Source organism: Pelobates fuscus, chromosome 4 (genome assembly GCF_036172605.1).
Source record: "Pelobates fuscus isolate aPelFus1 chromosome 4, aPelFus1.pri, whole genome shotgun sequence".
NCBI classification, from domain to species: Eukaryota; Metazoa; Chordata; class Amphibia; order Anura; family Pelobatidae; genus Pelobates; species Pelobates fuscus.
Genome location: NC_086320.1, coordinates 177352486 through 177496664, shown reverse-complemented (window position 1 = coordinate 177496664; position 144179 = coordinate 177352486). Strand labels below are relative to the sequence as shown.

General features: G+C 42.4%; 1 protein-coding gene across 4 annotated transcripts; it reads left to right on the top strand.

Moving 5' to 3' along the window:
* The first annotated feature begins 44221 nt into the window (after positions 1-44221).
* ZCCHC2 (zinc finger CCHC-type containing 2) lies at positions 44222-129856 on the top strand. 4 transcript variants are annotated; one of them, XM_063451812.1, is made up of 14 exons: positions 44222-45052; positions 79978-80083; positions 80893-80969; positions 92216-92287; positions 93502-93614; positions 96480-96571; positions 106216-106299; positions 106530-106584; positions 107680-107815; positions 108235-108290; positions 111025-111110; positions 123256-123384; positions 125895-127367; positions 128101-129856. In XM_063451812.1, the coding sequence occupies exons 1-14, from the start codon at positions 44432-44434 to the stop codon at positions 128124-128126; spliced, it is 3126 nt and encodes a 1041-aa protein (XP_063307882.1). In that variant the 5' UTR covers positions 44222-44431; the 3' UTR covers positions 128127-129856. The 4 variants fall into 4 exon arrangements, with proteins under 4 accessions (XP_063307882.1, XP_063307880.1, XP_063307883.1 ...); XM_063451810.1 differs by having other exon boundaries at positions 127939-129856; XM_063451813.1 differs by lacking the exon at positions 123256-123384 and having other exon boundaries at positions 127939-129856.
* Positions 129857-144179: the final 14323 nt, after the last annotated feature.

Genomic DNA, 144179 nt, shown 5'->3' with positions numbered 1-144179 from the left:
CAGTGCCGCTTTAATAGTCACCTGCACACACAGATATCCCCGAAAAATAGCTAAAACTAAAAACAAACTGAAAACTACTTCCAAAAATATTCAGCTTTGATATTAATGAGTTTTTTGGGTTCATTGAGAACATGGTTGTTGTTCAATAATAAAATTAATCCTCAAAAATACAACTTGCCTAATAATTCTGCACTCCCTGTATAGTCACCCAGACCACTTCAGCTCAATGAAGTGGTCTGGAAGCCAGGTGCCTAAGGTTTTAACCCTTCAGATGCAAACATAGCAGTTTCAGAGAAACTGCTATGTTTACATTTGGGGTTAATCCAGCCTCTAGTGGCTGTCTTCTGGACAGCCACTAGAGGCGCATCTGCGACGCTGGAGGCATATTTCGCATCCATCGCGCAGAGCATCCATAGGTAAGCATTGAGAAATGCTTTCCTATGGACACTTTGAATGCGCGCGCGCAGCACTTGCCGCGCATGCGCATTCTGCTCCAATGACATCGAACAGGGGAGCTGACGTCGGACGGGGAGGAGAGGTCACCAGCGGCAAGGGAGCCCGGCGCTGGAATAAAGTAAGTAACTGAAGGAGTTTTAACCCCTTCAGCACCACTGGAGGGGGACCCTGAGGCTGGGGGCACCCTCAGGGCACTATAGTGTCAGGAAAACCGCTTTGTTTTCCTAACCCTATAGTGATCCTTTAAATGAACAGTCCAATGTAAAAATAAATATATTTTTCTTAACATTTACTTTTTATTTTAGATTTAGGCAGGGGTGGTACAAGGATGTTTTGCTACATGGGCAAAGCTGCATTTTGGGATACTCTTTCCCCTCCCTCCGCCTGCCTTGGAAGGATACCTACAGTCAATGATTACAGTTATTGCACAATGCTGGTGAGGGAGGTCTTTGATTTCTCCACCAGTTCATAAAGGCACTCCACTGCAAGAGTCAAATTAGCATATTTTGAGCACCCCCCTGGCTTTGGCATTTTAAGACAGCTATCTGTGCGCCTTAACGTAGTGTCTGTCCTGGATAAAGGGCCCTTTCATTTTTAATTCAAAAATAAAATAAACTCACCTCAAATCCAGCACTAAGACCCTCCTTATGTCACAACTCTAATCACCCCCAAGAGATGATAAGTTCAATATTGATGTTTTCCAGACCAATCCAATGCTTCTCATACAGATGTCATTGGGAGGTACTGCACATGCACAGCAATTACTATGATCCACCAATAGAATGCTTATCAATAAGAAGCACTCATTACCTCTTTGAATGGTCATTCAAAGCAAATGAGCAGGAAACCTTCCCAACTGCCTAGTTCTAGCAGCATTTATACAAGTGCAGATTTTCTGTTTTTTTTTTTTTACATCATTACTTTTAAGAATTAGGACAAAGGGGATCTTAAGTTAACCCCTAAAATCCTTCAGCTTGCTTTAATGGAATGACTGGAATGTTCCTATAAACTGAAAATAAATCTAATGGCAATTTCATTTTTCAAACATACATTAATGAATTTTTGCAGAAAACAATGCTTGTCGAACACGTATTTGTTTTGCCTTTTATATATTTTAACATTTTGTTCATTTTTGCCAAAAAACAAAAACTGTAAAAGAGAAGTGATTAAATAGAAGCCATTTAACATATAAGCCTTACAAAATAGCACCCAGGAAATGTTGCATGTATTCATACAGATATTACCTTTGAATTCAACCACTTAGTGGCAGACAATGGGAAAAAAATAAGCTGTAAAGTTTCTGTTCCTGAGAAATGAAAGTGAAACTGACCCTATTAGTAAAATGAATCTCTGGGCATCATAACAATATCATTAAAATGAAACCTTGATAATTTCCTTGTCCTCGGTTGTTTTACCCTTTTCAGATGCTACCTATTGTTTTAAATAGGCAAGATATCAAACTGAAAAATGGAAGTGTCCTTATACAAATTACAACAACTAGACATTCGTGCATTTGTTTTCGTATGAATACGATTTAGTCCGAAAATTCAGTTTTTTTCGTATTCGTTTACTAAAATGTAAACAAAAGCCCTACAAACTAAACATAAATGAAACGAAAGAGCAAATGCATTACCTTTTCGTTTTGTTTCGTTAGTTTAATAGACTCTGTGCTGCAGGTAAATTGACCCCCACAACATGGAGAAATAACAGTGCGCATGCGTGAAAAAAACAACAAGGAGAGAGCCGGCAGCGCTACCAGCTCCCTGCTTGTAATAAATAACCAGGGCCGGCGCGTCCATAAGGCTCCGGGGGTGCAAGATTTCAGTGACCGGCAGGAGGGAAGCTCTCCCTCCTGCCAGGCCACCTTCTGGACCCCCGGCGCGGCGTGCGGCAGTGCTGTGATCAGACGCGGCGAGGGAGCTCTAATCTCACCGCTCTGCTCCTTCGCATGCCGTCTGCTGATGCCGCGGGAGCCGGAATATGACATCATATTCCAGCTCCTGCGGCATCAGCAGAAAGCGCGCAAGGGAGCAGAGCGGTGAGATTAGAGCTCCCTCGCCGCGTCTGATCACAGCAGTGCTGCACAGCAGCCCCACTGGACCCCAGGGTATGATTCTCATCCACACCAGCTTTCCAGCTGAGTGTCTGTGTGTGAGTGTCTGTGTGTGGGTGTCTGTGTGTGGGTGTCTGGGTGTGGGTGTCTGGGTGTGGGTGTCTGGGTGTGGGTGTCTGGGTGTCTGTGTGTGGGTGTCTGTGTGTGGGTGAGTGTCTGTGTGTGAGTGTATGTGATGTGTGTGAGTGTCTGAGTGTGAGTGTCTGTGTATGTGATGTGTGTGAGTGTCTGTGATGTGTGTGAGTTTCTGTGATGTGTGTGAGTGTATGTGTGTGAGTGTCTGTGAGTGTCTGTGATGTGTGTGAGTGTATGTGTATGTGTGTGAGTGTGAGTGTGAGTGTGTGTATGTCTGTATGTGTGTCTGTGAGTGATTGTATGAGTGTGTGTGTGTCTGTGAGTGTATGAGTGTATGAGTGTGTCAAATCAGTGAGAGTATCTTTGTCATTGACTCTGTGTGTGACTATCAGTGTGTCTGTCAATGAGTGTCAGTGTGTGTTTGTCATTGAGTTTGTGTGACTGTCAGTGTGTATACACCACTGAGTGTAGCGTGGCGGAGCGCAGTACAGGAGCTTCTGTTTCCTGTACCCGGCCAGACTGACCGGAGGTGCTCACTGAGAGAGCACTCCCTGTCAGTCCGGCCAGGTACAGAAAATTGAAGCTCCTGTAGGGGATATCCTCCACTCAGCAATGCTACAAGAGAGGTAGGAGGCACACCAGGAAGGGGAGTGCGACCACTAAGGGGGTGGGGTGTGCACCAAGGGGACAGGGAGGGGAGACGTTAGAAGACCACTACGGGACAGGGAAGGGAGGGGACCAATAATGGACAGGGAGAGGGGCTGGTTAAGAGGCACATAGGTGAAGATGTTATTTCGGGGGGGGGGGGGGGGGAATAAATCTTCGGCTATGTACCCAAAAATCCTTGCACCGGCCCTGTAAATAACCATTCCTACCCCTCCCTCCATTTTTAGGATTTAACCTCCTTTTTATCAATATGGGGGTCATAGTGACCCCATACTGAGTTATATTTAGTTTTATGACAGCAAGCAGCCAGTGCTGTTATTTAAAACTGGATATAAATGTATCCTATATAGAAGTGTTAGAGTTACTGCGTGTGTAAAGTAGCTATTTAGATCTAAATAGCTACTTTTCATATTGCAACATTGTTATAGTTTTTGCTATAACATTTGGTTACAGGTACTTTTACCGTAGTTCTCTATCACTTCTATATAAAATACTGATTTCTATATCCAGTTTTAAATGACAGCGAGCAGCCACTGACTGCTCGCTGTTTAGGCGACATGCCCCTATTACACGGAGGGACCTGGCACAGGTAGTGGCATGCGGCAGGATTTAACCTGTGCCAGGTCCCCCCTTATTGCACCAGTGACTGTAGCTGCCCAGTCACTAGTACTGTTAAATTTGTTTAGGTGACATGCCCCTACTCACGGCATGCCGAAGAGTTGTAGGCACGCAGGCCCCACCACATACATACATGCAGATGTTACACAAATATACAGCTTGTATGGATCCATTTGCGTTATCAGGTGTTGTATAATTGTGGGCGGCGGTACTCATGTTGCATTCCAAGTAAAATTATAAAGCCTTCCCCATTAATAGCTTATGTCTATATCTGCCTGGTGTTCCATAAGGCTTCCTGTATCAGTTATGAAAGTCAGTCCTCCCACCTCCATGTCAATGTAGTAAGGTTTGCGAGAGAGAGTATAATTGGGAGTCCATTAAATGCTTGGAGATAGATTGGGTCCAGTGTTAGTCTACCTACTTAAGACTGGAGTTAGATCAGGTTTTTACTACATTTTATATTTACCTTTGTTGTGGAATCCTCCTTTTTTGAATGGGACCATCCCCTCAAATATTTTACCCTCTTAAAGAACAACTATTTGCTTAACCCCTTAAGGACCAAACTTCTGGAATAAAATGGAATTATGACGTGTCAGACATGTCATGTGTCCTTAAGGGGTTAAGTTCAAGATTGTAAACTCAGATACTTCTATCCCTCACATCTCTTCATCCCTTCTGAATTTACTAACATCACGCAGTAACTCTAATAGTTCTTACAATCTATAATAGCTTCCCACTCTATTGTAACTATATTCCAAATTTTCCGAAATGTTATTGACTGAACCTCTCAGCTGAGAAGTCTGGCGGCCTGGACCAAGACTTTTAACGAAGTGGACCTCAAATCTGCCACGCAAACCCCTAATGCCTGTACCCCATCCACCTCTTATTAGAAGATGTAATTGTTCATTTTAGACAGGGCCTATTTTACATCCTTATTACATTTTAAAGCAGGGCTGTCCCCTGCTTCACTGTTTATGGTACTGTCCTAAATTGTCCCCCTTGTAGACCAAAGTACCTTCCTTTAGCAGGGACATCATAGAGCTTGACTTCACACTGACAGCTGAGTGGGTACTATTTGCCATTTCTTCTGACAATGATAGGGCTAGATGTCAAAGAAGCACAGGACTTTGCTGTTAAATTTGGAGGCTGCTGGCTGCAAAGCTATCCTTGACAATTGGATTGAGGAGGACCCCCCTTTTTTTGCACTTTATTCTCATGTATTGGCTGTTTTTCATAGTGATTGGATGGAGATGACTCACAATAAGCATAGGAAGGTCACTTTTTTTTTGCTAAGTGGTTCCCTTTTACCCCACATGTCCATGAGGGGGTTTAAGATGCTTTACGTGAATCTTTTCATTGGTGCAGAGTCTCCAAGCTTAAGAAATGTCCATGTATCTGGAGTTGTATTGTAATCTGGTCCATGTTTCTGGATTTGTATTTTTAGTAATTGTGATGATGGACTGACTATTGTACTCTCTAGTTTAGTTGTATTTTATATATGACATGTTGATATAGTGATGTCTAACTTTAATAAAGATATTAGGAATAGAATCTTGAAAAACACATATAGTATGTGTGACAAACTCCCCTTTTTAAGGGAGTTTGCCATGAGTTTTTGGAGGGGCCTGCTTGCCAGCCTCCTGCCCTGTGACTATGGCCCCAGGGGGTATAGCCATTTAAAAAGTCTATTTGGGCTTAATGGATTTTGAAAACACTTTTTCTGCCCCTTTAATTCCATGGGAAAATGTGCCTCTTCCCCTGCCCCTTTTCCTGTCCTATTGTTCTCCAGTAGGACGTTGTCCCAGGTACACTGCCAGACCAGTTGACACTGGCTGCTTTTTGTCCCTCCTCAATCTCTTATCAGCCCTTGCTATTGTTTAACCCCATGACGATCCAACTGTATTCGTGGATCTGAGTGCTTTTTGGACATAGTGAGTGCTCAGATCCAAGCTATCTGGGGATATGTTGGACATATAGGTTAAACATTGTATTATATGAGTTATGTATTTTTATGTAGTTTTTGGACTTAGAGATAATTAGCTTACCACAGCCACTTAAGCCAATTATCTCCAGGACAGAGAAGAAGATAGACCGGCCGCACTGCCTAAATCTGTGGAACTCTTTTGGGCATGAAAGCCATGCTTGCGGTCCGTCAAATATGACTTCTATAAAACGTTTGAACCCCTGCTCTGATCTGGGTAATTTTTGGATATGTTGTTCACCCTGATCAGGGCTATCCATGGATGTAGGATTTATGGGGATATGTTTGTGTTTTGGGGTGTTTCTGGACTTTGGGTAAAACTGTATATTTTCTGCCTGTGATAATTAAGTTAGCCCATTGTGTTTATTCATTGTATCACGGGCAGAGGGGAGGGTTTGTGTGCCTTAGCTATGAGTGTCTGACTGTACTGTGTTGATTGGCTGTTGTAACTTTGTGTCCTATGCTCCACAAGGTCCATGTGGATGGTATCCTTGTGGGAAATTTGTGTATATAAGAAAGCCCTGTGTGCTCATTAAACCAGTTCTACTTCACCCTCAATTTAGAGTCCTGTCTCTTATTGGGGGAAACAGCTTCAAGGGGTTGCTATGCTCTTCATACTCCCTTGGATAGTCACTAAGTTCTTTAAAGAGCTTTTTCCTGCTTCACTCTCTGGGGAAAGAGATGTTTACCCACTGGAACCTGGAGCCTTGTCGTAGGTCCAGGGTGAGTAGGAGACGGCGAGACCCCAACCAAGCTGCGGCGGCTCGTGGGGTCTGCGGTGATTATGGTCTCTGGTGGAGCGCTTGGAGCCCTCAGGAAATGCTAGGAGCATCCTTCAACGGAGGTACTCAGTCGGGGTGCCAGGTGATCCGTTACTGTATGTATTAGCCATAATGCTCAGTTTTCATGTTAATTAATAGGGAAACCATAGGCATCAAAACCACTATGCAAATGTGATGATCTTAGCCGATCCAAAGCTTTTCCTATAGGAAAGCATTGGGGGGTTATTGGTGCATGTGCAACAAAATTCCACACTGCCAATCAGCATCTCCTCATAGAGATGCATTGTTCAGCGCCTCCATGCAAAGCACGGAGACGCTCAGCGTCAGTGACCCAGGAAGCACCTCTAGAGTTGTTCCTAGACAGTAATGTAAACATTACCTTTTCTTGGAAAAGGCATTGTTTACATTAAAAAGCCTGTAGGGACAGGCAAACCAGACACCAGAACAACTACATTATGCTGTAGTTTAATAGATAATTTTTTTCTAGTTCAGCTATTTTGACCTTTAATTTTACTTTGAATTCTCAATTTAGTAAAAATACTTCTAACTCTCAGTAGAAAACTGCTAATGCTAGAGAAATGTGGATGCTCTGCTTGCATGTGATATTTCCATTGGATGTTCCCAGACTAACACCAAGAGAAAATTGGCATTTGGTGCTAAAATGCAGAACAAAATCATATATAAATTTGAGAAAAGTGGCATGGCTGGTACGTGTCAGAATAAAAGTGCTTTTTCTCATTTCTTTTTGGAAGAAAATATAATGCTTTAACAAATTTATATTTTCCATATGTGCAGGCCCGTACTGGCCATCGTGCAAACTGGGAAAATGCTCGGTGGGCCACAATAGCCATGAGCTGAGGCTGGCAGAGGAGATCAGAGAATCACCCTGGCTAGCCAGTGCAGGACCAGTGCTACTGAGCGATCGCCCAGAGAAGGGGCTCCATGCAGTGCTGGACTGGCCCACCGGGATACCGGGAAATTTCCAGGTGGGCCGCGTCACCTGGGGTTTCGCATTACTCCAATTCTTCCCTCCTATAGCGAGGGAGCCCACTGGAACTTGTGTATTATATAAATTGCTCAGCATCACCCCAAATTATGCATGTCCAGGTGAGTGCAGCCTCCTGGTTTCACATATATATATATATATATATATATATATATATATATATATATATATATATATATATATATATATACACACATATACATATACATACATATACATACACACACACACACGTATATATACATATACACACACACACACACACACACGTATATATACACACACACACACACACATGTATATATACACACACACACACACACACACACGTATATATACACACACACACACACACACACACACACACGTATATATACACACACACACACACACACACACGTATATATACACACACACACACACACACACACACACACACACACACGTATATATACACACACACACACACACACACACACACACACGTATATATACACACACACACACACACACGAATATATATACATATACACACACACACACACACACACACACACACACTGGGACCTTTATGGGCAAAGCAACACAGTCCTCTAGGGTAACAGGTATAGAACAACAGTCTCTTATGCAAAAATGGTGTGGTTTATTTACAGCGTGCACAAAAATCCATGTGGCAATCAGTTTGTTCAAAACAGAAAGGAAAATCTACAAACAAAATCCTAGCTCAAATTCGAGCACTAACTAAACATAAAGAAATTTCCCTCACTAAACCAGGGTACTAAACTACACAAATCAACAAAAATAAGCATTGGTTTCACCAACCTTTAGCACATTGTTTAGATGCTGCTCTGCACAGACCTGCTCTCTCTCTGCAGGTCAGATTGTATCTCTCTCCTTTCTGCTCTGAGACCTGCTAATTAAAGCCTCAGCAGTTGCTAATTGGGCACGTGAATGAGTACAGACTATGGAGGATTCTGGGTCCTAGATACCTTCCTTCTATTACCCTCCCATAGACTCTGTCACAACATACATACAGATGCATACATACTTACACATACACATACTGACATACAATCATACATACTGAAATACATACACATACATACAGGTACATACTGACATACATACACAAATATACATACACACAGACATATATACATATACATACACATACTGACATACATACATACATACATACATACTGAAATACATTCACATACTTAGATACATACACACAGATATACATAAATACATATACATACATACATACATACAGATATACATACATACAGACATACACACAGATACACATACTGACATACATACACATAAATACATACATACACATACTGACATACATACATACACATAGCTAATTTTTCTTACATTTTCTTTGCAGGAGGGTGGCTGGGACTGATGGTAGTCAGCTGGCTCCCCAGCCCTCGTGACCTCTCTCTTCTCCCGGCCTGTCTCTCAGCCCTCCTGCACGGAGGGAGCTGGGATGAAGTGACCTGCCATCACTTACAGATATACATACACATACATACAGACATACAGACAGACAGACATACAGATACACATACTGACATACATATACATACATACACATACTTTTTCATATATTTTTTCTTACGTTTTCTTTGCAGGAGGGTGGCTGGGGCTGATGGGAGTCAGCTGGCTCACCCGTCCTTCCAACCTGTCTCTTCTAGTGGCCTGTCTCTCTCCCCTCCCGCGTGGAGGGAGCTGGAATGAAGTGACCTGCCATCACTTCCTCCAAGCACTACTTGAGGCTGCATTTTAGTTATATATATATACCGTATTTTTCGCTCCATAAGACGCACCTCACCATAAGACGCACCTAGTTTTTAGAGGAAGAAACCCAGAAAACAATATATTCTGAACAAACTGTCCCATAGTGTTTCTTACTATGGGACAGTTTGTTCAGAATATTTTTTTTCTCCCCTGTCCCATAGTGTCCCCCCTCCCATAGTCTTCTCCCACCCCCTCCCCATAGTCTTCATCCCCCCTCCCCTCCCCATAGTCTTCATCCCCCTCCCCTCCCCATAGTCTTCATCCCCCCCTCCCCTCCCCATAGTCTTCATCCCCCCTCCCCTCCCCATAGTCTTCATCCCCCCTCCCCTCCCCATAGTCTTCATCCCCCCTCCCCTCCCCATAGTCTTCACCCCCCTCCCCTACCCATAGTCTTCATCCCCCCTCCCCTCCCCTCCCCATAGTCTTCATCCCCCCTCCCCTCCCCATAGTCTTCATCCCCTCTCTCCTCCCCTCCCCATAGTCTTCATCCCCCCTCCCCCCTCCCCATAGTCTTCATCCCCCCTCCCTTCCCCATAGTCTTCATCCCCCCTCCCCTCCCCATAGTCTTCATCCCCACTCCCCTCCCCTCCCCTCCCCATAGTCTTCATCCCCCCTCCCCTCCCCTCCCCATAGTCTTCATAACCCCCCACCCCTCCCCTCCCCTCCCCTCCCCTCCCCATAGTCTTCATCCCCCCTCCCCTCCCCATAGTCTTCATAACCCCCCACCCCTCCCCTCCCCATAGTCTTCATCCCCCCTCCCCTCCCCTCCCCATAGTCTTCATAACCCCCCCACCCCTCCCCTCCCCATAGTCTTCATCCCCCCTCCCCTCCCCATAGTCTTCATCCCCCTCCCCTCCCCATAGTCTTCATCCCCCCTCCCCTCCCCATAGTCTTCATCCCCCCTCCCCTCCCCATAGTCTTCATCCCCCCTCCCCTCCCCATAGTCTTCTCTCCCATACTGTCCCCCTCCCCTTGTCCCATAATTACTTACCTGTCTTGTAGCGTTTCTCGGCAGCACAGGGCGCACCGCGGTACTGGAACTTGAATTTCATGTTCCGGTTTCCGGCGGGACTGAAAGGAAGTGCGCACACTGAGCTGAGTGCGCACTTCCTTTCAGTCCCGCCGGAAACCGGAACATGAAATTCAAGTTCCAGTACTGCGGTGCGCCCTGTGCTGCCGAGAAACGCTACAAGACAGGTAAGTAAAACTTCATATTCGCTCCATAAGACGCACAGACATTTCCCCTCACTTTTGAGGGGAAAAAAAGTGCGTCTTATGGAGCGAAAAATACGGTAACTAATACACGCATTAATATACATGCATATATATATATCTGTATTCAGGGCTGCCATCATGATGGTTGTCACGGGCCAGGGCCCTACATGTATCAGTGGAACTGCCGATAGGGCCCATCGATGGGCCTTAAATCTTCAAGATTTAAGTAGGTTAGTCTGGTATGCCTAAAGCAACACTCAGGGATGAGGGAGTCTGACTTAAAATGGAGTGCTCAAAACTGGGTGTAGGCAGAAATTTCACCAAAAATCTGTCCCAAAATGTAGAAAAACAATTATATCATTGTGGATGCAATGAAATAGGTAAACCCAGGAGCTAATTCCACTTAAAAAGGCTTGAAACACCAATATGGATATGCAGTGCGAATACCAGGCAACTGTTATATATATGGTGTGTATACCTTTAAGTCAGCAAGTCTGTGTTAGTATTTCAGATAAAATCCTAAGGACCGATCAGGATGGCTGTGGATACAATGTTGCTGTAAAATGTATCGCTTGCCTTTGATCTCCCCAGATGGCAGCAAAACCAGAGTTTGCCGCGGCATCTGTCCAAAGAGTGAGTGAAATGTCAGAGGGGCGGGGAGGGGGAATGGCTCCCCATTCCAAGATGTAAGGTAAACCCGCCACATAAGTAAATCAGAGGTTGCGTGATTGTCTAATGTGATACGTGAAGTGTCTGAGGTGAATTGTGGAAATAAAGATAGTAAACGAGAAATGAAGGATCTACCCTGTGGGATGATTCTCATGGCAAAATTGAGCGACCCCAGCAGCGATTGAAGTTCTTTGCGCTTGCAACAACCTTGTTGTAAGTAGTGTTTAATGCTTGATAGGGTGCGCTCAATCTTATCCTGTGGAAGGCTAGCTTGCATGTGGATAGAGTCCAATTGGATCCCCGGAAATTGCACGCTAGGTTCTGGACCTCAGGTCTTGTGAGGGGAGACTGGGATAGTCAGGGATTCAAAAAGAGCCAACATGTGTGTAAGGCTACTTGGAGGGAGGGTGTTATTTTCAATCATGAGGAAATCGCCTAGGTAGTGAATAACGGATGGACATCTGCACACATTAAGCAATAACCAACACAAAATTTCCGCAAACGTTTAAAAAAATGTGCAGGCGCTTTTGAAGCCAAAAGTGAGTCGTGTGAAAAAATAATACAACCCCAGCCACTTAATGCTGTGTAGATGCTATAGTGAAGGGTGAATGGGAAGTAACTTGAAAGCATTTACTACGTCAGTTTTACTGAGCCATGCACCTGTACCATTAAATGCCATTAAAATGGCCCCAATGGCATTGTTGATAGTGGCATACTGTAAGGAAAATTCTTTGGAGTGGTATGAGGCAATTAATGCTGGCAATAGTGGAGGAAAGTGGTGCCGATAAGTCAATTATCAGTCTGGGTTTGAGTGAGGTTTTCCCCATGACAACCCCTATGGGGTTGGTTCTCCAAGATGTGAAAGGTGGGGAAACGAAAGGTCCCAACAAAAACCCTTGCTCTACCTCCGTCCTAATAAGTGTACATACTAACTCTGTATCATTTAAAGTGGTTTGTAAATTGTTACATTCTAGTGTACCTGTTGGCAAATGTACTAAACCCGTGTAGAACCCTTCAGACAGTCCAGTGATAATAAATTTAACCAAATGGTGTGATGGGTGTTGTTGCAACAGTGCAGCCAATAATGTGATGTTGATGGAAGTGTGATAAGGTTTAGAGAAAACCTAAACCACATGGACTTTGAATGAGCCCTGAAACAATGGGAACACACATGCAATAACCTACAAGAGCTAAAACCACAAGTACCCGCATTAAAATTATTGCAAATCACTCATTTCTTCCAACTGATGTGTAAATAACTCCTCTGACATACCAAGTGAAGAGGCTGTGGTGCTAGTGTTGCTGGTGGCGGCAGGCGGGTGAGTGGTAACTTGAGAGGTGCCTGAAGCTAAGCTGGAGGAGGATGGTGCGTCGAGGTTCCGAGCGGAAGCTGTAGAAGATTGGGTGTCCTGTGTTAGCCAGTCAACTATGTCCTCAGAACTTTTCAAGTTCAGGGTACGTGGCCTCTGAACACTGGGCATTATTCTAGGGCCAAAGGGAATCACAGAACCACGACCATGACGGCCCCTGCGGGGTGGCCTGCCTCTGCCTGTCATTTTTTTTTTGATTAGTGGTACTTGCAAGCTACTGTGACAACAGATATGAGTGGCACTGGTGTGACAGTGTGCCCTGGCAGGCCCTGAAACGCACACTTGTGAAGGAAACTGACTGCTATTATATTACAGTCCAAAAAGTTGTTTTTTTAAAATGCAAGCTATTGGGACACCAGTGAGTGAGTGGTGGTACTGGGCAAGTGGGCACAGCATATTCTGTGAGCCTGACACACAGGCTGGCAGGCAGGCAACTGCAATTACATTCAGGGCCGCCACCAGAAATGTTGGGGCCCCTGACAAAGCACAAGGTCTGGGCCCCCCTCCCCCCAATGAATGCAGTATGTGTGTTAGTGTAGTGGATGAAGAGTGTGTGTTAGTGCAGTGGATGCAGTGTGTGTGTTAGTGCAGTGAATGCAGTGTGTGTGTTAGTGCAGTGAGTGTTAGTGCAGTGAATGCAGTGTGTGTGTGTTAGTGCAGTGTGTGTCAGTGTAGTGAATGCAGAGTGTGTGTCAGTGTAATGAATGCAGAGTGTGTCAGTGTAATGAATGCAGTGTGTGTTAGTGCAGTGAATGCAGAGTGTGTGTCAGTGCAGTGAATGCAGAGTGTGTGTCAGTGCAGTGAATGCAGTGTGTGTGTTAGTGCAGTGGATGCAGTGTGTGCATTAGTGCAGTGTGTGTCAGTGTAGTGAATGCAGAGTGTGTGTCAGTGTAGTGAATGCAGTGTGTGTGTTAGTGCAGTGGATGCAGTGTGTGTGTTAGTGCAATGGATGCAGTGTGTGTGTGTTAGGGCAGTGTGTGTCAGTGTGGTGAATGCAGAGTGTGTGTCAGTGTAGTGAATGCAGTGTGTGTGTTAGTGCAGTGGATGCAGTGTGTGTGTGTGTTAGTGCAGTGTGTGTCAGTGTAGTGAATGCAGAGTGTGTGTCAGTGTAGTGGATGCAGTGTGTGTTAGTGCAGTGGATGCAGTGTGTGTGTTAGTGCAGTGAATGCAGTGTGTGTGTTAGTGCAGTGAGTGTTAGTGCAGTGAATGCAGTGTGTGTGTGTTAGTGCAGTGTGTGTCAGTGTAGTGAATGCAGAGTGTGTGTCAGTGTAATGAATGCAGAGTGTGTCAGTGTAATGAATGCAGTGTGTGTTAGTGCAGTGAATGCAGAGTGTGTGTCAGTGCAGTGAATGCAGAGTGTGTGTCAGTGCAGTGAATGCAGTGTGTGTGTGTTAGTGCAGTGGATGCAGTGTGTACATTAGTGCAGTGTGTGTCAGTGTAGTGAATGCAGAGTGTGTGTCAGTGTAGTGAATGCAGTGTGTGTGTTAGTGCAGTGGATGCAGTGTGTGTGTTAGTGCAGTGGATGCAGTGTGTGTGTGTTAGGGCAGTGTGTGTCAGTGTGGTGAATGCAGAGTGTGTGTCAGTGTAGTGAATGCAGTGTGTGTGTTAGTGCAGTGGATGCAGTGTGTGTGTTAGTGCAGTGGATGCAGTGTGTGTGTGTGTTAGGGCAGTGTGTGTCAGTGTGGTGAATGCAGAGTGTGTGTCAGTGTAGTGAATGCAGTGTGTGTGTTAGTGCAGTGGATGCAGTGTGTGTGTGTGTGTTAGTGCAGTGTGTGTCAGTGTAGTGAATGCAGAGTGTGTGTCAGTGTAGTGGATGCAGTGTGTGTGTTAGTGCAGTGGATGCAGTGTGTGTGTGTGTTAGTGCAGTGTGTGTCAGTGTAGTGAATGCAGTGTGTGTTAGTCGAGTAAATGCAGAGTGTGTGTCAGTGTAGTGAATGCAGTGTGTGTGTTAGTGCAGTGAATGCAGTGTGTGTGTTAGTGCAGTGGATGCAGTGTGTGTGTTAGTGCAGTGGATGCAGTGTATGTGAGCGTAATGAATGCAGTGTGTGTGTGTTAGTGCAGTGTTTGTCAGTGTAGTGAATGCAGTGTGTGTGTTAGTGCAGTGGATGCAGTGTGTGCGTTATTGCAGTGCATGCAGTGTGTGTGTTAGTGCAGTGTGTGTCAGTGTAGTGAATGCAGTGTGTGTGTTAGTGCAGTGGATGCAGTGTGTGTGAGTGTAATGAATGCAGTGTGTGTGTGTTAGTGCAGTGTGTGTCAGTGTAGTGAATGCAGTGTGTGTGTTAGTGCAGTGGATGCAGTGTGTGTGTTAGTGCAGTGTGTGTCAGTGTAGTGAATGCAGTGTGTGTGTTAGTGCAGTGGATGCAGTGTGTGTGAGTGTAATGAATGCAGTGTGTGTGTAATGAATGCAGTGAATGCAGTGTGTGTATGTGTTTAGTAGTGTATGCATGTAAATGTAGTACTAGTAATGTAAATCTATTTTTGTTATTCCCCCCCTCCCTGTTTCTTACCTGGTCCAGGGAGGGGGAAGATCCTTTGATCCCTGGTGGTCCGGTGCCATTGTAGGGCCCCCGGCTCCCTATACTTGCAGAGGGGGCCCAGCGGACTGTAGCTGTACTTTACAGCATTTCCTGCTCTCACTCCCGCGAGATGTGGTGTGCGCGCCGCGCAGAGCGTTGCCATGGCAACGCTCTAACGGCCGCACGTCTCACGGGAGTTAGAGCGAGGGAAATGCTGTAAAGTACAGCTACAGTCCGCTGGGCCCCCTCTGCAAGTATAGGGAGCCGGGGGGTGCCCGCGGCTGCACATATATATAGCGATGATCGCTATATATATGTGCAGAAAGTAATTGTGGGGCCCTAGACTGCCAAAGCAGTCCGGGCCCCCCAGGACCGCCGGGCCCGTGACAACCGTCACGGTTGTCACCCCCTGATGGCAGCCCTGATTACATTACACACAAAAAAAAAAAAAAAAGCAGACTGATGTTCTAGCCCTAAAAAGCAGAGATCAGATGAGTCCTTCAGGACTGTAGTGGACATGTAATACACTAGCCTAGCTATCAATTTCCCTATCAAATCAGCAGCAGCTACACTGTCCCTACTCTCACTAAGAATGCAGCTTCACAATGAATGTAAAATGGATGCTGTCCAGGAGGTGGAAGGGTCTGGAAGGGAGGGTCTGCTGCTGAATGGCTGGAATGTGTCTGCTGACTGTGAGGTACAGGCCAGGGTCAAAGTTTACTCAATGATGACGAATAGGGGGCAGACCGAACAGCGCATGTGTTCGCCGTCTGTGGCGAACGCAAACAAGCGATGTTCGCCAGGAACTATTCGCCAGCGAACAGTTCGGGACATCACTATCCAGAGGCTATCTATTTCACTCATTGTAAGTTAACATGCTTGCAACCGGTATGTCTCTGAATAAGTGCCTTAGAGTTAACGCTTGGTAGGTCACATTATGGTGAGGTAACCAGGTCCTAGACATAATAACAACAAAAGACAAAGCTTGAACTGATAACATAAATGCCTATAGGACCTAACATGCTATGCTAGTGTCTATGTTAGATCAAGTGTTATTTATGGGTGTGCATATTGAGTGGCAACGTAAGGTTAATCATAAGCATTTGCATCAATATCTGTTACTGTCGCTTTAGATCTTTAAAGTGAGATAGCTTAAACATGGTAAACTACGCTAAATGCGACAACGCTGTTAGTCTTAATCATATATAGATGAGAAATCTGCATTGTATATACTGCCGACAAATCTGATCTACAATAACACAGGTTAGGTATAATGTTGAGGCTCATTATAAGTGTGATTGTATGCTGGCTTTGCATTTATAAGATACACTCCAATTATAACGGTGCATGGCTTAAGAGCCTCTATATAAAGCTATGTCAGCGTGAGAAGAAAGTAAAAAAAAAAAATGTTAAAAAAGACATAGCCAGCACAATCATTTAAGCATCAACTGGTGGCAAAGAGAACTGGGTCAGTTAGCCATACAGCACTGGTAATGTAGGAGTGATCTGCCCTGGCAGTAAGCCTGGCATGCCAGTACAGTCAATCAGTCAGTCAACCAATTCCCTGGCTGGGCTCTAAGCTTCCATGTGAAGACAGTTCGTGCAGGGCTGCCAGTGTCCCGTCAGGCAACAGGTGCGGTATGGTTGGTGTTTGCTGGTGCGTACTGGATCGTCTGGACTTCACGCACCGGGCCTTGCCGATGTCTAAGAGATTACGTTTTGGTTCCCTCACAGGGTATCTCCTGCGCTGCAGCAGGGTCTTTTCTCCCAACTGGTTAGGACCGAAGTATTGACGCTTGCGCCCGAGTTTCTGCTTTGTACTTTGTGTTGCCGCGTAAGGATCTCCTCTGTGCTGCTTGATTTTATTGATTTGCCTGAGCCGTGTGTGTGGATGGCCCGGCGGGAAGCGAGGCCTTTTTCGTCTTCGGTGGCGTCGACCGGGCGCCATGGCGCTGGGCCGCTGGCCGCCGGTTTGGCTGTAGTGTCTGCCCAGGAAGGTCAGTGCTGTGTGGTGGGGCAGGTAGATATAGCCTGCGCTCCAGCTGCTTCCAGAACCTGTTAAAATGTCTGTTGATCCTCACCAGGAAGTCTTGTGCAGGATCAGTGGGGCTCTGTGTTGCTTTGGCTCGCCGTGGGTCGTCTCTGCTGGGTGGACCGGAATCTCCCCCACGGGTCCAGAGGGGGGGTAATGGGGCTTGCTCATATTGTATGTATAGTCGGAGCGTCTCTGGGTCGGGAGAGCGGCCGTCTCTCCCGCCCGTTGTGAGGTAGGCCGCACTGTCGGTCACGGTACCAGCAAATCTTGCGCTGGTCTCTTACCCTCCCACTGCATACCCTCTGTGGTAGGGAGCTTATGTGAGTGTGGTATCGTTGTTCGTTTCGCTGGGTACCGTCTTAGATCGCCTATATAGCTATAGTTTAGCGGGAGCCCTTGAGAGACACGTCTCGTCGCCATGATGGTTAGGCCCCGCCCCCCATAATGTAATTTTTTACAGTTACAGCATACATTCACCATTTCAGTCTCATTATCAAACTTTCCTTAATATGTTGAAGTATATGGACAGAAACATGGTTATATGCAATGTCTACTTAAAATAAATCTGCACTTTTGTTTATTTTAAAGCCTATGAGTGCTTTCTTTCTCATTGGAGCAATAGTTTTAATTTTAAGTTGTCTTTTCCACCTCTATATCAGCACACTTTGCTGGCGCGATGCATTATTGGGCTGACTAAGAACTTTGGCTCCATGGCCAGCCCAGGCAAATACTATTGGAGGTAGAGGTTGACATCCGGTGGGTGAGAGTAGATCAAGTTTTTTGCTTTTGCTTCCATATCAGAGCACTGCCACCTATTGCCATGGTAATACTCTGATATTTTACACAGCCAAGGCAAGAGGTAGTAGTCTGCACCGCTGGGGCATATCCAGTGGCGTACACACGACCTATGGGGCCTCGGTGCGAAAATTGATCCGTGGGCCCACCTCCGCGCTTACTCTGCGCAGGCTGGAACACATGGTGGCGGGCACCTGGTCGCAGGGGTCGCAGGGCAGCGACCCCTGCGACCACGGTATGTACACCAGTTCATGCAGATACACACACACTTAAAGGACCACTACAGACACCCAGATCACATCAACTCAATGAAGTGGTCTGGGTGCCAGGTCCCTCTAACTTTAACCCTGCAGCTGAAAACATAGCAGTTTCACTGAGGGTTAATCCAGCCTCTAGTGGCTGTCTCACTAGCACTACACACCAGGAACGTCTTAGCTGCGAGGCAAATAAGGCATTTGCCTTGGGCGGCACTTTTCAGGGGCAGCAAAAAATGCTGTGCAGAGAGCTCACTAACCAGTGCTCCCTCGCCAGCGCCGCCCGCCTGGATTACGTCATATTCCAGCTCCCTGCATCACTCTGCGGCGCGCGAGGGAGCTGAACAGGTGGATCAGTGCTTCCTTGCCACCTGCAGTCATGTGTATGTGTCTGTTAGTTAGTGTGTGTGTGTGTCTGTTAGTGAGTGTGTGTGTTCTGTTAGTGAGTGTGTGTGTGTCTGTTAGTGAGTGTGTGTGTCTGTTAGAGTGTGTGTGTGTCTGTTAGTGAGTGTGTGCGTGTGTCAGTTAGAGAGTGTGTGTCTGTTAGTGAATGTGTGTGTCTGTTAGTGAGTGAGTGAGTGTGTGTGTGTCTGTTAGAGTGTGTGTGTGTCTGTTAGTGAGTGTGTGTGTGTGTGTGTGTGTGTCAGTGAGTGAGTGTGTGTGTCTGTAAGTGAGTGAGTGTGTGTCTGTTAGTGAGTGTGTGTGTGTCTGTTAGTGTGTGTGTATGTAAGTGAGTGAGTGTGTGTGTCTGTTAGTGAGTGTGTGTGTGTCTGTTAGAGAGTGTGTGTGTCTGTTAGTGTGTGTGTGTGTGTCTATTAGTGTGTGTGTGTGTCTGTTATTGTGTGTGTGTGTCTGTTAGCGTGTGTGTGTCTGTTAGTGAGTGTATGTGTCTGTCTGTTAGTGAGTGTGTGTGTGTCTGAGTGTGTGTGTATGTGTGTGTCTGTTAGTGAGTGTGTGTGTGTCAGTGAGTGAGTGTGTGCGTCTGTTAGTAAGTGAGTGTGTATGTGTGTGTTTGTTAGTGAGTGTGTGTCTGTTAGTGTGTGTGTCTTTTAGTGTGTGTCTGTTAGTGTGTGTGTGTGTGTGTGTGTGTGTCTGTTAGTGTGTGTGTCTGTTAGTGAGTGAGTGTGTGTGTATTTGTTAGTGTGTATGTGTGTGTGTGTCTGTTAGAGTGTGTGTGTCTGTTAGTGAGTGAGTGTGTGTGTCAGTGAGTGAGTGTGTGTGTCTGGGAGTGAGTGTGTGTGTCTGTTAGTGAGTGTGTGTCTGTTAGTGTGTGTATGTGTGTGTCTGTTAGTGTGTGTGTGTGTCTGTTAGTGAGTCACCGGCTGGCCGCCCAGAAGCCCAGCAGCACCCCAGGGAAACGAGAATCCACCCCAGCATTCCCAAAGGTAAGGAGGCTGGTGGGATTGAATTTTAAAAAATGTGAGTGTGTTAGTTTGTGTGTGTGTGTGTGTATCTGTTAGTGAGTGTGTGTGTGTCTGTTAGTGAGTGTGTGTGTCTGTTAGAGTGTGTGTGTGTCTGTTAGAGTGTGTGTGTGTTAGTGAGTGTGTGTGTGCCTTTTAGAGTGTGCGTGTGTCTGTTAGTGAGTTTGTGTGTCTGTTAGTGAGTGTGTGTGTGTCTGTTAGAGTGTGTGTATCTGTTAGTGAGAGTGTGTCTATTAATGTGTGTGTGTGTCTGTTAGTGAGTGTGTGTGTGTCTGTTAGTGTGTGTGTGTCTATTAGTGTGTGTCTGTGTCTGTTATTGTGTGTGTGTGTCTGTTAGCGTGTGTGTGTCTGTTAGTGAGTGTATGTGTCTGTCTGTTAGTGAGTGTGTGTGTGTCTGAGTGTGTGTGTATGTGTGTGTCTGTTAGTGAGTGTGTGTGTGTCAGTGAGTGAGTGTGTGTGTCTGTTAGTAAGTGAGTGTGTATGTGTGTGTTTGTTAGTGAGTGTGTGTCTGTTAGTGTGTGTGTCTTTTAGTGTGTGTCTGTTAGTGTGTGTGTGTGTGTGTCTGTTAGTGTGTGTGTCTGTTAGTGAGTGAGTGTGTGTGTATTTGTTAGTGTGTATGTGTGTGTGTGTCTGTTAGAGTGTGTGTGTCTGTTAGTGAGTGAGTGTGTGTGTCAGTGAGTGAGTGTGTGTGTCTGGGAGTGAGTGTGTGTGTCTGTTAGTGAGTGTGTGTCTGTTAGTGTGTGTATGTGTGTGTCTGTTAGTGTGTGTGTGTGTCTGTTAGTGAGACACCGGCTGGCCGCCCAGAAGCCCAGCAGCACCCCAGGGAAACGAGAATCCACCCCAGCATTCCCAAAGGTAAGGAGGCTGGTGGGATTGAATTTTTAAAAATGTGAGTGTGTTAGTTTGTGTGTGTGTGTGTATCTGTTAGTGAGTGTGTGTGTGTGTGTATGTTAGTGTGTGTGTGTGTGTCTGTTAGTGAGTGTGTGTGTCTTTTAGTGTGTGTGTGTCTGTTAGAGTGTGTGTGTGTTAGTGAGTGTGTGTGTGCCTTTTAGAGTGTGTGTGTGTCTGTTAGTGAGTTTGTGTGTCTGTTAGTGAGTGTGTGTGTCTGTTAGTGAGTGTGTGTCTGTTAGTGTGTGTGTGTCTGTTAGTGAGTGTGTGTGTCTGTTAGTGAGTGTGTGTGTGTCTGTTATAGAGATCGTGTGTGTCTGTTAGTGTGTGTGTGTGTGTGTGTGTCTATTAGTGTGTGTGTGTGTCTGTTATTGTGTGTGTGTGTCTGTTAGCGTGTGTGTGTCTGTTAGTGAGTGTATGTGTCTGTCTGTTAGTGAGTGTGTGTGTGTGTGTCTGTTAGAGTGTGTGTGTATGTGTGTGTCTGTTAGTGAGTGTGTGTGTGTGTCAGTGAGTGAGTGTGTGTGTCTGTTAGTAAGTGAGTGTGTGGTGTGTGTTTGTTAGTGAGTGTGTGTCTGTTAGTGTGTGTGTCTTTTAGTGTGTGTCTGTTAGTGTGTGTGTGTGTGTGTGTGTGTCTGTTAGTGTGTGTGTGTCTGTTAGTGAGTGAGTGTGTGTGTCTGGGAGTGAGTGTGTGTGTCTGTTAGTGAGTGTGTGTCTGTTAGTGTGTGTATGTGTGTGTCTGTTAGTGTGTGTGTGTGTCTGTTAGTGAGTCACCGGCTGGCCGCCCAGAAGCCCAGCAGCACCCCAGGGAAACGAGGAATCCACCCCAGCATTCCCAAAGGTAAGGAGGCTGGTGGGATTGAATTTTAAAAAATGTGAGTGTGTTAGTTTGTGTGTGTGTGTATCTGTTAGTGAGTGTGTGTGTGTATGTTAGTGTGTGTGTGTGTCTGTTAGTGAGTGTGTGTGTCTTTTAGTGTGTGTGTGTCTGTTAGAGTGTGTGTGTGTTAGTGAGTGTGTGTGTGCCTTTTAGAGTGTGCGTGTGTCTGTTAGTGAGTTTGTGTGTCTGTTAGTGAGTGTGTGTGTGTCTGTTAGAGTGTGTGTATCTGTTAGTGAGAGTGTGTCTATTAATGTGTGTGTGCGTCTGTTATTGTGTGTGTGTCTGTTAGTGTGTGTGTCTGTTAGTGAGTGTTTGTGTCTTTTAGTGAGTGTGTGTGTCTGTTAGTGAGTGTGTGTGTCTGTTAGTGTCTGTTAGTGAGTGAGTGTGTGTGTCTGGTAGTGTGTGTGTGTCTGTTAGTGAGTGTGTGTGTGTGTCTGTGTCTGTTAGTTTGTGCGTGTCTGTTAGTGAGAGTGTATGCGTGTCTGTTAGCTAGTGTATGTGTGTCTGTCACTGAATGGGTGTGTGTATTTAGAAGGCAGGGGGAAGGAGGGGGTTGGCGGGGGGGCGTCTGAGTTTTGTCATACCTAGGGCAGCACAAAACCAGGATACACCACTGCTACACACAATACTGATCTTATCATACCCACACACTACTGCCCATATACCGTTACATATACACTACAGGTCCTAAACCCTACACATACACTACAGCTTCCAACCCCCGCCATACACACATCAACCCCTATCCCTTCCACACAGACGATAGTCCCCATCCCACACAATCTGGTGTACCAATTACCTCCACATACCCTAAACCCAAATTCTCACACAAAGTCACACTACACCATCAACCCTCTCCAAACATACTGCACTGCAAAAAGCCCTATTTACAGACATTCAAGAAGCCTACCCTCTAATACAACCTTTGAACAATCAATCCTACACACCTGCCTCCCACACACACAATATAACAGGTAGTCTACCTCACACACTGTTTCCACTGCCCTAACTAAAAACATGGCATTTTCCCTGTGAAAGCTGTACAGGAGGGCTCTGCATGTGATGGTACCAACTGGGTTAACTACAGTTTAGCACCGCTGAATACATTTTGGACAAATAGTGATAAAGTAAAAAGTATTCAATGTGCCATTCCAAGCAGGGATGCTTGCACTATTATCACTAAAATACACAGTAGTACTTTTGGTGCTTGGAATGTCTTTTTATACATATAAATCAAAGGTGTAATTAAGAAAGGCATATTGTATTAAAACTATTTTATGAGACAGTGTCTGAAGCATAGCTCAGATAAAATGGTTGTGTCACTGTTTCTCCAAGAATGTCCGCATAACAAAACAATTGCTTTTGAAGTTTGATGCAAAACTAAAGATGATTAAACATTATTCCAAGAATCATAACCACTATAGCCCATTGTGATGATGTGAAGAATACCCGGGCCCTGTTTCTTAGTAATGGAACAAATGTTTCAGCAATGATTTGCCCTCTTACCAGTGGGTACCCTCCAGGCAGCGACGTATCTTACATGAGGCAAACAAGGCATTTGCCTTGGGCGGCACTTTGCAGGGGGCAAAAAAAAAAAAGCTGCCCCAAACGCCCAGGCACATACCTTGTTTGCTTCGTGTCCTAGGGGGCTCAAGAGCTGGCTGGCTGACCACTTTTGAGCCCCCCCCCCCCAAGGTGGGTGGCAGCTTCTATTGCAGTTGGGCAGCTCACCTGAGCTCTTCCTGCTCAGCTCCCTCGTGCGCTGTTTAATGAAGCCAGGAGCCGGAATATGACGTCACTCCGGCTCCTGGCATCACTAAGCGGCGCGCGAGAGTGCTGAGCAGGAAGATTAAAGCTCCATCACCGCCTACTCAGCATGTCCGCCCCCTGCCTGCCCACACAGCAGCCCCACTGGAACACAGGTAAGTAATCCACTCCAGCTCTCCCAGGGAGGCTGGGTGGATTTAAAGTAAAATTTAAAAAAATAATAATAATGTTTGAGTGTTAGGGAAAATCTGTGTCTGTGTGTGTCTGTGAGTGTGTGTGTGCGTGTGTGTGTGTCCGTCAGTGAGTGTGTGTGTGTATGTGTGTCTGTGAGTGTGTGTGTGTGTGTGTCTGTCATAAATATGGGGGGAGGAGGGGGCGAGCACCATCCGGCCTAGGGCAGCACAAATCCAAAATACACCACTGCCTCCAGGAGCAGAGGAATCTCTATGCCTGGTGATGTGCATCTGACTTCTGTAAAACTGCAGAAGCAATATGCCAATCCAGCTGTTTTTTTCATTGGTTGAGGGCATCTGCTGACCGCTCGCAGCCAATGAATGACATTATTGGCATACAAAAACATATAGAATTGGCATTAGCCAACCCAGAACTCTTGTTCCGGCCTCTGTAGTGAAACGCTGCACCTACAGATTCCAGGCACCATGTCAACTTCAAAATCCCTGAAGGGTCCATACTGCTTGGAGTACCCGTTAAGCAAGTTTTACAGTTATTTGTTTTTCCATGACTGAGTCCTCTAGCTATGTAAATGCAACATACACCTGAAGAATAGGGGACAGTAAACTGTATTTTCCCTCATTTTAGTTTCTACAATATAGAACCTCATCACTACTTGTAAAAGTACATGTGGACATTTTGTGTTCAGTAAGATGTTGTGGAAAACCTTCTGGAAACATTTATATGGTTTTCCAGTTTTCAATCACCACCTGTATGTTTTTCGGATAGGACGATATTTCCTGCAACCATGTGATAATTTGTTGCCTTCAAACAGGATAAAAAATATCAGCATTTGAAAAACAATGAATGCTAGGGGTCATCGTATACTTTGTATTTTACTTTTTTATCTGAGCAAAAAACCTATGCAACTACTCAAAAACTAAACCAGCCTCAGTGTATCTGATTGGATTTTAAATGTAAAACAGAGCTGAGAAGGCTCGGTGCATGACTATGTTAAATAGTTTTATTGCATAGTGATGGGATGTATGTTTAACTTGGGTTGTCATAACAGCTCATGAGCCAGATGCAGCCGTTTTCAGCTGATATTTCTCTTGGTGCATCAGTGCTTAACAATGGACACATTATTAATTGTGGACTACATATTCCGTAATGCTCAGCTAATCTTAAGCCAAGAGAATGTAAAAGCTTTATGTGAGATATGGTCCACAACAAACTGATTGCCATCAAGTTATAGCAAACTGAAACATTAATAAATTGTATCTCACAATAACTAAATACACAAAATATACAAAGTGTATCTCACAGCAATGACTAAATAAACCAAATATACAGTAATTGTTCAAATGCTATCAGAGCAACATAAACTAAACAGCATTTGTATTGGTTACTTGAAAGTTTTCTTAAATATTAGAGCAACATGAAGGGGCTTGAGGATCTAGATCAGGGATAGGCAACCTTCGGCACTCCAGATGCTTTGGACTACATCTCCCATAATGCTCTTAGACCCATAATGCTGGCAAAGCATCATGGGGGGTGTAGTCAAAAACATCTGGAGTGCAGAAGGTTGCCTATGCCTGATCTAGATTTTATCCAGGAAAAGTCAATTGCAAATTAGGAGAGGAAACAACGACATTCAGGTCTATTTACTAAAGGAAGAATTATCAGGAATTCAAAGTGAATGTAAAATTTAAGTCCAAAGTAGCGTAAATGGAAGCATAGCTAAATTAAAGGATTCTTTCAGTGTTGACCTTAAAGGGACACCGTAGTCACCTAAGCAACTTTAGCTTAATGAAGCAGTTTTGGTGTATAAATCATGCCCCTACAGTCTTACTGATCGATCCTCTGCCATTTAGAAGTTAAATCAAGCTGTTTATACAGCACTAAACACACCTCCCTGCATGAGTCTTGCACTTTGTATTTTCAAGAATTATCACTTTAGTGATTAACCTTGATTGTTTAATTTCTCCTCTTCTCTGTATGCTTTCTCTATGCTGACTGACAGGTGCATGACAGAGCTTATAACTACTTCACAAGGAGCTAAGATGAAGGGTGTCCATTTCTACATTTAATTTTATTTTTTCACATATCACAAATACATTTAATTAAATGGACACTATGTGTTAGGAATACAAATCTGTGTTTCTAACGCTATCATCTCACATTGTCAATCTCCACTGTTAGTTTTTGTGCCTAGTTTGTTTTGTTCCCACTCCTGTCTGCACTGTAAAAAATAAAATTTACTTTGTCTCACTCCTCCTCGTGTGCCCCTCATAGAGGAGCATTGGGGCTGCATTCCCCCATTGATTCTCTTGTTATAGAGAATCATTGCATGCAGTGATTCTCTGTGTCAAGCTGTGACAGCACGGCACGTTTGTGTATATTGGTACATTTATTAAAAACATTAAACAGTGACATCATGCCAGTATTTCTCAAAAAATCATAACATAACACATACTTGACATAATTTACATTAGGATAGGACCTTAATATTATTCATGCTCTTTTGTACACTTTCCATTGCTGCCATTTTTTGTTAAATCAAGCCATAGTCTGGAGAACCGGTGCCACCAGTTTATCCATAAAGTATGTTTCCTGCACTTTATGTTCTACTTCTGCTTCCTGGGGACTTTGACCTTTAACCATATTTAAATCAGAGCCATGTTAAATGGACATTCTAGGCACCATAACCCCTTCAACGCACAACTGTGGTTAAACTGCCAGACGTCTTAAGGCATCATCCACACTGGTAACCATTCTTGAACAGTTTGACACTTCTTGCTGTGTCGGTCGCATATGGTCCTTTCAGTCAGAGAAGCAAAGATAAAGGGGAAGTTAATATTTATACATTATGATACCAACACATACAACAAGGCTTAAAGGGACACTCTAACACCATAACAACCGTAGCTTTATAAAGTGATTCTGGTTTATAAATTCTCTGCAATTTATGAGTTAAATCACTTTGTTTACGCAGACCTAGTCATACATCCCCTTTCTCAGGCTCATACAGCCTCCCTGTGCACTTCCTGAAAAAGAAGTGTAATGAAATGAGCTATTCTTATTGTACAGTGTGTTTGTTATTTCTTATTTTCTGATCTATTAATTGCTTGCAAGATCCTGCAGGAGCCTCATGTATGTGATAAAGATTCATTTAAAGACCAAACAATAAGAACTTCACACTAAGCTGTAAGATGTATTGAATATGAAACTTTACATGGAGGCTGGGAAGGCCTGGCTATGGCTGCAGAAATGTAAATTAAAGTGACTTAAGCCTAAATTACAGAGAATTGAGCATTCATTATGGATGCAGGAGCATGATCTATACATTAAAACTACCTCATTAAGCTAAAGTTGTTTTGGTGTTAAGCGTATCCATTTTAACAAAATTCATTGGCTGACCGCCAATAACTGCCATTTTCTGCAGTTTAATACTATTAAACCTGGTATGAATTAGTATGAAAATTCAGAATTTTTAATTTCTGCTTTATCAAACCAACCCAGACCAGGAGGACATAGCCCACCACTGCAAGGTAAGGGTCAAACGGTTTACAGTTTTCTGGTGAATGGTGCCCAGTGTGCTGTAGCTGTTGTGATGTGCCCTCTGTACTGTTGTAAAGTTTATAATTCTCTACAATTCTCTACAAGAGAAGTATGAATTTTGCACATTGAAGAATCTAGGCCGGTGAAATGAGTAAGTGCACCGAGCATAGCCAGGTTAGCATATGCAGAAATACAAGGGACAAGACCTTCGGGCAAGAGCATGCAGGTGAATTACACAGTTTGTCTGCTATCTGGTTGCTTCTTTTGTTATCTCAGTTCCTTGTGTGCGTGTTAATATGCAATGTACCTTGACAGTAATTTATCATTCTCTTGTGATTTGTATGGAATCTCATTAGAAATAGAAATAGTCTTAGGCTCCATTTTGGAAGAAGGGATTTCTAATTTTTGAAAAATGCCCTAAAAATTACTACCTCTTCTTTATGAGTAAAAACAGCATGCTATGCTTTGGTAGTCATAAAAACTGATAGATTAAAATCTTCTATTCATTTTACAAAATGTGTTTTCTAACACATTTACATGTTTCTAAGAGTTGTTCTGCCAGGTATTTAGTATGACAGCTCTTTTTGTGCACTTTACTGGTGGCCTGAGAGTTTGGACTGTTTTAACCCCTTAAGGACCAAACTTCTGGAATAAAAGGGAATCATGACATGTCAGACATGTCATGTGTCCTTAAGGGGTTAAATTGTGTTTCTTCTGTCTATAGTTTTTGAAGAAACACCTACACAGGTAAAGCTCACCGTAGTGGTTATGGTTCCAGGAGTGCCCTGGTACCCTCCCATTGTAAGTAGTCACACCATTTGCCTCTCAAATGGGAATCACTGGGCACCACTGTCCGCCTCAACTACTAACATTGGAGGCACGGCCAGAAATAGTTCTCTCCTTTTGTTGATGCTATGATGTGTTTCAAGAGACCTCATCAGTGTTTAGCGATTTTTCAGCAGTTGATCCTTTTAAATAAAGTTAAAGGAAGACTACATAGTTTAGATAATTTACAAATATGAAACAAAATGATAAAATTGATCCTGAATTTGATCCAAAACTATGGACTTTGCCGCTTGCAGCAGTTCCTCACACTAGGAAGTAGCAGACATGTCAGCCAATCCTTGATTTTCATGGGATTTGATCATAGGATGTATAGTTTAGTAGTGAGTTCCAGTTCCATTCATCAAAAAAGTGAATGTAAATGCTGTCTAAGATGAATATACGTGCACTATTTCATTAAAGCTGTAAATGTGATGAGCAGAGGGAGCATAAGAAACTGTATGCAGAAAGACACACAGGTTCCTAGTGTCTCTGTTACAGAAGGTATGGACACAGCTAACCACTATACTAAGCACTAGGACCCAGAACTTTGAGTCGTGTATCCATCGTCAATACAGGATATACTGCATTGATAGCTCTGGTTCATATAGGACAGAGGTAGGCAACCTTTGGCACTCCAGATGTTTTGGACTACCTCTCCCATAATGCTCTTACAGCTATAATGCTGGCAAAGCATCAAGTGTCCACAACATCTGGGGTGCCAAAAGTTGCCCATCCCTGATATAGGATATTCTACCTATCTAGTCTACTGGCAATTCTCTTTACCTACTCTGTAATGGAAGACACATACAAGCTCCTTTTTTGGTATATCACAAACACACTTTATTCTGGTTCATAGAAAGAATATATAGCAGTTCTCCAAACAACACATAAAAAACAGTGATCAGTCAGAAACATGAAAGGCCCATGGGTAAATAAATCAGTTATAACATGATGAATCTCAAACAATAGAGAGCCTAATTTAAAACAGGTTGTTCAATTACAAGTACATCAGACAACAGGTAATGTTATTGAAAAATATCAAACTCTAGTTAACAGAAGACATTAGGTACAGGTAATTCCAGGCAGAGGGGGAAACAAGAATTCAAACTATTAGACCCCACGCTGTCTCTCTAATTGTGTAAAGAGGATGTGCCTGCACTGCAGGGGGTAAAACATCAACCATTGCACCAAACTAATTTACTGTGACACAATGTTATCCTGCAGAGTCTGCTTTATCTTATGCTTTGTACATAAAGCAATAGGAAAACATGGCTATGATCAATAGCTCCTTTGCCAAAACAAGGGACAGCATAACCCAGACATGATCACAGATCAGTAACAACCACTGTTAACCACTGTTTAGATAATCATTCATTAAGGCCATGTGCCCATGTCTTAGAATTGGAAGAAGCGTATCACCACTAGTTTAATTTTAAACCGCCTGGAAAAGCAGTTATCTGTATTACGGTATAAAAGTTATGTTAGAAAAACAATATGCCTTATAACTATAGAGATAATGTTAAAAGCATTAAAGTGCTATTCATTTTGGTAAAAGTAAAATACTGTAACCTTCTACATAAAATATCTATGTAAGCAAGTTTGGACACTGAACAACTATTAAAGTTGTGAATTACATTGAGGTATATCAGGGGCTTGCTTTCTGCATGTAGTTCCCTCCTCCATAATAACACCTTTTCTTTTCAGGTGGAGTAGAAAACAAGCAGAGTAATTCAAATGATGCCCCGTGTGCATTGCAAATGAAAATGAAGACCTCCTGAGAAATGTTTGCACATCTTCAGAGTAAATTATTGTCTTTAAAAATAAATCTCATGTACATTTCCACCAGGGACTACCGCATCTGGGTTTAGGAGTAAATACAAGTTTGATGTGAACACCTGAGCACAAAAATAATTAAACTATGTAAAAAAAAAAAAAAATATGATGGATTGCTGTTGTACAGATCATTAGGAAAACCTTCCTAAGTTTTTCTGCCTTTAGAACAGGTGCAGTGCATTGGGGAATCAACTCTACCAGATGTTGGCAGAGTACAGCAGGGATAGTGATCCATGTTGGCTGCATTCAAACAGCGGTGTCAGCTGACTAAACTTGCTCTCACTTTAACCCACATATATTTAACTGGAAAAATAATTGGTCACTAGCATAAAAGTGAAAATCACATTTCATTAGGCTGTGCTTTCTTTAAAAAAAAAAAATAAAAAATTGGACGTTTAATGTTAATTGCTTAAAGGGACACTATAGTCACCAGAACAACTACAGCTTAATGTAATTGTTCTGGTGTCTATAGATTGTCCCTGCAGGCATTTTAATGTAAAGATTGCTTTTGAAAAAAATAAATAAAAAAATACACTGCTCCCTATAAACACCTCCAGTGGCAGTCACTCAGACAGCCACTAATGGAGCTTCCTGTTTCAGTCCTGCACAGTGCGCAGCACTGGTGTTCAGCATTTTCCTGGCTTGCATAGAGACAATTTTAGTTAGTGCAAAGTGGCGCTTTCGTATGGGAAAGCATTTGATTGTCTGAGATCTACAATCATGTAAGAGATCTCTCATCTTTTTCCCTCCCCTACCAATACTTCCCCCAACCTTAATACCTCTGCTGTTCTATGCTAATTCCCACCCACTATAGTAGCAGAAGTCTCTGCTTTGCTCCGGTCCTCTCGCCCCACCACCTGTTCCCTTGATACTATTCTCTTGCATCTCATCCACACTCTGTTTCCTTCTCTTGCTCTGCCTCTCACTAAAATTTTCAATCTCTCCCTCTCCTCTGGCACATTTCCTTCACCCTTCAAACATGCAACCGTAAGACAGATTCTGAAAAAGTCCAACCTTGACCCTAACTCCCCATCCAACTACTGCCTGGGTACCTACGCCAAACACGCTCCCTAGCTATCGCCGGGACACCATCAGAACTCCAGCCCCTAGCCGCTGCAGGTCGCTATCATTTCCCACCCTGGAACAGGGTCATGGATCCAGCTTCTAGTGATTAAAGTATAGCTGTGTAGCTGGTACACTCAAACACTAGTCGAGACTGAGTGAAGGGTGTAAAGGAACTGGTTTATTATGGCCAAGTTGCCTGCTTTTATACACATTCCCCAGCATGGGGCCTCCATTCAGTGCAAGACAAGCCCCTCCCATAAATCTCTGTGCCTGAGAGATAATTGCGTTAAAGACCGGTAAGTTAATTATCTCCCAGAAACAGAGAGACAAACAAACATAAAAATACCCAAAAACACAATAAAAACATAAAATAACCCCACAAATAATACATCCCCAAATAGCCCTGATCTGAGTGCCCAAGTTCTCCAAAAAGCGCTCAGATCCATGCAGTGTAAAGGAAACACCACTGTGTTAAAGTTCTGACCGGCTGCACGCGTGATCCTATGCCCAAAACAGTTCCAGGGCGTTTGGTGCTTTGGCCTGTCAACCTTTCGGAGCTCCTGCGTCCAAAATATATGGTGCTCCAGCTGGATCTTAGGTAGAGTTTGTGCCCCTTAGTCTCAGTCACCTTCCCTCCAAAAAGTGCTCTCCTGGTGGGTTGCAAAGTCATTCAAAACCCTGGACCAAGTTGTCTGGGAGTCGCACGGTCACCTCATGCCGAAAATAGTTCCATAACATTTGTGGCTAAGTCCTACTGAGTGACTGAGATCCCACGAAGTCCTCATGCTGAATTTAGTTACATAACGATTGATACTAAGTACCGATGAGGACAATTCGTGGGTTTATTCATGTGAACGACCGCCAGGGAGCTAGTGTTCGATTCCATTCGAATTAAGGAAAAGTGCCGAACCAGGGGCAACCACGGAAAGCTGATTATGGTTTGCCACACGCCCTATCTCACTTCTGCCTTTTGCCTTCAAGATCCTTGAGAGAGTTGTGTATGCAAGATTGACAGACTTCCTTGAATCCAACACTCTGCTTGACCCACTTCAGTCTGGATTCCATGCTGGTCACTCTGTCAAAACAGCTGTGACCAAAGTATGCAATGATCTAATCGCTGCTAAAACTCGCTATTCTATCCTAATTCCCCTTGACCTTTCTACTGCTTTTGACACTGTTGATCATCAACAGCCTGTTCTCATCCTATATAATCTCGGTCTACAGGATACTGCTCTCCCCTGATACTCCTCCTAGCTCTCCCAGTGCTCTCTCAGTGTTTCTTTGTCTGGCTGTGCCTCTTCTCCCCAACCCCTGTTGGTTTTCCCAAAGTTCTGCCCTTTGTCCCCTGCTATTCTCGATCTATACTGCCTCCCTTGGTAAACTCATCATCTCCTTTGGCTTCCAATATTATCTTTATGTGAATGACACGCAAAGCTATCTGACCTCTCGAAATCTCTCTCTGCCCTTCATCTCTTTTCTCTGACTGCCTCTCTGCTATTTCCAACTGGATGGCTGCTAACTTCCTTAAACTCAAGCTGTCTAAAACAGAACTTCTGGTCTTTCCTCCCTAAAGTGTTGTTACTCCCATATCTGTCTGCATCCAAGTCTACTGCTTTAGATCACCTCTACCTCCATGGCTCGATGCCTTGGGGTTCTCTTTGACTCTGGCCTCTCCTGCACTGCTCAAGTCCAATCAATCGTGAAATCCTACTGCTTCCATCTCAAAAACATAGCTCGCATCCGCCCATATTTACCACAGACGCGGCTAAGGTGCTGGTCCATGCCGTTTTCCTCTCTCGCCTTGACTACTGCAATCCACTTCTTGGTCTTACGTGTTCCCAGCTTGCCCGTTACAGTCTATAAAGAATGTGGCGACGAGGCTCATCTTCCTGTCCACCAGCACCCTCCCATGCCTTCCCCATCTGTTAGTCTCTACATTGGCTTCCCTTAAGATATAGGGCTCCATTTAAGATCCTGGTACTTGCTTACAAGTCTCTAGATAATGCTGCTCCAATCTTCCTATCCTCCCTAATACACAAGTATGTCTTATCCAGGCCCCTATGCAACCTACTTTTCTACCCTTACCTTTTGTATCTATCACTATGTGCAGGTAACCAACATCCTAAGTATGGTTCTGCACATAGATTCACTTTAATTTCTGACTTTCTATTCACCTCTTAACTGGTCACTTAATACCTTTTTGCAAGGGTTTACTTTTACATTGATTAGATTGGGATCTAACAGCACTGCTGTCTGTACCACTTGTCAGACCTTGTTTTACAGTTAGCTGCACTGCGATTGAGGGGGATATCATCTATCCCTTACAGGTGCGAGCTGCTGTATTACACAAGATAACAGCTACCATATGTCCCAGAAAGCATGTTATGATTAGCTGAATGGTTGCTTTATTGTGTCTTAGGATGTGAATTTACAGGCTTATAGTTGTATAAGCGATACTACAAGTCACAACAACATTCTAACAACCATTCAAGCTTTGTCCTTGTGACCAGTCTCCTAGTTATACATTTCGGCTAGGTATACCTGCAGTATACCCTCGGAGCTACTAGACTTGACCCTATATATCGTTAATTAAAGTCACTAGTCTGTCGCTATCTAAGAGCTTTTTAATAGGTAGCTGTTTATTACTAGGATACTTTAGAGGTGAGCCATTTTGGCTTGATTGCACCATATAGACTATTCTATTTCGTACCTATGCTATCTTACTATTTACGAAATTGATTCAAGAAACGTTTATTTATCTATTCTATATTCTAGTTTATACTCTCCAAGTTTGGAAAAACATTTTTTTCCCAACAATCTGAGTATTTTGCCTTTTCCTTTTGGATAGGGGTTATGCCCCAGGACACTTCTGGAGTGTCCAACTAGTTGTATTTTCACCAGTGTGACGGATCGTAATTTCTGGACCCAAAATTTCACAATCGTGAAATCCTACTGCTTCCATCTCAAAAACATAGCTCGCATCCGCCCATATTTACCACAGACACGGCTAAGGTGCTGGTCCATGCCGTTTTCCTCTCTCGCCTTGACTACTGCAATCCACGTCTTGGTCTTACGTGTTCCCAGCTTGCCCGTTACAGTCTATAAAGAATGTGGCGACGAGGCTCATCTTCCTGTCCACCAGCACCCTCCCATGCCTTCCCCATCTGTTAGTCTCTACATTGGCTTCCCTTAAGATATAGGGCTCCATTTAAGATCCTGGTACTTGCTTACAAGTCTCTAGATAATGCTGCTCCAATCTACCTATCCTCCCTAATACACAAGTATGTCTTATCCAGGCCCCTATGCAACCTACTTTTCTACCCTTACCTTTTGTATCTATCTATACCCCGTTCCCTTGCATGTTAGTTAATTGAGGAGGGCTCTCAACCCCTCTGTTCCTGTGAGTCCAACTCATATGGTTACAATTACATGTCTGTTAGTCCACCCATTGTACAGCGCTGCAGAATTTGTTGACGCTTTATAAATAATAATCCTCACGTTTGATGATTTCAGCCACAGAGGCAGAGTGAGGTGGGGCAAGCCAGGGCGAGAACTGCACAGCGTGAAAAAAAGTATAATTTGTGACAATGTCACCTCAATGCACCAAGATTGTAGCTAAGAGGACACTATAGTCACCAGAACAACTACAGCTTATTGCATGTTTTGGTGAGTAGAATCATTCCCTTCAGGCTTTTCACTGCAGAGAAAATGCAGTGTCTACATTACAGCCTAGGGATAACTCCACTAGTCATTACTGCTAGAGAAGCTTCCTGGGGCAGTGCTACAGAGTAAGCAGCACTGCCATTCACGGTCTCCCCCCTCTGCATGCAGACACTGAACTTTCCTCATAGAGATGCATTGATTCACTGCATCTCTATGAGGAGATGCTGATTGGCCAGGACTGTGTTGTGCTGGCTCTGTCCCTGATCTTCATCTCAGGCAATCCTATGGGGAAGCATTGTGATTGGCACCAACCACCACCTTCTGATGATGTTAAGGCAGAGGCTCCAGACTGGAATACACGTCAGATTTTTCTATATTTATGGAGGCAAGGGGGACTAGATGGTGGTTTTGACACTGTAGGGTCAGGAGTACATGTTTGTGTTGCTGACCCTACAGTGTTCCTTTAATTATAAAGCCTAGTGTGAAGTGCTGTGGATGCTTTTTTTTTTTTTAACGCAGTGGCTTGAAATGTTAACACATTATGGCTTGTTTTTAATACAGCAGGTGTGTGGTTCATAAATATAGGCTCAGGGTTATTCACCAAAACGAGAATTTGAAGTTATTTTCAAAATAATGCAGGGCGAAGGAGAGCATTAAACCAAAGAAAAGTTACTTGCACACTATCCCAAATCCCTATGCACATTTAAATAACTAGAGGTTTTTTAGTATCACTGCAACAGTAATTCAAGTATAAGCTCACCTGCCACGTCAAGGCAAAACCTCTCAGGTGAGTCCCACACTAAAAATTCACTTGCTACGTTCATTGTTGCTGTCCAGGAGTGGTTGAAGTATGAGCGCAAAGCTTGATTTTGTATGTTTGTATTTACACAGCCATGTGTCCCTATAAGTGAAAAACTCTAATAAGGCAATGCTTCGTTATCTTGACTGTCCCATTGTAAGTTGTTGTTTTTTTGGAACATTTGCATGATTTTAGGCAAGCTAATATTTTTGTAAAAAATAATTGCAAACACCTGTATGATCAAAACAAAACTTTTATATGTTGTCTCTCATTTGTTTTTTTAAATAGGTATTTTTAATTCAAGGTTCTTTACATGTTAAATTTGTGTCACTCCAGAATGTAATGTATACCTTTGTAAACCAATAATTGTAGAGCATTCAGCAAAAAAGACAAATCCCAATCAAGGCCGGACTGGCCCACAGGAATACCGGGAATTTTCTGCCAAACGAACCTAGAGATTGTCTTGTCGATTTCGTGGAAGAAGGACGCCGGGAGGTTGATCGGGATGGTTTGAAACAGATATAGTAGGCGGGGAAGGAGGTTCATTTTAATTGCGTTTAGCCTCCCAAACCATGTAATACACAGACCCGCCCATCGAGCTAGGTCGCTTTTCAGGGTTTGTGCCATTGGGGCGAAGTTGTGGTCATAAAGCTGGGAGAGGTCCGTGGGGAGCCAGATTCCCAGGTATTTAAGCCTGGCTTGGCATCATGTGAAAGCGAACTGTGCTCTCAGGTGAGGGACGGAGTCCGCACTCAAAGTTATGGGAAGCGCTTCAGATTTGTCCGTGTTCAGCTTTAGGTTCGATAACTGACCATATTCCTTGAAGGCCTTCAGAAGATTCGGGAGGGAGACCAACGGATTGCGGATGAAAAATAGCATGTCGTCCGCATATGCGGCCACCTTATGTACCTCTCCTCGTAGGGTGAAGCCCTCTATTCCCCCGTCCCGCCTGAGAAGGCAAACAGGAGGGGTGAGAGAGGGCAAACAGGAGGGGCGAGAGAGGGCACCCCTGTCGTGTACCATTGCAAATGCGTACCGGTGCGGAGAGAGCTCCATTAATTCGGACTCGGGCCGTAGGCGTGGTGTACAGGGATGTGATCCAGGTCATCAGACGGGGGCCAAATCCCATGGCTCGTAGTGTTGCCGTCATGAATCGCCAATCCACGCGGTCGAAAGCTTTCTCCGCGTCCGTGGACAGAAGAAGGATTTTTTGTGTCGCTTGTTTCGCCACGTGGATGACGTTCAGTGCGCGCGTGGTGTTATCCCTCGCCTCCCGTCCCGGGACAAATCCCACTTGGTCAGGGTGCACCAACTCCGGCAGTACACTACCTATGCGTGTTGCTATTATCTTCGTGAACAGCTTTAGATCTGCATTCAATAGCGAGATCGGCCTGTAGCTTGCGTAGTTGGCCGGGTCCTTGCCCTCCTTAGGGATAACTGTTATCGTTGCTGTCAGGGAATCTCTCGGAAATGTTCCTCCGTCCAGTATCGAGTTGAGGCCTAGTAGAAGCCGTGGTAGGAGCACATCGCTGAACTCCTTCAAGTATCGCACCGGCAAACCGTCCGGACCAGGCGCTGTGTTCATTTTCGAGCCTTTTAGTGTTAGTTGTAATTCTTCCAGTGTTATAGCGGCCTCCAGCTCCTCCGCCGCCTCCTGGCTTAGTGTGCTAGTGATATGTTGTTGTAAGTAGTCTGCGATCCGTCTGTCTTTGCGAGGCCCTGCCTCTTCCGACTGTTCCGTGGGTAGGTTGTAGAGGTCTTCATAGAACCCCCGGAATGCTTCTGTGATTTTCTCCGGCAGTTGCGTCACCTGCTGGTCTTTGGTCTTGATTTTAGTGATGTAGCACATTCTCCGTTGTTTTTGTAAAGTCCTAGCCAGCAGCCGCCCGCACTTACCCGAGTATTCATAAAAGAAGCGGTGGGATTTTCGGATCGTGTACTGCAGCTTTTGGTTTAGGATATCACGCAGCTGTTTCCTGTTCTCCAACAGCTTTTTGTAGCTATCAACCGATTGTGTGGCTTTATGAAGACCCTCAAGGTCCGCTATCCGTTTCAGCAGTTCGTCCGTGCGTCGTTGCTGCTCCTTCTTTCTTCTCGTGCATACTTTGATTAGGTGTACCCGGATGACGCATTTATGTGCCTCCCAGATCGTCAGAGCCGGCACTTCAGGGGTGTCGTTCTCTTCAAAATATGTGACTAACGCCGCTCGGATGTCCGCCGCCGTGGGCCCGTCGTTAAGAATGGACTCGTTTATCCTCCATTGTCGGTCTATGGGCCAGAATAGTGGGGACTTGATGCTTGCCACGACGGGGGAATGGTCTGACCAGCCCTGCAGTCCAATCTCCGTACTGAGAAGCAAAGGCAGGAACTCCTGGTCCATGAACATATAGTCCAGCCTGCTATAGTGCCTGTGCACCGCGGAGAAATAAGAGTAGTCCCTATCCGTGGGATGAAGGACCCTCCAGCAGTCTGCCAGTCCGGCACCGCGTAGGTCTGTCCGGACAGACTGCAGACAGTGGGCCGAAACAGAACTTGTCCCCCGGGATGTGTCCACTCGTGGGCCAAGGGCCAAGTTCAGGTCACCCGCCACGATCAGCAGTCCCTCCCGGAATCCTTCCAACTTACGGAGGGTCCCCCTCAGGAACTTATGCTGTCGGACGTTTGGAGCATAGATGGTGGCTAGCGTGTAGGTGGTACCAGCTATAGAGCCCTTGAGGAAGAGGAAGCGACCCGAGTCATCGGTCAGTGTATCCTTACATTCGAACGGTACCGTACGGGCAAACAATATTGCCACCCCCGCTTTCTTGGCAGTCGGGTGATTGGCAAAGTATCCTAAGGGGAAACCTGCGTCCTTGAGGGTCGGGGCTGAGTCTCCGCGGAAGTGAGTTTCTTGCAAAAATGCGATGGATGTTCTTGCGGCCCCCAAGGAACGCAAGAGATGCGACCTACGCTCTGGCACGTTCAACCCCCGGACGTTATTTGACCAGAGACGGAGAGGGGCGGGATCGAACCTCGAGCCCATGGTCTCTAGGGATGAAGGAAGATAGGTTGGGTGCAGAAGTGTGATAGGGGCGGGGGGGAGGGGATAAAAAGCGTGTGAGGTCTGTGTGTATGTGAATGAGTGTGTTGTAAGGTAACTGAGGTGACTGAACACCTAAGGTAAGGGTGGCGTGTGGGGCACCTCAATAAGGCGGCCCACACCCTCCGTACCAAGTTCACAGTGGTGTGTGTCACTGGGGTCGAGACCCGTGGAGCACTAGCAAGGTGTCAGTTGTGTCCGTATCCCTTGTTGTTGTGTGTACCCAAGGAACTACAGTGGTTAAACCGTCCACCTCGCCCACCCCAGGCCGAGGCATACAGAGTGCATAGGGAGGCATAAGGGAAACGAGGCTCAGTTGTACTCAAGATTTGCGGCCTCATGGGACCCCTGGCAGTGGGTATCGCTCTCTGATCCGGGTTTCGGTCGGGGCCAAGGGAAGGGGGGGAGTCTCCAGGGGCCAGGTTTCCACAAGGCGTAGGCCGGTAGTCGGGACGGGTCAGTTCCGTAAGTCCGGGGGTAGGGTGGGGAGGGGCCTGGCGCCAGGCCTCTTTGTCTGGTCTACACATTGGCGCGGGGGCGCCAGAGGGTGGGGCCACCTCCATCATGGTGTCATCTGCATCCCTAAGAGCATTGTGGGTGCGGTCTAGTACGTTTCGTGTGGAAGAGTCGTGCGGGGGCAATTGCTATCGCCTGTCATGCTGTCAGATGGATACGCTCAGGCCCCAGGGGGGGGCAAAGCGTCAGCCGCATGCGCGTTGTGTTCCCCGATCCCCCGCCCTGTAGCGGTTCCCCTCCTTCCCTGTACAGTGTTTGTCCCGGTGATTCCTGGGTTTCCACTCCCCCTCCTCCCCCCTGGCGGTCCCGGGTGCATTGCAGGGGGACAGAAAGTTAGTTAGGCAAGTACATACAATCATACACAGTTTGCAATACCCTTAATGCAATATTCAAGACCTCCCCCCTCACCTCCCCAGCCCGCTCCCAAAAACTCGGCACTGCAATGGTTATTATGCTTATAGTCACTAGGTTGGTGGGTGGCCTCAGAGTATGTCCTGGATGTCCTTTCGAGGTTGACCCCCGTCTACACCTCCTTTGTTTGCAGGCTAGGGACCGGGGCACTGCGTGGGAACTCAGGATGCGCCCTCCCTCAACCCCCCCAAAGAAGCCTTCGCTGTGGTGTGCTAGTCAGGGCTTTCCACTATCCCACCCGTGCCTCTGGTAAAGTTCTTTCAAATACTGGACTAGTCGCCGTATACCCGTAGCCATGATCCACAGGCCATCCCCTGGGGGTTATTGCTCTTAGTAGGGGTATTGGCCCCGTGTTCCCCGTCTGGCTTGAGCCCTTCATTAGCTCCATATCCCTTGCATTCCTCGCCCATGCCCCCCTCCCAACAAAGTCCCGAAATCTCCCCCTCCGCAGCCATCTGTCCCTGCATGTGCGCTATCAGCCCCGTCCCCAGTTATTCTCTTCCCCACCTTACCCGTCTCTTGGCGGCCCGGGCCGGCTGCTAGAATGTCATTCTTCTGCGCCGTGTGGCTGGGCAGCCCGTTCCGTAGGTGGGACCGCTGGGCTGGAGGCGTTCAGCGGGTCTCTCCGTGCTGCTATTGCTTCGTCCAGGATCCAATTGCGCACTCTCACCTGTGGCAGGTTAAGGGTCCTCATAAGGCGTGGGACCTCTTCTGGCCAGCGGGCTGTGAGCCATGTGTTGCCATGTTTCGCCTGGAGGCTGAAGGGGAAGCCCCAGCGGTACGGGATCCTTTTGTCTCTTAACATACCCGTTACTGGGTGCAGCACTCGCCTGGCATCCAGTGTTAAACTTGATAAGTCTTGGTATAGGGATATTTCCCCTCCGCGGAACGATATGGAGGGCCTATCTCTAGCCGCCGCCATGATCATGTCTCTTTGTTCTTGCAGGGCCATACAGCAGATGACATCTCTGGGGCTGCCGTCTCTTCTCGCCGGTCCCAGAGCTCTGTGAGCACGGTTGCGGATTTCCTCAGGTGCAGCGTCCCCCAGTACCTGTGTGAATAGGGCGCGCAGGCAGGCGTGGAGGGGTTCATCTTCCGTCTCGGTTTCTGGCAGGCCACGTATTCTGATATTGTTACGCCTGCTCCGGTTTTCCAGATCCTCTACCTGCCTGCGGAGGGTGATCAAGAGGTTACCTTGTCTGGTTACTGCAACCTCTGTAGCCCTATGTTGGTCCTCGCAGCCTTGAGCTGCTGTTTCCACCTCATCCACTCTCAGCTCTAATGCAGTGAGGTCTGTCCTCAGGCCCACCAGCTCCTCTCGCAGTGCTGCACGCAGCTCCTGAGCTATTGTGCCTGTGTCCGCCTTTGTGAGCATTTTCGCCGAGATCTGGGTAAGCTCGGCTTGTATCTGGGCCAGTTCACTAAATTGGGTACCTGCTGCAGAGGTTTCTCCTGCACTCTCCGAGCCCGGAGACGCGGGCGCCATTTTGTCGGCCGGTCGCGGCCCTCTCAGATCCGACGGCGTAGCGATAAACTCGTCCATCGGTCCGGTATTGCGTCTCGGGGAGACAGTCCCCGCCGGTCCCGGGGTGTTGGGCCTCTTGGTCCGGACCATTTTTCACCTGTATGCCGCTGGTGATCGCTAATTTATCGGCCTGGGGTGAGGAGCGAGTTTAGTCTGCGTCCTGCACCATGCTCGTCCAGGCCACGCCTATGTACCAATTTTTGCTCCCTCCTGGTCCAGCCCTCGAGGGATCTATTGAGTAGATATACCCATGGATCCATACGAAGGGGTCTGTTGAACATCCGCCCTAAGAGGTCTTCTACTGACCTCCAGAAGCCGGTGAGTTTCGGACATTCCCACCACATGTGGATATACGTGCCTCGGGAACCACAGCCCCGCCAGCAATCATCATTATCTAATTTGTGCATGCGAAAAAGTTTCACAGGCGTGGTATACCACCTAAGCATAGTTTTCCATGCTTAATCTTGGAGAGTGACACAAATCGAAACAGCGGTATTCGCATCCCATATTTCCCTCCACTCCAATCCCTCTAAGACTTCACCGAGGTCAGCTTCCCATTGATCCGTGTAATTCAGATTTCCCCATTCTCCGGTTTCAGCGCTTAGGTGAGCGTACAGAAGCGTAATCATGCCCTTGGGGGCGATCCCGTCAGAGCAAAGCCTTTCATAAAAGGTCATCTGACCCAGAGCAGCTGTCTTAATGTGAGGTTTGCTAGCGAAGTCGCGAATCTGGATATAGCGGAAAAAGTCTGCGGGGGTTAAATGGGCCCCCTGTTGTAGTTCCGCAAATTGAACTATCGAGCCACTGCGATACAACTGATATATACGTTGCAGCCCTGTTCGTTCAATGTTACGAAAATCTCTGGAAGCTAAGCCGGGGGGAAAGTCTCCATTTCTAAGGATTGGAGCCATTGGGGAGGGGGACGGCGCCAATTTGTATTTGAGTTGGCAAGCATCCCAAATCCGGATAGAATTGAGTATGGACGGGCACGTACTCCGTATCGCGGGCCTATGATCCCTTGGGACCCACATCGCGAACTGGGGGGCGTCCGCCCCTACCATCATAGCTTCTATGTCAGCCCATCTCCTCTCCTCCGGCGGGGAGTGCCACATAGCCACCTGAGTAAGCTGGGCTGCGAGATAATAGAAATACAAATTCGGGAGGCCCAGGCCCCCCCTATCTTTTCGCCTATACAGCACTTGCCTAGAAATTCTGTGCCTCTTATTCTGCCAAATTAAGTCCCCCATTGATCGTTGCAGAGGGGCCAATTGAGTTTTCGTGACTCGGATAGGAAGAGCCTGAAACAAAAACAATATGCGTGGCAGGATGTTCATCTTGACTGAATGGATGCGACCTATCCAGGAAATGGGTTTATCGTTCCACTTCTCGAGGTCGCCCATCAAGGCTCTAAGCATCGGGGCGTAGTTGGCGAGGTATAAGCAGTCGGGGTCGGCAGTCAGATGGATCCCCAGGTATTTAACGGAATGTGTTTCTATCCTGAGTTGATACGCCTCCTTTAGGCGAGCTGTCTCTGCTTCTGTGAGGCAGACCGGGAGAGCGCTAGATTTCTGTATATTTGCTTTGTAACCTGATAACGCACCGTATTCTGCTATGACCCCCTGTAGTGCCAACATAGAGTCCATAGGATTCGTGATAGTCAGGAGGATGTCGACCGCATAGGCCGACACTTTATAGTCATCGGTTCCAACCGTAACTCCTCTAATATTGGGATTTCGGCGAATGGCTTGCAGTAACGGTTCTAAGGCCAACACGAATAGGAGGGGAGAGAGAGGGCAGCCCTGTCGGGTTCCATTGTATAGCTTAAACGTTTTTGGGGTGCCCGTTATCTGGACCTGTGCTCGTACGTCATGATACATCGCTCTCGTTACCGTCACATATTCGTCCGGGAAGCCCATGTTCCTCAATACTAGGAAAAGAAATTGCCATCTTACCCTATCAAAGGCCTTTTCGGCATCTATGGACACTGCCAGAGAGGGGGTCCCAGTGATCTTTTGTTTCCAAATTAAGTCGATATTCCGTCTGGTATTTTCGAACAGTTGTCTACCTTGAATAAAACCGACCTGATCGGCGTGAACTAGAGTGGTCAACAGGGGGTTCAGCTGGTCCGCTTGAATTTTTGCTAGGATCTTCAGATCGTGGTTAATCAAGGATATGGGCCTATAATTCTCCGGGAGGAGTGGGTCCTTCCCCGGTTTGGGCAACAATACGATGGTAGCCAAAGACATATCGGGATCCAACCGTCCTCCTTGACGCAGGTGTTCGAAGAGTCGGGCCAACTGGGGTACGAGCTCATCTCTAAAGGTTTTGTAATATGAGCCATCAAAGCCATCCGGCCCCGGAGCTTTATTACCTTTCAGGTGGGAGATAGCTTTGTCTACCTCCTCCTCCGTGATCTCAGCGGCCAATATGCCTGCTGCCTCTCCGCTCAGTTTACCCAGCATCCCCAGTTTACCCAGGTATTGTAGAATCTGTTCCTCTTCCCTCTCCCCATGCGGACTACCGTCAGGTGTGTGGTTGTACAACGTCTTGTAAAAGTCCTCAAAGACCTTGGCGATCTCAGCAGGCGTCGATGTCGTCGTACCGTCGGGGTGTCTGATAGCCGTAATATGGGCTCTGTCCTGCATAGGCTGTAGGGTTCTGGCCAGGAGGGTGTCCATTTTATTGGCACTTTCATAATACGTCCGCTTGGACCACACCATGGACCTGGCCGCGTCATCCAGTAACAGTGTACGAATGTCTCTCCGAACCGCATCCAGTTGTCCGTACGTTCTGTCATCCGGCGCTGTCTGATGTTTCTGTTCGAGGGCTCTCAGGCGTACCAGGAACGTCTCCAGTTTCTGATGTTTCAACTTCTTTTTCCTGGTGGCCAGCTTAATCAGGTTCCCTCTCGTGTTTTATCTAAATTCTGAGGGAAAACAGGAGGCAGATGCTGGGGGCTGGTGTGGCCACATTAAGGCTGCTGACGACCTGAGGGAGCACTAAGCCTCCCTTCCAGATATGGTGGGGTATTGATGGAGTGGGAGTATTGATGGAGTGAGGGGGGTATTGATGGAGTGAAGGAGGAGGGAGAGTGTGTGTTATATATATATATACACATATACACATACAGTCACACATATACATTATGTGGCACAAGGATGTATGGGGCTGGCATACATTTTTTTTCCCAGGGCTACTTTGAATTCCCAATCCGGACCTAATCCCAATCCAAAATAGCCGAACAGTAGAAAACCCAATCACTGGTATAGTGAATAAAGCGTGTCATTGCGTTGCGATGAGCTCGGTGCACAGACAGCTAACGTACCATCTCTGGGTTCCACTCACACTCCCCCTAACCCGTTAGCCATGCGCGCTTCCGAGCCAGTGGAGAGAGGCCCCGCCCACTCCCAGGAAGAAGGGCGGGAGGCCAACCTGTCACATTGCGGGCTTCCCAGGACCGCGCCACGCTGCTGTTACGTCATCCGTCAGGCAGGCAGGGGATTGCGGGGTTCGAGACGGAGCGTTCTGGAACGCGGTGTATTAGTGTGAAGATTCTCCAGCTCTCCCTCACGCAGCGACGCGCTATGTCCTGCCAGCTCTAAACGCTGAGCCCGCCGCCACTGAGAGCTCGCCCGAGCCGTTGGATGCAGCCGGGGTGGAGCCGCCGATAATGCTGAGGATGAAACTGCCCCAGAAGAAGTGCAAGCACAGGGCGTCTGATGAAGAGGAGGAGGACGAGGAGGAGAGGCGGCCCGCCGGCATGCGTGGCCCCTGTGAGAGCCAGGCCGGCTGCCTGCAGCGGGAGGAGGTGTACGAGTGGTTCGTTCAGTGTCTGGGCCCCGCTCAGAGGATGGAGCTGGCCTGCGGACTACTTGACCTGTGTAACCCGCTGGAGCTACGCTTCCTGGGCTCCTGCCTGGAGGACCTGGCCCGCAAGGACTGCCACTATCTGAGGGACTGCGAGAGCCGGGCTAACGGGCCAAGCGGGGAGCAGCTGCTGGGGGACCTGGCGGACCCTGCGGCCCGGGCCCGCCTCATCGTCTATCTGGCCCTACTAAACTCCGAGAACCGGGAGGTGGCCGGTCGGCTCTATCGTCTGCTGCTACTGCCTGCCGCCGGCCAGGAGGAGGAGGACAGGGATCCCGGGGAGGCGGAGGCTGCCCGAGAAGAGCTACTACTGCTCTTTACTATGGCCTCCCTGCACCCGGCCTTCTCCTTCCACCAGAGGCTCACCCTGAGAGACCGACTGGAGCAGCTCCGGGAGACCGAGTACACCAGCAGCCGAAACCAGGTAATAAGACTACCCATACTGCGTGCTGCTAGCCAGGTAATAGGACTACCCATCCTGTGTGCTGCTAGCCAGGTAATAGGACTACCCATACTGCGTGCTGCTAGCCAGGTAATAGGACTACCCATACTGCGTGCTGCTAGCCAGGTAATAGGACTACCCATACTGCGTGCTGCTAGCCAGGTAATAGGACTACCCATACTGCGTGCTGCTCGCCAGGTAATAGGACTACCCATACTGCGTGCTGCTCGCCAGGTAATAGGACTATCTATACTGCGTGCTGCTAGCCAGGTAATAGGACTATCTATACTGCGTGCTGCTAGCCAGGTAATAGGACTATCTATACTGCGTGCTGCTAGCCAGGTAATGGGACTATCTATACTGCGTGCTGCTAGCCAGGTAATGGGACTATCTATACTGCGTGCTGGTAGCCAGGTAATGGGACTATCTATACTGCGTGCTGGTAGCCAGGTAATGGGACTATCTATACTGCGTGCTGGTAGCCAGGTAATGGGACTATCTATACTGCGTGCTGGTAGCCAGGTAATGGGACTATCTATACTGCGTGCTGGTAGCCAGGTAATGGGACTATCTATACTGCGTGCTGGTAGCCAGGTAATGGGGCTATCTATACTGCGTGCTGGTAGCCAGGTAATGGGACTATCTATACTGCGTGCTGGTAGCCAGGTAATGGGACTATCTATACTGCGTGCTGGTAGCCAGGTAATGGGACTATCTATACTGCGTGCTGGTAGCCAGGTAATGGGACTATCTATACTGCGTGCTGGTAGCCAGGTAATGGGACTATCTATACTGCGTGCTGGTAGCCAGGTAATGGGACTATCTATACTGCGTGCTGCTAGCCAGGTAATGGGACTATCTATACTGCGTGCTGCTAGCCAGGTAATAGGACTATCTAGACTGTGTGCTGCTCGCCAGGTAATGGCACTGTGACTGCAGCCAGGTGTCTAATGGCACTGTCCTTGCTGTATGTTGATACCTGTAACACGCCTGGCCTCCATTAACTGACAGCCAGGGAAAAAATAGTAAAGATTACAAGGGAAAGTGCTTGCAACCATTAGCTATTGCTAAAATCTAAGGCAGAGGTGGACAAAACATTAGCTCTCTGCTTCTCGTACTACAGTTTGAGGCTTGTTGGTAAAAGAATTGTTGGAGATGTAGTTAAAAAAAAAAAAAAAAAATTATAAAACTGCTCATTCCATTTACATACCTGTCAGTAAAGAATATGGCAAAGGGATGTGTATAAACCCTTATCATAACAGACAGAAATAGTTTACTGGTGATGAGTCCAAGTTAATTCAGAACCAGTTTAATTTAAACCTTAATACTGTAGTTTGGAAATGTAAACTGAAACCTTTGAGTGACTGGTTAAAATGTTTAGTTGATCTGGCAAACCTTTTACTTATGATATTCGTTTCAAAATCTGTAAGCAAAGATCTAATCAAAGGCCATTGATTGCTAACTTTTAAAGCTCCAGCTGTGACATTTCCCTGGCTGTACGTCATTAAGGCTTTCTAAACTGCTGGAGTGCTATATGTTGGCCATCATTGATGCTGGCTACCACTTATGGGCCATAGCTTGCCTTGGCTGCTTTTGGTCTTACTCCTTTATCTTCATATTGATTGTTGTCATATTTTTATTCCTGACTGCTACTGTTTTGAGTCCTGGTGCAAACTGGAATGTACATTTTGTTGTATTCACCTGTTAAGTATATGGCTCTGAATTGTCACTCGACATCATTGCACATAAACACAACCTCTTTTTAGTTACCGTAACCTCTTAAGGACACCACTTCAGAAGATTGTCTTACCCTTAAAGGACCACTCTAGTGCCAGGAAAACATACTCGTTTTCCTGGCACTAGAGTGCCCTGAGGGTGCCCCCACCCTCAGGGACCCCCTCCCGCCCGGCTCTGGAAAGGGGAAAGGTGTAAAAACTTACCTTTTTCCAGCGGTGGGCGGAGAGCTCTCCTCCTCCGATCCTCCTCTTCTCCTCCCTGTCGGCTGAATGCGCACGCGCGGCAAGAGCTGCGTGTGCATTCAGCCGGTCACATAGGAAAGCATTCATAATGCTTTCCTATGGACGCTTGCGTGCTCTCACTGTGATTTTCACAGTGAGAATCACGCAAGCGCCTCTAGCGGCTGTCAATGAGACAGCCACTAGAGGAAATAGGAGAAGGCTTAACCCATTCACAAACATAGCAGTTTCTCTGAAACTGCTATGTTTATGAAAAAATGGGTTAACCCTAGAAGGACCTGGCACCCAGACCACTTCATTAAGCTGAAGTGGTCTGGGTGCCTAGAGTGGTCCTTTAAGAACACAAGAAATGTTTGCATTTTTTGCTGTTTGAGTTCAACCGCAATTTGCATCTTTCATTTATTGCACCAACAAATAAACCGTTTTTTTTTTAGAGGACAAAAAGAGCTTTAATTCGATGTCACATATACATATATAAATGCTCATTATTAAAAAAATAAATAAAGGGGGAGGGACACTTTTTTTTTTCCCCCACAGTTTATGCAATAATAGCGTGTGCATAATATGTCCAGCTTAGGAAAAGTAATTAAAAATATCATGTCTTTTGATCATTTATAGAGTACATAATATGTATTGGATTTCATCTTATTTTTAAAGTTACAGGTCAAAAAATACAAGGCTTAAAATAAAATTCTAATGTGAAACAATTTTAGAAGTTGGTATGTTTGTCTTGTAAGTTAGTAGCCGTCGCACAAAAGTATATATTTATATAAAATAGACATCACACGCTATTTACCCAAGGTTATTTTGACACTTGACGTAGCCATTTCATCGCTAACCTCTAAAGTAAAACAGTTTTTTCTCTATTTTGGCATTTACACAGATAACAAGGTTGTGTTTTTTTTTTTTATTTTAATGTGTATTTCGTAAAGCTGGTGTGTGCTATTCCTGTACAGAACCCCATATTGTGTTCACCTACATCTGCTGAGTATAACAATACCCCTTTTGTATGCCTTTGGCACTATTCTGTGAACCTACAATGTCATATAAGAGACCGTGCTATTTCAGTTTCTATAGTTAGAATTTTCATAGATGGATTTGACGGGCCTATGTCTCATTTAGGGGTATTTATAGTTATTTTATAGTATTTATAGTAAAATGTAGTCAGTGATCAATTGGCAGAGAAAAAAGGTTAATTTTAATTAGGGATTGACCGATATAGATTTTTTTGAACCGATAATCTGTGAACTTTCAGGCCGATAGCGGATAACTTGCCGATATTCTGTACATTTACCATTTTGAAGAAATAAACGAATCCTAAAGGTAAATGCACAAAATATACATGCCCCATGTAGTGGGAGCTGTGTGTTTGTGTAGTGTGTATAGTGAATGCAGTGAGTGTTTGTGTAGTGTGTATAGTGAATGCAGTGAGTGTTTGTGTAGTGTGTATATATAGTGAATGCAGAGTGTGTTTGTGTAGTGTGTATGTATTCTGAATGCAGAATGTGTGTTTGTGTAGTGTGTGTATATAATTTAGTGTGTGTGTGTGTAATGCAGTGTGTGTGTGTGTGTGTGTAATGCAGTGTGTGTGTGTGTGTGTGTAATGCAGTGTGTGTGTGTGTGTGTGTGTGTGTGTAATGCAGTGTGTGTGTGTGTAATGCAGTGTGTTTGTGTAGTGTGTGTGTGTGTGTGTGTGTGTGTGTTTGTGTAGTGTGTGTGTGTGTGTGTTTGTGTAGTGTGTGTGTGTGTGTTTGTGTAGTGTGTGTGTGTGTGTGTGTGTGTGTGTTTGTGTAGTGTGTGTGTGTGTGTGTTTGTGTAGTGTGTGTGTGTTTGTGTAGTGTGTGTGTGTGTGTGTTTGTGTAGTGTGTGTGTGTGTGTGTTTGTGTAGTGTGTGTGTGTGTAATGCAGTGTGTGTGTGTGTGTAATGCAGTGTGTGTGTGTGTGTGTGTTTATGTAGTGATGTGATTTGTGTAAAATAGGGGTGGGGGGCGTTTTTTATGTTAATTATAATTTTTTTAAATATGTAAATGGTGTTTGTTTTTTTTAAACCCCCCTCCCTGCTTCTTACCAGGGAGGGGGGATATAGTATTCCCTGGTGGTCCAGTGGCATGGGAAGTACTGTGGGGGGGCGGCAGCAAGCACTGACTTACCCTCCCAGCAGCTCCTCCAGCTCCCCAGTGTAAATCTCGCGGCCCTTAGTGCCGCGCGGAGCGTTGCCATGGTAACCCGTGGCAACGCTCTGCGGCCGCGGATCTCGCGAGATATAGACATGGAGCTGCAGGAGCTGCTGCAAGGTAAGTCAGCGCTTGCTGCTGGCCCCCCCAGGACCGCCGGGCTTGTAATGAGCCCGGCGGTCCTAGGAGGTATTATCGGCAATATTGGTATCTATATTGGCCGATACCGATATTGCCGAAAATACCGAATATCGGCCGATTATATCGGTAAAACCGATAATCGGTCGATCCCTAATTTTAATAAAGGAGGGGAAAAGGGATTTATCCCTGTAATTTTTTTTTTATTTTTTTTTTTTTATTTATTTTTTTTTTTTTTATTCTTTATTTTTGTTAGTGCATGAAATAACATTTTGGCTTCCTGAACCACAACAGTTACAGGAGACCATTGGATAACAGTATATAACATGTTATAAAGATAGCAGTGCACATTTTTTAAAAAATTGAACTATACATGAATATAAACAAAGTTGTCAGACATTTAAATGGCGAGTAATGACAATGCATAGGATAAAATGAATGGTGACTAGATATATATATATATATATATCTTATGAAGTATTGACGTCATTGTAAGCCAGAATCTTTCTAAACGTTATACACATCTAAAAACTGTTTCAGCTAGTATTTCTGATTATACGTCTAATTATGTTGTCACAGGTTAGATTATATAATATGTACTCTTAATAACATCAAGTATGTAAAAAGAAATAGTATTAAGGTCGGTCATGATAGCCTAATCTTGGCTTGTAGGTGGGCGCAGTAGGATGCCTACAGCTATCTAATAAGGGCTATAGGCCTGCTTCCACCTGGGGGACACATACATCTCTTGTGGCCTTCTTAAATTATATTGCAGATTAAGCCTATTTACAGCAAAGCAAACATAGTGTGGCGTCTAGGAGAACCTGTCTCGTGTAGTGGTTCCTATATGTGGCAGACTGGCTGCAGTGAGATTGTGAAGACTGCTCTGCGTGCCTATAGTTACGGGTTCAAAAATAAAATAAAAGATTTTATTTGTAATTTTTTTTTTTTTTTTTTGAAAATTCACCGCTGGTTGAAATGGTGGCACGCATTTGTTCCATACAAAAGAATAAAAGTGAGGCATAAACATAAAGTAACAGTGTGCCAGTATTCAACTTGGTAGTGCACATTGGCAGTTCTGGTATTGCGCCAAAAAGAAAATATACATTCGTTCATTACCAAAAGGCAAACATATCCTAGAGTAACAGTGTGTGTGTAGTCATCTTGGTATCTCACGTTGGTAGCTCCCCGAACTGGTTTTAAGTCCTGAGTGAGCCTCCGCCCTGTCCCGGCAGTCTTTCCAGCTGAGGCCTCCCCCGATGTTACCTGCCTCTGGATTTCTTCCCTTCTCGGTGGCGCGTTTGTCTGCTGGCTGCGTCTGACTTGCGGCAATGGCAGCGGGCGGAAACTGTGGTACTTGGAGCTTTTGCAAGAAATCCGCTGGGTCTTCCTCTGCAGACAGCGTTAGTATCGTGTCTCCGCGCGGAACCACCAGGGTACCAAGAGCACCCCACCTGTATTTGATGCCGTGGTCTCTGAGGAGTCTGGTGACCAGCATGAATTTGTGTCTCTCCAGTAGGACAGTAAAAGGTAAGTCCTCGAAAATCCGCACTTGACAATTTTCCACCGCAACGGTGGGTGTATTCCGGGAGCTGTTCAGCATCGCTGCTTTCACCGCTGCGTCCCGTGTGATGGCAATAATGTCCCTGGGGGCGTCTGCTGGGGCTGTCGCGGCCTTCCTAATCCGGAATGCTGAGACTATGGGTGACAGCCCTCCCTCTCCCCTTACTGCCAGCACGGTGGCCACCTTGTTAGAAAACTCCAGCACTGACTCAGGTCCCACTGTCTCCGGCACCCCTCTTATACGTAAATTTTTCCTCCGGTGTCTGACCTCCATGGCCGTGACTGCACGGGTGAGTCTTTGTAGCTGCTGGGAGAGGTCTGCCACTTTCGCTCCGGTTTCTGCGAGGCTGCTGTCTCTCTCCGCCCCTCTGGTCTCCACCGTTCCCAGGCGGGACACGATGCCGCCAATTTCACCCCGCACTCCGTCCAGGTCCTTTTTCCAGACTCCGCGGAGCTCGAGCAGGAGTCTTTTAATGTCTCCCTTGGTAGAGGGTGATGTATCTGAGTCGGAGTCCTCCCTTCGGTATACTCCGCTTGAGGTTTGTGTTATTACAGGTCCCTCTTCGTCCGGGGACATGTCCGACTCACTGGAGCCTTGTGGTCTTCCAGACGCCATCTTAGGCTGCATAGTCTGTTGCGGCCTATCAAATGACCGTCTGATATCGGGCTGCCCGGCGGCCTCCGAGGTCTGTATTCTGCGATGTTTGCGCCCCATCTTTCTTTTGGGGGATTCAGGGTCGCTAGTCTCTTGGTTGTATTCTTGGGTTATTGGTTTTTCGTGGCTTTTTAGGGTTATTTTCGCTGTGTTTCACAGGAGCTCCCTGCACACACGTCTGCTCAGTTGCACGGCTGGCCACGCCCCCCCTATCCCTGTAATTTTTTTTTATTTTTACAGGGATAAGCAGATCAGCACTGATCCATCTCCCTGCACTTCACACTGACCACGGAAGCGCAGGGAGATGGACCAGAAGTCCCAGCAGCACATGTGCTTGCTCCAACAGCCTGTCAGAGCGATTGCAGCTACAGGGACGGCGCGATCGGGTGCTCCCAGTCTGCCTCATAACGAGGCAGACAGGAGCAGCGTTACCCGCTCAATTGCCACGATCTGGGATGGTACGGTGGTAAATTACGGAAATTTTCAGTCATGGGTCCTTAACGCTAGGACAAGCATGACGGAATATTTTCGTCCAGCTTTACCGTATTGCAAATTAACATTATTATTCCGCAAGGTACTTTTGAGGATTTATTTATTTTGTTTAACCCCTTTAGACCGCAGGAAGTTCTATGCCGTCCTTAAGGAACCGGCTCTAAACGCCGCAGGGCGGAATAGAACGTCCCTGCCATCCTATGTACTTACCCTGTCGCCGGCGATCCCACGCCGGTGTTCGCAGTATGGGGACTTACCTGGGAGCCCCCCTCCTTCCTCTTCGGCCCTTCTGGGCCATGTGATCGCAAGGACCTCGCGATCACATGGACGGCATAGCCGTCCAAGGCATTGCCGGCGGGGGAAGTGCCTGTAATGACAGGTACTCCCCCTGCTGTCTGAAAAATAAATAAAACATGTTAAAACTGTGTGTGTGTATACATACACACGAAGTGTATTTTAATATATAATTATATATATTTTCATATCAAAGTACACATACAATGATATTGACTAAATATATATATATATATATATATATATATATATATATATATATATATATATATTATAAAATATGTAAATATGTTAAAAAATAAAATAAAAAAATATACATGTGTAATTTCGTTCGAACTGTATTTTAAAATTAAAATATATATATCTATATCTCAAAATACATGTAGAACAAAATAAACTAACTTTGACCAGTGTTTGTGACCAAGTGGCTACTGAAAAAGACTGGACGTACCCCATTTGCAATACCCTGGGTTATCTACTTTTGCAAATGGTATGCCATCATGGGGGTAATTCTCATTCCTGGGCTACCATACGCTCTCAAAGGCAACGTAACCAATCTGGCGAATTTCAATGTGAAAAAAACTGAAAAATTTAACACGCTATATTTGACTCTGTAACTTCCCAAAACACCATAAAACCTGTACATAGGGGGTACTGTGTTACACGTGAGACATCGCTGGATACAAATACTGTATGTGTATTTTATTGCAGTGAAAGCAAACAGTATTATGACATTCTTATTTTTCCCCATTTTTTTTTTATATTTTATTTATATTAAATAATGTTTCATACCTAAATATTTGATGTTAAATGAAAGCCCTGTTTCCCCTGAATAAAATGAAAGGCGAATTACGCCTGAACAGACATATAGCGCAAATTCCAGTTTTTGTTTACGTTTTGTTTTGATCACAACGTGTACATTTGGCTCAGTCCTTAACCCCTTTCGGACCGTCAGCGGTAAAACGTGCGTTTGGACCGCTGACGGTCCTGAACCGTCATAACGGTCTGGGGCTACTTACCTGATCGCCGGCGATCAGCTCAACTCCCGGTCCAGGGGTACTGCCTGTCTGCTCGGGCAGTCCCCCCTCGGCAGATCAGGACCCCACGGCCATGTGATCACTCGATCACATGACCGCAATAGGGGTCCATGTGTCTGCCTGCAGGGGGACTGTCTGTGCTGACAGGCAGTCTCCCTGCAAGTGGAAAATCCTAAAACAAAGTGAAATAAACTCAATCAGTGTAAAAAAAAATACCGTATTTATCGGCGTATAACACGCACAGGCGTATAACACGCACCTCATTTTTAGAAAGAAATTCCAGGAAATTTCCCCCCTCCCATAGTGTTCCCCCCTCATCCCATAGTGTCCCCCCCTTTCCATAGTATTCTCCCCCCCCTTTCCATAGTATTCTCCCCCCCCTTTCCATAGTATTCTCCCCCCCCCTTTCCATAGTATTCTCCCCCCCCCTTTCCATAGTATTCTCCCCCCCCTTTCCATAGTATTCTCCCCCCCCCTTTCCATAGTATTCTCCCCCCCTCCCATAGTATTCTCCCCCCCTCCCATAGTATTCTCCCCCCCTCCCATAGTATTCCCCCCCTCCCATAGTATTCTCCCCCCTCCCCTCCCATAGTATTCTCCCCTCTCCCCTCCCATAATATTCTCCCCCCCTCCCCTCCCATAGTATTTCCCTCACTCCCCTCCCATAGTATTTCCCCCCTCCCCTCCCATAGTATTTCCCCCCCCCTCCCCTCCCATAGTATTTCCCCCCCCCTCCCCTCCCATAGTATTTCCCCCCCCTCCCCTCCCATAGTATTTCCCCCCCCTCCCCTCCCATAGTATTTCCCCCCCTCCCCTCCCATAGTATTTCCCCTCCCATAGTATTTCCCCCCCCCTCCCCTCCCATAGTATTTCCCCCCCCTCCCCTCCCATAGTATTTCCCCCCCCTCCCCTCCCATAGTATTTCCCCCCCCTCCCCTCCCATAGTATTTCCCCCCTCCCCTCCCATAGTATTTCCCCCCCTCCCCTCCCATAGTATTTCCCCCCCTCCCCTCCCATAGTATTTCCCCCCCTCCCCTCCCATAGTATTTCCCCCCCTCCCCTCCCATAGTATTTCCCCCCCTCCCCTCCCATAGTATTTCCCCCCCTCCCCTCCCATAGTATTTCCCCCCCTCCCCTCCCATAGTATTTCCCCCCCCTCCCCTCCCATAGTATTTCCCCCCCCTCCCCTCCCATAGTATTTCCCCCCCTCCCCTCCCATAGTATTTCCCCCCCTCCCCTCCCATAGTATTTCCCCCCCTCCCCTCCCATAGTATTTCCCCCCCCTCCCCTCCCATAGTATTTCCCCCCTCCCATATTATTCCCCCCCTCCCCTCCCATTGTGTACTTCCCCCCCCTCCCATAGTGTACTTCCCCCCCTCCCCTCCCATAGTGTACTTCCCCCCCTCCCCTCCCATAGTGTACTTTCCCCCCTCCCCTCCCATAGTGTACTTTCCCCCCTCCCCTCCCATAGTGTACTTTCCCCCCCCTCCCCTCCCATAGTGTACTTTCCTCCCTCTCCCCTCCCATAGTGTACTTTCCTCCCTCTCCCCTCCCATAGTGTACTTTCCTCCCTCTCCCCTCCCATAGTGTACTTTCCTCCCTCTCCCCTCCCATAGTGTACTTTCCTCCCTCTCCCCTCCCATAGTGTACTTTCCTCCCTCTCCCCTCCCATAGTGTACTATCCCTCCCCTCCCCTCCCATAGTGTACTTTCCTCCCCCTCCCCTCCCCTCCCATAGTGTACTTTCCTCCCCCTCCCCTCCCATAGTGTACTTTCCTCCCCCCCCCTCCCCTCCCATAGTGTACTTTCCTCCCCCTCCCCTCCCCTCCCATAGTGTACTTTCCTCCCCCTCCCCTCCCCTCCCATAGTGTACTTTCCTCCCCCTCCCCTCCCCTCCCATAGTGTACTTTCCTCCCCCTCCCCTCCCCTCCCATAGTGTACTTTCCTCCCCCTCCCCTCCCCTCCCATAGTGTACTTTCCTCCCCCTCCCCTCCCCTCCCATAGTGTACTTTCTTCCCCCTCCCCTCCCATAGTGTACTTTCCTCCCCCTCCCCTCCCCTCCCATAGTGTACTTTCCTCCCCCTCCCCTCCCCTCCCATAGTGTACTTTCCTCCCCCTCCCCTCCCATAGTGTACTTTCCTCCCTCTCCCCTCCCATAGTGTACTTTCCTCCCTCTCCCCTCCCATAGTGTACTTTCCTCCCTCTCCCCTCCCATAGTGTACTATCCCTCCCCTCCCATAGTGTACTTTCCTCCCCCTCCCCTCCCCTCCCATAGTGTACTTTCCTCCCCCTCCCCTCCCCTCCCATAGTGTACTTTCCTCCCCCTCCCCTCCCCTCCCATAGTGTACTTTCCTCCCCCTCCCCTCCCCTCCCATAGTGTACTTTCCTCCCCCTCCCCTCCCCTCCCATAGTGTACTTTCCTCCCCCTCCCCTCCCCTCCCATAGTGTACTTTCCTCCCCCTCCCCTCCCCTCCCATAGTGTACTTTCCTCCCCCTCCCATAATTACTTACCTGTCCTGAAGCGTGGGCCGGCTTCACAGCGCGCACCGCGGTACAGGAACTTTAATTTAAGGTTCCGGTTTCCGGCGGGACTGAAAGGAAGTGTGCACACTATTGTGCACACTTCCTTTCAGTCCCGCCGGAAACTGGAACCTGAAATTAAAGTTCCTGTACTGCGGTGCGCGCTGTGAAGCCGGCCCACGCTTCAGGACAGGTAAGTAATTATGGGATATCGGCGCATAACACGCACCCACGATTTTCCCCCTATTTTCAGGGGAAAAAAGTGCGTGTTATACGCCGATAAATACGGTATATGTGTGTGTGTGTGTGTATATAATATATGTGTATATATATCTATATATACACCTATATATAATATATGTATCTATATACACCTATATATAATATATGTATATATATATCTATATATACACCTATATATAATATATGTATATATATATATCTATATATACACCTATATATAATATATGTGTGTATATATCTATATATACACCTATATATAATATATGTATATATACACCTATATATAATATATGTATATATACACCTATATATAATATATGTATATATACACCTATATATAATATATGTATATATATATATATATATACACCTATATATAATATATGTGTGTATATATATATCTATATATACACCTATATATAATATATGTATCTATATATAATATATGTATATATATATCTATATATACACCTATATATAATATATGTATCTATATATAATATATGTGTATATATATATATAATATATGTATCTATATATAATATATGTGTATATATATATATCTATATATACACCTATATATAATATATGTGTATATATATATCTATATATACACCTATATATAATATATGTATATATATCTATATATACACCTATATATAATATATGTATATATATATATACCTATATATAATATATGTATATATATATATATATATATCTATATATACACCTATATATAATATATGTATATATATCATATATATAATATATGTATATATATATCATATATATAATATATGTATATATATCATATATATAATGTCATACTAAGTGTATTTTTATATTTATATATACGTATATTAATATAAAAATACACTTATATTTAAATTACACACGAATATATACAATAACTATATATATGGTGTATATATATTATTATAAAATACAAATATGTTAATAAAAATAAATAAAAATAAAAATAATTTTTAAGAATTAAAAAAAAATTATATATATGCAATTTTATTCTAACAGTATTTTGATATTGATATATATTTATATCAAAATACACTTAGAATGTAATGATATATATATCTATGTATAAATAAATAAAAATAACATAAAATATACATATGTCCACATACATAATTACATAAATAATTTCCTAAATATACACGTAGACGTCAAATATATAAATATGTATATATATTAAAATTATACGTGCGTATTTATGTAATATTTTTACCTAATTTAGTAATTTTAATGATTGCAATTTGAGGGACCTGCCTGCCAACCCAGGCCAAAAGTCCAGATAATTTAATTTGCTAGCACTGTGTTTAACCCTGTAACTTTCTATGACACCCTAAATCCTGTACATGGGGGTACTGTTTTACTCGGGAGACTTCGCTGAACACAAATATTAGTGTTTCAAAACAGTAAAACATATCACAGCGATGATATTGTCAGTGAAAGTGAAGTTTTTTGCATTTTTCACACACAAACAGCTCTTTCACTGAGGATATTATTGCTGTGATATATTTTACTGTTCTGATACACTAATTTTTGTGTTCAGCGAAGTTTCCTGAGTATAACAGTTACCCACATGTAGAGGTTTTATAGTGTTTGTGAAAGTTACAGGGTCAAATATAAGGCTTGATTTTACTTTTGAAATTGAAATTTTACTATACTTTTACTATTGAAATTTGTCAGATTGGTTAGGTTGCCTTTGAGAGCGTATGGTAGCCAAGGAATGAGAATTAGCCCCATGATAGCATACCATTTGCAAAAGAAGACAACCCAAGGTATTGCAAATGGGGTATGTTCAGACTTTTTTAGTAGCCACTTAGTCACAAACACCGGCCAAAGTTAGCGATTTTTGCATTTTTAACACACAAACAAATATAAATGCTAACTTTGGCCAGTGTTTGTGACTAGGTGGCTACTAAAAAAGACTGGACATACCCCATTTTGAATACCCTGGGTTGTCTACTTTAAAAAAAATATGTACATGTTAGGTGTGTTTCGGGGATTTATGACAGATAACGGTGTTACAATGTCACTATTGATACATTTAAAATATATATATATATATATATATATATATATATATATATATATATATTGAAACAGCAATTTCCTGCTTGTATTTATAGGCCTATAACTTGCAAAAAAAAAGCAATAAAGCATGTAAACATTGGGTGTTTTTAAACTCAGGACAAAATTTTGAATCTATTTAGCAGTTTTTTTCATTAGCTTTTGTAGATAAGTAAAAGATTTTTCAAGTAAAAGTCCAAAAACATGTTTTTTTTAAAAAAACATTTTCACCATATTTTATTATTTTTTTTAAATACAATATATGACATAATACAAATAATGGTATGTAAAGAAAGACCTTCTTGTCGTGAAAAAAACAATATATAACTTGTATGGGAACCGTAAATGAGAGAGCGGAAAATTACAGCTAAACACAAACACCACAAAAGTGTTAAAACTGCTCTGGTCCTTAATGTACAAACATCGCAAAAACAGGCCGGTCCTTAAGGGGTTAAGGTGTTTATCTTGCTTAGTATTGGTGTTGTTTTTTGAAATTCAGAACTCTGAATCATGTGATTAACAGGTGCTAAAATATTGAATACCTAACACCCCTGTGTTGGTACATAACCTTGAATCCTATAAATGGGCACTTCAAATATGTTAAGTACTAATTTGCTCTTCTGAGGTAGTTAGATTTGTTTAAATGCCATGTCTTCAGTGGCAAATGTTTATTATTAGAGCTTTAATTGTCACTTCCTGATGCTTGAAATTACCACAAAGTAATTGTCTTAGCTGACAACTGCATTTAAAAAAAAAAAAAAATTCAAAAATTCCTGCGGTAATTGAGATCACTCAGACTATTTTTTTTTTTTATCAGCAACCCTAAACTATATTTACTGGTTGCGCTCTGGCGTATTGTAAAATATAAGCTTGTTGCAAAAACATTTTATTTACACTTTCACAAAGTATGGCCTTATATTTGCTGAACAATTTAAGGAGATTGTCTAAGTTTAAGTTTTAAAAATAGCTGCTGATAAAAGCCTGTCTCAGAAATCAGTGGTCTTTGGTGCTCTAAGCACCTTGCACTTTGCGGTAAAGTTCTTTGGTGCTGAGACTGATCATCTAAAAAGAAACACTGCAAACACTTGCTGAAGTACCGTGTATATACTAGAGTATAAGCCGACCCGAATATAAGCCGAGGCACCTAATTTTACCACAAAAAAACTGGGAAAACTTATTGACTAGAGTATAAGCATAGGGTGGGAAATGCAGCAGCTACTGGTAAATTTCAAAAATAAAAATAGGCAATATTAACTTTGATTGTCCTGAGGTCCCTATTAACCATGAAATGCCCGATAAGCCTTGGGGAGCTCAGCATGCTACATCATATGTCACTGACCACACTGGTAGATTACAAGGAGCTGGAACTTAAGTCATTGTCGGCTACATGTCTAACAGTGTTCAGGTTGTGGATCCCATCCTTATTTGATGCTTGTAGTTTACAAACCTTTGTACAATACAGCTGTATCTGACTAGGGTTCTCTTGCTGTTACAGATGTTAAAGACTACATGTCACAGGATGCTCAGCATCACCAAACTTGTGTTTTTTTTTGTTTGTTTGTTTTTTAAGTGACAGTGTTGTTGGGAAGCCAGATTTGGACTCACCCACTGTAGTTACAGTATCAGTCCTCCAACTTGTACTCAGACTGCGGTTCCAGGCAGGTGGGCAAGTTGTGTTTACATACTGGTAGCCCAAGGCAACCTGAGCTGGGGCTGGCGACTCCTCTGTCGCAGCTCCCTTTGCCAGCACTCCTGGAGTAAGAATGCTATACCCACGTCACTTCCTGTGATGCAGCGCACCGGACATGTTTCCCAGCGCAGAAGTACAGGGAGAAGATGCCACCTATTGGGTTGGCGAAACAGGCCAGCTGGACACAGAACAGGTGAAACTCACTCGAGTATAAAAAATGTGCTGAAAAAGTTGGCTTATACTTGAGTATATACAGTACTTTGTTTTATTTATTTCCCAAATGGGCTGATTTCACTTTTACAAATTACTGCTGTCACACCTCGCTGTCTGTCAATCAGATTTCCATGGAGGTTTTCTTTTGCTTCTGTTAATCAGCCTGTCAATGCTCTCAATAGTCTGTGCCGGTGAAAGATGGGAAGGCTTAAAGTAGCTGCAGATATTAGATCTGCAGCTTATTGCAATATAATTTTTTGCAAATTTTTTATTTTGGAAGGTATCTACTAAATTGTTAAATGGTTTTATAATCACTGCACTGATGCCTAGAGTCTGTATGAGCAGTGCTTTGCTATAACATGCCTAACATATCTGCTGCTGGAGTTGTAGCTCCACCTGTTTCAGGTGGCTAATGTGAATCTTATGCAAATTTGGCATCAAGTACGTGCAGCATGCTGGTGCCAAAGAGCCAATGATGGCACAGCACCTCTCCGTGCCACCTATGTCCTCACTTTAGCCCTCCCTGACCACCTTCCCAATGTCAAGTGATGTCCGCTTTGTAGGATCAGGCTGATTTTAGGTTAGAGTAACCCTCGAATTGTTTCAAGGTTGAGCAATGCAGGACTTTGCTCAGGAGTTTGTAATGCTAAGGAACTTCCAGCAGATGCTAGTGGACTTGAGTAAGAAAACAAACTATTCATAAATAATTTGACTACTTACAGCAGGGGGTAGGGGGGATGTTTACAGGACTCTCCTGACACCAGAACCACTACAGTGAGCTCCAGTAATTATGGTACCTGGAGTCTTCCTTTGAGTAATTTGGAGCAATAAAAGTGTATTTGTTCAGCCTGGTGTGCCTTTCTATCAGAATTGTTATAATCATATCTCCTGCATCTTAAACTTGTCCCCTGTGTGTGTGTATTCTATGTTTAAAATGGAATAATGAGGCAAAAAATTGATTTGTATTTTTTGGTTGAACTAATTTGCATATGCCCACACAGAATCCTTTGCAGGTGTGTGTGTGTGTGTATATATATATATGTATGTATGTGTGTATATATATATATATGTGTATATATATATATATATATATATATATATATATATATATTCACACACACATTCTGTCAAAATGCTACATAGCTGTCTCCTAAGCAGTGACATGGTAGGCTGTGTGAAATGTGCCATAGCATCAGGAGTCTAAATGCAGCAGAGATTGCTTCTAAAATAGTTGGTGCTGTTGTAGTGATGTAATTATGTCTTGCAAAGGAATTGCAGTGTGTGTATATGTGTATATGTGTTAGTATGTGCTGGTATGTGTCTGTGAATCAAGGTGTGTTTGTATGTGCCAGTGTGTATCAGTGTGTATGAATCTGACACACAGATGCACACCGATACACACACCTTGACACACAGTGTGCATGTATCTGTGTGTATCTGTATGTGTGCCGGTGTGTGTGTCACTCACACACTCACACACAGTGTGTGTGTGCGCGCATGTATCTGTGTCAAGGTGTGTGTCAAACACTCACACACACATCTTGACTCAGAGATACACAGTGACACGCACATACAAACACACTGACACACACACACACACACACTCAGATACACAGTGACACTTACACAAACCTTGACACGCAGTGATGTACACACAGTCACATACAAACACACTGATATACACTGACGCACACACACCTATAAACATACATATACATACACACAGTGACACGTACACAAACCTTAGCACAGATACACACACTGACAGACACTCAAACACACATACTCTTTGACAGGCACACATACAAACACAGATACTCTCACTGGGGCTGCTGGGCTGAGTGGCTGGGGTCCACTGGGGCTGCTGGGCTGAGCAGTGATCTTCCTGCTCAGCTCCCTCATGCGCCTCTTAGTTATGCCGGAGTGACGTCATATTCCGACGCCGGCATCACTGCTGTTTCGCCGTAATAATTTAGGCGTTGACACACACACACACACACACACACACACACACACACACACACTGGCACATGGTGGCGCACAGATACACACACCTTGACACACAGTGTCAGGGTGTGTGTATCTGTGTTTGTATGTGGTGGTGTGTGTTTGTATATGCCAGTGTGTTTGTATATGCCAGTGTGTGTCTGTGTATTGAGGTGTTTGTATATGCCAGTGTGTGTCTGTGTTACGAGGTGTGTTTGTATATGCCAGTGTGTGTCTGTGTATCGAGGTGTTTGTATATGCCAGTGTGTGTCTGTGTATCGAGGTGTTTGTATATGCCAGTGTGTGTCTGTGTATCGAGGTGTTTGTATATGCCAGTGTGTCTGTGTATCGAGGTGTTTGTATATGCCAGTGTGTGTCTGTGTATCCAGGTGTTTGTATATGCCAGTGTGTGTCTGTGTATCCAGGTGTTTGTATATGCCAGTGTGTGTCTGTGTATCGAGGTGTTTGTATATGCCAGTGTGTGACTGTGTATCGAGGTGTTTGTATATGCCAGTGTGTGACTGTGTATCGATGTGTGTTTGTATATGTCAGTGTGTGACTGTGTATCGATGTGTGTTTGTATATGTCAGTGTGTGACTGTGTATCGATGTGTGTTTGTATATGCCAATGTGTGTCTGTGTATCGATGTGTGTTTGTATATGCCAGTGTGTGTTTGTATATGCCAGTGTGTGTCTGTGTATCGATGTGTGTTTGTATATGCCAGTGTGTCTGTGTATCAAGGTGTGTTTGTATATGTCAGTGTGTATGAATCTGACACACAGATGCGCACAGACACACAGTGTGTGTGTGCATGGATCTGTGTCAAGGTGTGTGTATCTATGTGTGTGTCTCTCACACACACACAGATGCACACAGTGACATTTTCACACAGGCTCGCACATACTGACATACACACACTCTCAGATACACACAGTGACACGTACACAAACCTTGATACACACACTGACACACACACTCTCACTGACAAACACACATATTCTTTGACAGGCACACATACAAAACACATATACACTCTCTCTGACGCACACATACAAACTCCTTAACCAAATTTTTTTTTTTTTAATTTCACTCCACCCAGCCTCCCTACCTTTGGGAATGCTGGCATGGAGTCTCTATTTTTCCAGGGGTCCAGTGGGGCTGCTGGGCTCAGCGGCTGGCGTGCAGTCCCTGGGGTCCAGTGGTGCTGTTGGGCTGAGCAGTTGGCGTGCACGCGGCGATGGAGAAGTGATCTTCCTGCTCAGCTCCCTCATGCATCATATTCCGGCTCCGGCATCACTGTTGTGGCGCCGCGATAATTTAGGCGGTGACACACACAGACTCCCCCCGACCTCTCTTTGTCTCCCTAAATATAATAAAAATCTGACTTGTATTAAAGTCTACAGCTGCTGCTTCTGCCCCTGATCTGTCTGCTTGGATAACATCAGAAGTTATGATCTGAGACAATCACAATGCTTTCCCATAGGATTGGCTGAGACTGACAAAGAGGCAGATCAGGGGCAGAGCCAGCACAAGCCAAACACAGACCTGGTCAATCAGCATCTCCTCATTGAATCATTGCATCTCTACAAGGAAAGTTCAGTGTTTCCATGCAGAGGGTGGAGAAACTGAATGTCCGTGACTGCTGCAGGAAGCACATCTAGAGGCCATCTGAGGAGTGGCCAGTGGAGTTATCACTAGGCTGTAATGTAAGCATTGCATTTTGTCTAAAAAGTGTTTACTGCAAAAGCCTAAAGGGAATGATTCTACTCACCAGAACAAATACAATAAGTTGTAGTTGTTCTGGTGACTATACATATACTATTTCTAAAAAAGGTTTGTGAATTAAAGTTTTGTGGTTTGTACTTATCTAAACACTATAGTCACCTAGACCATTTAATCTCAATTAAGTGGTCTGAGTCCAGGTTTCCTGTCTTTCTAACCCTACAATGTTCATATGGCGGGGTTATATCTACCTCTAGTGGCTGTCTTCCTTACTGGTAGCCGCATTTGATTGGAGGATTGCGACAATAATCTCCAATCCATAGAAATACAATGGATTAGAGATCACAGGTTATGTCAACATATAGCCTAAAATAACCATTATTTTCAGGACTATAGGTTTCCTTTTAATTTGCACTTCTCGCATTTCTGAATAATGATTATGCTTGCTTATGCTATGCTCTGCTGTAAAGCTTGTCTCAAGCATTGCTTTTCTAATGTTAAATACCCCTTCAAATCCCTCTTCAGAATAAAAAAAAAAATTCTCATTCCTTTGTGAATTGACTCTGTTGACTTTATTTTTTTTGCCACAAACGTCTTTGCCCTCTATCAAAGCTCTGTGATTTTTCTCATTCATGCTAACTTTGCTCGCAAAGAAAAATAAAATGTGTGTGTATAAATGTTATTTAAAAATTATTTTTTTTTTACATTTGAGCAAAAAATATGTGGTAAGAGGTTTAACATTTGACTTCCAGATGGTTTGGTAAAGAAATGTATGCGAGTTGTAGGTAGACTTAAAAAGTTGGACACTTCTTTAGATACTGAAGGATGTGTGCTTTCAGCCAAAGCTTCATGCATCTAGCAAATGATTGTGTTATTCAACAGGATTCAGATGATATGGGCAAAATTACGGTATGAAGATTTGAGGCATCAGCAGTGATGTTTTTAAGAAGTTTGGTTTCTGGGATTTATCCATATCCCAATGTAGAATGTGCCTTTATACCATCTTGGTATTATGAGGTTTAAAGGAACACTATAGTGGTAGGAATACAGAGTTGTATTTCTAACATTCTAGTGTCCCTTTGTCCCCCACCCCGCACTCAAAAATTAAAGGGTTAAAAAAACTCATCCAATGCTTTCCTATGTGTATTTAGAATATGCTGTAAGTCCTCATGGAGATAAACTCTGGAGCAGGTAGCGTCTCTTAATTCTAACAAAACACATGCCATTCAAAAACAGTAAATGAAGAGTGAAACTAGTTTACAATGTAAAGATGTTGCAAAAGCATGTTTGCTGGGTTAAGACAACTTTTGCGGCTGTCTTCTGACCGCTTTAGTGTTCCTTTAATATGTTCTTGTGAATGAGAAATTATAGTGCACAATTTTTGTAAGCTGTCATTGTATAGCAAGTCTATATTTTTCTGGAAAATTAGTCTGCACAGTTGTGGGTTCATGAACATCTGCTGCTGGCTCTCCTAATACAGCCTGTCAGGATGCTGCATTCCAGCTGTCTATATGAACAGGGAATCCTCCTGTGACATAGCAGAGCAAAGAACTAACTGGAACACTCTGTTACTATTGGGCCTGCATACTTTCCTGCAATACCCCTCTCCCCCCCCCCCCCCTCCTGTATTACTTGATTCACATAGTCTCAAAGCGGAGCTGTTATCCATTCTTTGGACAGTTGTAGCGCATATATATCGTGGCAGGCTTATGCAATGTATGATCATATAATGTAACTAAATCCCCATTATTTTTTGCCTAGATAAGGTGTTTTTAAATAAAACCGTTTAAAAACTAATACAATCTGTCAACATTAAAGTTGCTGTTTAGTAGATAGGAGAGTGCGCTGGATCTTGTGTATTGTTTATTATATATATATATATAACTTTTTTTTATATTATTATAAAGCGCCAACAAATTCTGGACTAACAGACAAGTATTTGCGAAAAGACAAGTTGGACGCACTAGAATGTTAAGGGTCCTGCTCAAACGTACATAATTTTTTAAAACTAATAGTAGAAGTTATATTTCTTTTTAGTTATGTTGTGTAGATTTTAACCTCATAATTTCATTACCTTGGTTACCCACATCGGGCATATTCCCCTTTGCAATTAGTGACCTCATTAAATTGGGGATCCCTTTTGGTTGCATATTCACAGCTTGAGCGCTTATCTGTTGCTGCTACTGGCTTAAGTATATATTGTGTTGCCAAACCTATGTAGACTCTAGGCATCGGCCGATTATCAGTTTGGCCAATATAATTGCCTGATATTGTACATTAAGTCTATATCCATATTGGCTCATTATGATACCGATATGGCGGACGGAGGCGCAGCACACGCTTTCTTCAGTTCCTCTCTGCAATTCTTGCGAGCCCTGACCGCCAAAGAATTGCAGTAGGTTACCATGGCAACACTCCATGCGGCACACTAGGCTCACAAGAGTTTGAGAGAGGAACTGCTGGAAACAGAAGATCGCATGTGCAGGGTCCCAGTCACCACCAATTTAATGCCAGTGCCCCTACCCCCTGCATTAGTACACCGTTGGCAGAATATAGCTATCAGCTACCATTTTTGGTATCGGTCCCTAAAAAGTGATATTGGTCAATCCCTTGTAGGCACTCTTACTATTATTGAGTTCATGTGTTTCACCCTCATAAAATATCCAGAGACAGACTTGGGTAATAGAATGGATCATGCTGAAGAGCGCAAGGACACATGGCCATGTCATAGGGTGTCACCTTTGCCACAAGTCAATTTGTGAAATTTCTCCCTGGAATCTGCTACACTAAACTGTGCTGTTAAGTGAAACCTCTATATGCAACAGTTCAGCCTCTAAGTGGTAGACCACAAATACTCACAGAGCACATGTGCTTAGTGTTTGTAGCAGGAATAAAATAACTTTTCAACTGTTGCAACTAGAGTTGAGCGGACACCTTGATGTTCGGGTCTTGCGGGTTCGGCCGAACTTTGGGGAAAAAAAAGGCCGGGTTCGGGATCGAACTTGACCCCGAACCCCATTGAAGTCACAAAAATGCCTCAAGTCCCGGAAAGGGGTTAGAGGGCTGCAAAGGGAAGTAAAATGGAGATACGAGTAGGACAAGTGCCCTGCAAACAAATGTGGATAGGGAATTCAATTAAAATAACATAAAAATAAAAAATACAGCTGAGCCATAAAATAGTACTAGATGGAATCTTTGCTTTTAGCTTTGGAAGAACATAAATCAAAATCTAAAGCATGGCTGTCAGGAGGATCACCAGAATTATCCATTTGAGAGAGGGTTGGGAGTGCTCTTTCATTGTTCAAACTGAGCTCAACTCCTGATGCATGCCCGTCCACAGCTCCTGCGCGGTGCGGGGTCCGTCCCCCCCCTCTCTCCCCCCCCCCAAACATATGAGTTTGAAACCAGCCTGCTGTCGTTTCCCCCTTGCTGTGCTGAAGTTGGTGGTGGAGGAGGAAGAAGCTGAGTAATAGGAGGAGGAAACAGGAGGCAAAGCTGTGTACCCAAATAAAGATGGTCAAAACGCTGTATTCTGGAACTGTGTCCCATCCGGTTACTGGGGAAATGGGTCTGACCTATTCTAATCAAAGGGGATAACCATCAGTTACCCAGGTCCCGCTTCAATTGGTGGCAAGTGGCGGGATCCCATGTCCCTGCCAACAGACCCTTGGATTAGAGTGCTCTAAAGCGACCTACACTGCAGGACTTGTGTGGAGCCAGAGGAATAACGCCTGGTGGGCGTAACAAGGCCGAATTGACTACGCTCATGGAGGACGACCAGGCACGCAGTGAGGCAACGAACCACAGCCAGGGGCCGGAGATGAGGAGGAAGTGCGCAAGAAGGTGGAACGGCGTCTGGCATATTACCGAGAGCCACCCTCAGAGGAGATTGTCAGCAGGACCTTTTTGGAGGTGCAAGCCTATGTCCTTGCCAATAGACAGAGGGCGACCTCCATGAACCCAGATGAAGGAAGAAGGGAGCAGAGGGTGCCGGGAAGCACAACCACCCTGGCCCACAAGCTATCATACAATGCCTTCAAAGAGTTCAAGGAAGCAGAAGAAGGCATCAATGACTTTTTACAAGGCTTTGAGCAAAAGTGCCTACTCCAAGACGGAGCCCCTAGCAACTGGCTGACCATCCTGGCCAGCAAACTAGTGGGGAAGGCAGCGGATATTTACCGGGCTGTACCAGAAGAGCAGATCAGAGACTATCCCTTTATTACCCAAATCCTCCTGGCCCAGTATGCGGTCACCCCCGAGCAATACCGCCGAAAGTTTAGGGAGACCCACTCCCATGCGGAGTGGGCATGCCGCATCACAAGGGCCACCCAGAACTGGCTCCACTCCCATCAAGCCAAGTTCCGGAGGAGATCACCCAGCTCGTCATGCTAGAGCTCGTTTTCAATGGGCTCCCCAACAACAAGGCGACAACGCATTCGTATTTCATCCATATCAACTTTCGATGCCACTTACTGCGCCTACCATGGTGACCATTGGTAACGGGGAATCTAGGTTTGATTCCGGAGAGGGAACCTGAGAAACGGCTACCACATGCAAGGAAGGCAACAGGCGCACAAATGACCCACTCACGACTTGGGAAGGTAGTGACGACAAATAAGAGGCCCTGTAATTGTAATGAGTCCACTTGAAATCCTTTAACTCTGATCAATTGTTGGGCAAGTCTGGTGCAGCTGAAACTCCACTATCGCCTGCTGCTGCTCGCACTGTCTCTCCAGCATGTGGAAAGTGGAGTTCCACCTTGTGGGCACGTCGCATATGAGGCGGTGAGCGGGAGGGCCAAAGTTACGCTGCAGCGCAGATAGGCGAGCAGCAGCAGGGTGAGAACGCCGAAAGCGCGCACAGCCGCTACAGTGAATGTCACATCCTGTTCAAAGTTGCGGATCAGTCTGGTGATGGCTTCTGGTAGCCAGTACTCTTTTTACTGAAGCTGCATCAGGGTCCTGGTATGTGGCTGCACAAACGCTGGTGGTCAACACCAGGGGGCGTGCGGTTACTCTGCACCAGACCCTACTAATCCATTCCACACTGTGACTCCTAACTTCAAAATCAGGCATTCTGGGTCCCGGTTGTCCGACCGCCGCACAGACAGTGTCGGGGTCCCGGTCACCGGATTGCGAAACTGCGAATGGCTCGTTAAATCTGTTATGGTTCCTTTTATCGCTCCCTCTGTTACTTGGATAACTGTAGGAATTCTAAAGATAATACATGCCGACGAGCGCTAGGAGACGGCCGCTCCGCTTTTGCACACTGCTCCCTCTTATGCTGTGCTGGTGCCTCTGTGCGACCAGCGTCTCTTCCTCCAAACTGCACACGTCACTCACATGACCTTTATTCCATGTGGGGTCTAGGACCATATCATCCTCCACATAATTTTCCACCCACTCCACAACCCTGCCCTCCTTGCCGGTCTGCACACACAGAAAGCCACAGCAGTTGGCACCTGTGTTTTTCCAGCATGTAAAGTCTGCAAAGGACATATGGAAATTGTGTCCAGGCAACAGTTTTCCCTATAAACTGACCTCTCAGTTTTTGTGAGGGTATTGCCCCCGAATTACAATATTGTTCTATTGGTATTTGACAGTTCTATTTGACTGTCAGAAATGAAGTGCAGGCTGCAAATATACTATTTAGCACCCCAAAAAAATTTAATTTGTCAAACTGCGCTGTAACCACAGTATTTGACTGTTCTATTTGACTCTCAGATATGAAGTCCGGGGGGGGGGGGAGTGTAGTGGTCTGGGGCTGTATTTTAGGATTTGAGTTAGGTCTCTTATTTCCAGTGAAAGGTCAACTGCAGGATACAAAGACATTTTAGACAGCTGAGTGCTTCCAATTTTGTTTTAATAGTTTGGCAAATGCCTTTTCTCTTTACCAGCATGGCTGCATGCATGTACTCAAAGTGAGGTCCATGAAGACGTGGTTTGATTTGTCATGAACGCACCCTACTGCAAGAGTGTGCGTTATGTAGTTGTGGTGGCGAAAGGGTTAAAGTTCACTATTTGTCTGCACTAGACCAGAAAAGATTATAAAATCCCCCTTAACACCACCTACACCTAACCATAATAATATAAATATTACTATCTTGACGCTGCCACCACCAAGACAATTCATAAATGGGGTGCCTTGGTCCCCCAGGTAAACTGAACAATAATAACCCACGAAATACTACTTGGCACAATACCTATGCAATTGCAAAACACTTATTAATTAGTCTCTTCAGGTAACATGATTCTTTACCAGACAAAGGCAGAACTTAAAGGAATTCATTTATTATGAGCAAAAAAGAGTCACTGTGCATACAAAAATATAGATGACAATTAAATTAGTTACACCAACAACAGATTAAATCAAAAGGGATAAAATAACAGAAGTCCTAATCACTTACTCAGGTTTTCAAAGTAAAACTTCTGCCCAGGAGGTCTCTGTTAAGAAAGGTTAAGAAAGCAAGTCCAATCCACACTTAAGTATCATTAGATATATACCCTGTTGATTACCAAGCCTTGCCAAGAGGTGGCGATAAGGCGTACCTATGGTAACTATAAGTGACCCCCATCAATAAAAAATTGAAACATTTGGTTCTTATCTACTCTTATGTATTTGCCACAGAAATAATTGCATCTATGAATTTACCATTCTCATTCTCTCTCTCTCTCTCTCTCTCTCTATCTATATCTATATCTATATCTATATATCTATATATATATCTATATCTATATATATATATATATATATATATATATATACACACAAAGAATGAAGGGAGCACACTAGGACTCTTCTCAGTGGAAAAAACAAATATTTACTGTATCAACAAGTAATACATATTCCGTGCAAAGTACAAAAATCGACGTTTCGACCCTCCTTGGGTCTTTATCAAGATCACAGTGAAACAGTGCTAACAGTGACAATTTATACACATACAAGTAATGAAGCTTACCAATTAGGTGATCGAGCAGCCGGCGGGCCGAGAAACCCGGAAGTGAAGGACCACGTGAGCGCATGCATGTGACCAACGTGAACGTGCATGTGACCTGGTTGCTAAGCAACCGAATCAACAAAACTTACGATCCCATTCTATGGGAGTGAGTTTATTCTAAGTGCTTGTAAGAGGAGGATTGTTGCTAGCACCCAAGTAAGAATAGATCTGGATGTGAAACCAATCGTGATGTGCTTAAAAAGATCGATCAAGTGACAATCGTGAAACAATATAATAAAAACATATCCAAAACAAATCTATAGCTATCTAGGGTATACTAGATAAGCAAAGAAAAGGCTATAGAGTTATAAAATATAAAATACATGACCGGAAACTATTTCTGGTCAGACTTACAGAATATACAAAAAAGTATATACATAAAGATTCCATATAGGGCTACTATACTCTCGTTATTTAAAGGAGCAGTGTCTTTTATACCTAATGCGATTATTATTCCTAATAGGTGTGCACTTGATTATTCCAAAATCTAATCTATACGGTAGAAAAATCATGTATCTACATTGGAAGCTATAGCTACTGAGTTGCAGCTTATAATACCTATCCGTAGTACAGTATCTAAATTAGAACTAAACGTGCACCAATAGGACCGCATAGAAAAAATATATACCGGAAAACTAACAGAGAACTAGATAAGAAAATAGTAAGGGAAATTAAACAACACAACTGAATATCAGTGTAAGGGGTCATATCGCCTTGCTATATTGATTAATTTTCAAATGAATTGCACTTATTCAATTCTATATGCAGGCAGAAACAGATTTAAACTGCAGATTTACCAACAGATCTATGTTTTTACAAAAACATCGAGAGAACCAGATGTTCATTCAGTCCTTTCGGGGTCACCGTATTTAAATGGTGAATCCAATAAGCTTCCCGCTGGAGTAGTAACTTGGATCTGTCCCCTCCTCTTGGTGGAGCTGGGACGTGATCAATTGCTATAAAACGAAGAGTAGGTAAATGGTGTTGAGCAGTTAAATAATGCTTAGCCACAGGCTTGTCGGTTCTTTGATCCCTGAAGGCTGTTGTAATCCCAGATCGATGTCCCCTGATTCGGTCTCTTAAGGTCATGTCAGTTTTTCCGACGTACGATAGACCGCACGGGCATGTGATCATATATACTACATGTGTAGTCTTACATGTAATATAGTGCTTGATAGGGATTCTTTTCCCATTGTGGGGATGGGCAAAGCTGGTTCCAGTGAGCATATGGCTGCATTGCCCTTCTTTTGGATTTTAGGCATCCTGGCATAGCATTGTCGAGGGTCATTTTTTACGAGTAGGTCTCTCAGGTTACGGTTACGTCTATAACTAATTATAGGATTATTTTTGAATCTATCAGGTAGGTTCTGGTCAACTTGAAACATATTCCAATGTTTGTATATACATTTTTTAATCGCCGGAGTGGCAGTATTGAATGTAAGTGGGAGGAAAATGTTGTTCTTTTTTATATTGCTTGTAATATTGGTCTGGTTGAATTTATTCCAAGCTTTCTTTTTAGCTGTTTCAAGTGTCCTAGGGTGGAACCCTCTTGCTAAAAATCGATCAAAGACTTCTTGTAACTGATGTTCACGGTTAGTCGGATTGCTATTATACCTCATGACCCGGAGAAATTGGGAGATAGGTAAAGAGTCCTTGACGTGTTGCGGATGGAAACTAGTTGCAGATAGTAGGGTGTTCCTATCTGTAGTCTTTCTGAACAGAGTGAAACCTAATTGGTTGTCCTGTCTGTATATCTTAACGTCAAGAAATTCAATGCTGTGTTCATTCCAATTACAGGTAAGCCTCACTGGGGTTGGTAGAGTATTGATCTGCTGGATCATGTTCTCAAAGGATGTTGTAGATCCTTCCCAGATTATGAGGATATCATCCACATATCTGACGTATTTAATTATGTGTGATTGATATTCTTGTAGGATGTATTTCTCCTCAAACCAATACATAAAGCCATTGGCATAGGCTGGTGCCATGGCTGCCCCCATGGCGGTCCCGGAGGTTTGTAGATAGAATCTATCCTCAAATTTGAAATAATTACATGTTAGAGCAATGTCCAACCATTCCATCAGATATGGAATATAGGGGCCCTTATATGTATCATCCTTAGACAAAATTTCAGCTATTGCTTCAATGCCTTCTTTTTTAGGTATTAAGCTTCATTACTTGTATGTGTATAAATTGTCACTGTTAGCACTGTTTCACTGTGATCTTGATAAAGACCCAAGGAGGGTCGAAACGTCGATTTTTGTACTTTGCACGGAATATGTATTACTTGTTGATACAGTAAATATTTGTTTTTTCCACTGAGAAGAGTCCTAGTGTGCTCCCTTCATTCTTTGTTTATATATTTACGCGGGATTGCACCTAGGCAACATATACTTTATTAGAAGATTGGAGGAGAGTGCCTTGCCTACTTATTTTGTGTATATATATATATATATATCTATATATCTATCTCTATCTCTATCTCTATCTCTCTCTCTCTCTCTCTCTCTCTCTCTCGCTCTCTCTAGCTCTCTCTCGCTCTCTCTCGCTCTCTCTCGCTCTCTCTAGCTCTCTCTAGCTCTCTCTAGCTCTCTCTAGCTCTCTCTAGCTCTCTCTAGCTCTCTCTAGCTCTCTCTAGCTCTCTCTAGCTCTCTCTAGCTCTCTCTAGCTCTCTCTAGCTCTCTCTAGCTCTCTCTAGCTCTCTCTAGCTCTCTAGCTCTCTCTAGCTCTATAGCTCTATATCTCTCTATAGCTCTATATCTCTCTATAGCTCTATATCTCTCTATAGCTCTCTATAGCTCTATATCTCTCTATAGCTCTATAGCTCTCTCTCTCTCTATAGCTCTCTCTCTCTCTATAGCTCTCTATAGCTCTCTATAGCTCTCTCTCTATCTCTCTCTATCTCTCTCTATCTCTCGCTCTCTCTCGCTCTCTCTATCTCTCTCTCGCTCTCTCTATCTCTCTCGCTCTCTCGCTCTCTCGCTCTCTCTCGCTCTCTCTCTCGCTCTCTAGCTCTAGCTCTATAGCTCTCTCTCTATAGCTCTCTCTCTCTATAGCTCTCTCTCTCTCTCTATAGCTCTCTCTCTCTCTCTATAGCTCTCTCTCTCTCTCTATAGCTCTCTCTCTCTCTCTATAGCTCTCTCTCTCTCTATAGCTCTCTCTCTCTCTATAGCTCTCTCTCTCTCTCTATAGCTCTCTCTCTCTCTCTATAGCTCTCTCTCTCTCTCTATAGCTCTCTCTCTCTATAGTTTTCTCTCTCTCTCTATAGCTCTCTCTCTATAGTTTTCTCTCTCTCTATAGCTCTATAGCTCTCTCTCTCTCTATAGCTCTCTCTCTCTCTCTATAGCTCTCTCTCTCTCTCTATAGCTCTCTCTCTCTCTCTATAGCTCTCTCTCTCTCTCTATAGTTTTCTCTCTCTCTCTATAGCTCTCTCTCTATAGTTTTCTCTCTCTCTCTATAGCTCTATAGCTCTCTCTCTATAGCTCTCTCTCTCTATAGTTTTCTCTCTCTCTCTATAGCTCTATAGCTCTCTCTATCTCTATAGCTCTCTCTCTCTCTATAGCTCTCTATAGCTCTCTATAGCTCTCTATAGCTCTCTCTCTCTCTCTTCTCCCCCCCCCCCCCCCCCCAATATAGCTGACAGTTACGCACATCATTTGGGCTTGATTAGAAGATTGTGCTTGTCCCATTCTAAATATAATAAAAATGAGGTTTAATTATTAATCTGTGGGTAAGTATTAATGTGTCTTTTGGATATGATACTGGAACACAAGGCTAATGGTCATTAACATATCAAAGGACCCCCCTATCTAAGAGGGACTCTAGACAAACGGCAAATTAGAGAGTTAGTTTATATTTAAACCAGACTTCCTGGCCACTTGTGTGACTTCTCACACCTTGCAGAGCCTTTGATTAATCAAAGGATCAATCCATATGGTAAACAAACCAACCATCTAACCCCTTTCACATTACTATGCAATATACATTATCCCTTCTGTCATCTGACCTTGCAACCAAGTGGCCCATTCATATATGCACTACACAAATTACATTAAATGGCAATATTATATTTTGCAACAATGAATTATGAATCCTTAGAATACTATGGGATGAGGAGGGGGGGGAGAATACTATGGGATGAGGAGAGGGGGGGAGAATACTATGGGACGAGGAGAGGGGGGGGAGAATACTATGGGACGAGGAGAGGGGGGGAGAATACTATGGGACGAGGAGAGGGGGGGAGAATACTATGGGACGAGGAGAGGGGGGGGAGAATACTATGGGACGAGGAGAGGGGGGGGAGAATACTATGGGACGAGGAGGGGGGGGGGAGAATACTATGGGACGAGGAGAGGGGGGGGGAGAATACTATGGGACGAGGAGAGGGGGGGGAGAATACTATGGGACGAGGAGAGGGGGGGGGAGAATACTCTGGGACGAGGAGAGGGGGGCTAAAGATCACTATGGGACAGGGGAGGGCAGTGGGTGGTAAGGAACACTGTGGGGCAGGGGTGAAAAAAAAATATTCTGAACAAACTTTCCAATAATAAGAAACACTATGGGACAGTTTGTTCAGAATATTTTTTTTTTTCTAGGTTTCCTCCTCTAAAAACTAGGTGCGTCTTATGGTGTGGTGCGTCTTATCGAGCGAAATATACGGTATTAATTGGCTTTGGGAGCCGTTTTAGAATTCCTTAATACTGCACTTATCTACAATTCTTCTAGGGGTCACTTGACTAAGCAGGTCAATCCCCACTGATGCCAATCTGCAGGCTTTACAGGGAGTGCAACAGTGTCACAATATCCTATCATCCGTGTGCAAGTGTGAGAAACACTTGCTCGGGGGTAGCAGTGACAGATGGCATAGAACTACCTGCAGGGAAGGTTCTCTTGCTCTTCCCTGTCACTCAACTCTCTACTGCGTTGCAGACATATTAATCAACATGTGGAGATTGATCACAATTTAAGCCCAAATTGTGCTTGTCATGGAGGGGACACTTTACTTTGTGGTGAAAATGAAAGGTGTGTACTTAACTCTGCTAGGCTTGTACTTGGTCAAATTTGAATTATTGATGCTTTATTGAATTTCTATTTTGAATTCTGTGGACTTCATGTAGCAAGCAAAATTGTGTTTTGGATGTATGCATAGTTATAATATTTGTGGGTACAGAAAATGAGTAAGAGGAAAATTACATATAAACGCAAACACAGAAATGTTAACACCCCTGGTCCCAAACCGTAAGAAAATTGAAAAACGGTCTGGTCACTAAGGGGTTAAAGTATTTAGTAGGGCAAAAAATTCTTCTGACATTACTTTGAGACCCTTGCTATGTACAGTCAGAAATGTTCTGCTAATAAACGCTCAGCGTACAGTCTCCAAAGGGCGAGTACGCTGCAGCTGATGTGTGGCGTAGAACGGATAGCCCTTTATCTTTTTGTGTGTTGGCCTAAAACATTTTCAATTGGGGAATTAGAATTGGACACACATTATTTCTGTATCTATGTACGGTGAGTATTAAGTGTCTGTGTATTGAATTGTATTATTTGATGTTGTCTTGGCAAATATACTTGTGTTTCTGCAATAAATATCTCAAAGATAAAAAAAAAAAAAGTGGGGGGCTAAATCTTATGTGGCATAATTATCCTCTATTATTATTTTTGCATATTTACATATAAAATATGTATATTGCCATTGTAACATTTCTTGGTTTTTATATATATTTTTTCAATAACATTTTGCCATTTACTAATGCGTGGATATTATGTTAGGTGTACTTTATATGTAAGCAGGGAATTTTTTTAATGGGATGCTGTTAATAGATTTTTGTCTGATCATCTGCTGCCGTAAACTGCTTTTTAATGTTAGAAGGCCTATTTTACTGACACCCTAAGTACCAAGCCAAGTAGTTTGTTTTTTCTACTGATTGCTGAATGGATTTGATTACATTTCTGTGTGGGTGTGTGGACTAGCACACTGAACTGTGTCTTGTATATAATTCTGCTTCCCATTTACGTGGTTTACAACTATTGTGTTAAACTTTTATGTGCAAATCTATTTTTTAAAGAAAAAGTTCCAGGGATTTGGGGATTTCTTTTTTAAATATGGCAGGTATTCTGCTGATATTTTTATATAAACAAGCTGTTTTCTGTTAAAGGACCACTATAGGAATTAGAATTGGACACACATTATATCTGTATCTATGTACGGTGAGTTTTAGAGAAACTGCTATCTTTCACTGAGGGTTAATCCAGCCTCTAAAGGTTGTCTCACTGACCGCTACTAGAGGCCACTTCCGCGATTCTCACTGTGAAAATTACAGTGAGAAGACGCTGACGTCCATAGGAAAGTATTGAGTAATTCTTTCCTATGGGTGGTTTGAATGCGTGCCTGGCTCTTGCCGTGCATGCGTCGGCAGGAGGAGGAGGAGAGGTCACCAGCGCAGAGGGAGCCCGGTGCTAGAGAAAAGGAGAAAAGTGGCTGGAGGGGGGGGGGGGGACGACCTAAGGTCTGGAAAACTCGTTTTCTTGACACTATAGTGCTTCTTTAACTCCTTAAGGACGGTGGGCGTTCTATGCCGTCCTTGGGGACCCAGCTCTAAATGCCAGCGGGCGGCATAGGATGCCCAAGCTGTCCTATGTACTTACCAGGTCGCCAGCGATCCCACCGACGATATCGTCAGTGAAAGTGACTTTTTTTTGCATTTTTCACACACAAATGGCACTTACACGGACGATATAATTGTTGTGATATGTTTTACTGTTTTGAAACACTAATATTTGTGTTCAGCAAAGTCTCCAGAGTATAACAGTACCCTTCATGTACAGGTTTTATGGTGGTTTCAAAAGTTAGAGTCCAATATAAGGCTTTGAGACCATACGGTAGCCCTGGAATGAAAATTACCCCCATGATGGCATACCATTTGCAGTAGTAGACAACCCAAGGTATTGCAAATGGGGTATGTCCAGTCTTGATTAGTAGCCACTTAGTCACAAACACTGGCTAAATCTGGCATTCAAATTATTTTTTTGCATTTTTTACACACAAACAAATATTAACACTAACTTTGGCTAGTGTTTGTAACCAAGTGGCTACTAAAAAAGACTGGACATACCCCATTTACAATACCTTGGGTTGTCTACTTTTGCAAATGGTATGCCATCATGGGGGTAATTCTTATTCCTGGGCTACCATACGTTCTCAAAGGCAACGTAACCAATCTGGCGAATTTCAATGTGAAAAAAATGAAATTTAACATGCTATATCTGACCCTGTAACTTCCCAAAACATCATAAAACTTGTACATTGGGGATACTGTTGTACACGTGAGACATCGCTGAATACAAATGTGTATTTTATTGTAGTAAAAGCAAACTGTATTATGACATTCACAGTTAAAATGTCACGTAGAACAATTTTGTTTTTAAATTCTTATTTTCTCCCATTTTTTAATATTTTATTCATATTAAATTGTTTAATACCTAAATATTTAATGAAAGCATAATCGAGGGCTAAATTGCCCAAGGACCCACCAGGGTGCATCACCCACGCCAGGGGTGCACCCCTGAACAAAACGAGACCTTTTTGAAGCCCATAGGAGCTAGAAAAGCGGGACAAACAAGCGCAGCCGACAGGAACCGGGGAGAGGCGGCCGCTCTCTCAGACACCGGATCCCCTAAGAAACTAAGCAGGTCTCCAAGCCCCCCCACCCCTTTGGACCGGTGGGGGATATCCCGGTCCCCACTGGACAGACAGGGCGGGGCGGGAAGCCCGACAAGACGACTGCAACAGAGAGACCACCCCAGAGCCGCAAAAGTCTGCGATCAAGACACGGGGCGTGCCGTACGGAAGGAAAAGCGACATGGACTCTATGCGCCGCCACAGGCTCGATGCCCCAGGGCACGGGGCCCACGCACACCATCACCTCTGAACCACCCAGCAGGACACAATCATCGCGGCACCCAAACGAGCGTAGGCTGATCCTATGGCATATAGCGATCGGACAGCCAAAAGAATTCTGGTCGCCAGGGCACCCCAAACTGGCCTCAACCAGTGGTATTTCGTGACTGTTCCTGTGTCCCCTCTCTCACGTTTTTGCCAATGTTTTTACTGATTACACTGTCTCTGGGGTATAAAGGTGCTACTTCCATATAGACCCAGGGCACGGTCACAACCCAACATAACCTAACAGCATGTCTATAATCATTAATAGCTCTGTTTCTATCGCCTACATCAGTGATTAGGTACAGTTCAATGCCAAGACGCTTGTTAATTAGTGCCTTGCAGCTTAGGTATGTACAGAACAATACGTCCAGGCATCACACACAGACCAATTTCTGCCACACTGTAAAACGAGCTACCACTCCTCAATCACACTACCTTACCTAATCTAGAGATGCTGAACATCGCCTATCCTCTCTTGTCCTACTCTACCACAAACACTGTTTAGTTACGCCTGATATATTCATAAATGTATAAAAATGTGCGTATTTTAAGCTCACTGTTTTGTTTCTCACACATATGCCTAGCACAAATGCCGATTTATACAAGTTAAGCATCAATTATTTTTCTGTATTTTAGTTAACTTCACGCTAACGATACAACGGTTTAGCAAAGCTTGCTAAAAATATAAAAATGTGCAGACTCTCGTGCCACTGTTTTAACCATTGTAAACGCTGTTGTGGCGTCTGATTCCTTGTACCCACCTGCACAGCAAAAATAAAGAATTTAAATTAAATATGAAAGAGGCGAATTACGCACATTTAGCGCAAATTCAAGTTTTTGTTTGTTTTGATCACCACGTGCACATTTGGCTCAGTCCTTAAGTCAAATAGTTTTGTCAAATAGTTTTGACTTCATAAAAGCTAAATTTATAAACTGGAAATGTTAAGACATTTTGAAAAAAAATACAATTTTGCTTCCATTTTGCAAAGTACAAGTACATAAGTTTGCTTTAGAGGATCATGGACATTTTTTTTCATAAGAGGCTTTACATTTTGGGGGGGAAATACTACAGCTTTGCTATATATATGCTATATATATATATATATATATATATCATTTTTTTTAATCCTCTAACATTTTTATTCATTTATTTTATATTTATATATTTCTAGGAGAGAATCCATGAGTATATGCCAAGCCCTGAAAACCATGTGGTTGAAAACAAGAAAACAACTCACAATGGAATTACAGTGACATCTCATAAGCTCCAGCGGGAAGGTATTTATAAAAAGTTGCAATATAATTTTAAAGGCACTATTTATATTTATGCATTCTCTTTTTTATTGATTTTGTCATTGCCATAATTCTGGATATCACTAAACTTTATAACACTTAGAGGTAAAAAATTACTCTGCAGAGAGAGTGGTTTTATTCAGTCTCCCTTTAGGAATCAAAATGTGCTCTGTTGAAAATATCTCATTCATAGCCATTGAATTTCAGAGCCAGGGCCAAAATATAGGAACAATGCAAAATTGTAAAACCTAAAGCAACACATATACTCAGAATTAACACATAGGAACACACAATAGCTACTCCTGCCTTCAGATGCGAAAAAAAAAAACACAACAAACTATCCGATTCATATTCACTCTTGCAAACAAATATGCACACATTCATATGTAAGCTGATGTACACATGATATTTATTTAATTCTTCATTATCCTCCTGCTGCTTAAATTTGTCAGCGCTGAGAAAAGGTGATCAGGAGATGCAAGTCCTTGTGACTTTTAGGCAGTGTAATGGGCATATGGGATGAGACAAGCGTCTGAGATCCACCTGCTCTCACATACACATCGTGATCCCATGTTGGAAGAACACAAACAAATACTAATCAAATCATTCTGGCTATAAGTCAGGGAGCCATCCTACAGCCAGTTCACTTGGAGACCAAAATTGGCTAGTTATGGAGATCTATTGATCTCCCGTAAGGAGGGAAAGAATATTTCTTAAACACCAGTCTGTTTTCTGTCACCATGGTACTTTTTTTTTTTAAAGTTTGTTTTTAATATTGCACTTTAATTTTGCAGCTGTTCACATTGAGAAAATAACTTTTAAAGGAGTACAAAGAAAAAGGTCGGACAAGAATGCAGAGTACACGTTTATGGTAAGCCAGTACTGGTTTGTTGTTGTTGCCAGTGTTTTGAGTGTAGTAGTTGAAGCTTATTAAATGACCACACCAGGCACCATAACTTCACTGCAATGAGGTTATCATCATGTGAGGAGATATTTGACAACCTCTTATCTTAAGGGGTTAAACCTTGACTGGAAATCAGTCCGGAAGCCTCAGACCTGACGTTACTGTGAATGTCCACTGTCGCTCTCAGACTTTTACTAGCTCCCAATTCAGTAGACTGAGGGAAAAGATATGTATGCTCTCAGCCCATCAGTGGCACCCAATATGAGCAAAAACAAACAATGGTGAACCATGCCCCACAAAAGACAAATTTAAACTACTTTGAGAAAATAAATCTGTAAAATAGTTAGGCTTTTAATAATATATATATATATATATATATATATATATATATATATATATATATATATATATATATATAAAACAAGCAGCAGGATACATCTTAAAAAAATAAATCATAGACAAAAATGGTGCAGTATATTTAAACAGGATGAATGGGGATACCAAGTAAACAAAAAGTCTGCTTTATTTTTTTAAAATATTAAGGTGTGCATTAAAAGGAGTTGGAGTAACCCTTTAACCGTATGGATCATTATATTTTTTTTTTTTTTTAATGTAACTTTTGCCATTTTGTAATTCTTTATTTTTGTTGTGCAAAGGTGGTTACAGGTATAAAGAAAGTGCCACAACAGCACGCAAAAATTGGGTAACAAGATTATCACAGTGACATTGCATAAAAAGGTGCACATTTTTTGTTTATGTGTTGAGACAAGCTAGAGATGGCAGTAATTTCAATCAAGTTAGGGATCGTGTGGCATATGCTAGGAAAAACATTATGATAATAACATGTTCTGGGAATATAACTATAACGTAGTGAGAGTTAAGCTGGCATAGCTGATATGGGGGTACCAGTTGTCTGTATGGTCTTAGGTGATCAGGGCTGGGGGTTTAAAGCCGGGTGGTTGTAGCGTATCTTCTTACGCTGGGGCCGAGCTACGTTGGGGTAGTATTTCCCATCCTCCCTGTGTGTAGCGCTAGTGAGTGGTCTGGTGTCCCCATCTACCGTCGTCGAAATGGCCCCTATTACCCTGGGGAGAGGGGGGGGGGGTCTCAAGGGAGTTATATGTGGGTGGCCATATGGCTAGTGTGTCTATGGCTATGTGTACACGTGTTCAATGGCTAAAAGCTGCAAAGAAATATGCTTAGAACAAAACAAACAATTAACGATTAAGGGTTCAACAGGTGTTCAAGTTCAGCAGATATAGCAATTAGTGTTGCTGAGGTATGTTGGCTGGTAGGCCAAATAATTTTTGGGGTGCCTCAGGTTTTGGCTGCTGCTTTGGTTGCTATCGCGGCTCTTCTGGGTACAAATGGTACCACTGTTCCGGGGTTCCAGGTGGTGCCTTGTGTCTGCGCGGAGCTGGACTCCATGGGGAGATGAGGGATCGGTGGGATTCCCAGTGTCGGCAGCAGTTCATTGGCCTCTTGTACGCCTCTGATGGTGTGGGCCATATTCCCGTGATTGATTAGTAGCGTGCGCGAACCTCTCCAGTGATAGCTGACCTGATGCTGGCGTAGGAGGGTTGTAAAGGGTTGGAGCGTGCGCCGCCATGCCAAAGTGGATCCCGATAGATCCGCGTAGAAAGATAACTGCATGCTTTCAAATGGGTATGTTGAGTGGTTACGTGTGGCCTGCATTATCGCCCTCTTGTCTCCGTGGTTTTGAAAACGCACCAGGAGATCCCGTGGAGCTGTTTGCGGGGCCTTGGCAGCTCGTGGCAGGCGGAACATGTGGTCTATAGGCACCATCTTGGCCTGCTTGGGCGGTAGAAGCGTCTGGATCAGTCTCCGCAGTGTGTGTGGGAGCTCAGACTCGGGTATCTCCTCACTGATACCTCGGATTTTAATGTTTTTACCACGGCTCTGGTCTTCTAGCGTTGCTATGCGTTGTTCAAAGGTAAGGTGCTGGTGTTTGAGGTCCTGGACCGTTTGCTGTAGGCGTTGTGTGTGATGCTTGGTGTTCTGGGAGTCTGCCTCCAGTGTGCCCAAGCGGCCCGTCAGGCCCTGCAGGTCCGTTCGCAGTTGGGCCATGTCTGCCTGTATAGATAACCGGAGCTCTGCCAGGAGGTCTTTCATGACCGTTACGGTCACTGGTGAGGAGTCTGGTTTCGGGGGGGACTGGTGGGGCGGCTTCCCCGCTAATGGATGTTCCATCTCCCCCTCTGTAGTGAAGTCATCGGACACTTCAGAGCTGTAGCCGTCGTAGGTGGCCATGTTTGGGCCTTGGGCGCTGAGCGCTTGCTTCCACATGTCCCCAATGCTTTGGTGTTGCCGTGGGTTGTCCGGCTTTGGCTTTTTGGATTTGCGGCCCATGTCGTTTGCGGGCGTCCGCGGGTCGGTTTGATGCCGGTTTTGTTGGGTTAAGGTTCTGTTAGTGGGCCCAAAAATTTTGTTCGCTGCGGAGCTCGCTTAACGTGCGGCCATTCAGGTCGGCTGCTTGGCTCCGCCCCCTGGATCATTATATTTGTTGTGGCCATTTTAAGCTGCTAAATATTCTGTTTGATAGTTTCTAAAATTAAGTTGAAAATTAACATTGTAGGTCAAAACCCTAATTCTGAAAGACTTTCTCTGTAAGAATCTTAATTTGTTGCAACTTGATTCACCTTTTTGTTCTAATTCAGTGGAAGTGTGAATACTGCCTGTGTTACTAAAGAAGCCAGTGATTATTGCAGCATCAGCGACCTTTATAAAGCACATTGCTTAACTACTGAGTCAGACTGTTTTCTGGTATTCTGATGCTGTTTCTGAAACTGGAAGTCCAGTCATTGTACTTCGTATAGAGAATGACACTGACCGTATGGATTCCATTCGAACCCTTCACATGCTTCAGTCCTACACATTGTTTGTCAGCAGTGAAGTGAACTATGTAAAACCAAAAAAGTATATACACTAAAGGTGAAAAAAACGTATAGCTGAAAGTGATCCCAGGTGTACTTCACAGCCACCTAAGAAAATATACACATATACAAAGAAGTGGAAATCACCCAGAATACGTATAGATACAATATATAATAGAATGACCTGTATTTAGGTAGACTCTCCAGGCATATGCTCTGTGTGAATAAATCAAATAGCTAACATAGCGTAAAATAGTATGTAATAAGGATGTGAAATAAATGTGATATGAATGCACTCACAAACGGATGAGGTAATCAGGCTTTTCACCCACTCAGGGGTATTTGATGAGTATGAGATGAGATGTAATGTCTTCCAACCAGATATATGAAATAAGAAGATCAAATATAGTGAAGTACGTATAAAATAATGTATAACAAATTTATTGGTCGCACTTACACTTAAGAAGTATAAAAACAGCGTATCTCCAAGTTAATTTTCACTCCTGGATGGATGTTTACTTCCAAGTCACCACAGTAGGAGTTAGGAGCAGCAGTAAGTTACAGCAAAATGTAAAATAAACACATATAAATAAAAAAATGTCCACAAGGGGTTAATCCAACGCGTTTTGTCCGGTCAAATGTTGGACTTCTTCAGGGATGTGACATCCCTTAAACATTATTTAGTGCGACCAGAAGATCGATTCCCAAAAATAATACAGCTCCCTAATACTATATCAGCGTTCATAAATGCTCAGCATCATGTGAGTTGTTTTTCTAAGATCTGGTTGTTTTTTTTTGTTTTTGTTTTAATACCAGTTTCCTTTAAAAAAAAATAAAATAAGATACTTCTGAATGGCCAAGGTTATTTACCTTCTTTGCGAATTACTCTTTCAGCCAAAAACCATTAGATTTTTCTCTGGTCCTCTTTCAATAAGGAGAGAAAATGCTAAATACCAAAATTAAACCATTCTGACATCTATGTACCACATTTATTAAAAGGTGCACAATTTGCAAGCAGTGATCCCCCATTTTAATGCATTCTAAATAACATTAAAAGTGGGCAAACAAAATATTCTTAAAGGACCTCAAATTGCAGCTCCAACAATCAGGTGTCTCCAAATTTGGTTTGTGTCGTCTTATCCTGTAAATCCATGGATTTTATTGCACATCTAGTTCAGCCCATGCTCACAGTCCCACAGATATGTAATTAGCTGTTGACAGCCACACTTCAACTGCCATCAACATATTGACAGCTTGGTTCGGTTTTGTGATCTGGCAGGTAGAGCAATCTTGAGAGCAAGAAACAAGTGGAGGGATGTATGATTGCAGAGAAGTAAAATGCATTGTTTAGCTTTAGAGAGCCAAAGGGCTGACTTATAGGTGTGTGTGTGTGTGTGTGTGTGTGTGTGTGTGTGTGTATATATATATATATATATATCTATATATATATCTATATCTCTCTCCAAAAAATAATCAGCACTCCCAGGATTTGTAAATAAGCAAAAAAAAATACTTTACTCCATAGTCAACGTTTCAGCACCTCTTGGGAGCTTTCATCAGGACAGCATACAAAACATAAATGAAAATTACATTGCTTAAATAAGAACATCAATCCAATTAAAACTTACATTTCAGGTGTGTTGCTAGCTAATTTTCAATCATTTCCAGCGTCTGATCGAGAAACACCGGGGCACACCTCCTTCCGACTCGCGCTATCATGTGATATGAGTGTCATCATCACGGTTTTTAGTCACTATGGAGATCGAGACGCCGTCCGCATCGAAAGATCTTCCCTTCAGTTACTTCCTGATTGACCGCGTTTCCCGTATCTATGGGAACGCTCAGCGCATGCGCACTTGGCTCACTGCCCTAGTCTCTGAGTACATGCTCGTAAAAGTAATACGAGCAGACTTTGCTGATAAAAGAAATGAATGAATACCTATAAATATGTCCACTTCCTCTACCCTTCCATGTGATATATATAAATAGAATATGATGAAGAAAAGCATAATCTGTCTGAGGGTTGCTAATAATAAGCAAGCCAAAAAATTACTCAGTGCAGTAACTATGTAATTAGAGATCCCAATGTGAATATCCATAATCTACTATTAAGTTCAGTATGTGAAGTGACTCACTAATAAAGTGCTGAAAAATACCTTACAAATAACCACCACTAAGGTGTGATGACCAGCAGGTGAAGAACAGACCTGCTCTGAATATGGCTATAATAGTACTGATATAATAATACTGATATTATGGAGGGGCACCATAGAGAAAGCACAAGAGTTAGTGAAAGAGATCAATGAGTCAGATACTCCTATCCATGTAACATCACACATTCATGACCAAAAGACACAATTTCTGGATTTGGAGATATCATTGGAACAGGGGAAAATAGAATTCCAAATGTATACCAAACCAACAGACCGAAATACCTTGCTCCATTATGAAAGTGCCCACCCCAAACATGTCAAGGATTCATTGCCATTTTCCCAGTTCCCAAGTGTTATAAGAAACAATTCGGACATTATCCGATGTGAGGAACAAATACAGCAAATGTATAACAAATTTGCACAGAGAGGCTACACACGAGTCATACTTGACAAAGCACTCAGGAAAGCCAGGGACCATATGGCTGGGGGTGTGACAAGATCTCGGGACAATAAGGCCCGAATTATTTTTCCGATGACATATAATGCATCCACTATCAACATCTGTCGAGAGATTAATACGAATTGGCATGTCATGGAGAATAAGTCTCCCTGAGAGCTTCCGCAATAAACCAATGTTTTCATATAAAAATAATAAAAGCCTGAGGGATCTTCTAGTTCAGACCGATCCAATCCAAAGTTATCTGCCAGCGAATAAAAACATGAGCAACAACGGATGCATAAGATGTTTAGGTTGCGTGACTTGTGGCCATCTGATTCCCTGTAAAAGTTTCAACCATCCACACACGGGACAGACTTTTAAAATCCAACATAGGATCAGCTGTCGGACTGACTTTGTGATTTATAAACTTTCCTGTCCCTGTGGGCTCAACTATGTCGGGAAGACCGAGACTGCCCTCTGTGAGAGGATTAGGGGACATAGGTCTAGCATTAGATTGGCCTACAGGGACAATAAGACTGACAAACCAGTCGCACGTCACTTTTTGGAAAAAGGTCATCCCCTCACATCACTGAAATGTGTGGCTATAGACCATGTTCCCATTTCAAGAAGAGGTGGTAATAGACAGGAACGTCTATTACAAAGAGAAACATGGTGGATTAAAAAATTGGGAACATTAGCCCCAAATGGACTAAATGAAAAATTGTCTATTACTTTCTTATGATAGATTTAAAGAGAAGGGGTGAGATATGTTGTATTAGGATGAAATATGGAACATGTTATGTAACCTTCTGTGTTAGAGTGCCAGCCCCTCTTTATAATGATCTCAATTTATCTCTATTTTTAATTCACATTAGTTGATATATATTTAGTGTTTAAATCGCTTACACTTCATGTCTTTCCGAGTAGGACTTTCTATTCAGGTTCTTTGTTATAATACTATAAAGTGATCCTCTCCGCTGTGGGATTAATAATAGGTACACTTTTTCAGGACGTCCATCCTTTTTACCTTTCAGGCTGGGACTTCCCTTATTTAGCACTATAGGGTAGGTTGGATCTCACTTTACTCTGATTGTTGTGGTGCTAGCTGATTTTTGGACTTTGGGCACCTATCACTTTAAATTTATTGGTATTATTTTCTCACTTATTTGCACTTGCACTTTATGATTAATGTTGGAACTTATATACAGTCAGAGTTATGGGCAGATCATTAACTTTTTGTATTGGACAGTGTTTAGGAGACATCCGTAAGGCATGATGCATATTATTATAGCCATATTCAGAGCAGGTCTGTTCTTCACCTGCTGGTCCCCACACCTTAGTGGTGGTTATTTGTAAGGTATTTTTCAGCACTTTATTAGTGAGTCACTTCACATACTGAACTTAATAGTAGATTATGGATATTCACATTGGGATCTCTAATTACATAGTTACTGCACTGAGTAATTTTTTGGCTTGCTTATTATTAGCAACCCTCAGACAGATTATGCTTTTCTTCATCATATTCTATTTATATATATATATATATATATATATATATATATCACATGGAAGGGTAGAGGAAGTGGACATATTTTTTATTCATTCATTTATTTTATCCGCAAAGTCTGCTCGTATTACTTTTACGAGCATGTACTCAGAGACTAGGGCAGTGAGCCAAGTGCGCATGCGCTGAGCGTTCCCATAGCTACGGGAAACGCGGTAAATCAGGAAGTAACTAAAGGGAAGATCGTTAGACGCGGACGGCGTCTCGATCTCCATAGTGACTAAAAACGTGATGATGACACTCGAGCGCAAGCCGGAAGGAGGTGTTCCCCGGTGTTTCTCGATCAGACGCTGGAAATGATTGAAAATTAGCTAGCAACACACCTGAAATGTAAGTTTTAATTGGATTGATGTTCTTATTTAAGCAATGTAATTTTCATTTATGTTTTGTATGCTGTCTTGATGAAAGCTCCCAAGAGGTGCTGAAACGTTGACTATGGAGTAAAGTATTTTTTTTTGCTTATTTACAAATCCTGGGAGTGCTGATTATTTTTTGGCTTTGTGTTTATTGTGCAATCAAGCGCACCGGGTTCTAATCCCTTTTTGGTAGGAGTGCAAGGCTTAAATCACTGTTAGAACTAGAGACAGAGATTGGGTGCAGGACTGCATCATAACCTCTTGTTGGTCTGCCGAATAAAAATCTGGTCTATATACAGGGTGGCCAATGTAAAGCCGTTCAGCTCTGCCTTAGCCACCTTAGTGGTAGTTCTGTAATTCTTTGATCAGTGAAAGCAGTTGTTGTGTAAAGCAGTAGCCTGATTTTAAAATCTGTGGCCTCTTTCTAATGCACATCAAATCCATCCGTTGGAATGTGCTAAACTAAATAATGAATCTTTGTTTAGCATTTTGTGTTGAAGTGCTAGGAGTCTTGACATCTCTTGACCTCTCTGTTGCCTTTCAGTGATCAACAGTATACAGGAATATATAGAGTGACCCTTTCTTTTTTGTTACAAAAAATATAATATACTTTTTTTTTGTGTACAAATACACCTTGTAATTATACCAAAGTTCGTGTCCTTAACACAATCTGCTGGTAGAACATACTTGATGGCCTCAACTTTGCTGCTCTCGGTAAACCGCATTTTCTCATCACAAGTGTCCACTAACTAGTACTACCCACCAAGTAGTTGAAGGGTTACTCCAACCACCATGACCACTTCTGCTTTTAGAAGTGGTCGTGGTGGTAGTTTTTGTGCAGCCTTTCTGCTTGAAATGCTGCACATTTAGAGATATTAGCACTTGTGTGATGGGTGCTCGTTTCACTCCTGGCACATGTGACTTTTCCTGCGCAGAAAGTGAACAATGGACGGAATTACCGTTTGTCTCCTCTCCCTCACTACCTTCTCTTACTGAAGTCCTCCCCTCTTCCCTATGAGCTCCATTATTTATTTATTAATTTTTTTTAAACCCTCCCTCGACTTTTCTCCCCGCTGGCTCCTCGTGCACATGCACCCTGAGCCAGTAAAACAGTCCAGTCAAAGGGTTATCTATGAGAAACCTTTGATTGATCTGTGCGATGGCTGCGATTATGTTAGACGGGGCTCTAAGTGCTAGCAGCGCCGCAAACTGCTATTATTCTTACATTAATATTAACATTTATGGGGTTGGGGGGTAAAAAATAATACCCAATAGGGCATTAAGAATTTGAAAAAGCAAATGGAGGGGGGAAAAAAAGGATTGGCTTAAACCTAGCGTTCCAGGAGTCTAGTAGCTGGTTACCATAATTTAATTTTGCCAAGCTGTTGGATAGCTCCTATTCTGTCTAATATTCCAACAGTGGAAGCTAAAAAGACTGCTTATTGCATCACATGCACTTTAAGCCCTTGTTTAGACTGTTCTGTGAAGTGAATGTTTACCTTCTGTGAAATTTACTTTAACACTCCAGAACCCATAACACTCATACATTCAAATGAACTTCTAGTTTTAAGACTTGATCAGTGGTATGCTGTAGTTTAAAATGTTCAACCTTGGCTTAAACGCAACCTAACCAATAAAGTTTACTGTAGCTGTTATGGTAACGGATGTGCTTGGGACAGTCCCAACTGTTACTGAACTGTGACAGACTCAAAATATTCTGGCATCCTCTTCAGATATCACTGAGAAAGTTCCTGCCTCAGCATTAATTAAGTTAATTCCACCCATGTTGGGACACAATTAATTGGCTGAAGGAGTCGGCTGTCACACTCAGCTATTATATATCATACAAATAGGGACAAAACTGATATGTCTAATGGGATTTTATTTAATTTTTTGTCAAACGGTTTGAAAACAGATCAGCTCTAGTGGTTATGGTGCAAAGACTGACCTTTTCATTTCTTTCGTAAAACTCTGCTACTAAAATCAGATGGCGATTTGCTGTTCATGCGCACTAGCCTCCAAATGGCTTATTTTATTTATATATATATATATATATATATATATATATATATATATATATATATATATATATATATATATATATATATATATTACACACACCGTTTCTCACGTGAGTGAGTACACCCCTCAAATTTTTGTAAATATTTTAGAGCTTTTCATGTGTGTCAACATTGAAGAAATGACACTCTGCTACAATGTGTTAATTAGTAAGTGTACAGCCTATATAACAGTGTAGATTTGCGGTCCCTTCAAAATAACTCGACACACAGCCATTAATGTCTAAACCATTGGTAACAAAAGTGAGTACACCCCTAAGTGGAAATGTCCAAATTGGGCCCAAAGTGTCAATATTTTGTGTGGCCATAATTTTCCAGCATTGCCTTAACCCTCATGGGCATGGAGTTCACCAGAGCTTTACAGGTTGCCACTGGAGTCCTCTTCCACTTCTCCATGAGGACATCACAGAGCTGGTAGATGTAAGAGACCTTGCGCTCCCCCACCTTCCATTTGATGATGCCCCACAGATGCTCAATAGGGTTTAGGTCTGGAGACATGCTTGGCCAGTCCATCACCTTTACCTTCAGCTTCTTTAGCAAGGCAGTGGTCGTTTTGGAGGTGTGTCTTGCGGTCATTATCATGTTGGAATACTGCCCTGCAGCCCAGTCTCCGAAGGGAGGGGATCATGCTTTGCTTCAGTATGTCACAGTACATTTTGGCATTCATGGTTCCCTCAATGAACTGTAGCACCCCAGTGCTGGCAGCACCCATGACACTCCCACCACCATGCTTGCCTGTAGGCAAGACACACTTGCCTTTGTACTCATCACCTGGTTGCCACTACACATGCTTGCCACAGTCTGAACCAAATAAGTTTATCTTGGTCTCATCGGACCACAGGAAATGGTTTCAGTAATCCATGTACTTAGTCTTCTTGTCTTCAGCAAACTGTTTGCAGGCTTTCTTGTGCATCATCTGGGACGACAGCCATGCAGACCAATTTGATGGTGTGTGGCGTATGGTCTGAGCACTGACAGGCTGACCCCCCACACCATCAACCTCTGAAACAATGCTGGCAGCACTCATACGTCTATTTCCCAAAGACATCCTCTGGATATGACGCTGAGCACGTGCACCAACTTCTTTGGTTGACCATGGTGAGGCCTGTTCTGAGTGGAACCTTTCCTGTGAAACCGCTATATGGTCTTACCCACTGTGCTGCAGCTCAGTTTCAGGGTCTTGGCAATATTGTTATAGCCTAGGCCATCTTTGTGTAGAGCAAAAAATATTTTTTTCAGATCTTCAGAGTTCTTTGCCATGAGGTGCCATGTTGAACTTCCAGTGACCAATATGAGTGTGAGAGCGATAACACCACATTTTAACACACCTGATCCCTTGTAACACTGAGTCACATGACACTGGGGAGGGAAAATCGCTAATTGGGCCCAATTTGGACATTTCTACTTAGGGATGTTGCCGAAGGTTTAGACATTAATGGCTAAGGGGGACAGCAAATGTACACTGTTATACAGGCTGTACACTTACTACTTTACATTGAAGCAGAGTGTCATTTCTTCAGTGTTGTCACATGAAAAGATATAATAAAATATTTACAAAAATATGAGGGATGTGCTCACTTTTGTGAGATTGTGTGTGTGTGTGTGTGTGTGTGTGTGTGTATGTATGTATATGTATTTATATTTGTACCTTTTTATTTAAAATTCTGCAGGTTAGCTAAGTGACCATAATGTTTCATGTTTTTTTTGTTTTGTTTTTTATTTATTGTAGGTTACTTGGTCAGACCATTCTGTGACTTCAGTGACAAAATCACACCAGGAGTTGGTTGAATTCCTTTTAATGGTAAAGATGATGTGACTTGCTTTAATTTGGTAGCACGGTAGTACCTCTGTTTACCAGATTTTTATGCTTTGTAACTTAAAGGGGGCTTTGGTCATTTAATGTTCCTTAAAGGGACACTATAGTCTCCAGAACAACTACAGCTTAATGTAGTTGTTCTGGTAAATATAATCATTACTTGCAGGCATTTTCAGAGAAAAGGCAGTGTTTACATTGCCCACTAGGGACACCTCCCAGAGGCCACTCCTCAGATGGCCACTGGAGGTGCTTCCTGGTGTAGTGCTGCACTGTAGGCAGCACTGCCAATTAGAGTCTCCACACTCTGCATGGAGACGCTGAATTTTCGCCATAGAGATGCATTGATTCAATGCATCTCTATGAGGAGGTGATGATTGGCCAAAACGGTCCTCGGCCTTGCCTCCTTGCAATTTTAAAGTCACCATGGAGGCTGATCAGGGATAGGCCAGCACCAACGGACCCGCGTGGAGCTGGAAATAAGGCAAGTTTTAATTCCTTTTAAGGGAACAAAGGGGATTAAGCCACCAAAATGGTGGTTTTAACATTATAGGGTCAGGAATGCATGTTTGTGTTCCTGACCCTTTAGTGTTCCTTTAAATCAGGGGTGGGGAACCTTCGGCCCTCCAGATGTTTTGGACAGCATCTCCCATACCGCTTACAGCCATAATGCTGGCAATGTAGTCCAAAACATCTGGAGGGCCAAAGGTTCCCCACCCCTGCTTTAAGAAGTGTTTATGAAGAGAAAGTTATGCTGCCATGTAAAGTTCCCCACTGTTTAAAAGAAATAATTTTACCTGCAACCCAATCCGATGCCTGCTCCAGTGACATCATTTTACTGTAGTGCAGGGGGAGGGATGTCCTGGAGGACTCGAGCAAGGGTGTGCAACACTGCCATTGATGGTTTGTCACCATTATGCCTTGCATGCAACAGATGTCAATTATGCCCAGAATTAATGTGTCTGTCCAGGTCAAGAGATCTGCTGCCAGAGTGGCAGTTACACCTCTGATAGCAAAGTGCTCCCTGCAAAGTCTCTGCACATAGACACCAAGCACCATAACCACATCAAATCAGTAAAGTAGTCATGTGGAAACAGAACATGGAAGTGTAGACATTTGAGGATTACAAATGAAGCCTTTTTTTTATTGTATATGATCTCTTATGGGAGCAATGTACCTACAATGTCAATCTCTTTTCTTAGCTTCCTAAGGAGTTGTCCACTGATGCTTTTGATAAAACCATTTTGCGTGCACTAAACCTGGGCTCCCAGAAGAGGGAAGAAAGACGTTACACTGACCTGGAACCTATAATCAGGTGAGCCACTTTGTAACTATTCTGAACCTTTCCTGGAATCATAAACTTTTCAGATCGTGGGAAAATTTAAACATTTGTTAAAGGGACACTGTAGTCAGCAGAGCAACTACAGCTTAATGTAGTTGTTCTGGCATCTATAGTATGTCCCTGAAGGCATTTTGCAGTTTACATTACAGCCTAGGGACACCTAGTGCCACTCCTCTGACAGCCACTAGAGGTACTTCCTCGGTCAGTGTTGCACAGTGTGCAGCACTGATGTTCAGCTTCTCCCCCCCCCCCTCTGCATGGAGACACAAATTGCTCCCATTGGTTTTGTTTTTTTTTCCAATTAGAAAAAAAAAATAGATATCTCTTTTTATTTGGAGGAACACTTTATGGTCAAAAACACAAACATGTAATCCTTTCTCTCTTGGCTGACATTAAAATTAACAATCTCAGCCAATCCAATACTTTACTATGGGAAAGTATTGTGATTGGCTTAAATCATCAATTCTGATTGTTAGCCAAGGAGACAGATCAGGGTGGAAAAATGCAGGGTTAAAAATATAGGTACATTTTACGGCTATTTGGGGGGGTAGGAGGAGCAAAGTGGGGGTGGCAGGGAACCTAAATAGTGTTTTTAGCACTGTAGCTTCAGGAATACATGTTTGTTGTTTTTGACCCTATCAATTTGTGAAAATTGAAATGTTCAGGAATTTCAGATAACTTTCTTGGTAACATAATTGTCTATCAATTTATTTAGATCTCTGCCATGATCATTAAAATATAATCTTATGCCACGAATCTTTCCATGGTACTATCACATTAATAGTCTGCAAAGTATGGTTTATATTGTAGAAATTCAAGGCAAGGTTAAATCAAGACTTGGATTCATGCAGCCATATACAAAATAAACCGCTTGGTATAGTCAGTAATTTTCAGCATTACAATGAGAGTGCATTTGCTTGTAGATAATTGACAAGGGAATTGCATATCTTAGACTAATGTAGCCACATTGTAATCATTCTCCGATTGTTTAACCAGCTGCGCGCCCTAAATGTTGCAGTTCCTTTGTTAGTTATCAGTTTAGTAAGGAAGAAAAAAAAGAAAACTCTCTTTGTATGTGCAGTATGCAACCTTGCTTTACTTTTTCTTGAGTGTAAGCTTGTTTAGTACTTGCAAAGGTGTCACCCTGTAACTTGATCGTATAATGCAATGCATCATATGGCAGAGTGTCCGAGTACGGTAAAGTAGGTCTAAATATATTTCACTTTTTTCCAAAATACATAATCTGCAGCAAAATCTTTAAATTTCTTGACAATAGTGCTCATTGTCTATCCCCACATGCCAACATGTTATTTCCAACTTATTCAGCTTTAGCAGTGCTATACAGCACTAATGTAGTAGTAATTTTGTTTTTTTTAGAATAAAATCAATAGAAACCTTAAATGCCAAATTAATAGCATATATTCTTGTTCCTTGAAAGTGGTCTGGGTGCACTGTCCCATGTCCCTTAACACTGCAAAGGTCATTTTTAAGAATCTACCAGACAGTCACTAGAAGGACTTCCTAGCTGTTAGGCGACTTATAGTAGCCTAACTGACGCTGGACGTCTTTGCGCTAAGCATCACCCAAACCCCCATAGGAAAGTATTGTATAATGCTTCCTAATGGGGAAATCATAATGCAAGTGCCGCGCATGAGCATTAAGTCTCCCCCACAGGCTGAAGGCAGATCTGAGCCAGGACTGAGAGACATTGGTGTTGGACTCAGGTAAGTGACAGAAGGTGAGGGGGAAGCTGTAGTGCAAGTTTGTTTTCCTGGCACTATAGTTTCCCTTTAAGGGAGTAATGTCTACATTGCTGTGTTTTGTTTTAGTTTTTTGTTTTTCTCTTCCATTTCCTTGCCAGTCATTATTTTATGCATTTTTGTGATTTATTTTTAGGATTATTCAACACAATAGGATTTGTGGAGACATGAATAGGGAATTGCAAATTTTACACCAGAATAGCAGAGTTAGAGTTTTTCCAGTTAGGTTTTTCGGACCTATACTAACATTTGCAAATCCCATGTTAATATCCCTATTTAGTCAATAATGCAATCCTTCCCTTTTCTCATAGCAACACTATTTATTCATATCTAATAACGTATTTGGGGCTTTAGGTTGTAAAATAATTTGAATAAATGGATATAATGACAAATAAGTAAACTGTACCCATGTTTTTCATGTTAAACATTCAGCCTTGTTTATTTGTAAGAAAACTTACTCACCAAGGAAACCAGTTTGTTTTCAATAATACGATTGTCATGACTTTATTTTGTATGTAATGAATGTTGCATATAATCCATTTTGCCATAAACATTATTAATGCGGTTAATCAAATGGACACTCCTCCAGGCCTCTCTCTCTCCAGTATAAGTAGGCAAACCAATTATGAAACTGTTTTACTAGTCACCTGGGGACTGTCATGCCACTACCAGCATCTGAGAGATGGAAGCTCTTAAGCAGGATCTTCCACATTCTCTCTCCTGAGCTTACTCTGAAGTTGCCAAATTCTGTATTTGGTTCTGGGCTTGGCAGCCTTCGGCACTCCAGATGTTATGGACTGCATCTTTCTTAATGCTTTGTCTGATTTTAGTTAGTTTCACACATTGATGGGCTGTCCGTGTTCCAGAGCGTGGTGTTTTGCATCAGTCTATTATGAGTAGGTCATTATTTTCATAGCGAACAAGCCATGGTAATGTACAGGGACAAATAATAGTTCACTAAAAACAAACATGCATTTGTTGGTAAATACTGTAATTTTTTTCCCTTCATTCTTCAATGTAGTACTGCAATTTGGAATGCACCATCCATTTTAATTTAACTTTTTGTCTTCCCTTTTAGGCAGTTATTTTCATCTCCATCGCAGGCTATGCTGCAAAATCCGCGAGTACATAAATTCTTCCAGGCGTCCTTGGAATCTAGCCATCTTCACAGTAAGCATCTGTCTTTTCAATTCCACAAAATGGGCTGCTTGCTAACTAGATACAGTGTACAAGTGGTGGTTTACTGTAGTCAATTGTGAACAAGTACATAGATTTGAAGATTATACTGTACTGTGTACTAATAATAATTTTAATGACAGGGGGAGCGTATATTGCATAATCTTCCTTTACTACTCCATAGCAGCAAAGGTGTGTGTATATGTATATGAATATGAACCAATCAGAGACAGGCAGGGAGCATAAGATACGCCTTCCACTGAGTCACTTCCTCTTGATAACAGCGACATTACAAGTCACACGATCAACTGAAGAACCATATGGAATAACGAAGACAGTTCAAATTCCAGGAACGATGAAGAATGGTTATTCATTCAAAACTGGGAACAACGAATATCCTTGTACGCTTGATGTAGAAGATCTTTGTGTCTTTTAAGCTGAAAGAGACAGTGTTTTAGTGAGATGAAATGTAAACCTGAACAATATGAGTAACTCTCACATAAAAGGTGCGCAATAATTCAGTACTATCCTATCACAATCTTTTGTGATCTATAAAATTTAACAAACGTATCATAATATAGCTACCTAATATAGAATATCTATACATATATCAACTATATATGGAAAAACAACCCTAACTTTCCATTTAGGATGAATAGTCAATTACATAATCACAAGTAAGCGACCAGTATCATATTGATAACCTACACCACCTACCTGGAGATGCAAACCCACCTGAATGGGAGGGAAATTCAATAAGGGGGAAATTACTCGCCTCCTGTCATTATTAAAATTAAGATTATTAGTACACTAAAGCTAGTATAATCCTTAATTTCATCACATGACAGGAGGCTTCATATTTTGCATTTTTAAAGCCAAGGTAATAGAGAGAAAGTGGCAATGGAGGACGGACGAGAGCAAAACTCGGTTCTTGTCACCAGTCTACCGAGAGCAATATATCTGATAAGGAGGCCCCTGCTGTGAAAGTGGAAGAGGACACCGCACCCAAAACAGAGTGTGCGCCGAAGGAAGGGGTAAATCCTGGCAAGATATAAAAGCCATCGTACCCAGCAGGTCAAGGTGGTAACCGAGATTTGCCCATGTGGCTTAACCTAGGACACCAATAATTGTTGGGAAGAGGTCATCGTAGGCATGCAGTGTCTGGACCTTGTAAAGTTGGGTTCCAATGGAAAAAAAATCTGGGGTAAAAAACGACATTGAGTCCATCTTGTACGTTGTGACACCTTCCGGAGAAAACGAGATGGTGTACACGTGGAATTCTCGAATGTCTGAAATCAGACCAATTGACCCGTGAATTCCAAGCTGAGAGGTAACACTTCCTCGTTCCAAAGTGCCCATGAGTCCCAGAGTATATCTCTAGCCGTTGACGATAAATAATCGGTGCATCAAACACCCCCGAAAGACTCCAGGCCACTAAAGAGAGATGTCCTTCTTGTAGCATGGGATGAGGATTCCCCATGGAATCCGTGAGTATCATCTGATCGTCTGTTAATAGTGGAGGGTCCTGGTATGACAGTATGAGGAGATCTGGGGACCAAGGTTGACTGGTCACTTCCAGCGATCTGATGTGGTGAACCACCCATCGCGATCATTGCAAAGGGTGGAAATGCGTAAGCCCCTTTAGTCAGCCATGCCTGCATGAATGAGTCTGCACTCTCCGTATCTGGTAATCAGCTGTGGAAAATCGGTGGTTGGTGCTAGACGTGAGCAAACCTCTCAGGAGTGTTGCCAATATGTGTTGTTCCTGCATTGTTGAGAGGTTTCCCCTGGAAGATGTTCCACCATCAATGTGGTATTGCATGGTAGGCAATAGATTTCCTTCGTGAGGTGCGTTGGTGTCTGAGAACAAATGCCACCTAAGTGGTTGATGTGACGAACTGCTGAGAAATTGTCCATGCGTAGCAGGATACAGCAATGGGATTTTGTTAGATTTCAGATAGCAGAGATGCCTGCCAACAATTCCAGGCATGTAGAATGTCGAGCCACCATCGAAGATCGTGTCTGATTTCTTACGTCATGGGTACCGGTGAAAGGCGGTGGTTGCAATTATGGTCAGAGAGTAGAATGTCGTCCAGGTAAGCTAGGCATCATATGTAAGCCATCACTGGTTTCAGAAACTTTTGTACAGCAACGTGGTGCCGAACTGAGCCCGAAGAGAAGGCAGGTGAATTGCCATGGTGTCCTGTTCCAGAGGAACCGTAAGGAGGGACGACTACCGTTGTCTACTGGTACAGGCAGGTAGGCGTCTTTAAGTCCAGACGGGTAAACCAGTCTCCTCCTTGCCGGAGGTGCCGCACATAGATATACGTGTTTGCTAGATTAAAAAGGAGAGAATAGGCGAGCGCAGGCGCACCAAAGAAAAAGTTACCTGCGCTCTCTCCTTAATCCCTATGTATTTTTAAACAAATTTAGTTTTTTTTAGTTACCTCCAATGGCCATGAGAGGATGAGCCCACCTGCCAACGTCAAGGCAGACCCCCCTAGGTGGGTCCTAACTCTAACCATTCACCTTGCTTCCTTGAGCCTCCGTCAAAAATCTCTAATGAGACAGAAAGGGGTATTTTTTTATATACACCCCTATACATTATTAACCCTTAATAGGGAACACATGAAATGGGCGGCTGCATTGTAACAAGGCTGAGTAATACAAAAAATGGATACAAATGCAGAAATAAAAGTCCTGCGCTCACTCCGATCACTGGGCGGCTGCAATGACTACAGTACACATCAGCCCCACTATATAGTAAAAAAAGAAAAACAAGTTCGCAGGCGCACGTTTAAAGCACGAACGCAAAAAGCCTGACATGCGGGAAATCTCTCCTTCCCCCCGAGGAGAGCTTGTGGCGGTGTGGAGTGGCGAGCGTAGCCACAAAGAGAACATTTTATGAGAGGGACTCACTCTCTAATAATGAAATCCGTATCATGTACTGACAAACTGTAAGATAAACACAAAACGTACATGGAATAAAAGGGGATAAAGTAGGTACACAGATATCTCAAGTCTATACTATACAAAACAAAACCAGCGTCCCCACTATCAGATAAAATTCTATATAAACGCATATGCAGTAAGAAAATAAAGAAAGAAATCAAGTAAAGAAGTAAAATTAAGTAAATAACAAGACAAGCCAACAAAGTGTGTAGACACTAGGGATCAACCGATTATCGGTTTTACGGATATCTTATGACATTCGGTATTTTCGATATGCCGATAATAAATAACAGGACCACCGGCCCATGACAAGCCCAGCGGTCCAACGGGTTACCATTGCAACGCTCCGCGCGGCACACAGACCGCGAGATTTATACAGGGAGCTGCTGGTATGGTGAGTAAGAGGCCTTCCTACAGGCCCCCCACTGCTCAGTACTTGCCACCGGACCACCAGGGAATGCCATAGCCCCCCTCCCTGGCCAGGTAACAAGCAGGGAGGGGGGACAAAAAAAAACATATAAAATTAAAATAAAAAATGACCCCCCTTCCCCCATTTTTACAAATTACATCCCTTTAGAAACACACATACACACACTCTGCATTCATTATATATACACATACACACACTCTGCATTCATTATATATACACACACACTCTCTGCATTCATTATACACACACACACACACACACACACACACACTCTCTGCATTCATTATACGCGCACACACACACACACCTGCATTCATTATATACACACACTATACAAACACACACACTCTGCATTCATTACATATATACACAAACACACACACTCTGCATTCATTATATATATATACACAAACACACACTCTGCATTCATTATATATATATACACAAACACACACTCTGCATTCATTATATACACAAACACACACACTCTGCATTCATTATATACACACACACACACACACTCTGCATTCATTATATACACACACACACACACTCTGCATTCATTATATACACACACACACACACTCTGCATTCATTATATACACACACACACACACTCTGCATTCATTATATACACACACACACACTCTGCATTCATTATATACAAACACACACACTCTGCATTCATTATATACAAACACACACACTCTGCATTCATTATATACAAACACACACTCTGCATTCATTATACACACACTGTGCATTCATTATACACACACTGTGCATTCATTATACACACACTCTGCATTCATTATACACACACTCTGCATTCATTATACACACACTCTGCATTCATTATACACACACTCTGCATTCATTATACACACACTCTGCATTCATTATACACACACTCTGCATTCATTATACACACACTCTGCATTCATTATACACACACTCTGCATTCATTATACACACACTCTGCATTCATTATACACACACTCTGCATTCATTATACACACACACACACACACACACACACACTCTGCATTCATTATACACACACACACACACACACACACACACACACTCTGCATTCATTACACACACACACACACACACACACTCTGCATTCATTATACACACACACACACACACACACTCTGCATTCATTATACACACACACACACACACACACACTCTGCATTCATTATACACACACACACACTCTGCATTCATTATACACACACACACACACACACACACTCTGCATTCATTATACACACACACACACACACACACACACACACACACTCTGCATTCATTATACACACACACACACTCTGCATTCATTATACACACACACACACTCTGCATTCATTATACACACACACACACACACACTCTGCATTCATTATACACACACACACACACACACACACACACACACTCTGCATTCATTATACACACACACACACACACACACACACACACACACACTCTGCATTCATTATACACACACACACACACACACACACACACACTCTGCATTCATTATACACACACACACACACACACACACACACACACACACACTCTGCATTCATTATACACACACACACACACACACACACTCTGCATTCATTATATACACACACACACACTCTGCATTCATTATTGTAACGGAGCTCCGTGTACCCCGACCGAGTACCCTCCGTTGATGGATGCTCCTAGCGCTCTCAGAGGACTCCAAGCACTGCAGACGACTCCACAACCGCCGTAGCTTAACTGGAGCCGCGCCGTCTTCCTTCCACCCTGGATCGGCTTCTGTCCTCCAGGACCGTGTGGGGAAGACCTCTCCTCCAGGAGAGCGTATCCGGAACAAGCTCTTACAAGAGCTAAGTGATTAAGAGCTCAGGGGAATATGCAGAGCATAGCAATCCCCAGTGCGATATAGCAGTTCCCTCCAATAACGAGACAAGGCTACGTATTGAGGGTCAGAAGAGGTCTGAGGACTGGAACACCCAGCCTGCTTTTTATTAGGATAGGATACACACAGGACACTCCCAGGGGGAGGATGAAATTGACCAATCACATGCATGGTAACACCCCCACGTCTCCTCCCCTCAGATAAACACATAACCCAATTAAAACGTACATTATTTTACCTAAGTTCTGGATGTACCCCAAAAACAGGGGGGTACAGCTTTAAGTCTGGTATCCCCAAATAGCCCTGGTTCAGGGGAACAGTCTGTCCAAAAATCAGCCCATTCGGATGAATGGTTCGGGAGATACAGAGCTCCAAAGTTTTGACCGACCGCACAGACCAACTAGCCGAAAATAGTTCCATGAGTTTTGGCCTTGCGGTTGGTCTCCGTTCGCACGGTAAAATATACGAAATTCTTGCCATCCATTCGCATCTTCGTGATCGCTAGAATCCCCATACTAAGTTAAGTATAACTACCGAACGGCCGGTCGTTCGGTAGTTTCCGTACGCAGTTCTGGATGTCTGGAGGTCTTAGCGGTATTCGCCTGTTTGCGCTTCCGATTTCAGTTCCATGCGTTCACAGGCAAACACCGCTGTTCGTACGCAAGATGGCCGCGAACACGTGTAAAAGTCCCGAAATGGCCACCTATTCAGAGCACAAAGAATTCGTATGAGATCATACGAACGGCTGTATTCTCCAGTAATGGTATTCCCATGCAATATATTCGTCTAAATCCCCTGGCTGTTCAGTTATATTAGCAGTCCAGACCTACAGCATAGTTAAAGGGCTAGAGTCAGCCTAATACAAATCCATATGCCCGAATATAGTGTTTACAGTGCAATATAGTCCAGGACCATAGTCGCAGGGGAGGAGGCAGGCAAGCAGGCCTCTCCAGGACAAAGTGGCGAAGGGCACTTCGTCACAATTATATACACACACACTCTGCATTCATTATATACACACACACTCTGCATTCATTATATATACACACACACACTCTGCATTCATTATATATACACACACACACTCTGCATTCATTATATATACACACACACACTCTGCATTCATTATATATATACACACACACACACACACACACACTCTGCATTCATTATATACACACACACACTCTGCATTCATTATATACACACACACACACTCTGCATTCATTATATACACACACACACTCTGCATTCATTATATACACACACACACACACACACACTCTGCATTCGTTATATACACACACACACACTCTGCATTCGTTATATACACACACACACACTCTGCATTCGTTATATACACACACACACACTCTGCATTCATTATATACACACACTACAAACACTCTGCATTCACTATATGCACTCACTACACACACACTCTGCATTCACTATACGCACACACTCTGCATTTACTATACGCACACACTACACGCACACTCTGCATTCACTATACGCACACACTACACACACATACACACTCTCTGCATTCACTATACGCACACTACGCATTCACTATACGCACACTACGCATTCACTATACGCACACTACGCATTCACTATACGCACACTACACAAACACACACAGCTCCCCTGTTTAAACACACTGCATCCACTACATGTGGCATGTATATTTTTTGCATTTACGTTTAGAAATAGTTTTTTTTCAAAATGGTAAATGTACAGAATATCGGCCGGCTATCGGCCTGAAAGTTCAGATTATCGGCTCTAAAAAATCAATATCAATCGATCCCTAGTAGACACACAATATTCTGATCTTGTGATGCAGCAGCAAAGGAAGAGGAACTGACTCAGTGGAAGGTGTATCTTATACTCTCTGCCTGTCTCTGGTTCCTTTTTTCCCCTCTATATCTCTTTGCTGCTATGGAGTAGTAAAGGAAGATTATGCAAAATATGTGATAAAATTCTATTTCTAAAATGATCTATATGTGTAAAGGGTTCAAGTAGTAATATGAAACAAGCTGTTGTCTACTTTATTGTAAGTTGTAAATTCTGCAAATGCTAGGGTAATGTCTGCACATTGATAACTTATTTAGTAGTTCTGCTAGATGCCAATTTAATAGAAATTGGGTGCGTGGGGGGGGGGGAGAGATTTATCTTGGGAGAGAGAGCTTGGAATGGGTAAATCTGTGGTGGAAGGTAGTTTCCGGTGATGTTTAAGGAGCTGTTAAAGAAAAATATGAATTCTTGATCAGTGCCATATTATATTTCAATATAAAGACACCCGTATAATTATTATTTATATAGCGCCAGCAAATTCTGTAGCGCTGTACAATGGGGGGGGACTAACAGACACGTAATTGTAACCAGACAAGTTGGACTCACAGGAACAGAGGGGTTGAGGGACCCTGCTCAATGAGCTTACATGCTAGAGAGAGTGGGTTATAGTGACACAAAGGGTATAAGTTGGGGTAATAAAATAGGTTAGAAAAGTGATCACTGAGAATTTAAGTTATTTTTGACAGTTGCAGTAGAGCAGTCATGGGGGGAGGGTGGGGGTGATGAAAACCCGTTAACAGTTTAAATAATATGCTTTCCTGAAGTGTGTTTTCAAAGATTTTTTTTTTGAAGGAGTGGAGACTGTGTGAAAGTCTAACGGAGAAGGGAAGGGAGTTCCTCAGAAAAGGTGCAGCCTTGGAGAAGTCTTGGAGGCGAGCATCAGATGTGGGAGTACTGACAGAGCATAGGCGTAGGTCTTTGGCAGAGCGCAGGGGCCGTGAAGGGACATATTTGTGTATTAGGGAGGATAGGTAGGTTGGAGCAGCATTATGTAGGGACTTGTAAGCAAGCACCAGAATTTTAAATTGAGCCCTATATCTTACTGGAAGCCAATGCAGGGACTGACAGAGCTGGGAGGTGCTGGGGGACAGGAAAATGAGCCTCTCTGCCGCATTCATTGTAGATTGCAGCGGTGCAATCTGGGAACACGTAAGACCGTCAGGTATTGATGATCGACTGGACATGAGGGGTGAAGGAGAGGTTGGCATCAAAGAGAACACCTAGGCAGCGAGCCTGCTAGGTAGAGGTGATGGCGCCGTTGACTTTGAGGGAGACACACTGGAGAACCAACACTTGAGGGAGGAGAGACCAGAATTTATGTTTTAGACAGTTTGTTTTAAAAAGTGAGCAGCCATCCAGTTGGAAATCGCAGAGAGGCAGTCAGAGACACGAGTCAAGAAGGTGTAGCACTTCACCTGTCATTTTTTATTTTGTTTCTTACATTGGCTTAGTCTAACGCATAGTTAAGGTATAGTTCTATTATTGTAGGACTGCAAGTGTCCTCCTATAAACAAATATTGGTGGTGTATCTATTTTAAAGAATTTCATACACCATTCTCCTTTTCTTTCTCGGCCTTTAGCTGACATGTGCATAATGCCACTTCCACTACATAGGTGATGAATAGTGTAAGGCAAGGCTCATGATTGTTCTGTGCTTTATATGAAATTTATATATTTACTGTGCTTTATTTGAGGTTATGTACTATGTTTGTTGTATGTGAATTAATGCGAAAAGACTGTATGATACTAATATCATGTAAGATTGCATTTAATCAGATAACCTATACATGTGGTGCATACATACTCCCCTGGCAATATATTTAAAAATCCTTCTGTTTTTTTTGGATTCTAGGTGTCACAAAACACAATCAGTCCACATTTCTGATGTGGTAATGTTTATCAGAGCTTAGTGCATTAACAGAAATGTAGGTATTCACTTTTGTACAACGAGGCTGTTCGTGCAGTGATTCCAGATTATCTAGAGGAGCAGAGTTAATGCCATACATGTCACAATACTTCAAAGCTAATCCTTTTAAATTGATTATGCTAAGCTGAGAAAGTTGTAGAAATTCCAAAATCAAAGCGTGGACAATTGATTGCTACACTACAAACACTCAACACAAAGTTGCTGTTTAGCAATAGAATGGCAAAAACAGATCTGTAATGCACACCGGTAAAACATGAAGCCTTATTTAAATTTCTGTATATTATCTGTTAAGCAAAATGTGATTGAAGACCGGCAGTTACTTTTATTTGTGTTATTATGCAAATTGTGGCATTTGTTTAAAATTACTCTGTGAAGATAGTTGAACAAAGCTCTTAGATATTTTTTTCAGTGGTGGGATGTCATTGACACTTATTGTACCGCACTATGAACACAATAGTACTTGCAATGTCTCAAAGTATCCTTGTCGCTTCTTAATGAGAGAACATTATTGACATAATATGTTCCTCTTTGATATTTTAAAGATAACTTAATGGCCGCTCCAAAGTCATGCAAAACTCCAGAGCTTTTTAAAGAAGACAGCTCCGAGGCCTCCAGTCAGGAAGAAGGTGCGTTATGTACAGACTTTAAACATTTACACCTGATTGATACAATAACCTCAGTTGATTGAAATCGATCAATTTGTATATTTTCCAGGTCTACTTCTAATTAACATGGCAATGTCTATGAACTGTTGGTCTTTTAATGAAAAAGCAAACCCAATCTTTACATGAATATTAGTTATTGGTCCTTGTTGGCAGGCACTTATTGTCTGATTTGATTTTCTGTTTCCTCTTAGATATTCAGCAGCATGTGGCACACAAGAAGCCTGCTGGAAAATGTCCCATTACACAGTAAGCGTTTTTATAACAATTTGGTGTTTATATGAAGTGGAATGTATCCATCGAATTCTAGAGAAGCAGGACTCACTATCTCACTGCCCATTAGTCACATGCATCATATAAACATTTTTGACTTGTGATAAAAAGTGCTATAGTAATACAGAGATGATGGGATTTCATGGTTTTCTATTGCTCACCTGGCCATTATGGTGATTCAGCATCATGGAATATGCACAGGATTCCAAAATTGTTGGGATCCTGAAACTGCGCATTTAAGAAAAAAAAATATTTAAATCTTGATTCTGGTCAGGAGGCACAAGCTCACTTTCATCTGCAACTGGGAGTTTTACTCCATCACAATTTTTTTTATTTTTTATAAATAAAGTACTGTTTTTGGTTAGAGAGGCCCTTACTGGCATATCCCCCAACAGAAGAAAACACATACTTACACCAGGTCCCATGATTAATCCAAGTTCTCCCTACAGCCTTTCCTGGAAGGTCATCCCAGAAGGCGGGCTGAGGGAGGACTTGGATAGCATGGGGTGGTTTTCAGATACGAAACTCTTGTTGACAGATGGTCCTGATTTTGTATTAAAAGAGTAGATCCACTAACAGAGTTGATAGACCCTAGGAAGGCACAAATATAAACATTTGCAAATGAGTCACCATGAACCAGTTGAAAAATACTCCATATTTTCAAATTTTCTTGTCAAAAAACATTTACTTGATAAAGGAAAGCCAAGTTATTTTAGGAGCTTAGCAGTGCTATGTAAAGTTTAAAAGATTTGTTTTAAGTTTAGTTTTAAGGCTGCATGGTTCTTTCTCATTTATGATGCAAGTGGAAACTGGTGCATATATTTAGCAAAATCAAAGTATCCTCTAGTTCTGATTTTGTCTGTGAAGTAGTGTGTGGCTGATGTTTAGTAGATAATCGTTAAGCAAGATCAGGCTGAGTACATGTCTGTGTTGGGGAAACAATTTAATAAAGCAGGGCTATGTGCAGTCATACGCTTATGGTGTGTACTTTAGTAATTGCATTTGTTATTTGATATTTTTATGATGGGCGTATATTGAATGTGTCAGTAACATGCTTTACTATCTCAACAGCACCCTGGGTCCTAAAAGTTGCTCTTTAAACAGACTTCACATGCCACACTGCGAACAAAATGGTGGCACAGACTGGAGGAAGAAAAACGGTCCTGTTTGCCTGCATTACGAGCACTACAGAAACTCAGGGCACCAGGTGAGCTGTATTTTGCTGTTTAAAAAAACAAAAACAAACTGTATTGACAACCTTAAATTGCTTTGGTTTTATCACTTGTCTGTTGTAAGTCCTAGATTAATTTTAAATTCTATAGATTTATTTATTTAAAGGAACACTTGAAGTACCATAAGCATTACAGCGCACTGGCCTTCCCTCCCACTGTAAGGTTTCCAGCCATTTTCAAACCCCAGTTAAAAAGGCAAAATGTTCAAAAATGGTTTGGGGTGTGGGGGTAATTTCTTAGGATTTATTTAATCTTATTTTTTTGTTTAGTGTTTTTTGGAATGTGTTGTATGTGTGACCCTGGCCTGGTGTTTAAAGCACTCTGTCTTTATACATTTGTTGTAATGTATGCTTGTGCAACAAATTAGATACTAAAACCATTGCTGTCTTTCCAGCGCGCAACAGATAAAGGTTATTCATTTCCAGCCGGCTCAGAATCCACATCAGAAAGGTAATTTTTGATTTTCCTTTTCTTGTCAAAGTACTGGAGGAATAGTATGAAGGTTAAAATTTCTAAAAAATAAAATTCACTGCATTATAAATTTGCCCATTATCTTTTATTTAAAAAAGTGGATAATTGTACTCTCTCTCCTGTTTTACAAGGCAGCTTTAAATCCTCATCTGAGTGGTGGCAATGTCTACTTATTCGTTTAGACTTGGCACAGGGCAGTTATTCAGATTTAGACATGTTCACATTTCACAGCTGTTGTGGTTTCCTGTATCCTGCTAGCCAAGTAATTAAGGTTACCAGTAATTAAAGGGACACACTGCAGGCCTGGCCTCCCAGCAGACATTTTGGATTCCCTTGCACAGCTCAAGGCCTGGACCCAGAGGGTCAGCCCTGATTTCACCTACAGGGCCCAAATTTGAAGCCCCACAGGGAGTGGAGGGGGATGTGTTGTGTGTTACTGTAGAGGATGTAATGTGTGATTATGGCATTTAGTGTTTAGAAATTAAAACTATCGAGGGGCGGGGCCGGACCGCCATGCTGAACAGTCGCAAAATGGTGAGGCTACTACAATCTCTCCCAGTTTTTTAGCACAAAAACGACTTAATAACTACCTGACAGCAGCGACCCAGTGCAGGAAGCCACCCTGGTTCCGAGGAGAGGCTTGCTGAAAAGTTCTAGTCCCTTGGAGGGGCGCTCTCAGTCACCCACGATGGGGACCGCTTGGGCGGTGAGTGGAGCAGACGTCCGCTGCCCTGCTATCCTGCCCACCAGCAGTATGAGCGAAGCACAAGGCTAGGTGGAACTATTTACCTAATTTTGAGGCATATTCTCCTACTGCTGCCAAAGTTTAGTTATGCCTGTTATTTCTTGCTCACATGTCTCATTTACTCTTTTTACTATGGGACCTCCTGGGGTAACTAACTTGCTAAGCTCTGTAATGCCTGTTTCTCCCTAAAAAGAAAAGAGCAGTCCTTCCTGACTTTTCATTTAATGCTAACACCTGTTATTGCTGACCAAACTCATGGGAAATGTCTTTAAACTTATATTTGCTATACAATGCTCAACTGTTCTTGTTTATCTTTTTTTTTTTTTTTTTTTTTTTTTTTTTTAAAGAGGCAGATTTTGCTAGGAGTTAACTCCTATCTTTGTTTACCAAGCTTGAATGAAACTTACTATGACTCTGTAATGCCTGTCATGTATCCTTTCAATGCCTCAATAAAATAAAGAATTAAAAAAAATAAAAATTAAAACTTTCATCAATTAACCTCGTTACACAACCCATGGCTGTCAATTAGACACGTGCTGTTACTTCCTGGTTTGTTTAGCTCAGAGCCAAGAGCACATCCTTGCAAAGAAGTTTCACTGAGCTACACTGGGAAGCCTGTGATTGGACAGTCACAGATTGGTTTCAGATATGGTCCTATGAAAAATTCACGTTTTTATTTGGGGTATATCTACAGCAGAGTTAATTTTGTAGACTAACAATTTTAGTCGACTAACATTTTTGGCATTTTTAGGCAAAATTCTATGATTAAAACTTAATTGAAATGTAGTTTGTGTCATAGTTTGCCCAAATTAACACTGCACAGAGGGGCTGTGAAAGGGGGAAAAAGAGACGCACCAGGGCTTGGGAGAGACGCCTTGAGGGGCTGGGAGGACAGAAAGACACAGACGGGCTGGGGAAGGGGTAAAAGAGACAGAGGCTTTATTTAAACTCATTAGATTTTAGTTGTTGACTAAAATCTCCAGTCATTGCTGGAGATTTAGTCGACGCCGGCCTGCTGGGGATTTAGTCGACTAAAATGAACACTGCTAAATAGTGATTTTTGTTTTGTATTTGGACAGTGGCGTATCAGTACATCATTGGGGTATCACTATGTAGTGTGAAGAAAAAAAGTGTGCTTTCTGTACAAAGTAGAAATATCAGTTAAAGATTGGGGGGGGTGGGAGGAAGCAATGACAAGTTTACTCATACAATTTGACTACTTTCCCCCCTTGAAGGGTTACTACCTACACATAAAGCACTTAAGCATGTTGAAGTGCTTTATTTGTGAACCATGTGTCTACTCCCTTATAAAGTGAGTAAATATATCAAAATAAATATTTTTTTAATACCGTAGTATTATTTCGTGGGAAAAGTTACAAATGGGGGGGGAAAAGATAAATATTATCTATAGTTAATATTAATAATGGCCTCTCGGTTACTGTCAGCCTGGAGTGTGCTCTTCCTCTCTTGCTTTGTACACTTGTTCAAAGTATTTGTGTGAGGGCTTACCATAGAGAAGCATTGAATTGGCCTATGACATCCTCACTAGTAAGGATCTCCCAGAAGCAGAGTGGAAAAGACCCTCTCGCAGCTGGATTACAGGTAAGTGACTTGATGAGGTTTACAAGTAGTTGGCTTACTGAGTTCAATTTAGCAAATGTAAAACGATGGGTCTATCAAACTGAGCATGAGTGCACACAAAACCATTTCCCTGACTGACCATGTATATTCACTTACACAATTTCTTAAGCGGTTTACCAAGTACTATAGCAGTTTTTACTCAAGAAAAAGGAGGCATCTGTATGTTAATGTCTGCTGTCTTTTTGCATGTGATGGTTTGGCAGGCAACATGCAGGCATTGTTCTGAGAGTGAATACCTTTTAGACTGTGGTATTTTGGTTCTATGTAGCTGATCTATGTATATTTGCTTTTTACATTTTGATATATTTTTTTCTTACCCCCAATCAGAAATGTGGAGAAAATTGAAGGCCAGTCCGTCTGCATAGTGAATGGGGTCAAGCCAACTCAGATTATGAAGAACAGTATTGTTAAAGGTATGGTACATGTTTTGTAATTATCCAAAACCTAGTTTGTCTGATCTGTTTCAGGTTTTGTTTTAGAGTTATTTACACATTCATGCTTGCAACAGCATTTGTTACTTCCAAGGCCTTTGTAGTTGAGTCAACTAAGTCTGCCTCTCGTTTTTAAGCATGCCTGTCATAAGGAATTCTGATGCTGCTTTACTTCTGGAGATGTGTTTTATATTCAGGGTTTAAAATGTGAAGTCCCATGCTACCAGCTAGGCTAAACATTATTCACCATTGTGAGCCATAGCATATACTCCGGATTTTGATTTATACTCACCAGGGCTAAGCTAAAAAAATAAATAAACCTGCAACACTTCCAGCATTGCACCATGATACTATAGGCCCATTAATACGTGATTGGAAATTTGCATATAAATGACATGCATACATAGAAACATAGAATGTGACAACCGATAAGAACCATTCGGCCTATTTAGTCTGCCCAATTTTCTAAATACTTTCATTAGTCCCTGGCATTATCTTATAGTTAGGATAGCCTTATGCCTATCCCACGCATGCTTAAACTCCTTTACTGTGTTAACCTCTACCACTTCAGCTGGAAGGCTATTCCATACATCCACTACCCTCACAGTATAGTAATACTTCCTGATATATTTACATTTTTGCCGTTCTAATTTAAGACTGTCCTCTTGTTGTGGTAGTTTTCTTCTTTTAAATATAGTCTCCTCCTTTACTGTGTTGATTCCCTTTATGTATTTAAATGTTTCTATCATTGCCCCCCTGTCTCGTCTTTCCTCCAAGCTATACATGTTAAGATCCTTTAACCTTTCTTGTAAGCTTTATCCTGCAATCCATGATCCAGTTTAGTAGCCCTTCTCTGAACTCTCTCTAAGGTATCAATATCCTTCTGGAGATATGGTCTCCATTACTGCGTACAATACTCCAAGGGAGGTCTCACCAGTGTTCTGTACAGTAGCATGAGCACTTCCCTATTTCTACTGCTAATACCTCTCCCTATCTAACCAAGCATTCTGCTAGCATTTCCTGCTGCTCTATTACATTGTCTGCCTACCTTTAAGTCATCAGAAATAATCACCATAAATCCCTTTCCTCAGATGTTGAGGTTAGGACTCAAATATTCTGTACTCTGCCCTTTGGTTATGTCCAAGATGTATTATCTTGCACTTATCCACATTAAATGTCAGTTGCCACAACTCTGACCATTTTTCTAGTTTACCTAAATCATTTGGCTTATCCCTCCTGGAACATCGACCCTGTTGCATATCTTCGTATCATCAGAAAGACATACCTTACCATCAAGACCTTCTGCAATATAACTAATAAAAATATTAAAGAGAATGGGTCCAAGTACAGATTCCTGAAGTACCCTGAAGCTTCGAATATACTCCACCACCCTGATCTATTATTTTAGTTACCCAATCAAAAAAAATCAATAAGATTAGTTTGGCAGGATCTCCCTGAAGTAAATCCATGTGTCTCTGACCTTGATATCCATGTGATTTTAGATGTTCAACAATCCTATCCTTTAACATGGTTTCCATTACTTTCCCCACTTCTGAAGTAAGGCTTACTGGCCTATAGTTGCCCGACTCCTCCCTACTACCTTTCTTGTGAATGGGCATAACATTCGCTAACTTCCAATCTTCTAAGACTACTCCTGTTAACAACGATTGGTTAAATAAATCTGTTAATGGTTTTGCTAGTACACCACTAAGCTCTTTTAATAGCTTTGGGTGTATTCCATCAGGTCCCATTGACTTATTTGTCTTTTCTTTTGACAGTTGAAATAGAACCTCTTCCTCTGTAAACTCACATGTAACAAATTACTAATTTGTCCTTTTTCCTAACTGAGGCCTCTTTTTTTCTTCATTTTCATCTGTAAATACTGAACAAAAATATTAATTGAGGCAGTCAGCTAGACCTTTATCCTCTTCTACATACCTTCCTTCTTTTGTTTTTAATCTAATCCTTATTTTACTTTCCTTTTCTCATTTATGTATCTAAACTATTTTGTCCCCTTTTTATTTTTTTTCTGACTATTTTCTCTTCTGTGTGTGATTTGGAAGCTCTTATAACTTGCTTAGCCATTTTCTGCCTAATCGTATAGATCTGTCTTATCTTCCTCACTCTGGATTTTCTTATAATTACTAAATGCTAACTTTTTGTTTTTTACCATTCTGGCCACATTTGCAGAGTACCACAGTGGTTTCTTGAATTTTTTGCTTTTTCTGACCAGCCTAATGCAATTTTCTTATGCCTTCAACAGTGCAACTTTAGAATAATCCCATTTCTTTTGGACTCCATTTAACCCCTTAAGGACGGAGGACGGTTCAGGACCGTCATCGGCATTTTTGCGTTGCCGACCGGCGACGGTCCTGAACCGTCCTAACCGTCCGATGTACTTACCCGATCGCCGTTGGTCCCGGTGTGGGGAGACTGCCTGCAGCCCAGACAGTCTCCCCATGGCGGTTTAGGACCCCTGTGGCCATGTGATCGCCCAACAGGGTGACCACATGGTCACAATAGGTGTCCTAGTCTCTGCCTGCAGGGGGACTGTCTGTGCTGACAGGCAGTCTCCCTGCCAGTGTAAAATAATTTTTTTTTTTTTTTTAAAGTGAACGTTAATAAAAAAAAATATTATTATATATGTGTATATATATGATATATAGACATATATTATACCTATATAATATGTCTGTATATCATATATATAATGTCATGCTAAGTGTATTTTTATATTAATATGTACATATAGTAATATAAAAATACACATATATATATACGTGTGTAAATTAATAATATATATATATATATATAATAACTATATATATTGTATATATATATTATTATAAAATACGAATAATAAATAATTTAAATTAAATTAAAAAAATTAAAAATAATAATAAAAATTAAAAAAATATATATATCTATACGAAATTTTATTCTAACTGTATTTTGATATTAATATATATATTTATATCAAAATACACTTAGAATGAAATTGTATATATATCTATGTATATATAAATAAATAAAAAGAATGCGAACTATTCATATGTCCATATACAAAATTACATAAATAATTATATAAATATACACGTAGACTTCAAATATATAAATATGCATATATATAAATTCTACGTGCGTATTTATGTAATATTTTTACATAATTAAGTTATTTTATTGATTGCAATTTAAGGGACCTGCCTGCCAACCCAGGCCGAAAGTCCAGAGAATTTAATTTGCTATCACTGTATTTTACCCTGTAACGTTCTACGACACCCTAAAACCTGTACATGGGGGATACTGTTTTACTCGGGAGACTTCGCTGAACACAAATATTAGTGATTCAAAACAGTAAAACATATCACAGCGATTATATTGTCAGTGAAAGTGACTTTTTTGCATTTTTCACACACAAACAGCACTTTTACTGATGATATAATTGTTGTGATACATTTTCCAGTTTTGAAACACTAATATTTGTGTTCAGCAAAGTCTCCTGAGTAGAACAGGACCCCCCCATGTACAGGTTTTATAGCGTTTTTGAAAGTTACAGGGTCAAATATGTGGGTCAAATATTTTTACATTGAAAATGGCCAGGTTGGTTACGTTGCCTTTGAGAGCGTATGGTAGCCCAGGAATGAGAATTACCCCCATGATGGCATACCATTTGCAAAAGAAGACAACCCAAGGTATTGCAAATGGGGTATGTCCAGTCTTTTTTAGTAACCACTTAGTCACAAACACTGCCCAAAATTAGCGTTCAATTTAGTTTTTTACTTTTTTCACACACAAACAAATATGAACGCTAACTTTGGCCAGTGTTTGCGACTAAGTGGCTACTAAAAAAGTCTGGACATACCCCATATTGAATACCCTGGGTTGTCTACTTTTAAAAAAATATGTACATGTGGGGTGTTATTTAGCAATTTATGACAGATAATAGTGTTACAATGTCACTATTGATACATTTTAAAAATGTATGTTTTGAAACCGCAATATCCTACTTGTACTTATAGCCCTATAACATGCAAAAAAATAGCAAAAAGCATGTAAACACTGGGTATTTTTGAACTCAGGACAACATTTTGAATCTATTTAGCAGTTTTTTTCATTCGCTTTTGTAGATGAGTAAAAGATTTTTCACATAAAATTCAAAAAACGTGTATTTTTTTCAATTTTTCATCATATTTTTTCATTTTTTTTTTAAATTAAATTACATGAGATTATATAAATAATGGTATGTAAAGAAAGCCCCTTTTGTCCTGAAAAAAACAATATATAATTTGTATGGGAACAGTAAATGAGAGAGCGGAAAATTACAGCTAAACACAAACACCACAAAAGTGTCAAAAAGATGCCTGGTCGCAAATGTACAACATCGCAAAAAAAGTCCGGTCCTTAAGGGGTTAAGGACGAGCCAAATGTACAAGTTGTGAACAAAACAAAACGTAAACAAAACCTGGCATTTGCGCTATATGTCTGTCCAACCGTAATTCACCTCTTTCATATTAAATGCACCCCCCCTTATTATATATCATTTTATTCAGGGGAAACAGGGCTTTCATTTAATATCAAATATTTAGCTATGAAACATAATTTAATATGAAAAAAAAGGGAGAAAATAAGAAATGCTGTTATTTTTTTTAATTCTACATGACAGTTTAACTGTCAATGTCGTAATACTGTTTGCTTTTAATGCAATAAAATACACATATTTGTATTCAGCAAAGTCTCACGTGTAAAACAGTACCCCCTATGTACAGGTTTTATGGTGTTTTGGGAAGTTACAGGGTCAAATATAGCACCGTTACATTTGAAATTGAAATTCGCCAGATTGGTTACGTTGCCTTTGAGACTGTATAGTAGCCCAGGAATTAAATTTACACCCATAATGGCATACCATTTGCAATAGTAGACAACCCAAGGTATTGCAAATGGGGTATGTCCAGTCTTTTTTAGTAGCCATTTGGTTACAAACACTGGCCAAAGTTAGCGTTAGTATTTGTTTGTGTGTGAAAAATTCAAAAAACGCCAATTTTGGCCAGTGTTTGTGACTAAGTGGCTACTAAAAAAGACTGGACATACCCCATTTGCAATACCTTGGGTTGTCTACTATTGCAAATGGTATGCCATCATATGGGTAATTTTAATTCTTGGGCTACCATAGGGTCACAAAGGCAACGTAAGCAATCTGGCGAATTTTAATGTGAAAAAAATTAAACACAAGCCTTATATTTGACGCTGTAACTTTTGAAAACACCATAAAACCTGTACATGAGGGGTACTGTTGTACTCGGGAGACTTCGCTGAACACAAATATTTGTGTTTCAAAACAGTAAAAAGTATTTCAGCAATAATATCGTCCATGTAAGTGCTCTTTGTGCGTGAAAAATGCAAAAAAAATCACTTTTACTGGCGATATCATCGTTGTAATACATTTTACTGTTTTGAAACACTAATATTTGTGTTCAGCGAAGTCTCCCGAGTAAAACAGTACCCCCCATGTACAGGTTTTATGGTGTCTTGGAAAGTTATAGGGTTAAATATAGTGCTAGCAAATTAAATTCCCTATACTTTCGGCATGGGTTGTCAGGCAGGTCCCGCTAATTGTAATTAATTAGGATACCTAATTATGTAAAAAATATTACATTAATATATGTGTGTGTATATATATATATATATAATTAATTTTAAAAAATATTACATTAATGTGTGTGTGTGTGTGTGTGTGTGTGTGTGTGTGTGTGTGTGTGTGTGTGTGTGTGTATATGTGTGTATATATATATATATATATATATAATTTTTTTAAATATTTTTATTGATATATAGGGATATATACGTATATATTTATGTATATTGATATATATATATTTTGTTCTACGTGTATTTTGATATAAATATATATATATTAATATCACAATACAGTTAGAACGAAATAACACACATCTATATATTTTTTAATTTATTTTTTATTTTTTAATTATATTTTTTACGTATTTACATATTTTTTTAATATTATATATAACAATAATTATATATATATATATATATATATATTTAATCAGTATCAGTCTACGTGTAATTTGATATTAATATATATTTAATCAGTATCAGTCTACGTGTAATTTGATATTCATATATATATATAGTAAAATACACCTAGACAGTGTGTATGTGTGTATGTGTGTATGTGTGTATGTGTGTATGTGTGTATGTGTGTATGTGTGTATGTATGTATGTATGTATGTATGTATGTATGTATGTATGTATGTATGTATGTATGTATGTATGTATGTATGTATGTATGTATGTATGTATGTATGTATGTATGTATGTATGTATGTATGTATGTATGTATGTATGTATGTATGTATGTATGTATGTATGTTTTTTTTTTAAACTGATTTTACTTTTATTTGATATCAGCCAGCAGAGGGACTAACTGTCATTACAGTTAGTCCCCCTGCTGGCAATGCCTGAGCCAGCTATACCGGCCATGTGATTGTGAGGTCCTCGCAAGGACCTCACTCTCACATGGCCGGGGGGGGCTGCTGGAGGGCAGACGTGCCGCCGGGGGCTCCCTGGGAGTCCCCCCAACCGCGATCGCCGGCGACCGGGTAAGTAAAAAAAAAAAAATAGAGGGCGTACAATCACGCCCGGCGGCGTTTAGAGCCGCTTAAAAAAAGGACGTAATTGTACGCCCTCCGGTCTTAAAGGGTTAAATTGCTCCAGTCTGATGATGATTCCTTTACACATATCCTAATTTTAGAAAAGTCTGTTTTTCTAAAGTCTAAAACCTTTCTTTTTGGCTGGTGTGACTGTCGCTGTTCCCATATTAAACCACACTGACTGATCACTGGATCCTAAACTTTTACCTATAGTAATATCTGATACCAAATCTCCATTTGTTGACATTAAATCTAGTATGGCCTCTTTACGAGTTGGCTCCCAGTAGGGATTTTAGAATATGTGTGTTCCTGGCACAAGCAGCTATTTTGTTTTTCCAGTTCACATCATGAAGATTGAAGTCACCCATGATGATAACTCCCCCCTTCATTGTCATTTTAGCTATTTCCTCAACTAGTAGATGATCTAACTCCTACTATTTGTCCTGGGGGGACTATAAATCACACCTACACGAGTTACTGTGTGATTACCAAATTCTAACGTAACCCAAAAAGACCTTACTACCTTACTAACTTTTACTAGGCTAGATTGTATGCTATCCTTCACATACAGGGCCACCCCTCCCCATTTCTTGACTTCCCTGTCTTTTGTATATAAAGAGTATATAATAAAGAAATGTAAGCGCTAGAAAGTCAATGTATGTAGAACAGGTGGAAAGAAGCACTACTGTGTCTTACTAAATTTATAACTGCTACACACTTAAATGCACTCCCAATTCACCAATCTAGCACAACATGATAATGTAATTGTAAGTGGAGCAGTATTAAATAATATTAAAGTGGAGCAGTATTAAATAATATTAAAGTGGAGCAGTATTAAATATTAAAGTGGAGCAGTATTAAATATTAAAGTGGAGCAGTATTAAATAATATTAAAGTGGAGCAGTATTAAATAATATTATGCACATGTATACAACTGTATTGTGTATATCCTCCAATAGGTGGCGTTTGGTTAATGTGCATTGAACATGTAAAACGAAAACAGAAAAAAAAAAAAAAAATCGTATAGACCTTTTTAACAATCTCCAATTATCATATCATACACACAATTATCTACTATCAGGGTATATAAAGAGTACCCTGATATTGCTATGTCCCAGTAATTTTTCTAAATATACCATACCATCTCAGTAACAGCAACTAAATCTACATTATCAGTTGCCATTATTGCCAGACGTTCATGGATCTTATTCCCTAAACTGCAGGCATTTGTAGTCGTGACTCTAAGCTTATAATTTTTTAACACACTTGCTACAGGCACCTTCTGTTCTTGTTTTGGGGGGCAATTGGAATGATGTTTTATCACCCATTTTCGCCCCTACCCTCCCCAACCTCCTCCTAGTTTAAATACATCCTAGCAAAACTTCTGAACTGCTCACTGAGAACATTTGTTCCCTTTTGAGAAAGATGCAAACCAATGTTTTTGTACAGTTTATTTCCATTCCAAACAGAGCTACCATGAGAAATAAAGCCAAATCCTTGCTCCCGACACCTTCACCAAGCCACAAGTTAAAGTCCCTAATACCCATCCGCCTGTCATTCTGAGTGTTATGCACAGGCAGAACTTCAGAGAATGACAGTGTGGAAGCAACCTGCCGTATATCATTGGCAAAAACTAAAAAAAACCTCCTTTTACCTCTGAAACTTCATTGCAAGCATAGTAATTTGTCCCTAGATGGACAAGTACATCCAATTCCCCTTCCTGCTTTGCTCGCTTAACATTAAATCAAGCAAGTCTCCTATCTCTGTGAGCAGTAGCTCCAGGAAGATCTCACAAGACCACTATTGTCCAGCTCCACACCTCTTATGATAGAATATCCAAACAACTGCTTTCTATTAGGCCTCACCATAGTCTGCAAGCCTGTCTCCATAATACCACTACACTCTGTGCCTGTCTCCACAACACCATTACACTCAGTGCCTGAGCCTGTCTACATAACAGCACTAGAATTGGTGCCCGAGCTTGTCTCCTTAAGACCATTACACTCTGAAAGTGCTGAAAATTAAATACGTAGAGCAACAGACTGTGCAATATGCCTTTTATCCACAACTCTGTCTACCAGATCCTAAAGTAATCCATCTGCCATTCCTACTACGTCTCTGTGGCAGTGGCTTTGCCACAGTTCCAGCCTGAGTTTGTTTACAAGATAATTTACAAACTCAGACTTCAAAAATACAATCTCCTGCCTCAATATAGAGAACTGTCTACAGATTAGACAGCATACAAATCTCCAAAAAGTGGAACGTGAAACAAATGCATAACTATTACACTGAATTAAGTCTGCCATTTTAATGAAGTGAATAATTTATATCAAACCAATCTTAAATTTTTCTTTATTTTTTGTCCTCCTGTATACCTCAGATTACCTCCAGTTTATCTCCAGAATATCTCTAATCACACACTTTGAAGCAGCAACCAAGCCATTTTAGCCAAGCTAATGACCACAACCCTTATATAACTCCTAAAAGCACCACCCACTAGGAATGTTTAACACCTGGGTAGGCCTATGCTTATTTGCAAACAATCGCTTATTAACAACTAGTAGCACACACCTAGCTATTAAAGTGCCTTCCCAATTACCAACCATTATTTTTTTCAAAAATGTCTTATCTCCATGTCAGAATCCAAATTGGAGTCCCCATGCTATTTCACGCAGTGAAACAAGCCTATCTTATGGATCCAGTTGACAAATGTCCACATTAAACTGTGCACATTAGTGGCGCTGTCTTCCCCGGTGCAGTGCAGACCACTTCTGACACTGAGACTGGTCTCCAGAATTAATTTTACTGTTAATAGGTTAAAAAAAAAAAAAAATGGGTTGGCCCGCTGCAGCTAGATGTCCCTGTGAATGATGATACAGCCTTCTCTATTGAAGAGCTGAACATCATTTCTCTCATTCATTCTTCTCGTTTTGCTGAATGCTGGTTTCCGTCATCGCGGTTATAAAGATATTGTTTTAATGCAAAAGAATATTTAATGATGAAGTACATAGATGTGTGTGTATATATAGATATATTACATGTGGCAAATCATGATAGACCTCATAACTAGGTCACTAGACAATTTATGATAGCCATCTGTTCAGCCTAGTGTTCATATTAATATTTGAGTATATATGTTTTTGTATATTTTTGCCCTCTCTTAAACAAATTAAATGTGCATCTTCTCTTTGTTTTGGTTTTATTTTATTTTTTTTGGTGGGGACTGGCTGATTTCTTTCGTAATAACACTGGTATCCTGCAGCCAGTCAATGTCAGATCTGGTCTATTAATGCTGCACTTGGGAGTCTCTCGGACTGCCAGCTAGGATGTTAGTCTGAGCATTGTCTGCATTCTGCTTTATCATGTGTCACTCCTTCTGGTATATATTTGTTACTTATTAAATACCAAGTTGCAAGTCCCAGAAATCCACAAACTTGTTTCATTTTGTTATCCATCAGTGGTCTTTAATAATAACTACCCTTATTAAAAATTAAGAATTGTAACTGTTGTGAATTTAAAACTTCAAGGCATTTATTGCACCCAAATGAATACAAAATATATATTTTTTTTATATATAAACAAATGATATATTTTTGTGTTTAACTTTGCCTCCGTGTTAATCTCTAAACCACTGCAATGGTTTTCTTTAGATGCCTTTATACTCCTTTAGATTGAAAGCTTGTTCTTCACCTACTGTCCCCTGTTTGTTAGAATTAAATGCTTGACTTTTTTTTTCTTTTTTGTACTGCACTGTGAAATACGTTGGAGCTATATGAATAATTGTAATTATGCACAAGTGTACAAATTTTTTTTTTACACAATTTAATTCCTTATCTTTCCTGTCCCTTCCCTCTTGAAAGCATGCAGACAGTGCTTTCTAAGCATACTTTTGATTTGTCTATCATATTTTCATTCTTTTACTTATTGTATCTTGATCTACAGTGTTGGTCCTATCAATGTCAGTATAACCTTTTTTTTTTTTTTTTTTATGGAAATCCTTCCTTAAAGAAGTACATTTGACCACTCACACTTTGAATTGTGGGATAAATAAATGTATTGGGTTCAGTGATTTCTGATATGGTTGCTGTGTCCTGGAACCCCACTCTCACTGAATTTAAATAAGCAGAAGTAGTGCCAAAGCCTATAACTTTATTATGTAGTCTTAACTGGATTTAACATTATTTAGCCATGCATGGTCTTTGTCAAGACTAGATTAATAAAATTATTGTGTAATAAGCACAATGCATATGATAAGGGAAGTATGTATTTGCCATAATGTTCATCAACAAAACAACGCTTTTACAAAACGCCATAGTTTGAGCAACTATAAAAATGTGAGGGTATCAAAATAGTCTTTTACATCTTTATAATTCAAATTAGACTTTTGTGATGCAAATCAGATTTACTTATAATTGATGAATGCTTTTTTATTTCTTCATTAGTTTATATTGGTTGCCCATACAAATTGTGAAATGTTTGGTGGTATATATTTTTATTTTTTTATTTGCACAACTAAAACATCTGTGTGTGTGTGTGTGTGTGTATATATATAAATTTTAGTCTGTTTTAAACCAGCATATTAAGCTATGTTAGTTTTTACTTGAGTATTAAGTATTCATGTAAGGATCTAGAACGCCTTTATTAACCCCTTAAGGACACATGACAATTGTGACATGTCATGATTCCCTTTTATTTTAGAAGTTTGGTCCTTAAGGGGTTAAAGTGACCTCTTTATAATGGGGATTTACAAATCAAGCATATAGTCGTTGCATACCTATATGCTGGGTCTTGGCTTTCAGCATATTCCATATACTGCAGTACACGCTTCTCTTCCTGACATACTTGGGTGCTAACCTCCTGATTAAATATTCAGCAAACCGCTGTGTTTACATTTGCGGAGTCTTCAAACAGGGGTCAAAATAATAGATAATACCAACATCATAAGTGATTAGAGTTGTCTTGGTACCTCCCACTCTGTTACATACAGCCTGTATATAAGTAAATGGTTGCCAGCAAAATTGTTTCTCCTTACTAATGGAAAATGCATAAAGTGTAGTTCTTAACATAGTAAGTGAACCAATGTAAAATGATATTCTTGTGCATTCTCACACACTTGTTGGGTAAAGTACTTTATTTCCAAACAAAGACTAAGCAAGGCGGTGCAGTCTCAGGGTACACATTGTAACAGTTATATACTCTGATGAATCAGTAATCTTAATATAAATGGATCATTATAACCCAGATCATGCAATCGGGTTCATAATCATGCAAAACATTATTACTGAAAAACTTTAAATGGTTTTCTGCCTTTATCTTTTAAATTATAGTTATTATGGCAGTTTCCCTTCACATGCCTCTTCTGGTAAGATACCTCAAAAGTTTTATTTGCTTGGTTTGTTTAAGCAATAGATAGACATAAATGGTTGAAAGAACATGTTTGTCTTTCTTGTTTCTAGAGCCCATTTTGGAGGTTGGGTCTGGGCATGAAACAGGTGGAGAAACCTCTTCGGAGAGCTACAGTTCCCCCTCTAGTCCCAGACATGACAGGAGAGAGAGCTTTGAAAGTGAAGAAGAGAAAGATCGAGGTTGGCTTTCAAGGGGTAGTTTGTGGGAATAACAGGGGAATGTTCTTTTCTAATGTTATTCTAGGATGGTCAAAACAAGTAGACAAGACTTCTTAAAAAGCTATGCAGGAGTATTTCATGTGTCTCAAGAGTACTACATTTAAAATTGAAACACTTCCACTTCAAATATATTTTTTTACTGTTTGTTAATGATGTGCCCAGAATTTTTCGGACATGTTAAAAACAGGTTCTACATGCAAGTCAAATAGTGCATTCTTTTTCTGAAACCTCCTATCATATTACTAGCAACTAATATAGTTGCGTTCTTCATGTGGTTATACTGGTCTGTCTGCTATGTAAATGTTACATTGCCTACCACTGTCAACACAAAATGTTATAATGGTTTTGTATGCGTTCTAAAATAAGAGATTCAAAAATGTCCTTGGTTCTGTATCCTGGTCTGCCTGCAAAACAACATTTATGTCTGTCATGTTGCACATCTTCTCTACAACCCATTTAGTTATTCTGTCACCTATCGTATCTATTTTGTGTTGCTCTGATCAAGGCCCTGGCCGGGTGGTCGAGTGGCACTGACCACCTAGAGGGGGGAGCATTTAAATACAAGGTAGTGTTAGATCAGCGCTTGCAGAGTGTACAAATATCAAACACTTTGCCCTGATAACAGTGGGTCAGTGTGAAATCCTATTACACAGTGGAATATTTCTTGTACCGGTGGTTAACCCTTGAAAATTCAGTGGTGTGTGTGCAATGTTGCTCTCAGAATTTGCCTTCCTATTGAAGTATCTCAGGGTGCTTATTTTGTTGAAAATTATTTTGCTTCCATGTACTCTATTAATTCTTTGTTACTTTTTAATTTTATGGAAACAAACATCTGAGTCTCCTAGGTTTTGGTAGCCATAGTTCTCCTAGCTATTTTTGCCATCAATTGTGGTGGAGGAGGCAGTTGCAGTCCAACAAGGGCAGTAGGTTGCCCAAGGTTGCGTGAGACTTACATTTTGATTTTCACTACTCCATTGAGAGGCAGATACAACTTCCAATATAAGTAGGTATTGTAGGAATACAGTTCTGTATTCTTAAAACTATAGTGTTCTCTTAATATTTTTCTTATACCTTAATTCTATTTTCTTATCAGTGTAAAATGATTGTTTTGTAACAGCCCATTATGTTAAAATTCACCTTATATTTGATTCTATTAATGATCCTGAGAACATCGGGTTTGGCAAATAGAAAAAAAACAGAACACTTTTATAGATTTCTTTTGTTTCCATGTCTAATTCTAGTTTTAGATACCGTGATTTAGAATTAGAATAGCTTGCATGTGTCCACATATATAAATTAATCTGATCTTTAATGGTTTTGACTAATTCCCCTAATTATGTGTTTAGTGTATCGTCTTTTAAAGTTTAACCACATTGTATTTGTATGTATTTATTTACAAATAGTTTTTTTTACTTTTTCTTTGTGGATGTTTGAGGGAAAAAAATCTGTCTGCAATCTTTGCAAGCCTACCCCTCTTTTCCCAACACATACTTTCAGGGGCTTTTTCGTTGGCGGGAAAGTAGAGGTGCACTCTGGCCCAGCATGTGCCTGAGCTTGTCCCTATGACGTGGAAGTGAAAAAACTTCCTTAAATTTTTTTTTATTTTTTAAATAGACCTTGCTTTGTAATATGATGCTGACTTCCTTACAAGTGTATTATGTTGGTGTCTGAACCAAGTGACATATGTTACAGCATTCCTTTACTTCTCTGGAAAAGTGTGACGGGCAATCACAATAAGAATAGTCACAGCAGCCGCTGCGCACCATTGTAGTTGCTGTGACGGAGAGCTAGTAAACCATTCTACTGTTGCTTATTTCTCTGCCTAAACATCTCTGCAATAATTAACGGGTGATGGAAGGGTTTATTTTTTGTTTTAAGCTATACATTTGCTAGCAATTCTGCTTGTACAGTATGTTAGTTTTTACTCTCTAACTTGTAAAATAAAATAGACAATAACAGCTCCAGGAAAAGACATCAGCTTTATTTGAACTTGGCGTTTTTATTGGATGCTTGATTCAGCCATTCAACATACAGCCTGTTGTCAAATCTTGGTCATAGACTAGAAAATATTGATATGAGGAAAAACAAATGATGGTCCCCAGTCAGCTGTAAAATTACAGTATCTGTGACAATTATCTAAATAACTGTGTGCAATGTCTCCTATAGTACATTTTAGTTATCAGATGTGCGTGATGGTGTGTTTAACCTTGGATACATTAAATACCCAGCAGCCAAAAGGCAAGGAAGTATAATTTGTTATATATACCATATATTCACCTGGTTGTTAATGAGCCAGTTCAAAATTTAGCTGGTTTTATAAATCAGTTTGCTAATTTTGACATGTTGAGTTGAAATTTTAATTTTATTATTTATACTGTTTGTAAAATTTCCTGTCCAAAGGAATCTGCTATATTTGTCTTAAATTTTTTTGAGTGCATTTTCTAATATGATTTTGATTGTGTCATTTCTAGATACAGACAGTAACTCTGAGGATTCCACAAAAAACAGAGTTCCAAGTTTCACAGCTTTTGGTACTGTCAATACATCCGCTGCCAAACTATCAGCACAGCTTGGTATTCGCAATGAAAGCCTTTTGGATGACTCCGTGAACTCCAAGTATCCTCACATTCCCTTCATACACTGCTTGATGCAAAATGGTGCCGAGAAGCTGGAAGCTGTCATTTCACCCACTATACCCACTGCTATGAAGGCACTTGGCACACCAGTTAGTCCAGTTACAATGTCTCCTGCAAGGGAAACATGTCACCAGTGCTCTCTTGTGGTGTCACAAGTTCCTTCAGCCATAGGGGATTCAGAAAAGCGTGTGGACCTACTGGCTTCCTCTCAGCATGGCCCATCATCCTTCCTTTCACGTAACTGTCAGCCAAGCAATTCTTTGCATTTACCGGTTCACAGGCTGAAAATGCCTTCTCAGGGGCAGTTGGAAACCAGTACAGTGAATGGATCCACACAGACTGGCTTGAATCTAGGCTCTACCAACCCTGGCTTCATTCCCATTCATAGTCCTGGGGGATTTCAAGCATCTCCTGTAACGGTATCAGACCCTATATCTAAACCGGTTTCACAAATAGTAGGCCTTAATCAGGTAGTGCCTCATTTAGATGGAAATGCTGGAGCCATGCCTCCATCTGTTAACCTAAAATTGGTTCTCCCAGCCACTAACCTGTCCCCAGCACCACCATCTGTACCTTATCCTTTGTCAGGGGCAACTCTTGCATCTGGTGTGTTGCCCACCCAAAATACCAATGTGCTAAATGCTGCTGTCACCGCTGCTTCTTCTCAGCCTGCCAATGTTGTCATGGGACAGGTACAGGCTGGAATTCCACCTGCTGTTCCTACCCACACACCTGGACCAGCACCAAGTCCAAGCCCTGCATTGACTCACAGTACTGCACAGAGTGACAGCACTTCCTTTATCAGTGCTGCTGTTGGCAATACCAGCACAAATGGCACCCTCATACCACCTCAACAGATGGCTCCTGGCACATGTGGCTCATGTGGTCGCCGATGCGGATGTGCAAACAGTGGAGTACCACCTATGGGAAGTTACTATTATGCCAACCACATGCCTGGACAGGTGTACAGAGTTCCACCATTCTTTCAATTGCCCTCAATTTGCAATGGCACCTACCTCAACCAAGCACATCAAAGTAATGGGACACAGATTCCCTTCTTCCTACAAACACCCTACACAAATGGACTAATGCATGACCCTGTGCTTGGGGGACAGGCTAATTATGGCATGCAGCAGATAACAAATTTTCCAAGATTCTATCCAATGTACACAGCAGCACCTAATGTAGTAGCCAACTCCAATGCATCAGGGCCTAAGAAAAATGGGAATGTGTTTTGCTCCAACTGTGGGTTAGCTGGGCATTTTGCACAGGAGTGTAAACAGCCCTCTATGGATGCCAATCAGCAAGGTAATCGTGATAGTACCCAAAGGACTTGTTTCTAAATGTGCTAGTATTTCCCTTCTCCATGTTCGTGACTTAGATGTATGTGTGAATGAGTATTTTCTTTCTTTGACTGTCTACAATAGTGCCGTGTTCTTTTATGGAATTTCCTCACCACTGATTGTGAGAGCCATGCTAAGACAATAGGGAGGGTGGGTGTGCAAATAGCTTATACATTTCCTTATGTTTTTAATCCTTTTTGTACCTGATCATTTCATAACTGTGTGCCTCAGTAACACCTTGTCGGTATCTGTTATATTTGTTGAGAAGAGGGTACTTAGTGTTAGCCTTGAGTGGCCAAATGAAAACAAAAGGGGCAAAAAAAATAATTATCCCAACATAACTTGCAAAAAAATATATAAAAATCATACATTGAAAATAAAAATCCAGATTTGGCTGAATAACAAAACCTGGGGCTTGAATTCCGAGTTAACAAAAGTGCCTCTCTTGTTTTCCTTTTTTTTGTCCCGATTTATAATTTATACGTGATCTGTTTCCGTTATAAGCATTGACTTAGCAGTTCTTTTTCCTGTTCTAGGATTTTTCAGGCTGAGGTATGCATCTCCCCTTTCCCCCTCCCATGATACCTTGGATTCTGCTGACTGACACCAGTTCACAAAAAAATATAATAAATGACAATGTCTACCTGTACAGTTTACGGTGTGGAAGTTTCAGTTTACCTTTTTGATGCTGTTTATAGGAGATAATCGTTTGCCACCAGTTTAATGGAGAAAAGAAACGCAGTACTGTGCCATTAAATGTAAATCCTGAATTGAACATTATACATTAATGATTCTGTGCATTATTTGGACGCAGCCTTACACGGAAATAAACAAATTAAAGTTGTTGGATTCCCAGTGCTACTTTCTTGGACGCACTCTACAAGCAAATATGAAGTTCGGTATACTGCATCGTGTTAATCTTACAGGTTCCTCTTCAGCCTAACTCTGCAACAGCAACTTGAACCGCCCTGAGAACATTTGATCTTGGTGTTAATTCATGCAAAATGCATGGTTCTAGAGTGGGGGGCGGGGAGGAGGAAGGAATCTGTGTTGAAATGTTGAATGAAATATGTACCTTTTAGTTAGTTTGAGAATCAGATTTAAATGCCAGAAGGGCAAAACCTGGCAAATACAAATTCATTTTTTTTATTTATTTTTTTCCCTACTTTGTCAAGCCTATGCTTGTAAAACTATGAACTCCTCACTCAGCTTTTTTTTTTAGTCTGTTCCAAATATTTATTTCTTATACTTTAAGAAACTCTGAATTGAGCGACCTTTTTGAAAGACAGGCTTTTATTAATGGAGTGGAAGCCGATCTTTGTTGTCTGTGGCTAAAAAGAAATGTAATTTTGGCAACAAGTTTGTATATAGATTCTCAACAGTACAAGATATTTTCCACTTTAGATTCTAACAGTATTTAGTACAGTTTCTCCCACATTCTGCCCAGTGTGTCGAGAAACGGAATTTATTTTCAACCTTTAACAATCTACCACTGAGTGTGCTACATAATGTGAATGTTTTGTTTGTTAAAATGTATCCGTGTAATGTCAAAGGTTTAATGCTGCTGTTCAGATTTTATTTAAGATATCTTAAATAGCCAACCAACATGCACTAAGTCTTTCTTCCAGATAACAGTTTATTATTATAATTTTTTTTATTTTTTTTTGTGCACTGATGTTATCGGGAGATAATCGTATATATATCTTTATCATGTGTTCAAACAGCAGTGGGTTACCAGCACTGTACAATGCCCTTCCCCCATGCATTCCTTAATTCCCTCTATGGGATATTCCAGTCTGTTTAATGCTTTTGGCTTCATCAGTACTATGTTCTGTCTCACAGGAAGCCAAATATGGCAGTACAACACAAATAACGACCGGTTATCTATACAAATATATATTTATATGTATTTATTTATATATATATATATCTCAGATCCGTGGTGTATTGTAAGGAGGAAAAGGCTTCCATCTATAAAAGCCACTTCATGATTTCTAAAACTTGAAGAACGAAAAAAAAAAAATTAGTTGAAACTATTTTCCTTTAAATATTTTATGCTACATTTTGAGAAGCTATGAGGCAGTTAAAGTGTTGGTGCAAAATATAAATATAGTTTATACAAAGCTTTAATTTAAGAATAAAATATTTTATTTGATTATTTTTGGACATAATTGAATGGTTTAAAAAGCAGTTAAGCTGTTTATGGGAAAGGTAGACCATGAAACCTCATTGGTATGATCTATCAGCCAGACATGTCTAAAATGCAGGTTAAAATGAGGATTCAGATACTGTACTGTAAGCCGAGGGGTTACCTTTGCTTCATTTGTATGTTTACCATATACTTTGATATTTTAATTATCTACTGGAAAAAAAGGTTACTTATATTTCTAGAAAAGAATTTCAATTTTATGCAAACTTATTTCCTTGAATTAACAGCAATAAAAAAATAATAAAAACAGGAAACCATAATCTGTCTGACATGTCTTCTTTTTATGTCAATAGTAGTTTATGAATGCTGTTTGTGAAGGGTTTGTATTCAGTCATTTGTCTTTTAATTTTCTACAATTTGTAAATGCTTTCAAATATAGCTAAAAGTAAACCAAAATAAGAAGTTGAATTTGGCATCATAATTATGTGTGTCGAAAGCGGAATAAAAAAAAGGTGCATTGTATGTCTGTACAGTAAATTCTAAAAAGAGGAGAAATTAGCTATGCCGTGCTGTTCTATGTAAACACAATATGCCTGTGGCTAGCTGGATGAGCGGAAAAGGCCCACAATACATAGCTGATCTGGTATATGCCTATCCAAGCACTCTGCATCCTTTGTCACTGAATACATGGCTGTATCAGATATGCCAGTGTCTGAGAAGAATAACAATATTCTATAGTGCTTGAGTGCTAGACATGGTTGCTAAGAACTACCATTGTATTAGGATTGTCAGGGTTGTTTAGAACCAGCAAATTAAAGCTAACAAGGCCATTATGCCTGAATTTATGGGAGGAGAAAGTCCCCTACTCACCTCTGCCGGTAAAGTTTATTTTTGTATCTCCATAGCAACCAGCACTTTCGGTCCAAGCTTCCCGCCAAACAGCTCCAGTCTCCAGCAGCAGAGTTGTCCAGCTGAATCCTCCGTCCGTTCTGCAGCCCTGCCACCCGGCTTCTCCCAAGTTGCGGTATTTGGCTTCCGGTCACGAGACCGGCACGCTCACGTAAGCTTGTGAGGGAAATAGCTTTCGCCTATATTTCCCTCCGTTTGGGCCTAAAAACGTAGGGGTAGGCTCCCTTTTTACTTATACATTACCTGTTTGTGCACTTCCGCATTCGTGCGTCTAAATTAGATGAACGCCGGCTATACTTATGCTTCGTGGGTCCTTCGTACGGTCAAAACTGCCGACCTTTGTTCGGGTAAACTCTGGTGCAATTTTGTTAAATTCTGGTATACTGTTCATTCATACGAACGAACTATGTACATATATACTTGCCCGTTCGTTCATTTAGCAATCCGTGCAATATTCTGTTCACCCCTCACATACTTACCTGTTCATGCACTACTTCTATTCGTGCGAAATTAGGCAAATGCACACTATACTTAGCTTCAGTGGGTCCCCCGTGCGGTCTAAACTGCCAAACCCTGTTCGTGCAAATATCCGCTTTTCGTTCATACGAACTAAACAATCATTTATTTATATATACTTCCAGTTCGGTTACTTAACTGTTAGTATTAAATCTGTCAGTATTAGTTAATAAAATCTGTTTATTACTACAACCATTTGCTATTACCTCAGTGGCTCTTGGTTTAATTATGTTTATATATAAATTATGACACTTTATCTCAGTACTCGGTTATTTATTCCAAGGCCATTTGGAGTTAACCCTCTGTGTTTTAGGTACGTTATACACTTAATAAATTCTTCCTGACACCCTACTACTTTGGCGGCATTTTTAAACTCCACGCCAACCCTGTACGCCATCACAAACTTATATATTAATGTATAGCACGATCCTCTGGGGGAATTTTGCAAACCCTACATTTCTTAGTTTTCTCTATATTCTCTATTTTCTTAGTATTCTCTATAGTTTACGCAGACATTAATTTTAGCCTCTGTTACATTTCTTTGGTCTCCACAGATTGCCCGTTTGTCTTGTATTTCTGCATAAAGTTGTCAAATTCAAGTTCTTGTATTTACAATTCAGGTATAGTATTTACTCACTTCTGTTCAATCATGTCAAGGCCTCAGGCTAATTTTAATAATATACGATGGCTTTTATCCATAGCTCCAACACTATTCTAGGCCTCCACCGGTTTTCTCTGTAAAAAAAACACTTGCGCTCATCCAAGAACTTGTACAACAAATCAAGGTATAGTACTCTACTCATTACGGGGCTTTTTATACAAGACCCGACAGTCTCTATCACGATTATCACACGGTCCTACGTCCTTGTTGTGTTAAAATTCTCTATTTTTCTACTTAGGCCTACGTTCATACTGCCATCAGGCAAGAACCTACCTAACCTGGTTCCCCTTATCATCCTCCAAAACCATCGGCCCCACTAATAAACTTACCTTCTTGGGGATCGAGCTGGACTCTGGTACCTTCCGAGCCAGCCTCACACCCGACAAATTGGTCTGCTTGAGAGGGGAGATAGACTTGTTCCTGCGGAGTGATGCATGCACCATAAGGAACTTCAGTCCCTATTGGGGTCCCTGAATTTTGCGATGCGCATCATTCCTCAAGGTAGGTCTTTCGTAATCAGGCTTCTCAGTCTGCTACACGGGGTACCAGACTCCTGCCCGATTTCTTTGGATCAGCAAGCCAAGGCTGACTTACTCATGTGGGGGAAGTTTCTGGCTGAGTGGAACAGTATCTCCATGTTTATCCCCCCTCTCTCCGACTCCATACCCATCATTCACACAGACACTGCAGCCAACACGGGTTTTGCAGCTATCTTTGGTAATCACTGGTTCAGGGGTCACTGGCCTACTGAGAAGGATGCCTTGCCAGGATTCAGGGAGACTTCAGCCCTATTTGAAATGTATCCCTTAGTGGCGGCCGCACACACTTGGGGTTATCTCTGGTCCGGCAAGGCAGTAAAATGCTATTCCGACAACTCTGCAGCTTGCGATATCATAAACAAGGGGCGCTCATCCTCCCTCACCATCATGCGGCTGATTCGCAAGCTGACCTGGCTGGCAGCAACCGTCCAGTTACACTTAGTCTGTTTTCACATCCCGGGTATCCACAACATGGCCGCTGACGCTCTGTCTTGTTCTCAATTCCATGTATTCTTCCAGGCCCTCCCTACGGCCCACCGTCCGCCATCCAAGACTAACTAATCCTGGATTAAATGCACTAATGCACCACGCTAGGTCTCTCACACACCAAGCACTATCACCTAACACAGCTGTCACCTACAGTAGGGCACTTACTGTTTTTTTTAAATATAAATTTACAGCAGATTTCGGATTACAAGGTGATTTTTCTACTCAAACCATGGTGGCTTTTGCCTCTTTCTGACACTTGCATTTAAAACTCTCACAATACCATTAAACTATACCTCACGGGGGTTCAGCACCACGGTCTCACTAATTTCCCTAACACTCCCTTCTTGTCATCATACCCCATCAAGAAAGTCTTAAAAAGTATCTCAAAGGTTTCTGTTCCACTTACCACCACCAGACTACCAATAGATGGGCCTATTTTTAGATTACTCAGCAATCTACTTGATGAATCCCCATTCAATCCCGACACAAACCTGGTGATCAAGTCTGCCATTTATCTAGCTTTTTATGGTTTCCTTAGACCGTGAGAATTCACTGTTGTTTGTCAAGGGGATATCTCACACAGCCTTAAAACCTCATACCTTACTAAGGTGGAAGATCACTATGTACTCACGCTCCCCTCTACCAAAACTAATCACTCACTACACCCCATTATTATTCCCCTCTTTCCCACTGTTAATGCTTGGTGTCCGGTTAAGGCACTAGACCATCTACGGTCAACTCATCACACGCACTTACCAGACACTCCACTCTTATTACTACAAGGGCACTCACTCACCACTTCTAAATTCACGACGCACGTCAGAACCTTACTGGCAAAACTGGGTTACAACCCGGCTTCGTTCTCTGGTCACTCCTTCCGCATAGGAGCCGCTTCATCAGCCTCTAGTACAATCACCCCGGTTCACATCATCAAGAGAATAACTCACCAGTGTGTTTACCACCGAGCCCGCCGTTACCAAGTGCACTTCCGGGTATGCGCGCGCACCACTGAGCGTGCCCTGCCTCCCGTCACGTGATCGTGCGTACCTGACGTCAGACAACCGGGCGACCCGTTTCCATACCAACTATAAACAATCCATGACATGAATGTATCTAAGTATGTTCCCATGCAAAATAACATAAGGGGAACATGAATAAAAGTGCATTAAGTCAGTGAATATGAAACACCAATAGATTTCACAATATCAAAAGATAAAACATACTACATATTAGTGCATTTAATTAAATGCACGGTGCTTAAGTTAAAGTGCACCACAGATGGCAAATCTTATGTATAATAAAGTGCAAACATTTTTTTTCAAGTGCAAAGCAAGTGTTAAAGTGAAATTTGCTAATAATAAAGTGCTACATCAATATTTAAAGTGCTACATAAACATTAAAATCAATTGTTCTTTTATAAATTCACATATATTCTATATACTATAAATTAATGCTAAGTAAAACCATATTGGCTTGCTGGATTATCCTATAAAAAAGAATGATAGGTAACATTTTCATTGAGTCCCAGAGGTGACACCGTGTTCAATTGGTGAATCCAAAACGCTTATTTTTGAAGCAGTAATCTACCCCTATTACCCCCTCTCCGGGGGGAGGGATGTGGTCAATACCCACAAATTTTAGGGATGCCAAGGGATGCTTTTTGTCCAAAAAGTGCTGGGCAGCGGGTTTGTCTGATTGTCCATCCCTATACGCCAACCTGATGCTTGAACGGTGGCCCCTGATCCTCTTGCACAAGGGTGTTTCAGTTTTCCCCACATAATGTAGACCACATGAGCGTACCAATTTAAAGACCACAAATGGTGTTTTACAAGTAATGGTGTGTCTTATATCGTATACTTTGTTTGTGTGTGGATGATTAAATTTCTTTGCTGCGATCATATGTCCACATGTCACACACCCTAAGCATCGAATACATCCCCTTATATTGTGCTTGTCCACTTTTTATTTTTGCAGTGCAGAGAAATATAACAGCATGCGTGTGGTACCCCAACTGCATTCCCCACGCTGAGTTTCAACACTTTTAACATTGCGGTGTTCAAGAGTGTGTGATTAATTTTTTAAGTTATTTTTTTAATTATGAGAAAAAATTAAACAAGTTTCAGTCACACAAATTGCTCTCAGTATATAACAGGCATATGTCAGCAGGTATGTCGTGTAAACAAGTTAAGTGATCAAGGTTTAATGGTGCTTGAGTGACTAAGCTAGTGTAACTGTGAAATGCGAGCAATATCAACGTGTTAATGACAGATTAGTAGTAGATTTACAGCCTCAGATCAGTGAGCCGGGTATTTTGCATGTGCTCGGTGATGGTTGATGGGTGATGGTTTAGTGTCGAGTGATAAGCTAGTAATAAACCCTAAGCAGGGGAGAGCATCTTGACGACATTATAAAAGGCATATTGGAGACATTAGAAGAAGGCACGTCCCTGGCTAATGACTGATGCAGAGGGGTTTTAAATTCTGCTGCTTTGCTCTTGTGGCATAAGGCTTGTGTGACAGTCCCCCTCAGACATCCTTCTTCGTCCTGTTTTTGACCCCTCATCTAGGCGTTGTTTGCATACCATCCTGCTTCCAGGGATAAGCATCAGTTGCTACTGCCCCACGACTCAAAAACCATTAATCAACCCACGTCCTATCATTTCAAACCAATTCTCATACTGACATAAGTGGCCACCTCACCACTAAAGTTTTGCATGTGCTCTTTCAGCCTTCGACTCCTATACCTTACATAGGCCTTTACAACTTGCCTTTCATTTGACTTGCGGTAAGCTTACTCCAATTTCAGCCCCATCATCCAGGCACTTCGTAGGGATGCCTTCCTGCTGTTAGTATGATATGACAATATAGAACTGCCTATGTTCAAAGTACACCACTCTGTTATGCTAGACCACACCAATCCGGCCTATGCCATCCTCACCCTGCCAAAACTACCAGAGTTGCCAGAATCACTCCTTGTACGTTTTAACCTTGCCTCTTATAATGCTGTTTCGATCACTACTACATTATGAGCAAACTTTCCACACATTAAGACATACTAAATCATGTCGATTTTTATATAATTAATTTCCTTGACTACCTTCCAATATGTTACAGCCAGACTTTTATTCATGAATATTCCCCCTGCTATTACGTATGAACACTAGGCCATCAATACTACCCATATGCAATTCCCAGTCCATTTCACAAGTACTAGTACCTTGGTACCATTATCCTACACTTCTTCATGCTTGTCTCCTGCCTGTTCCAATTTGAATCTTCACTGTCTCCTTGGTTCTCTGAACCGTGCCATGCATGTCATGTAGCACGGTCGCTACAGTTTTTCCATTAGACTACTCTGCCTGCTTCCACATTACCTACTGACCGTAACACTGCAACACTTGACACACCTGCTCGAGTAGACCTGGAAAAGCCACATTCATTTCCCCCATCTGACTGACAGTGATGCCCACACTGGATATGCAGCCATTTTCGAGGACAACTCATTCTGTGACATACTCTCTTTTAGTAAATGTCTGCTCTCTTTGTAGTATGCACCACTGTGACTGCTGCACACTTGGGGGTTTCTACGGAGGGTGATTCTGTCAAATACTAACCAGACAACACCGCAGTTTGTGAAAATGAATTCGGGTCGGTCTTTCCCACTCACAATTATGAGGTTACTTATGGAGTTACCTTTGGTAGCAGCAACATAGTAACTTTACCTTGTCCGCATTCACACACCAGGCTGTCTGACCATAGCAGCCGATGCCTTGACTCGATGCCCATTTCAGCATACCATATGGCTGCCAAATGACCCACTAAAACCTCAAACATTCCGGTACGTCATACTAAATTAAGCTCATCTCATGGCCATGAAAGGTTGCTGGCACACATAGCACTCTGCCAATACCAACCATTCATATACCAGAGTGCTGACCATTTCCAGTAAAGTTAATTTTAGTATATCATATAGTCAATCCGGACTCTATCGATACATAATTTTGCCATCTCATCGTTTATTAACTCACAACCTCAAAAACCTTAACTCACAACCTCATCCTACTGAGATAATCCTTTATCCCAGTCAGCATTCTAGTCAAATTTTATCCAATCCTTCCAGTGATACATGGGCATAAGCCTCTCTTAAGGTTACACGGTAATCCACTCACAACATGAATTTCATTATGTAAGTCAGGACACTATTCCTTAACTTCAATATGTCCCTTCAGCATTTTCAGATCGTTCTTTTAGAATAGACACTACTTCAGGAGCCTCTAGTAAATAGCCCAGTACACATCAAAGACTAGAACGTATGAAATCACTTGCATACACCAGATATCTCTAAACCAGAGCGTGATTTGAGGCAGGCATTTGATTATGTAATGTCAACACGTATTAAAGTGTTAAACCATTTGCCCTCTTTATTTACAGGCCTACCCAAATGTCTGTTTCGGCACACATCTGATTTATACCAACACTATTACTTGGCTTATTGTCCCTGACCACAAATTAAAAATGCATATTTTGATTTCCACATTATTTCACTAAATGCAATTTTTGAAAGACATGCAAGTAAGAATGTACAAATGAAGTGAAAATACAGAGGCAATGGGACAAAGGTAGTGTTTGTGTAGAATGCTTTGCACCTTGGATATTAAATACAGATCATAAGCGATCTCAATCTAGACAAAACATTGATATCTGATTTCTTAAGGATTAATTAAGCACACTGGTTAAGGATAGAGAAAGAGGTGGGAATAAAGGTTAAATGGGGCGTGGGGTTTGACCACACTGCTGCTGTCTACTTGCCTAGATCCAATCTGCCCACACTGCTTGGAACCGTTTCCTGAGAGTTTATCTCTTTGTATTTTTTAGTGATGCAATGTATGTCAGACACAGCTTAGGCACGTGGTAGTTGGGTCAAATACCATGCGTGAGCGTTAGTTGTGATTGTGTCTTAGATAATATGGAGGATAAGGGATTTCCTAACTCTACCGCTTCTGGCAGCATGTTCAATAAGTATATCTCTTGTTCTAAAACAGGGGTTCCAACCCAGTCTTCAAGTACCCCCTACCAGTCCAGGATTTATGGATTACCCTGTTTAAAGTTTTGTGTTTTTTTTCTTTCTAAAAACACCTTGGACTCAACTGGGTAATCCCTAATCCTGGAGTGTTAGGGGGTTCTCGAGGACTGGGTTGGGAACCACTGTTTTAAAGGAAACTCATGGGTGGTTGCATTCTGGATCATAGTTTGTATCTTCAGCTAGAAATATTACAATATTGAACAAGCCAGAAGATGTGAAGTGTTGTGCATCTCCCAATCCACATCTCCAGCAGAGTGAGTGTGCTGAAAGGTAGATAGAGGCCAAGCATGTTGGAACTAAATGCCACTTCATGTATAATCAGGGCCGTTTGAAGGAATTTGGGGGCCCCAAGAAAAATGGACATGGAGGCCCCTGCCCCCACAAGCATGCAAAGCCTACAGGAACCACAGCATAGCCATACAGTTTAAGTTCACCCACACGTTATATCAATAAAAAAGGTTTACAGTGCAAATACTGCTTAGAACTCTGCCCTGCCCCTTAGTGGTCTTTCCTCTCCCCCCACCCTCCCCTACCAGTCTCTTCACACAACCCCGTATTCTCCTCATCACCGCTTCTCACCCCCTTCCCTGTGTTCTCCTCATCTCCGCACCTCCCCCTTCCCAGTGTTTTCCTCATCTCCTCACCCCCCTCCCTGTGTCCTTCTTACTCCCCCTCCCTGTGTCCCTCTTACTCCCCCCTCCCTGTGTCCCTCTTACTCCCCCCTCCCTGTGTCCCTCTTACTCCCCCCTCCCTGTGTCCCTCTTACTCCCCCCTCCCTGTGTCCCTCTTACTCCCCCCTCCCTGTGTCCCTCTTACTCCCCTCCCTATGTTTTTTTTTTTTTTACTCTCCCCCCCCCCCCCCTTCCCTATATTCTTCTCACCTCCCCTTCTCTGGCTGTAGCGTTGCCGAGCTCCTCTTCCTCCTGGCTGTCAGTCCGGCCGAGTACCGCACGGTACAGGAGATTCAGTTTCCTGTTCCCGGACGGACTGAAAGGAAGTGAGCACTCAGTGTGCACTTCCTGTCAGTCCGGCCGGGAACAGGAAACTGAATCTCCTGTACCGCGCGGTACCCGGCCGGACTGACAGCCAGGAGGAAGAGGAGCTCGGCAACGCTACAGGGAAGGTGAGGTGATGACGAAGAGTACTGCAGCCGCCTGAGGCTGTCTATAGAGCGCTCAGGCGGCTGCAGCCTTAAAGGAAGCACCGGCTCTGCTTGGGGCCCCGGGCCAGCTCGGGGGCTCCAAGCAGTTGCTTGGTTTGCCTGTCCGGTAACGACGGGCCTGTGTATATTGTGTACTTGTTTTCCCAGTGTAAGGCATTTGGATACAGTATGCATTTGATTTAAAGCCATTTGCCAAGTTTCAAGAGGAAACTTTGTTTTCCCCCCAGCTAATTTTCCCATTGCAACATATAAGGGAGCTTGTGGGTAGCATGTCGATAAGGGTTTATATCTATTAGTCTTTAGCTGGACCATGTTGACAATGTCATTAGTCTCACTGGTACTTGTACAATGGCTCACATTGAGTATGTTCAATTCGGAAGTATGTGACCATCCCTCTAGAACAGGGATAGTTACATAGCTGAAAAGAGACTTGCGTCCATCAAGTTCAGCCTTCCTCATATATGTTTTTGCTGTTGATCCAAAAGAAGGCAAAAAACCCAGTCGGAATCGCTTCCAATTTTGCAACAAACTAGGAAAAAATTCCTTCTTGACCCCAAAATAGCAGTCAGATGTATTCTTGGATCAAGCAGCTATTACCCCACTAATTAAAAATTATATCCCTGTATTATGTTTTTGCAAGTATTTATCCAATTGCAGTTTAAACATCTGTATAGACTCTGACAAAACCACCTCTTCAGGCAAAGAATTCCATATCCATATTGCTCTTACTGTAGAAAACCTTTTCTTTGCCTTAGATGAAATCTCTTTTCTTCCAGCCTAAATGTGTGACCTCGTGTCCTATGTATAGCCCTGTTTATGAATAGATTTCCAGATAATGGTTTGTACTGGCCCCGAATATATTTGTATAATGTTATCATATCCCCTCTCAGGCGCCGTTTTTCCAAATTAAAGAGATTTAAATTTTTAACCTTTCTTCATAACTAAAATGCTCCATTCCTTTTATAAATTTTGTAGCTCGTCTCTGCACTTTTTCTAGTGCCATGATATCTTTCTTTAGAACAGGTGCCCAAAATTGCACAGCCTATTCAAGGTGTGGTCTTACCAGCGATTTATAAAGAGGCAAAATTATATTTTCATCTCGAATTTATGCCCCTATTTATACATGACAAAACCTTACTGGCCTTAGCAACGGCAGATTGACATTGCATATTGCTGCCTAATTTGTTGTCTATAACAATTCCCAAATCCTTCTCGTGTATGGTTATCCCTAGTTCACTACCATTTAGGGTGTAAATTGCTTGTGCATTCTTAAGCCCGAAGTGCATAACTTTGCATTTCTCTACGTTAAATTTAATCTGCCATTTTAATGCCCAGCCCCCAATCTATCTAAATCCCTCTGTAGCAAGGCAATATCCTGCTCACATTTTATTACATTATTTACAAAGTTTTGTGTAATCTGCAAACACTGATACATGGCTTTCAATGCCCATTTCAAGATAATTTATAAATATGTTAAATAGAAGCTGTCCCAAAACAGAACCCTGAGGGACACCAATTACCACTTTTGTCCAGCTTGAAAATTTACCATTAATGACAACTCGTTGTACTCTATCCTTAAAGCGGCACTGTCGTGCCGAACTTACCTTTCCTCAATCTCTTCCTCTTCTCTCCGTCTCTCAGGATCTGTTCTTCTTTTCTTCCTGTCTGCTATAGTTTTCTTTAAAATCACAAGACAAAGTAGGGACTCTTTGCCTTATGGAGGTTTCCTCCACTTGACCAGCTCTGACCAGTGGAGGAGCAAAGTGTGCTTCATTTCCGCTGGTCAGAGCAATTTTCCCATAATTCTTACCTTTCCTAACTGTTCCCACAATGCTTCCTGTCATTTTAGCCAAAACTGCCGAATTGCATTCTAACTGAATGAGAACAGTATGTTCGTTTCTTTTAGAACAAAATTCAGCACTTTGTTCGGATCAGAATTCCATTCTAATGAATGAAACTCCGATCCTATTTGTGCTGTGGCTGCATCTTGCAACTGCTTAGTAGATAGCTCCCTAATACCGTGGGAATTAGGGAGTTATCTACTAAAAGGCTGAAAGACCTAAATTGGTCTTCCATACAAATTTACCAATACTAAGTAAAGATTACTTAGTATTAGTAAATTATGCCCCTACTCGCTATACCGCGAGTAGGGGCATGTCTATTAAACAGTGAGCAGCCTATGGCTGCTCACTGTAAAAAGTAAATAAAAATCTATTGGCCCCCAATAAGGGGGGGGGGACCTATTGTCCCCCCCCAGCCCCCACCCCTGAGCGGTGGGTGGGGGCCATAAAGATAATGAGGGGGGGACAGACCTACTGTCCTCCCCCCGGCACCCACCCCTGCGTGGTGGGTGGGGGCCATAAATGACAATGGGGGGGGGACCTACTGTCCTCCCCCCCCCCCCCCGTCACCCACCCCTGGGCGGCGGGTGGGGGCCATAATGATAATGAGGGGGGGGGCCTACTGTCCTCACCCCCCACCCCTGGGCGGCGGGTGGGGGCCATAATGATAATGGGGGGGGACCTACTGTCCTCCCACCCCTGGGCGGCGGGTGGGGGCCATAAAGATAATGAGGGGGGACTTACTTTCCTCCCCCTCTCCGACCCCCACCCCTGGGCGGCAGGTGGGGGCCATAATGATGAGTGGGGGGACACCTACTGCCCCACGCCTGGACGGTGGCCCTAAGTCGAACTCCCCCCCCCCCCCCCATCAAAGGTGACTAGGGGTCCCCAAGCCCCTAGTCACCCACCCCCACTCCCAAATAAAAAAGGCCCTACCTACCCCCCTCACCCTAAAAATAGCGAGGGGGAAATAAAATTACTGTAAAGTAAAATTAAACTTACCATTCGACGTCTTCTTTTTTCTAAAATCTTCATTTTTCAGCCCCAAAAAAGGCCAAATAAAAATCCATTATACCTGTCGAACTTAAAATAAAATAAAAAACCAGAGCGCAAAAAAATAATCCATCTTCACCCATGGAGGGCTCCGCGCAGACTGAGCTCCGCAGACTGAACCTTCCCACGCTGTGTAAAATGACACAGAGCACTGTGATTGGATGGATTTCAATCCATCCAATCACAGTGCTCTGTGTCATTTTACACAGCGTGGGAAAGTTCTTTGGAATTTTCCCACGCTGTGTAAAATGACACAGAGCACTGTGATTGGCTTAAACCCACCAATCAGAGTGTTCTTAGCCTAATTGCAGGGCGGGGCAATGGTAAGTTTAATTTTACTTTACAGGGTAGTAATTTTATTCCCCCCTCACTATTTTTTAGGGTGAGGGATAGGTAGGGGCTTTTTTATTTGGGTGGGGGGGTTATTTGACAGTAGGTCCCCCCCCCCTCATTATCTTTATGGCCCCCCACCCGCTGCCCTTTCTAGTTGGTGCTTGTACCAGTTGTGACATAAAGGTGTCATTTAACACATTCAAAAACCGGATTCCCCTTGCTGAAGTGCTAGTCCCTCTATCCCAATTTATGTCTGGGTAATTAAAATCTCCAATAATTAACGTGTTATCCCGATTTTCAGCTTTCCCAATTTGCTCTAACAACAGTTCTTCCTCATTAATATTTACATTTGGTGGTTTATAACATATCCCAACAAATAATTTATTTCCCTTTGTTTGCCCCAAGCAGATATCTACCCATAAAGCTTCCACATGCCTAAGATTTGACTTTAACTCATGGCTGACATACAAACATACCCCACCAACCTTCTTGTTTTTCCTATACTTCCTAAATAATGTGTACCCATTTAAGTTAACTGCCCAGTCATGTGTCTCATCCAACCATGTGTCTGTTATGCCTATTATATCGTATTGTTTAGTGTATGCTATTGCCTCTAGTTCCCCCATTTTGTTATATAGGCTCTGTGCATTAGTAAGCATACATTTAATATTACCATGAGTCATTTGTACTTTTTGTGAATTATCAATATTACATACCTCCTCTGTTCTGAGCTTTCCCCTCCCCCATCTCCACCCCCTTTGTTCTGAGCTAAAGCCCATCTCCTTTCTATCCTATCTCAATTTTCTAGATTGCTTTGACCCTCCCCCCCTATTACTAATTTAAAATCTCCAACCTTCTAGCCATCCTGTCCCCCAGCACAGCAGACCCTCTTCCGTTTAGGTGCAATCCATCAGGACTATACAGGTTGTACCCAAGCGCAAAATCGGCCCAGTGCTCTAAAAACCCAAAACCCTCTTTCCTGCACCAAGACTTCAGCCACGCATTGACCTCTCTAATCTCCTGCTGCCTTTCTGCTGTAGCGCGTGGCACAGGTAATATTTCTGAAAATATTACCTTGGAGGTCCTTTTCTTTAGCTTACTTCCTAGTTCCCTGAACTCACTTTTTAGGACCTTCCATTTTCCTCTGACTTTGTCATTGGTACCAATATGGACCATGACAGCTGGGTCATCCCCAGCCCCTCCCAATAATCCCTCCACTATGTCGGCAACATGCCGGACCCGAGCACCCGGGAGACAGCAAACTGTCCGGTTGAGTCGATCAGAGTGACAGATTACCCTATCTACTCTCTTAATAATACCTGTCTAGACTTCCTTACCCTCTCAACCCGCACTAGTGGGGCTGTTCCCACGGCTGTTAGAAGGAACAGCTTCCTGCAGTACAGCTACTCCTGAGCTGATGCTGCCAACATCTTCACTCAAGCGGACAAATCTGTTAGGCTGCACTAGATCAGGACTAGCTAAACCTTTCCTCTCCTCCCCCCCCCCCCCCCGCTTCCTCACCCCCCCCCCCCCCCCCCCCCCGCTTCCTCACCCCACTGTTACCCAGCTATGTGCCTGCTCTCCAACTGTCTCAACTCCTCCCACTCCACTACCTGCACCCACTAAACTCTCAAGATTATCAATCTCCCTCAGTGTTGCAATTTGCCTCTCCAGATCTCCAATCCGAGCTTCCAGAAAAGCCACTCGCTCCCACCCACCACAGAGGTATGGACCCTGGACAGATTTATCCATGCATGCATACATGCAGCAGGATGTACACTGAGTAAAACTCGCAATCTTGCTAGCACTCATCCCCAGTAACAAAATACAAGTGAGCAATAACAATATTTATCCTCTTGGTTTAAACTCCCTCGTAGTTTCAACTCCTGTTGTTTTAACTCCTACTTAAAAGAGACTACTTGAAATAGCCTACTTTCAAGCAAACTCCAGTGAGCAAGCTCTGTGAGTCAGTAGTTGGTTTATATTGGCAATACAAATCCCACACAGGTGGAAATTCAGGGGAAATCCCCCTAATTACCTCAG

Bases quoted from the DNA above. Each gene is read 5' to 3' on its own strand.
- ZCCHC2 (XM_063451810.1), top strand. From the start codon at position 44,432: ATGCTGAGGATGAAACTGCCCCAGAAGAAGTGCAAGCACAGGGCGTCT. The intron at 108,291-111,024 runs GTAATTTTTGAT...ACCCCCAATCAG, and splicing joins TCAGAATCCACATCAGAAAG to AAATGTGGAGAAAATTGAAG. The intron at 123,385-125,894 runs GTTGGCTTTCAA...TGTCATTTCTAG, and splicing joins TGAAGAAGAGAAAGATCGAG to ATACAGACAGTAACTCTGAG.